The 141,436-nt window shown below is 40.0% G+C and overlaps 11 protein-coding genes across 14 annotated transcripts in view; 8 read left to right on the top strand and 3 right to left on the bottom strand.

Moving 5' to 3' along the window:
- LOC111225061 (neural Wiskott-Aldrich syndrome protein-like) overlaps positions 1–7,125 on the top strand; it is a 25,040-nt gene extending 17,915 nt beyond the window's left edge. For both annotated transcript variants that reach the window (XM_022749821.1, XM_022749820.1), the window contains 4 exons: positions 895–1,048; positions 2,282–2,829; positions 2,936–3,044; positions 4,311–7,125. In XM_022749821.1, coding sequence (XP_022605542.1) covers positions 895–1,048; positions 2,282–2,829; positions 2,936–3,044; positions 4,311–4,372 — 873 coding nt within the window. In that variant the 3' untranslated portion in view covers positions 4,373–7,125. The remainder of the gene's footprint in view (positions 1–894; positions 1,049–2,281; positions 2,830–2,935; positions 3,045–4,310) is intronic.
- Positions 7,126–7,682: 557 nt separating this feature from the next.
- On the bottom strand, positions 7,683–15,370 carry LOC111225060 (leiomodin-2-like). Its single transcript, XM_022749819.1, has 6 exons — positions 14,645–15,370; positions 13,863–14,375; positions 12,856–13,116; positions 12,526–12,741; positions 11,937–12,395; positions 7,683–10,913 (listed from the first exon to the last, which is right to left on the bottom strand). The coding sequence occupies exons 1-6, from the start codon at positions 14,918–14,920 to the stop codon at positions 10,887–10,889; spliced, it is 1,752 nt and encodes a 583-aa protein (XP_022605540.1). The 5' UTR covers positions 14,921–15,370; the 3' UTR covers positions 7,683–10,886.
- Positions 15,371–16,929: 1,559 nt separating this feature from the next.
- LOC111224582 (ankyrin repeat and SOCS box protein 15-like) lies at positions 16,930–21,262 on the bottom strand. The gene is made up of 13 exons (XM_022749126.1): positions 21,156–21,262; positions 20,887–20,924; positions 20,596–20,727; positions 20,279–20,446; positions 19,711–19,817; positions 19,439–19,577; positions 19,148–19,319; positions 18,551–18,711; positions 17,960–18,104; positions 17,697–17,852; positions 17,473–17,575; positions 17,211–17,364; positions 16,930–17,100 (listed from the first exon to the last, which is right to left on the bottom strand). Exons 1-13 carry the CDS (start codon positions 21,260–21,262, stop codon positions 16,931–16,933), a joined length of 1,752 nt encoding a protein of 583 aa, XP_022604847.1. The 3' UTR covers position 16,930.
- Positions 21,263–30,016: 8,754 nt separating this feature from the next.
- On the top strand, positions 30,017–36,164 carry LOC111224798 (zinc finger protein 135-like). The gene is made up of 7 exons (XM_022749445.1): positions 30,017–30,196; positions 31,017–31,225; positions 31,797–31,889; positions 32,001–32,093; positions 32,414–32,524; positions 33,112–33,235; positions 33,446–36,164. Exons 1-7 carry the CDS (start codon positions 30,172–30,174, stop codon positions 35,152–35,154), a joined length of 2,364 nt encoding a protein of 787 aa, XP_022605166.1. The 5' UTR covers positions 30,017–30,171; the 3' UTR covers positions 35,155–36,164.
- An 11,302-nt stretch (positions 36,165–47,466) lies between these two features.
- Positions 47,467–54,836, bottom strand: ints13 (integrator complex subunit 13). 2 transcript variants are annotated; one of them, XM_022749431.1, is made up of 18 exons: positions 54,428–54,836; positions 53,656–53,906; positions 53,490–53,564; positions 53,114–53,316; positions 52,776–52,856; positions 52,496–52,586; positions 52,181–52,309; positions 51,807–51,830; positions 50,596–50,680; positions 50,185–50,277; positions 49,702–49,791; positions 49,329–49,507; positions 49,076–49,240; positions 48,713–48,867; positions 48,367–48,597; positions 48,089–48,219; positions 47,850–47,985; positions 47,467–47,591 (listed from the first exon to the last, which is right to left on the bottom strand). In XM_022749431.1, the coding sequence occupies exons 2-18, from the start codon at positions 53,878–53,880 to the stop codon at positions 47,555–47,557; spliced, it is 2,130 nt and encodes a 709-aa protein (XP_022605152.1). In that variant the 5' UTR covers positions 53,881–53,906; positions 54,428–54,836; the 3' UTR covers positions 47,467–47,554. The 2 variants fall into 2 exon arrangements, with proteins under 2 accessions (XP_022605152.1, XP_022605153.1); XM_022749432.1 differs by lacking the exon at positions 51,807–51,830.
- Positions 54,837–55,833: 997 nt separating this feature from the next.
- On the top strand, positions 55,834–72,617 carry ano6 (anoctamin 6). Of its 2 annotated transcripts, XM_022749295.1 has the most exons (20): positions 55,834–56,064; positions 60,495–60,565; positions 61,092–61,220; positions 63,694–63,759; positions 63,849–64,136; positions 64,414–64,527; positions 64,676–64,791; positions 64,920–65,054; positions 65,517–65,622; positions 66,108–66,168; positions 66,399–66,544; positions 66,798–66,875; positions 67,310–67,538; positions 67,624–67,793; positions 67,877–67,974; positions 68,143–68,273; positions 68,958–69,163; positions 69,540–69,736; positions 70,309–70,414; positions 70,514–72,617. In XM_022749295.1, exons 1-20 carry the CDS (start codon positions 55,971–55,973, stop codon positions 70,730–70,732), a joined length of 2,760 nt encoding a protein of 919 aa, XP_022605016.1. In that variant the 5' UTR covers positions 55,834–55,970; the 3' UTR covers positions 70,733–72,617. The 2 variants fall into 2 exon arrangements, with proteins under 2 accessions (XP_022605016.1, XP_022605018.1); XM_022749297.1 differs by lacking the exon at positions 55,834–56,064 and having other exon boundaries at positions 60,494–60,565; positions 61,096–61,220.
- Positions 72,618–73,476: 859 nt separating this feature from the next.
- Positions 73,477–79,902, top strand: pwp1 (PWP1 homolog, endonuclein). Its single transcript, XM_022749489.1, has 15 exons — positions 73,477–73,653; positions 74,522–74,580; positions 75,051–75,229; positions 75,382–75,467; positions 75,738–75,834; positions 75,966–76,076; positions 76,166–76,296; positions 76,764–76,834; positions 77,006–77,102; positions 77,202–77,263; positions 77,385–77,496; positions 78,321–78,411; positions 78,801–78,922; positions 79,075–79,180; positions 79,285–79,902. Exons 1-15 carry the CDS (start codon positions 73,588–73,590, stop codon positions 79,377–79,379), a joined length of 1,485 nt encoding a protein of 494 aa, XP_022605210.1. The 5' UTR covers positions 73,477–73,587; the 3' UTR covers positions 79,380–79,902.
- A 658-nt stretch (positions 79,903–80,560) lies between these two features.
- Positions 80,561–83,536, top strand: mrpl42 (mitochondrial ribosomal protein L42). The gene is made up of 5 exons (XM_022749661.1): positions 80,561–80,684; positions 81,168–81,231; positions 81,865–81,949; positions 82,702–82,865; positions 83,415–83,536. The coding sequence occupies exons 1-5, from the start codon at positions 80,606–80,608 to the stop codon at positions 83,458–83,460; spliced, it is 438 nt and encodes a 145-aa protein (XP_022605382.1). The 5' UTR covers positions 80,561–80,605; the 3' UTR covers positions 83,461–83,536.
- A 1,473-nt stretch (positions 83,537–85,009) lies between these two features.
- Positions 85,010–92,934, top strand: LOC111224648 (ubiquitin-conjugating enzyme E2 N-like). Its single transcript, XM_022749212.1, has 4 exons — positions 85,010–85,103; positions 87,172–87,418; positions 88,825–88,965; positions 90,272–92,934. The coding sequence occupies exons 1-4, from the start codon at positions 85,074–85,076 to the stop codon at positions 90,313–90,315; spliced, it is 462 nt and encodes a 153-aa protein (XP_022604933.1). The 5' UTR covers positions 85,010–85,073; the 3' UTR covers positions 90,316–92,934.
- Positions 92,935–109,291: 16,357 nt separating this feature from the next.
- LOC111224963 (diphosphoinositol polyphosphate phosphohydrolase 3-beta-like) lies at positions 109,292–121,569 on the top strand. Its single transcript, XM_022749678.1, has 5 exons — positions 109,292–109,721; positions 116,821–116,931; positions 118,557–118,601; positions 118,916–119,003; positions 119,749–121,569. Exons 1-5 carry the CDS (start codon positions 109,626–109,628, stop codon positions 119,970–119,972), a joined length of 564 nt encoding a protein of 187 aa, XP_022605399.1. The 5' UTR covers positions 109,292–109,625; the 3' UTR covers positions 119,973–121,569.
- A 3,626-nt stretch (positions 121,570–125,195) lies between these two features.
- Positions 125,196–136,874, top strand: pkp2 (plakophilin 2). Its single transcript, XM_022749498.1, has 13 exons — positions 125,196–125,459; positions 127,239–127,309; positions 128,442–129,067; positions 129,151–129,289; positions 129,444–129,651; positions 129,796–129,973; positions 131,423–131,540; positions 131,917–132,078; positions 133,620–133,796; positions 134,593–134,746; positions 134,894–135,086; positions 135,272–135,359; positions 136,239–136,874. The coding sequence occupies exons 1-13, from the start codon at positions 125,267–125,269 to the stop codon at positions 136,305–136,307; spliced, it is 2,376 nt and encodes a 791-aa protein (XP_022605219.1). The 5' UTR covers positions 125,196–125,266; the 3' UTR covers positions 136,308–136,874.
- Positions 136,875–141,436: the final 4,562 nt, after the last annotated feature.

Below are 141,436 nucleotides of genomic sequence, written 5' to 3'. Positions count from 1 at the left end.
TATCCTGGTCACATTTTCAGCTATTTTAAAGGGTAATGTGAATGTAAATGTCTCCACAAGGCAAAATGTAATATTGAAAATAAGAAATGATAATGAAACAGCTGATTATATTCCTAAGAGTCATTGTCAAACTGCTTTTTCAACCGTCCCTATAATTCAAACTGAACCAACCTCAACTCTTAACATGTCAGTCGTTTAATGTGTTACTGAGCTGCAAAGCTCATAAATACAGATTAAGACTCTTAAGATCACATCACAGATCTTAACATATAGTTCCATGTGATTATGTATTGTATGTGTAGGAATGTGCTCACACATGAGTGGCAGGAAAGCCACTGTTTACAGCCAGTGTGTTTTAGTAGTGGTGAGGAGGCTGATACTGTTTCAGTCCCAGGAACCCCATAACGATACAGTATCAGTTAATGAAGATGCTGCCACTTTCAACTACAGTTTAAATGTGACTGAGGAGAACTCTCAGTTATTTGTCCCTCATTTTTATTAAATGTGCTTGTATCTGTTCACTTGTGGTTGAATACAATGAGCCCAAGTCACTGACAAGAAAGTAGGCCTGTCAGTATCCACAGTAATGGAACGCATTCGGTGATTAATACAATTTAAGTCTGTGTCTCTCAATGATAGATAGAGAGATAGATAGAGAGATAGATAGATACTGTATTTATCCTCTAGGGGAAATTAATATAAAAAAATTAATGTGTCCCTGAGGATGAATTATTACAGTGTCTGTGCAACTATACGTGGCAGTTCCATTTCAAAGGTTAGGAATTTGACTATCACTGTGGTAACCTATACTGACAGTGTAACCATCTTCAGCAGTTTACATAAATCTATTTACCAAATGTCACCTCTTCCTCTGTGTTTATTTTTTTTCTCCAGTTGAATAATTTGGACCCTGAGCTAAAGAACCTGTTTGACATGTGTGGCATCTCTGAGGCTCAGCTGAAGGACAAGGAGACCTCTAAGGTCATCTACGACTTCATTGAGAAGAAAGGAGGCGTAGAAGCTGTCAAAAACGAGCTGCGGAGACAAGGTATGGCAGGCTTGGAATACAGACTGTCCTCTCCCATTTATAAAAAAAAAATTAAAAAATCTTGTTTACTGATACAATAGCGAAAGTCAGGGAAAATTTTATTCTGTTTTCACTTTGATTCATGAAGGAGAGATGGGGAAAGGGAATTTCCTTAGTGCAGCTTGACAGTAAATGTTACTATAGTAGTTTATTTATAGGATAGTTTTGGTTCCAGGATGTAGAAAATGTTCAGTCAGACTGTTTTGTTAAATCTATGCACATGTTTTTGCTGCACACTCACCTTGTGTTTTAATGGGTTGATTGTCAGTTTAAGACAATCTAACTAGTGTGGTGATTTTATCCCCAGGTCCGCCCAGGTGGAGTGGTAGGTTTCTATGCATGACCTGCTGTGACAGCTCATGACTGTGCATGCAGAGTTGGACTATATGACCTAAGAATTCAATTATAACATGTGAGGCTTTTGCAGTTCCTGAAGTCAGTTTAGTGTTTGCTGTTTTACACTTGTTTGTACTTGAGATGGATGTGCTTTTATTACCTGACTTTGGGGCTTTTTGACTCCAACTACTGACATGAAAGATGCAGCGTTTCTCTACCAAGCTGCTTCGTACTGTTGACAAATTCATGAAATTATTGTCATGCAGTGATTACTCTTCTGCTATGCAACTTCAGTCTTAGCCACACCTGTAAACTCCACTTGTACTGTAAACATTTTGCATGTGAACTGACACCTTTTTCACCAGCAGCCAAACTCGAGTGCTCTAGGTCCAGACTAGTTTTCAAGAATCAGTAAGGGAAATCAAAAGGCATGTGTCAAAACAAAACCGCTGGTTCTTACAAATTCGGAATGGGTTTTGATTTCAACTTATTTTAACGTCTCTTTTTTGTTATGAGAAAAAGGTTGTTGACACATATATTTCATTACACTTTTCCTTCACAAATTAACACCAGTTACATGGGAGAAGGCTGCCCCCTGTGGCTTAATGTTATAACTGCATGGCTTCATGCAAGCAAGAGTTGGGGAACTGACAAGCATTTTGGACAGATATGCTGTGAAATCCCTTGTGACCATCCACATCTTCCAGCTGTCTCTTTATGAAAGTTAAAATATTAGTAAATATAAACTGGATGTTCTTGCAGGCTGCAGTGTGAGCTCTGAATGAGGCACAGTGATTATTTATACTTTCTGTTCTAACTTTAAGTTTTTATTCTTTTTTTCTCTCTCTCTTTCCTCAGCTCCTCCACCCCCTCCATCCAGAGGTGGCCCTCCTCCCCCACCCCCACACCACAGCTCAGCCCCTCCTCCCCCTCCTCCTGCCCGGGGGCGAGGCGCCCCACCGCCTCCTCCCCCTTCCAGAGCTCCCGTCTCTGCCCCCCCGCCTCCCCCTCCATCTCGGCCAGGCATGTCCGCTCCACCGCCTCCCCCTCCAAGCCGGGGCTTTCTCCCGCCTCCCCCTCCACCGGCTCACGCCTCAATCCCCGTGGCGCCTCCCCCACCGCCTCCTCCCCCCTCATCCTCAACTCCATCCAGTACCGGAGGACCGCCTCCCCCACCTCCTCCTCCCCCGCCTCCTGGCCCTCCACCCCCTGCTCCTCCGCCGCCCACGGAGGCTAACGGAGGGGACAGCAGTCTGCCCTCACCCGGGGTCGGCAAGTCGGCACTGCTGAGTCAGATCAGAGAAGGCACCCAGCTGAAGAAGGTAGAGCAGAAAGAGAGGCCAGTCTCTAGCACCGGAAGAGACGCACTTCTGGACCAAATCCGGCAAGGAATCCAACTTAAACCGGTCAGTATTGATTCATCACACACAGCTCACCTCTCAGTCAACTATGTATTAATCTGAACCGAACCCTGTGCTTTAACTCTGGCTGATGGTGCTGTCTTTTTTACAGAGGGATGACAACACCGATTCATCTCCTTCCACTCCGGCCCCCTCGGCAGGCATCGTAGGGGCCCTGATGGAGGTGATGCAGAAAAGGAGCAAGGCTATTCACTCTTCAGGTACATACTTAAACGGACACATCCACCTTCTACTCAGCTAGCAAACTTTATAGTAGTGTATTTATTTTGAAGAAACACAATGTTTAATGTTTAAACCCCATCTATAGTGAACATCAGTCCTATATGTAATATATATATCCAATATGTTTTTCTGCTGTCATGTTCAGTAGCAAGCTCCAGGGTTGTTTACACACTGTTTAGGGCTGCAACTAACAAATATTTTCTATATTTCTATATATTACTTTGCCAATTATTCTTTGGAGTAACTTATGCAAAACATCAGAAAACAGTGAAAAATGCCACCCATCTTGATGTCCTAGAGGTCAAGGTGAAATTATTAAATGTCTTGTTTTGTCCAACCAGTGGCCTGAGACCCCAAAATATTCAATGTACTATAATGTTACCAATGTAATTAGTAAAACTAGAACCATGAAATTGATATTGTAGGAACACTTATCATGGAACTTTTCCAGTGTACAATAAATGTATTAAACCTCCACAAAAACAAGAGCTAGATGTCATTAATAACCTCTAAACAAAGAACTAAGAGCATTTTCCTACTTGGAGACTCATTCAACTCGACATGATATAAAGGATTAATCCATAGTGATTGGTTTCACCTTAAACATTAGAACATATTCACATATTATAAAAAAGGGAATATTCATACTAATAAGGCTCCTAATTAGTGAAGCAGAGAGATGCAGCTTTGAGAGGATTTTGTAATAGAGGTTTATTTCACAATACACGTGCCTTGGTCTTGAATTACACTATACAAAACCCTGCCTTTTATAAAAAAAAAAATAATAATAGAGCAGTTGCAGTCTAACTCGGTGTGTCAGCTCGACATTAAAACTAGACCTTGCGTCATTTACTGTGTGTGTCAGATGACACTTGGTTGCCAAAATATAAATTGGACTTTCACCACTTCCTCATCAGCCTTAAACAACCTTATGATTCTGTTTTTCCATTTCAAGCCTCCTCTCTCAAGAGCATTGTAGGAAACGTTTCTCCCCCTGCTTGAGAGTAGTTCTTAAAATGTGTTCAGAGAAGGGTCAAAGCAAGAGTTGACTCTCTAACCCTAACAGACAAAAGTTCAAAAGTGACATTTATGTCACTGCTACCAAACACACAGAAACACTTGCATTTGTTTGAATGATCCTTTTAGAAATCATTATGTGTATCTTATTATTTAATTGCCTTTTAAGAGCATCATTTCCAGATTTTTCAGTTGACTTCATGTGAACGTTGTCTTCTCTTCCACAGACGAGGATGATGACGATGAAGATGATGAGGACTTTGAAGATGATGATGAATGGGATGATTAGCGATTTATTTTTGTTTTGTTTTGTTTTTTTTTCTCCCCTTCCCACCACCTGGATGATTATGACACTAAAATTGTGCTTGTCTTTCTAAAAAGAAATTTTTAATTTCAAAATTATAAATGTAAATGTTCTATCAATTTGCTGTATATTTTTGTTGCCTTTATGCTTTTTTTTTTTTATTAATCTGTGCAATACCTCATTTAATCTGTAAATGTTTGTCATTCTTATATCTTAGGTTGTTTCTTTATCTTTGTCATGTCTCTATGTTCCTGTTGGCTCCATTTCTGTCTCTTGACAAGTAATATGTCTCATCTGTCATTTTAACTATGTTCTGCTTTTTTCATCTCTCTGTATCTTTTCCTCCTCCTCCCACGGCCCTAACTCTTCTATGTTTATCACCTCCATCTGTCACTCAGCCTCCCATCACACATGTCCCCGTCGCTCTCCCATGTTCCCTGTCCCCCAGATTAACATGTGCAATTTCACATCAAGTTGTCTGTTAAACCTTAGAGTTGAATGTTTTTTTTTTTTTTTTGGTCAGTGATTGAAGGGAGGGCTTATACAACAAGTTGCCACAAATCCTTCATCAATCATGTCATCATTGTTCATCAGGAGGAAAAAAAAAAAGAACTATTTTCATACCCTATTGCTCTGTAGTTTATTTTTACTTATTCAAATGATCCTAGTTTAGCACTCATATTTTCTTAAAACAAAGAAGAAAAAAAAGAAATGCTCTTTTTTGGAATATTTAGCTTCATTTGCTGTCGACTGTAAATTTGCTCCAGAGTTGAGTCTTGTTATATTTTTGCACAGATTGAAAGAGGAGACTCGCTGCATCAATACAGGACATTTTCAGGTCTGTATCATTATGGAACATGCATATGCTTTAAGTAATGAGGTAAAATACACTTAAACATTTTTAACCGTTAACACAACATACTACATACAGTAAATGCATGGAGGTAGCCCACAGTGTTATGGCTGGCTATCTGTTGTGAATTTTAGTTCTTTTTTTTTCTTTTTCACCGTCACACTACAGTTTAAGTTGAAATTTTGCTTTTTTTTTCTTGTTTTTTTTTTACAGTAGCAAGCAGAGTATTAATAAATGCCTGTTTGTTGGAATCAGGTCATTCATCATGTAAAACTTGAGGAATAAAGACATTTTAGTTTTACACACCTGATGCTTATAATGGGTCCATATGCTAAGTTACTGTACAGAAACAGCGAGACTAAAGTAGTGTTCTCCCTGTTATAGACACTAAGTGCTGACAGTATAGGGAAAAACATTAGATTCATGGCATTATTCAAACAAGTATCAATATTGTCTTGACTAACTAGTACATAATGAGGTGTAACATAGGAAATGCTTATATAAAAACTCAGACAGTGGTCAGTTTTTCCCTACAAAGACCAAATAATCAGATGTGGGCATTTAATCCACATACAGTTGGGTCTGATATGAGACCACTTCCCCATTCACTTGAATGAGAAAGTAGTGGCAATAGTACATCATATTTACCATATGCTTTGTTCAAACAGTGGTTACCCCACAAAGGAAAATACTGTTAATGTTAGATCATTTCATGAGACGAAGGAAAGGATTAAAAAACATGAATGACAACTGCCCTGTGGCTACAAATTGTCTGGCTCAAAACTGAGTACAAGTTAGAGAAACTAACGTATTTGTTGCTCTTATTTCAGCAGTTCCTTACATTATGGCCTGATGTACTCTAATGCACTATACTTTTGTGTTGCTTGCTAACCAACCAAAGTAGATGTGTACTTTTGCGAAACAGTAGCGGCCACAAGTGACAGTTATAGGGAAATGCTAAGAAATGTTTATCTAAAGTTTGCTAACATCATCCAGTATATGCTAACTGGTCATACCAGACCAACAGACTGTAGAAGAAAAACCTCTGTGTGAACTGAAATGAACAAGGGTGAGTTTTATTACGAATGAATTCAACTTTTCATTTGTAAGAGGAAGAATATGTTATTTCTTCTTTTAAAAGTTGTGTCGACTATTTAAATCTTTGCATTGAAGGTCAACACAGGCATGCTAGCCATGTTGGCTCTATAGAAAGCTGTAGCTATCTTTTGCTAATATTTGTTAGCTATGAATGAGTCATTCAACCAGACTAATGGTTGGTGTCCATTCTAGACCTGATAATCCAAGACTGTTTCCAAAAGCATTAGCATGAATTAGCACTATGGTAGGTTAAGATTTTTATGTGACATTAATTAAAAAGGGTTGTCCTTCAAATATCCTCAAACACATTTTGTAACAACACTACTATTATTGTCAAGAAAATTAGCTGCACACCACTCTGTTGCTAGACCTAAAAATTATACATGGAAAAAAACATGCTAACAAGCAGCATGCTCCTACTGCTAGCATATCTTTGGGTTATATTACAGCTAATATAGAAACTTATTTCCCACAGTGTGACTAAAATGAATTATACGCTATAATGTCTCCAAATTCCTTGGTGTTGTGTTTTGTTTTTTCTCTGGTTCCAGTTAGCAAATGCTTTCTCTTTAAATTCTGTCTTTGAGAGACAAATTGCCACTTGTCTGACCTCTTTTGTCGAATATCAAGATACTTTTTTGGGGGGGAAACCTAGCCATGTTTTCGCTGATGTTAGCTTCTGTAGGTAACTCGGTTAATAAGATGTTATGGACGCCAAGCCTTATCAATGAGGCTGGACAAATAATGAACTCTGACATTGTACACTCCAATAAAAGGTTGATATTTACATACTTTGTTATTTGGGCTTCTTTTATCTGGGGACAGCTGACATATATTTGTGTTTAGTGATCTAATGCTTTATACTCACAGACTCTGTTGCACTTGTGTGTAGCGGAGCACAATCATCTCTGTCAGGCATGTAATATGAGTATTTGCATCTGTTTGTCTGTGTCTGTGTGTGTGTGTGTGTGTTTAGAGTGATGAATACAGGCCTCATCACCTGCAATAAACAGCGAGACAGGGAGTTGGACAGATCTGGTAACAGCTGAGCAGAGGATTATCACACCATTTACCGCTACCATTTCACCCACTGAACCAGGTAGAAGTGAAAACTGGGTGAGTGAGGGAGAAAGCAGAAGTATAGCTAGTTATCTCTTTGCAATGACGTGTGTGTGTGCGTGCATGTGTGTGTGTGACTGTAAAACTCCTGTTTCAAAAAAAGAAGTTAAGGCATTCATGTGTCTTTCTTGAAATGAGTGCAGACACCCCTCGTGCATCTATTAATAGCAACATACAGCTATAAAAGTGAATCTTTTCAGTGTGAGAGACAGAAATAGCTGAACGTTGAGGACATCCCAGTTTATTTTGAGTCCATCTGTTAACCCGGCTTCTCTTGTGCATGTTGGACAGACTAATTCAGATAGAGAGCAAGTTAGTCAGATGTCTATCTCATCTATTTTCAGGTACAGTACATGTGCACAGCAGATTTAGATACAATGTCCTGCATCTGGGTTTCTTAACAATTAATTAATGTGCATGTGAGTTCAAAATACTCAAAATGTAAGAAAAGAAGGCTTGCAACAAGAACATAAAATGCCTATAGTGACTGTCTATTAGGTAAATGAAAAAAGTGAGGAACTAAGAAATGGCTTTTAAACAATACTTCTAGAAGCCACTGCAAGAATTGACCCTGTAATTAACTGTAACAAATCACAATAACAACCACAACTACTGAATGCCTTTACCCTTTATTTTTAGTTGATGTCCACATCAGCTGACACCGCGCTGACCCCGTATCAGTTCTCTGCTGCAGAGCTTATGAGAGGGATTAGAGCAGGTATGGCACTTTCCACTATTGTGGCAGCACTACATGGAGACAGTGCTTCCATAGAGACCCCGACCAACACATACACACATGCAGAAAGACAAAAAGCATTAATAGAAGCAACAGGCACATGTTGTTTTGCTTGTGCTATAAAAGTGCTATTAAATGTCTTGCTTATAGATAACAAACATACATATAATATAAAGATTTACAAGAGTTAAGTATGATCACATGATTTTGTTGCTATTACAATGCAACCAGGTGTCCAATTAACTAGGCGTTAAGTAGAATATCACAAGTAGAATATTATGTCAGTTATTGGTGAAATTTCTCTTTGACGCACTTGCAGCTAGATTGCAGATTGCAGATTTACATTTTAGGAATTTATCAGCTTAGACACAGTGTCATTTGTGAAACAGCAGCATCACATGCATACATTAGTAAGAAATGCAAAGGTCAAAGGGCCTGAGTGTTGTGACTGAGAAGCTTAAGGGATGTTCTGTAGCTGATGCAAACTTGCATACTTGACCATTTTGCTGTGGTTTGGAGACTGGTATTACATTTCCTCATATTTCCCTCATAAACCTCTGACCACTCTGAAAATAATGTCTTGAATTTTTAAGAGGATAATGCAGTGACCACCCTGAGTGCACAGACCCCTTATACAAGCAGGAAGTCTGTACAATTTATGGCTGAATTTTATGGAAGGATCCCTCTATTTACAGTTTGACAGACATGATGAAGTGCTGTATATGAGCACAGGAAATCTTATTCTTAGGACATTAAAGGAATGCATTGTGCATACTGAGCTGCTGTACTTGGGAAAGACATTGAGTAGATTGGTTTTTGGTGAGGGGAGTGTCCCATCCGTAGGAGCTGAACTTATTTCTGTCCAAACCTTTCATAAGTCTAGTTTAAGGTTGGCTTTTCTTTTAAATGCTCTTTTTCATGCAATATACCATCTTATACACATACGATATAGTACTGTTCAACATTTTCCTAAATATTTCATAGATTTTAGACTAATGAATATGTTTTATTGCAAAAAAAGATGATTTTTTTTCATACTAAACTGAGGTTAATGGAATGCCTGTAATCTAGAAAAAAAGTCTAAAAACGTCTGGTATACTTTGAGAAATGGTTTGCCTTCCTGTAATTTGTAGTTTTCTAGTTGTTGCCACCCCTGACTGCATCGTCTTTGAACAGCTGCACTGTGGATTGAGGAGTTGGGGAACTCCAAGACACATAATGAAAGTGCAGAAACAGGATTAGGGTGACCGATGCTGATAGCTCAAATCTTTCAGTCTCTATAGCTCTCTATAGCGCATTTGCTCTCACTTTCTCATTTGTCAGTTGTGGAAATGAGACGGTCTGGTTGACGGAGGATTACTTATTGATTCTCGGCCACTGCTTTAGTCGCAGATTCCGCCTTATGAAGCAATGAATCTTATATCTTAGGTTTTGGCTGCGAAGGATACGCCCGTTGGGTCCTTTGTTGGCTGGGAACCGAAGGACACATTTCTCAGGTGCATTTGAAGGAGCCTTCCAAAGGGGACAGCCTAGTTGGGCCTTCGAAGGATGCGCCCCCTGAATTGAGACACAGCTAGTGTAGATACTGGCCTATAGCAAACATTTTGCTAACCTTTTTTCTACTTGTGCTTCTGTTACTCAGTTTTAGCATTAGCATCATCCTGTAGACATTACTTGTAGCCACAGTGACACCTGTTCAGCAAGTTACACAGGCTGATTTTAGACAATATATAAAACAGGTCCGTTACTATACCTCATTTATTACGTAGAGCCAAAGTTTCCTAACATTAGCTAGCATTAGCAGTCATAAGCTACTGGTCATACCAGACCAAGAAGGGCTGTAGGAGCAAAATGTCTGGGTGCATTGGATTGAGCAATGAGTCTAACTTTACATTTTAAGAGGAAGAATGTTATTCTTTCAAAGGTTACAGTGACTTGTTTTAAAGGCATCGTTTACTGCAGCTTTTAAGCAGCCCACAGCTTTTTATTTGATCCTGAGATCTTAGTTTAAAGTCGATTTCTCTTCTGTGATGTCAGTGTGAGTGTCTATTCTTTCCCTTCACTTGTCATGCATTGTGAATTGTTCAAAGTGCGCAAAAGCCCTGTTCTAATATGTGCCAACTGGAGTGGGTGTGTTGTGAATGTGTCAGAGTGGGAAAATGCATCAGAGGTGCTTGACCGGTAAGCTGATAAAAAACAGTTTTTTTGTGCTGCCTCTACTTCTGTATAACAACTTGACCCCTTTCTTTCAAATGAAACTCATTCAGTAGCCAAAGAATAAGAAAAAAGTCTACATACTTTGACAAGTATTACTGTAAACACCAAATGGCTATATTTAGACATTAGCACATAATTCAACCAGCGACAGATCATATTTACAATTTTACAAGAAATCAGTGAATTAGACAGCTGGTCAGTAAACAGTTCAGTCAACTCATTTCAAAATTAAAATATAAATACCATTTTCTATATTGCATAAATACTTTAAAAAAAAAAACTTCAACATTATTAAAATGTAAAGCTATTATTGCAGTGCAAATTTCCAGTATGTTTTCTTTTTCATGAGTAAGAATTCAGTTTGTGCTTCCTCAGTCATACCAATATGTTTTCAACTTGTGCCTTCATCACTGTTGGTCATCCTCGTTATGCAAATTTCCACAGCGACAAATGGACCGCTCTTATTTCTGCTTGTATTATCGTAGATGATGCGGGACTTGCACCTGGAAAATGACAATGTAATGACAGTTTTAAATGCAGGCCATGAAGATAGTTTTAAGGCTTTCTTGCTGTTTAAGAAATTGAATGGTGACAGCAAATATGAGAGGAATGGACATGAGTCACTGGACATGACTGATTCTTATTGTTGGCTTTCGACTAATACAAACTTAGACATTGCATCAAGATGTCCTCAGTGGCTTAAAAGGATGATGTTTTATTGGGCTTTTTTCTCGAATGTGTGTTTTTTGTTGCTGTGCTGTGGTACCATATCGTAGATGTCTTTATCAAAGCTCCAGTGAACAGCTTCTATAAATACCAGCACTAAGTGGCAGGAATTTCACAGCTAGGAGACCCCGCCATCTGAGGGCAGAGCTGATTTTCCACTCTAACAATGTAACAAGCTGTGCTAAAGCTTCAGCCAAGGTAATACTTGTCTCTCCTCTTCCAGACGAAAAAATAGCAAGCACTCAAAATAACAATACAGATGAACTCAATTTTCTTTACAGCAATAGTTCCTTCTCATTTATTGTTTGTCTTATTGTTTTCCATCCCACTTTTCTTCTCTGTATCAACTTATCTTCCTCTTCAGGATCAGAATACTTGACTGGCTTAGCTGATATTGTTTGCTATATGCTGGTTTTTCTTTATCTCTCTCTTTGGCTGCAATAGTATTGTGATCATCTTGCAGCCTTTTGCCTGCCTACCCCAGTGTAGCGACAGAACATACCATGTCAGCTACAGAGATGACTCAGACACCACTGACTCTGTGTCATCCTCATCTAAATTAAACTTCCTACTTGTTCCCGTTGCCTATAGAGGGACTGCAGTTTTTCATTAAGGACATTGCTCGAGTGCTTGTCGAGGAGGAATGTTTTTTTGAAACTTTTCACTAGATACATCTCTAAATAATCCAGCTACAATATGATACAGTATTTAGGGGACAATACCACTGATAATAAGGGTGGAAATGGAGACAATAAGGATAATTTAAATGTCAATGTTGTTGCACGAATCCTTCCACTCACCCGTCTCAGGCTGCGGATGCTGCTGTTGCGGATGGACTCCATCAGCTGGTCGTGGGCTGACCTCATTGGAGTGGATGGCCGGCTGCCCTCCTCCCCTCTCTTTTCCACTGACACGGGCCTCAGCGTGTTCTTGAGCTCCTTCAGGATGCTGCCCGTCTCCTCTTTCCCCGACTCCTTCACCTTCCCCTTCTTGCCCTTCTTCCCTTTTGTCTTTGTCACCTTCTTGCTGCCCGCCTCATGCGCCTTGATGACCTCTGCGATCATCCTGGTGGGCTTCTTCTTCTCTTGCTGCAGAGGAGGTGGTGGTGGGGGAGGTGGGGGAGGAGGAGGTGGTGGAGGGGGAGGAGGAGGTGGAGCAGGAGGAGTCTGCTTTTTAGCCAAGTCACTCCTGGGGAGTTTGGGTGAGGACCAAGGAGAGGCTCTGGGTGAGCTGTGAGGTGATGAACTAGGTGTTCCTCTCTAGAGATAGAGTCAGGGAAGTAGATACAAATACATGGATCACTGAAAAATAATTCAATCATCTGCCAGTGGAACACGATCCAGTCTATAAATATTTCAATATTGTGCTTTTTGGAGCAAAGTTGCGTACCAGTGCAGTGGTTCGGGGGTTAACAACTCCCTCTGGCCCCCCTTGTTGGCCCTGCTGCTGCTGCCTCTGCTCCTGCAGCCGTTTCTGTCTCTGACGGTCCTGGTTCCTGGTGAGGATCCCCGTCATGCTCATCCTGGGACCAGGGAGATTGAACTGGTAACCCAGCTTGATCAAGGTGTAGTTTTCCCTCAGAATCTTCACCATCTCCATCTCTACCTGTGGGAAGACAAATGCAGGAGGAAGAAAAGCTATCTCAGGTGGCGTTTTCTTAGAGAAGATGGATTGTATTGGTGAAGGAGCTAAAAGGGAAGGTCAGGGAAGAGAACTTACCTGTCCTCCACACATATGTCTCTGGTTGTGAAACCGAAGCTCAGTCAGGGTGTTGTTTCCTGGGAGTGCTTGAACCAGTGCCATTACGCCTTTTCCTGTCACATAGTTGGACTCTATATTCACACTGGTGATGGACGAGTTCTCCTTCAGCATCTTAGCAATGGCCAGAGCCACGGGGTCGTCGGCTCGGGTGTTTGCGAGGCTAAAGACCCGCACATGTGTGTTGGACCTCAGTGCTTCAGCAAATCGGATCAGGGTTTCCTAAGAAATAAATTAGAGTGTTTACATAATCCGTAACATATGAGAACTTCTCAACATGAAAGCATATAGAATATCATTTGACTTGTATTAAAACAAAATATATACCCCAGTGAAACTCTTTGAAACATTGACACAAGAAGATTTATAGTTAATTTAATGATATGGTACTTTAAGGACCATTGGTTCTCCCCCGCCACCGCATAGAGGTCATAGCATCATTTCAGTAAGGCCAATGTTTACCAAGTCAACATTATTCCACATGATACTAAATTGAGCAAAATAACCTCACTAACTACTACTTGCCATTGAGTAAACCACAAGTAGATTTCAACCTGCAGACTGAAAACAAAATCCTTATCAAAGGACACCATGTTTTTGTCCACTTTCCAGTCATAGGAAGTGTTTGTATCAAATATGTAAGTGCCCTCCATTACATAACCATGGCGTGATGCCTTGTTCTAAAATTAAGCTGGCATACAATCAAAAGTTACTCAACAGTAAAGAGCAGGATCCTAGCAAGCTGGAAGCTAACACATGTTTACCTCTGACAAAACTCTACCACCTCTTGAAACTCATAGCTAATCTACTGTTTTGGTGGAAACTGTAAAACTTTACTAAACAGCTTTTTTACCTTCAGAAAGGAGGTCATATTTTCAGACCAGAAGCTCTATTTAATATTTTATGAGTAAGAAGAAAAAACCTCAATATTACCAAAAACCGAACAACTTTTTTTGTGTTATTCATACCTGTGAGATGTCGTCAATGTTGTTGAGATTAACCTCGGTGAGTTCAGGGTTGTTGCTAAGGACTCGTTGGAGTGCTTCATCAACAACAGTAGGGTTTCCGGTCGTGATGGGGTCAGCAGGTGGAGGGGGAGGAGTCAGTCTAATTGGCTCCACTCTCTGAGGTATTAATAGCTTTGGGGTGTCAGCCCGTGATGTCCCAGAATCATTTGAGGGTTCAGGTTTTGATTTATCATCTTGTTCCTCCTCCTCCTCTTCTTCCTCCTCTGTTACAGCTTCCTCCGCTTCCTCACTGTCCTCTTCTTCTTCTTCTTCTTCTTCTTCTTCTTCTTCTTCTTCTTCTTCTTCTTCTTCCTCTTCTTCTTCCACTTGTTCTTCTTCATCCTCATCCTCCTCATCCTGCTCTTCCTCTTCTTCCTTCTTTTCACACTTGTTCTGTTCTTTCTCATTTTTGTCATCTTTTTCATCCTCTGCTTCACTGTTTTCTTCTGTCACACACTCCTCTTGTTCTTCATCCTGTATTTTAATAAAGTGTTTGAAATGCAATAATGTAATTATGAGTATTTTCTTTAAAACTCACGTAACATCTTGTAAAACTAAAATAACATGGGTAGTTTTAAGGCAGCTGTCGTGGTATTTGCTTTGATTTTTCTTCCTGTTAACACTTCAAAGGACTTCTAACTTTTTTAATCTGTCCTGAGTTCATCTGATACAACTTCAAACAAGCTGACATTGCCTCTAACCCTACAAATGCCAAGCAAATCTAATTAAACACCATCACTTACCGGTTTGGGGCTTCCTCCACCTATCTCGTCCTCCAGCAGTCTACGCGTCTCGTTTTCCCAGTACTTCATGAGGGCCTCTCTGCTGAAGGTGCCCGTTGGGGTCTTGTCCGTCTGGTCTCTCTGTCTGAGTCCTATGGGCACGTTGGCGTCAGGATCAATGTCTGCCAGCTCTTTTTCCAACTCAGCCAGCTCCTCGGGGCTGAGGGAAGCCAAAAGCTCGTCCTCATCGACATCTTCATACTTACTCAGCTCTCGGCGGTACCCAAAACAACTCATGGCCAAAGCTTGAATAGCACGGACGAGTCAGAATCAGTTTAAACTAAAACAGAAAGACCAGTTCTTGAGTCGCATATGACCTAGTGTAGACCCCAAAATAAAGGAGAAGTGTGGGGATAGAGATTCCTACAAAAGTCCGCTGTGAGGTTACGGGAGATCCAAGGACATAAGGGGTCATTGGAAATACAAAGTCCAATCAAGGAGATCTTTTGCTGGTAAAGTTGTTTGGTTGTTCCCGGTCTAGCTAAAAGATGCTTCTGATGAGAGTCCACTCCAGTCTGAACCAGATCTGTCCTGGCTGGCTGTGTCGCTGTGAGGAAGAGTCTGTGTGTGTCAGTGTCCTCTCCTCTCTAATCTCCACAGCTGCTGTTTGGGCCTTAAGAGAGGGATCAGAGGGGAACGTAGCAAAGTGTGGGCCCCATGATGCAGCGTCTTTTTTGGGAGGCAGTGCTCTGAGACAGAGCCACAAAAAGCATGTGAGCTCAGACACTGTGTGGCCTGTCAACGTAGCAGTCCGTCACCACGGCCTGAGTGGCTTTGTTCATGGCCAAAAAAGACCAACTGGACCCAACAGATACGCACAACAAGAAAGATAAACCGAGATAATGTATCGCCCAGAAAAAAGCTCAATCTCTGTATGTCTATCAGTAAAGAGGTTTCGGCATCTGGATGATTATAAACTGCCTTTAAGAGATAAAGTACATATGGAGGTAGGGACAAAGAAGATAAGATAGCTGACAGGTTTATTGATGTGTGGTTTTGACTTTATATTTTGCAGTAGATAAAGGTTATGTAAGTATGATGTATTGTTTTTCTTTGTGGTTTTTATTGTTTATGTTCCCTGATTCGTTGGCTGATAAGTTTTAAAATTTTGTTTGAGTTTGACAAACCAAGACATATCAATAAGACACGCAAACCTATGCTCTAACCAATTAATATTCACAAGAATCAAGCTTATTGGGTTTTTAGCGAGTACAGCTCAACTGATGGACATTACATTACCACTTCGAAATATTTCAATAATTATTGGATGGATTCCCATGAAACTTGGTACACATACATTCATGCCCCCCTCAGGATGATTTGTAATGGTGATCAGCACACATAGGACAACATTACACATCAGCATGTTAGCATGCTGTCAAGGACTCATGTTTAAAAACTTTCACCTTATTGGACCTTTCAAATGGATTACAAAGGTGTAGGGTTAGAATTAAGTCATCAGAATAATGCCCAGTATTACTAAATCGAGTTTTAGCATTTAATAATTTTGGGTAACTAAAAATAGCTGTTGCATCAAAGGATTTCTATTGGAAAGTAGCTTGACCTCACCAATAGGTTGATAATTTCTTTCTTTTTTTTAAAAAAAAAAGAACAGATTGTAACTTGTTTGTCCTCATGGGCTGTTGAGTGACGAGTTACAGTCGTACTCCAACCCAGTACAGGATAGTTGTATTAACACGCATACAGAATGAAAACAGGTCACTGCTTTCGTGAATCCAGCTTTAGTCAGTAATCTCCAGGATACACATCACTGCATTAGGATCCAAAACATCCCAAGGTTGCAAAACTTGAACTTTTTTTTTTATTATTACAAAATACATTCAAATATATTCTAATAAATTCATGTTATATTTAAGTAACAATACTGTTTTTTTTTTATTTTCATACCCAATATTGATAATACACAAAGTGAACAAAAGAACACACAATTGTTAACTGTTTTCATCCAAGCTATAATATACTGCATCTGTTCAGGGGTAAACTAGGATGGATTTCATAGCTGACTTTCCCAAATTTAATGTAGACAAAGGAGAGGACTTGTTCATACTAAACAGGTAGATCCCTAAAGAAAAGAGAGATTCTAACTATTTGAACCTGTGAGGAAATGTTCCTGTTCTAAATACATTTATTTTACACCACATAATAAAAAGTATATTCCAGCTGGCAAATAATTAAGAGTGCTTTTTCATTATGAGTGTTTTAGCCATACAGGTATAATAATGGGTTTCACGTAGAGGAGAGGTCACTGTAGATGTCGTACTCTCTGTAGGTCAGGTAGTGCTTCAGTCTTGGAGGAAAAGTTACAGCCGCCATGGCTTCAGGGTTATTCAGTGTTCTGAGGCTCATGTGACCTCTGATTACCAGTCGACATAAGTGCTGCAGAGACCGTGGCTTGCCTGGGGGGGGACAAACAGACAGACGAGTTGTTTGTTAAGGCAAGGTTAACCCCGCCTTGACCTCATGTATTTTTTTATTTCTATCCAAAGCAATTAGTAGGAAGTTTTACTCAGTATGTCAGAAATCTCATCCCACTCTGGCCTCCTCTCCAGGATGCGGGTAAGGTTGGGACAGATGCCAACATGGCTGACATAGTCCAGGAGCATCCTCACCACATTGCCCACCAGATGTGCCAACCACGACACTGACACAAACTCACAGAACTGAGAGAGAGAAATAATCAGGGATGTGATTTATTTTATTGGCTCATTTATTAGTTGACTGGCTGAATGACATGATGAGGACATGTGTCTGTCTGTATCAGCTCTTACTGTGATGATGTCAGGTTGACAGTAAATTTGGTAGGCTTGGTTATGGAGGTCAGTCCAGGTACTATCCATTTCTTCACCATTACCATGGCAACACTGGAAACACCTAGCAGAAACAGTGTTGCAGACATGAAATTTGAAGAAAAAAGAAAGTCGGACCTGTGTTACTATGTTAATGAAATCATTAAATCTTCGTGCTCTTTTAATTTTACAGTAGATATATGTACTTGTAAGCTTGATATCCACTGTTGAGCAGCAGACGCATCATGACATGGTCCCTGAGGCAGTACTGTAGGGCTGTGGGGAACGCTGTGTTACTGATCACTCTGAAGTAACAGTTCACCTCTGCTCCATAGGAAAGCAGCAGCTGCACCAGCTCGTACCTGAGCACAGAGGTCAAAGGTTACTGCAGCACAACCTTACCACCACCACGTTTTTTTTTCTTTTATGAATGAAGAAACACACACTTAAATATGTGTACGCCATTCACCTCTCAGCTCGCACAGCGACCAGGATGCATCGTAGCGGGTCCAGGTCAGTTCTCGCTCCAGCTGCCAGCAAAATCTCAGCACAGGTCATGTCGCCGTTGGAAACAGCAAAGTACAGAGGAGTCTTCCTGAGGTCCCCATAGGTCTCTGTCACAAGATTTACAAAAGATCAGTGGACAAGTTGCTTAAAGCTACTGCAAAAATAGATTATGAATCAAATTTATTGTTGCAAGTACAGTATTGAACAGAAACATTTTTTTTGTGAGAAAGTCATTGATGTTGCATTTTTGTCATGTCGTTCACACTTGAAGGACAATGCCAGTGGTTTGAATGTAGCTTTAGCTTATTTGCTACAGTGGTTTGTTCAGGGACACTCCATGGTCTAAGACAAGTGAAGTCTTTATGTCTAGATTCAAAAAACATATGCTTGAGCAAGCATATGTGTGTGACTGTTAAGAGTGTGATTTATTGCCTCCACTCACAATAAAATGTACTGAACTCAGGCAATAAAATGTCTGAGTTGAGGGTTTGATCCAGGTGTTATGTCTATAGCCCCCTGTACAGATGTGTATGTGCATCCAGCTGAGTCCTACCAGAGATATGTGCATGCAGCAGAGCATTGACATCATATCCTTTCTGTATAAGCAGGTCCAGACATTCAACCTGCCCCCCGTCAGCTGCTGAGTGCACAGGACTGTGGCCTGAGAGACGGATAGCTCTCTTTGTGGTGATGGGGATGAGAGTCCTCAGGGCTCTGCAGTGAGGGAGGGGGGGCAAACAGGAAGAGAGTGAGGGACAGAAAAAGTGAAAAACAAATGCTAGAAGAAGAAAACAGGACATAGAGAAAAATGTTCATTAGATTGTGGTTTGAGCTACAGTGTTATTCAGTGATGGAACTGACAAACAGCGATAAACAGAAGGCTCTTTGTGGAAACGACTACAGTGAAAACACTGCAGAGCTGTGAGTTGGAGAGAGAGAGGCATGTTTTAGCCGACAGTTTGATCAGATCAGCCACAAAATAGGAGGAAAAGAATGTTAATTTGTCCTGAGCAATTTCTTTTTCTCAGGATTTCTTGACTTTGTTAAGCTTTTGACATGAGAATACTGCCATATCTAGTGTGTCAGAATGACAGCTGTTCTTTTGGTCAGTGCACAGTCACACAGCTTCAGAAAATAAAGGTTAACTCGCAGTATGTGTCCTTCATATGCAGCTCTGTGGATGGGCAGCTCGGAGGCATAGCTGGCCACATTTGGGTTGGCTTCATGCTGCAGGAGCAGCTTGATACAGTCCAAGTTTCCAGATCCGGATGCATCATACAGGACTGTGTCTCCATTGCTGGCCTGGGCGTTCACATCACCACCTAGTGGAGGAAAGGGACAATACAACACAATCTCATGAGCGGGAGAAATTGTAATGTGGTGTTATAGCATTGTACACTGTACACCTAGCGGGTTTTTTGCGGCTTTTTGAGCATTTTACCATGCTGTATGAGAATGTCCAAAGCTTCAGTGTTGCCATATTCAGCTGCAATCCCCAGAGGTGTCACCCCGTGTCTGTCTTGAGCAGTCACTTTGGCTCCATGTCGAAGCAGCAGCATGAGAATAGCTGGACAACCCACCTGGTGTGAGCAGGGAAATAAACCAGGGAGGAATGATGGAAGAGAAGAAGACAGGAGGAAATGTTAAATTTAGCCTGGACGTTGTGCTCTGATTCACTGATGCTTTAGCCACTAACAATGCCGCACTGTTCACCTTTGCAGCTTCATGGGTGGCCGTCCACTTAGTGAGACACACTTGCTCCACAAAGGCCCCACCCATGATGAGGGATAAAACCATATCATATGAGCTCTGTCTCACCGCTACAAAATGTAGAAAACACAAAGTGACATGTTAAAAAAAAAACATACAAATGAAGGATTTATGAAGAAAAACTTTATTAAGCTAATAATTTCAGCAGTTGTTGATGTTTCTACATCCATGCTAGGATCTCTGTGAGGCTGTACTTTGGTACAGAGGTGGTTTGAGCTAAATGCTAATGTCAACATGCTAACATGCTCACAATGCTGATGTTCAGCAGGTATAGCTAACGTTCACCATCTTAGTTTAGGGTGTTAGCTTGCTAACATTTGATAAAGTAAATATAGAACATTTTAATAATTTGTAAAGGGTTTACTAATGACTTACTGTATACATTTTTATTAGTAACAATACAAGTTTGTAGAGTGGTAATAATTCTGTTTAGGAATAGGCTGTTAATTAGGGTAAGTGAGTAAGTAACTGACTGTGAGTTGGTGACATGTTGAGTTTGTGTGTGTGCTACCAATGAGCAGAGGAGACTCGTTCCTGCTGTTGGTGTTGTGTGGTGAAGCTGTGTGCTGCAGCAGCATGCTGACATTTTCCACCAGGCCGGCCTCCACTGCCAGAGTCAGAGCCGTGTCGCCATCCTCCGTGTGCTCCTCCAGGGTCAGGTCTGTGGATGTTGACATCGCTACAAAACACACCATAAAGTGTCTGTTAAGGTTGGGCTCATACACACTCTACCTCTTCCATCTATCTGAGTGGTCTATCTCACATTGCAGATGCTAGCTGCTCTTTCCTTTTACACTTCACATCCAGCCTGTTGCACTGAGCTCTCACCCTGCAGTACCACATGCAGGATCTCCCGCTGTGGCTGTACAGCCGCTGCGTGCAGAGGCAGCCGGCCCCTGTTGTCGCTCTCTCTGAATGCAGACACACAAGCTGACAGCTCCCGGAGCGCATACACGTCACCTGTGGAGACCAAACCAAGACCCATACAGGAACACACACTGGAGCATATTTGTAATGTTCGTGGACAACAGCGATTCATGCACCGACACCCACAACAACACACAACATCAAACGTTTATGTTTATTTGCAGGTGCCTCTGAGTTAAACAGGAACCTTACCTTTGTGAATGGCTGACATTATCTTCATAAAGGCTTCACTGTTTGGTTCTTTCCTAATGAGCAACAGCAGATTAGTGGGTCAAATTAAAGATTTTACACTGGAAACACTTATACAGCTTTATAACAGTGTTTGGGTTGATTTCACCCGAATTGTTTCCTGTGAGATTTCCTGTGAATTTGGAATCTACACATTTTTTGAAAACTGTTTACAACCGCATCAATAAACTGTTAGGTAGACAATGACATATAGACTATATGGACTCTCATACCTGTTTCTCTGTAATGAAGATGGCGGCTTGTGGGCATCTTGAATGCTCTCTCGAATGGCAAACTCAATCAGTTCCTCATTTATGCCTTCCTGGTCAAAGTCATCCATTTCTACATGAAGGGTAAAATGGTGAGCATGGGTCTGCATGCTTTTCCATTTAAACAATAGTGTAGCTGATTTGTTGTCATAAAACAGAGTTGTGTTACACGTGCAGGTAACATCTGTCTGTAGTTTGTGCTTTGTCCAGTGCTGCAGGCATGCAACATATTTATCAGTGAAGAGCTGCAGGCACCCTTCATACTCGAAATGGCGTCACATGTGAGTAGATTAGTATAAATCTGTCACATCTGATAGGATACTGCAAATTTCATTTCATTTCATTTCATGTTAGTCATATTCTTTTATCTCACCTGTTGATCTGAGTGTGTGTCCTTGAGCGCTCGTAGCTCAGAGCCCGTTGTGTTTTTGTTTTGCGGGGTCCTGAGCTGTCTGGGTTATATTTAGATGTGACCTGCTTTAGACGACCTGACTCAGCTCACAGAGTGTGTCTGTCACGTTTTCACTTCCAACTCCCCTGAACAAAGTACTCCTTCCCTGAGCTGTGACTTCATTCAAATGGGGTCATTTCACCACATGTAAACAACACACAGGTTACATGTTTGTGCATACCAGTCACACTTCATTCGCAGAGCGTATCTCTACTAACATCTGCTCCTCTGTATTTCCTAAATGTTTCCCTTGTGACTGGTATTGATTTGATAATGGAAATCAATTACGGATAATAGCTTTTTCATGGATTCACTTCATCAGTGTAAGTCATGAGAAGATTATGCAACTAAACTTCTGCACATCTACACACACACTCAAGTAATCCAAAATTAGCAGTAGTTTATCTTTGAGCCAAAACATGGACCAAATAAAAAAAAAAAAATCCAAATAGATTACAATATCTAAAAATAATAGAATAATGGAACAAAGAGGTCGGTTGAATATCTGAGCTACCCTCAGTTTGGGGGCCAAAACCCTCCACATAACATAGACCTCTTAGCGTTTCATTTTCACTCTCCAAACAACAGCTTGGGGAATAACCTTGACATATTCTAAGCGAAATATTCCCTCAAGAGAACAAGCGCCCACTTTCTCCTGACGAACAAATTGATACGTGGGAGTTTATGGAAAAACTCTCAGACAGCGTCAATGTGTGACACAGTGACTCAGCCTGTAGGCGGCCTCTCCACCACGTCAAAAGACTTCACCAATCTGTCTGGAGTGAAAGCAGACTGCCAGCCCATCCTCGAGTTTCACTACACGCTTAGCCGTGACACACACACACACACACACACATACACACACACACACACACACACACACACACAGATGAGCTCTTGTCTTTGAACTGAAAACACTGAATTTCATGCGCTGGATTTGAGCAACCACAGATTCTTGCTCCATATGAGGAAAAAAGTAAGTAATACAATTTTATTTTTATGTTTGTTTACACATATAGTTGGTCTGATTGTGTGTTGTAAAAGTGTGTATTGAGGCAGCTATTCCCTATGCTAAATCCCCACTTGTGTTGTCCTCTGCTAAAAGCAGAATATTTGTATTTAGATTAATAATTTTCAAATTTTTTGGTATGTTATTTGTGCTTTATCAGCTGTACTATACACTTAATAAATATATACTATATACTGTTTATGCTACTATAATATATAATACCAACTGTCATTTTCCAAATGATGAAAAAATACACTAATTCTTACCTAACAGAATAATGCTACAATTAATGAATCCTGTAGTATTTAAAATTGAGTTCAGTATCAAAATAAAAGTAATCATTATGATGAATTCTTTATATTTTAATGCATTGAGAGGTATACAGTAACTGCTTCATATACTGCTGGTGCCGTACCATTTTAAAAAATGAGGGGTAAAGTGAAAGGACACATGGACACAATTTGCTTTCACTCAATATATTGAATGGAGAAGATTAGCACGTGCTCACCCTAGAAATCCAACCGCATGTTTCCTTCATTCTGCTGCTGGAAAATATTCTACGAGAGTGAAAATTCCTCTGAGGCAAACACATTCCTGCCTGTCACACTGGCAACTTTGAAGTCTCAGCATTCATCAGATACATTCATCAGGTCATTGTACATTTTTCATTCAAAATCTTGACTTTTTAAAAGTCGTTACAGCTGGTGGTTGTAACTATGTGTTCTTAGTTGCTTATCACTGCTGTGCATTTGGTCCTGTGGTGTAATGATTTGGTAGTTATTACGATAAAAGAGGTAAAATGCATCCATTGTCTAAATAGTTCATATTTTTTCATCTTTGATTGTCGACTGAGCATTTCCTAGTTTAGTTGTTTATGGGGGGTTTTTTTAATGTGGAAAAAAAATCAATTAACAATTTGTGATTGACCAGGGTGATGTCTTTAGTTTGCTTGTTTTGTCCATTTAATAATAGAAGATATTAAACATATTCAATTACCTGTCATATATTGACAAAAAACAAAATGTGAAAGAAGCAGGAACCAGAGAATATTTAACATTTTTGCTTAGAAAATGACCAGAAGCAATCTGTTTGATGTTATCGATTAATTAACCAATAATTGCAGCTCTGTTTTGGTGATATTACTGAGTGGCTAATGGAGGAAATTTGATATTCAGCATTTGGGAAATGTAACATCAAACCAATGTGAAGACTAATGGAAAACTAATATGAAGAAATTCAAGCACTCAAGCAGTCCTTGGTAACTGAGTAAAAGCACTATACTATAAACTGGATGCTCTGTTAAGAAGAAAAATATAACATGCATTACTGTATGAACTGTGCACTTGTAAATGCTTCTAATGTTTTGTAGTCACTTGTTTCTTAATGAACATTGGGCAAATATAATGTTTTAATTGGAACTGATGCACACATTGACTGACAGATTATTTTTGCAATTTTTCCCCAGCAGGACCCTCGTCTCTTCCTTTTGCAATACATTAAAGACACAAAGATTATCAAAGGATTAACTCAGTAACTTCAATAGAAAATATTTATTTGAGATATGAACACATTATCTGCTACACCATAATATTTTATGGAAAGATGTTTTTTAGCAGCCTGTGTGCTTAGGAAACGCATCAGGACCCTCACTCCTGCCAGGGTGGGGGAAGTGATTGTGCTGTCCTGTATACAAAAAATACAATCATGGAACCCTTTAGCAAGGCACTGTGGGTGTCAGTGTGGTTTCACTGGTCAACTTACAGGTGTGAACATAGAACTAGATTAACGTGAATTGGTGTTATGCTGAATTAATGCTCAGTACATAACGTCTTCCTGTGATAACAGGGCTATGAATACAGTCGACTTTACCTGATGTGTAAACACACTGTGTGATGTTTATGTGCCTTTACATTTTTCTGTCCTTCAGATTTTGAAAGCACCTTGTCTCCTCTTGAGTCTGTTCACAAGTTTGAATCTCTGCTCTGGAAAATTTGGGACACCAATAACTGATGATGTGAGCAAGCTGTCATTATTGGTGAGATTACTGAGTTGCTACAGACACAAATGCATACCACGCACAGTATATTTTGCTGTCATATGATCTCTGAGTTTGTGTATATGTGCTGTATGTTAAGAAAATGTCACTATGAGACTCTTCTGTTGCTGATATTACATTGTAAAAATATTTCTCTCTCTTTCATTCTCTCCATTGTAGAAGCAGAATATCCCCTCTGATTATGAAATTCCTGTTAGTTACATTCCCAAAGAAGTGGTAGGTATAAATCTGTGAAGACAGACATAATGTGAAACAGTCAAATAGAGATAGAGACACTTTAATATTGAACAAAAGATGCTGATCGTTTTTATACCTGCATCTCCAGGCTGGCACTTGCTGGGTGGTATTAAATATCTATCCATTAGAGCAAAGTCTTCGGAAGCTGGCTAATATGTTTGGTGCCATCTCCTCCAACAAAGAAAACATAATTGTCTTCATTGCAATGCTGAAGAGTTTACGCTTCACCTATGAACATGAGGAACTGGTAGGTAATCTGTAAGTAATCTTCTGCCTGCGTGCAAACAGTATTTGAATGCAAGCCAGCAAGTAGCAGGACAAATCTGAAACATGGATTGTGCAAATGCAGCTCAGTTCTAGGCATGAGTATGCAATATTTTGGACATTCAGTGACTGTTTTGCACATTTAATCACATAATTGAGTTATTTCAGGATTGCTTGTTGTCTGATCCCCCAGGAAACAGCGATGCAAGTCTTCCAGTGTCACTACCAGGAAAGAAGCTTAATGTCTGGTCTTTACTTTGACTACATCAAAGACGTCTTACATGCTGCCGCTCAAGAAACATCCGGCTTCTCATGCAAGCCGCCACCATGCCTTAATCCAACACCAGGTACATCATTCATTTACATTTAAATTTTTTGATTTTGAATGGATGCCTCACAAGCTAGAGCGGCTTAGTAGCATATTAGTGGGAAGATATTGATTTGGGGTCAAGGCCTCACAGCTGTGGACAGGAAACATATGTGACCTTGAACACACAGAAAATGACATGTTGTTAAAGGGACTATATGATCAAAAGCTGCATTAAAAGCAAGTTTCATGCAGCTAGTACTTGGGAAAGCCTTTTATGCCACTTGATATCTCAAAAAGGGAAGCAAACTGAAATTACTGTGCGTATGCCTGTGACTAAGCCTGAGTCCCACCAGAATCCTCTTTACTGACTCAATAAATAAACATCAAGGGAATTGGACTATCCACTATCAGATTTCTGTGTAACTGTAACTGTATTCAATAAAATTTCCAAAAAATTTCATCCCTCCAGGGAATCAGGAGGACGGTCGTAGACACAGCTGGTCAAAGAGAACGCCCTTGCTTCTGGTTCTCATCCCCTTCACAGCTTGTGTTGTTCTTATAGTGTGGCTGGTAAGTGCATGAATTTTCACCTTAACTCTTTAAGATCTTTAACAAACCAAAGGTAATGGTAATTTTTTTTGCAACATGAAAAAAAAAAAACAGTCATTGAACCTTTAGCAAATGCGATCACTCGGTTAAATTTTAGTTTGTCCAATATCTTTGCTTTATGACCGAATACCTGCAAAACTAATGACGCTCACATCAATCTCAGCTGTACTTGGTGTTTATTGCTAGTTAGAAAATGCTAAGAGAAGATAGCTGCTAAACATTAGCGTGTTGGCATTGTCATTGCGAGCGTGTTAGCATTTATCTCAAAGCACTACTGCCTCACAGTGTTGCTAGCATGGCTGTAGTGTTGTTAAAATACAGTTCAAGCATAAAAAATAAAATAAATAAAAGCTCTGTTTTACTGCAAGTTTTGTAACACAATTATCGCACTATTCAGGCCGATAATTGCACATATGCATAAAAGGTCAATAATGTCAAACTCAGAAAGCATGAATGGTTTCTATACCACAATGAGCACTTTTTATTGCTAGCAATTTTCAGCACGTTCTTCATGCTTCCGCCTCTTCAGGGATGAAATATTCTGCTGGGAGCCATTTCATAATTAATTATTTAGAGAGGATGCTATCCTGGGCATATATCATAAACTGTACATACCTCATATTATAGTGGTTTGCCTCCTTTTTAATATTATACATTCCGATAAGCCTCCACGAAAGAAAAAATATCGTTGGCGGTAAATTTTCCATCAACTACATTGACCCTTGTGCCTTTTGGTTTCTGTGGGTCAGTCTTATAAAGCCTGCATGATAATGTGCCCTCATTTTAGTGAGCACTTCCAGGAAGGCAATTCTTGTAAAGTTAAGAACTGCTCATCAAATATTCAGTGGTACTTTGAGGCCCCGTTATTACCTAATGTATTGATGTTTGCATTGGAGATTTATTATCTGTCATTTGAACATCATAGAAAACAGGATAGAAGAATACTGTTCATGCTGTCAGAGTGATTTTCTATCTTTCCTTTTTTCATTTTAGGTCAAGTCTGGCAGGCGTTTACCAGTGTGCTACACTGAAAATAACCAAATGGCACCTTCTGACATGATCCCAAGTGTGTCTGTCTCCATCCCACTTCAAACACTCACCCACGCTGCTGACACTCAGCCAGCGGGGGAGGTGATCCCTGAACATGAAAGTGGATGAAGCGCAATTAATAAAGAGGAGAAGGATATTTCAGACAGCAGTTTAACAACTCGCTCTCCAGGTTGTTCGGTTATTGGCAGGAGCCTGCTGGATAAGCGAGTGTGGTCTGACACTCTGCTTTCACTCATCCGAGTGCATGGGCTTGAGCTATGAGAGAAAACTCACCTGCTGTGAAGATGGGTGTATCACAAAATTCCCCAGGCATTTCTAACACTTAACCACCCAAAGAGATTTCTTTTCAGACCAGAGGAAGATCTCTCTACACAATGGCTGGTTATCTGCCAAAATGGCTGGTGAAGTACTTTAATTGTCTCGCCTTGGCCAGCGTTTAACAGCATGTGGCTGGCCTGTTCTGAGCACACCATGTTGATATATTTTTTTTTATCCCTGTTACTCTGTACTGGTGCCATCGCTGGAGCCACAGATCAAAATGATATCACACTGTTTGGAGGACGTCAGTTCATTCTGAGATGGGACTCCTGTCATCAGCTTGTTGGCTCTGTCCTGGTGGTCATAGAGACTGTCATTTCACTGCTGTCAAATTAACAGTTAAGACACTGAGTCCCATCCTGCTCCTGTATTCTGACTTCTGCTTAAATGCGTATGCAAAGAGGTACATTCCTACCAATACCATCTTTAAAAAAACAACTGAAATGCAACAGCAGCTTGTCTTGTACTTGTTGACATTATTATGATCTGTGATCTGTCACAAATTGCGAAGCTGCTAGTCACAAACAACACGCTGAGCAGTTCAACAAGCGCCCTACTTTGTGTATCAAAGATCTGACCAGATGGCAGATAGCCATTGCCAGAGGCACTTTCAATCCCATCATTGTATCTCAAAGCTGTTGCCCAGTGATCTATAGCTGCTGCTCAGCCACAGTGAGTGTGTTAGAGTTTTTAATGCCTTATTCACTGAGTCAATCATGTTCAGTCATGAGAACATGACTCCCCGAGTGTGAGTGCTCTAGTACTGTATGTGTCAGGGAGAGGGAGCGAGAGACAGGACAGGCAGGATGACAGAAAGTGAGGGAGATAGGGATAGATAGATGGATGGACGGATGAGCTCAGCGAGAAGCATAAGGAGGGCTTGTTCTCGTCACAAAAGAACTGGCCGTAGGCTGGAGGAAATGCCAGTTTCAAACACGACTGATGTCGGCAGATCCCTATGAATCAACAGGCAAAGAATCTTTCCAGACCACAGGCTATGTAGCCTCATCTACAGAGGATGGTTAGTATTCCAATAACAATTTTCTGTATTCAAATGATTTACTTCCAAAACATATCAATGAAATGTGGAACGATGTACCTTTATTAAAATGTTTTCCTGTTGGAGACAAACTCTACAAATTATACTGTTGTTTATTTTCATTTTAATGACCAATTTATATGATTTTCTTTCTTTTTTTTTGTGAAAGTGTGTATTTGTACTGTATGTGAAATATTTAAGTTATTTTGTTACAAGATAAACCACTTACCAAATTGAATTAACATTTTCCACAAGATTGTATTTTTTAAATGATTTTCATTCCAGTCAAGAATGTGAAGAAAGTAGACAAAATACTGTGAACACTCAGGGAAAATACAATATCACTGTGAAGTAACTCTGAAGTACATAAATCATCAGGGCAAATACTTCTACAACGGTGGGTTATATTAACTTGGATGCCAATAGATACATTCATCCAACCCCCTCAACCCCCCACCCTCTCTCTTTCCCTCCCTGATTTCTGTGGCTTTCTTTTAAATATTTCTGTTTGTTTCTTCTGCAACATGAGCAAAGAGTTTGCCGTCGTTATCTGTTTGCCTCCTGATATTATTTTGAAAACTCACATAAAAGTGACAAAGTGTTGTCAGGTGTTTTATAACTCGCTAATTGGTATTCATATGACCCACACAACAGTTGATAACAGTGATTTGGTCACTTTCCTCTTTTATGAAATGTTAACATTATTTTGTCTACTCTCTGCAAGTGGCCTATGAGCAAAATGATACTGACAGTGTTATATGTATATTTTGTAAGTATGTGTCAATAATATAAAATATAGAAAGGGTCATGTTAATATTGTTGGAAAAACAGTGGAACACAGCAAACAGTTAAACTTCTGAAAGACATGTGGACTTAATAAAATGCTTCTTTGAAGTGAAATATTTGGACTTTGTAACTTATAAGGATGTCAGAACTGAACAGAGATCATGAGTTCAACCAGAGCATTGTCAGTTCATCTGCTCAGGCCTCCCTGACCTTTGATGTAATTTCAAAGAGACACAAATTCACTGATAGAATTTTTTCATTACAATGGTTATTGATTGCACAAATAGTAGTGGCATTAATAAAAATGTTTTGGTGATTAAATTTGTAATAATAAAACTGTATTTGTGGTTGTCATGCATCACCAGAAGCAATGCTTTTTACCTGGATTTGGTATACTTAACTCCTTTGTTCTGATTGGACATTTGACTATGTTGAAAGGTGTTACAGTCTTGTGTGTTATTAAAACAAAATTTACACATGTAGAAATTAAAAGTATATATACAGCACAGCACCCAAAATGGCGAAAAAATATAATTATTAAAAATCGAACTAAACTTTAAGCATCATAACTCAAAAAGACGTTTTGCTTTTCTGTGTTTTTTTCCATCACTCGAACTTTTGAAAAGATTGTGCTTTTATTTTATATGGAAACATCCGCCGGATACACTCAGACTTTTGTTTTGGAAAGCCGCTACATAGCGGTCGCCATTATTCTTCCTGGCTTGACGTCAGGGAGAAAGACGGTTAAATACTTTTAAAAATTGTATTTGGCGGTAAGCTGCAGCACTCTCAGCCTATTCGGTGCAGTCGATTGATTGACTCATAAATTAGCGATACATCTTGAACACAGAATGGAGAAACGCTCCGATACTACAGGTAAGTTGCTAAGCTAGCGTTAGCAAGCTAACAGCAGCTGCCGCCGAGAACGGTGGTCAGAAAATAAGACGCAACATGTGCCATCTGTAGCAGCACACAGTCTGCTCGCTCTTAATAGGTGGTCAACATGCATGTATCTAGATCTGTTCGACTATTTTTGGGCTAAATGTTGTAGTTAGCGAGACAAGCAGCTTTAGTGAGCACTGTCCAGGCGGTTTGATTTCAAATTAAATCATCCATCTTCCGGATGCACTGGTCGACCGTTGCACCGTGTAATCTCAACTGCGATAACTCCCCTAAGTAATACTGTGTTGCCTGCTTCGTCTGCTTAAAGTTAAACTCTAACTCGGCTGCAGTTTCGCGCTCATTCTCTTCTCGACTGCACATGCACACGCAGACGTGCACACTTTCAAACCATCTGCAGCGATCAAACGATGTCGATAGCACTGCACCGCCCCCTACAGCAGCTTGTGTCTCCACCTGCTAAAGGGTTGTGCTTGGACTGAAAGACGCAGGATAAAACATAAATACACATCACACCCATTATGTTAATACAGTTAAAGTAAGCCAGCTTACCCTGCTTAGCTATCATAGGGCTCATGGTATTAAAGGTTAACTTACTATCTGTCATAGTGCACAAGTACTTAGAAGAAGAAAACCATTTCTACTATTAATGACAGGGTTTCCAGGTGTGGTGTGCTGATGTCTAAAATCAATACACAAACTTATTTTTTGTTACATATAATTTTAAAAAATTAACTTGTGCTAACTTATAAATATAATTATTTTAAAACTCACTTTGACTTCATGTTCTTTACAGGTGTTGGAGGTGCCCTTCCCCTTTCTTCCCTTCGCTTAATGGCTTCCCCTCTGCAGCTCACATATTCGTACATATGGCAGGTCATACGGCAGCGAAATGTGAAGCAGTATGTGAAAGTGGAAGAGTTTGTGACCATGGTAACGCAAACTGTTCCTGAGGTGATGAGTTTCAAGCAGACTGCTCAGCTCTTGTTGGGGTTGAGAGCAAGGGTGAGTTTCATTTCTTGTGTGTGAACATCCAACAATATAATTCACTTTATTTAAGCAACAGATATTTAAACAGTGCACTTAAATGGCTGGAAATGAAACCGATCAATGATCCATACTTGCAAATGTCAAGGTGTGTCGTGCACAAGAACAGAGCAATACTTTGGCTGCTGTCTAGTGGAGCCCTCCAGTAATCAAACAGTTTCTTTAAACACCACATGCCTCAATCACACTCAGCTTGTGATGCTCCATGCTCTCCAGGCTTCTAAAATGGCCTTCATTCCTCCAGATTTGTTACTTACGGTTACTGAACATCAAAGTGGATCCTCACACCACACTGTGTTGATGAACTCCATATGTTTCCTATTACAAATCACACACATCAAGAACAAAAGGAGCATGTAACATTATGGCTTTACTCTCTCTATCTTACAATGAAATTGAAGGCCTCATTTATTTCGCAGAATTAGATGATAGTGTGTTTCAGAGATATATCTCCCAGCAGTTACACTCTATTTGTTTTTTGCTAGTTTTTTTTTTTTCTGATGACTTAAATTTTTTTCTTGTGCTGTAGATCATTTTGGATTTGCTTCACAAAGAGGGCCCACCAGATTCCCGAGCTATTCAAACTCTCATAAATAAGTTGAAGGTCTCTGCATCTTCAGGGGTAAGAATGAAAACTTTTTAATGATGAGAAACATAAACAGCACCCTCTTCAAGTGCATATGAGAGATTAAAATCTAGAATTAAAGCTGACTTAGTATTTCCTGTGTTACAGAAGGACTCAGAAGTGGAGAAATCTCAAACAAACTTTATGGTGCTGGTCCAGAATCTGCTCAAAAACCCCGCAGAAAGGAAGCGCTTCTTCCAGGTATCCACATTGTAGTATTTAAATTCAGGCTTGCAGCTCATGTAGATGTGATAACAGATGCTTTGTGACTGTACTTGAATATGACAACCTAGTGTTGCTTCTAATGTTGTCAGCACAACACACACCTGGTCAGATTTGAGACTTGTTCCGTTGTCTGAGTAATTGTCAAACTATACAGATAATTCAGATGCTTTAAAACACAGTGCATGCAGAGCTATAACACATTAAATTCATGAATTCCTCCTTTGTACAAAGTGTTCTGCTCTCATAATTCTAATGTCACAGTGCTGTTAAACTCATACATATCCCTCTCTCTGCAGGAAGTGTTCCCTGTTCAGTACGGCACAAAGTTTGACACAGCACTTCAGGCTCTGACTGCAGGCCTGGTGTGCAAGCTGGAACAGCTTCTTCCTGTTCCCAATCTGTCGCAGGTATGCACATGTACTGTCACTGGATTTTTACTTTACTCAGTCACAGCAGGATGGGCTACTGGCTACAGACAGGAATTGCAGGAACTTCCTCCCAGCTCCATGGGTGTTTTGTAGTTGATCTTAATTGACAGACCAAAACAGAAACAGAATGTCACTTTGATTACTGTAATCATTTAACACACATTACAGTATCTGGACACATTTTCAAAGTGTCTGCAAAGAGTCATTGAATCAAATTCCAGACTTTTCTAGACATTTCCAATCTTTGTTGGAATGTAGCATCAAACCACCTTTACCATATAGATGTGGGCTAAATAAATGAAATAGGCTAAATGAATAAAACAGAGTTCAGTATAAAGCCTATTTGACTGGACTGACTCAAGACATAAGGCATTTAAGGCCTTGAAAACTGTATTTAAGACATATTTACATTTTCTGGTGGAGGTGAAACCATGTGAGTTCATTTTAAACAAAGATATTTCATGTCAGACGGTGGAAACAGAAATGTATGATCCAACCTAAGAGTCACAATCAAAACTGGACCTCAAAGGTATTCATTACTTCCATTTCTTGCCTCTCAACTTCAGCTTGGTGCCATGATCTCATCTGAGCCCGCTGTCCTGGAGGCGTGTGGAGGCTTTATCCCTGAACCAGGGGACCTGAAGACTCTCCTCCTACACCAGCAGGCCAAAGGACTCCTTAGTGTTAAAGGTATGCTTTAGGTGGTTTTGTATAAAGATCTGATAAAATAAAAAAACAAAAAAAGCGTTGCTCCCTACCTTATACAATGACATATTTATCAGTTTATACCAGAAGTCTTTTGTGTTTGCAAGGTAGACGAGACAGTGAATAGATGTTGAATACTTTAAATCATTAAATACAGTCAAAAAGAAAATTACAAAGCCTTTTCTTGTTGTGCAGCTACCATCTCATCATCAGTGGGCGACTGTGTACTCTCTTCACTTGCCTTCCGGCCCAAACCAGTAGAACCACCAACACCACCACCACCACCACCTCCACCTCCAGAATCACCAAAACGATTAGAGGTCACCCTCACTGAAACAAGCCCAGCCTCCCTCAGTGACACTGAAGACTTGGGAGTGATGTCAGATGACTCGGACAGCCAAGCAACCCCTGCCGCTAGACCTCAGCAAAGAGGGCGATACAGTGATAAAGCGGACGATGGCAGTCCTGCAAAGGAAACGAGTCTCACAACAACAGCTCAGCGGGAGAATCTGGCACTGGAGAAGAGTTCTACACAGGAGCAGTCTGCCACAACTCTACAAAGCAGAGGAGAAGATGGAGCAACGGCAACACTTGAGAAACCGGAATTGCAGCGTACGCCCTTGAAGTCAATCCCTTTCAGGGTAGTTCAAGTGCCGATCAAAACTACCTCCACCTTACAGAACGCAGGCAATGCAGGAGCTAAAGATGGCCAAAAACCCCAGACCCAGCGAGTCACATTGCATCAGTGGGTGTCACAGATTGCCACTAACTCGCTCTCACTCCCAGCCTTGCCACCACTTCCTCCACCCAGTCTGAGTGCAGGTGATGACATGAAGCCAAGCTTGAGAAGAAAAAAGCAAATTAGGCCTCCAGCTGACAGATTTACTTGCAGCGTATGCGATAAGAGCTTCCCTTATCAGTCCAAGCTAATGGACCACGAGCGCATTCATACAGGAGAGAAGCCTTTCGTGTGCACAGCATGCAACAAGAGTTTCCGAACACAGGCGTTCCTCAACAACCACCTGAAAACCCACAGCACAGCGCGTCCTTATGCTTGCGGCCAGTGCGGCAAGTGTTTCACCAAACTGCAGAGCTTGACGAAGCACATGCTCGCCCACAGCGGCCAAAAGCCCTTCTACTGCAACATCTGCAACAAGGGCTTCACGCAGTCCACCTACTTCAAAAGACACATGGAGTGCCACACGAGCCAGATGACGTTCCCCTGCAAGCACTGCAGCAAAAGCTTCCCAACGGCTTTCAAGCTGTCGAACCACGAGCGCTGGCACACCAGAGATCGCCCTCACATGTGCGAGCGATGCGGGAAGAGATTCCTCGTCCCCAGCTTGTTGAAGAGACACATGGGCTACCACATCGGCGACCGTCAGTATCTCTGCTCCCAGTGCGGCAAGACCTTTGTCTACTTGTCTGACCTGAAGAGGCACCAGCAAGACCACGTGCCCAAAGCTAAGATCCCGTGCCCGATCTGCCAAAAGAAGTTCTCCAGTAAGTACTGCCTGAGGGTTCACCTGAGGATCCACACCAGAGAGAGACCCTACCGATGCTCCATATGTGACAAGACCTTTACTCAGGTCGGGAATCTGAAGGTTCACATCAGGTTACACACCAACGAGCGACCTTTCAGCTGCGACGTGTGCGGGAAAACCTATAAGCTGGCATCCCATCTCAACGTCCACAAAAGGACTCATACTTGCAAGAAGCCCTGGACGTGTGACACATGTGGGAAGGGATTCTCCGTCCCCGGGCTTCTGAAGAAGCACGAGCAGTTACATACAAGGGACGCCAACCCTGACTTCTCTGGTAAACGGAGGCACAGGGGTAAGCACAAGAAGCACTCCCTCAAGAGGAAGTATGACGAGGAAGACGAGGGAAGTGATGATTATTAATCCAAAAATATATATTTTGTAATAAATAACTGATCAGGGGTGATACTGATCAGTGAAATAATTAGAATAGGCTTGTCCAGAAGTTTAATACGTAAGTGAACCTTTGAACCATGTCAAAGTTTGACTTGTGGTGATTAGATCATCATGATGGTTTGGGTTGTGAAAACAACATTTTGAATGACGTTATGATAATTTTTTCTGATCATTGGATTTTAAGACTACCAATATCAATTATAATTTGCATTATAATGGGTATTAGCCAGCACCAGTCATTGCCTGGCCAGCAGGAGCATCTCAATTAATAAAGTCCATTGTTTTACTGTTCCTCATATAATTAGGTGATGTGACAAAATTAGTTTAAGTAATGTTACCCAAAGCTGTCACATTTTGAGAACAATAAGGAAACATTTTGATAATTATCTGGTATGTTTGGGAATTTTTAATCGTCATTTTCATTCGAAGGAACTGGTGGCTTTTGAACGGTGACAAAAAATTAATTTTTCAAGAGACATTTAGAAGATGGATATCATGTGAAAAAATGAAAGTATTTCAATGCATGTGACTGTAGATAATTTGTCTGCTGTGTAATAAAAGGCTGTAGTGTTATAGGAAACATTTAACTTTGTTACAGTATTTTTGTGGACATTGTAGTGCTGCAAAAGTACTTTCACCACATGCTTTTATATGTAACTTTGAACTGTAAACATTACAATTACTCTGCTTTTGTTTTAGACTGAAAATAGGCTGATTTATGTTTTTTAGGATTTCAGTCAAACCATTTATTGCTCTAACGGTGCTGAGTTAACACAGGAAAACATTGAGAATTTTGATTTAGGTCGAACACAAGAATCATTTAACATTATGCAAATGTGTGATGAGATTGTGCTATGAATCTTATCTTTGCTTTACTTACCCTATTGTGAGTGGCCTTGTATAAGCCACAAAGTAATGTAGCTGTTCTCAATATTTTTTTGTTTTTGATGTTTTACAGAAAAATAAATACTCTTAGCAAAGAACAATTTTCTTAGTGGTGTCTTATCTTGTGAAATCCTTGTCCTGAGGTGGGACTTAAATATGGGTTTATGTTTAGTCAGCATTGGTGTGTAGGAACCATTCAGACCAAAGTCCTATATTGAAGTGTGTAAGTGTTAAAAATGAAAGTGCTTGAAATGGAGAAAAGTGTGCACTGTGAATCACACTAATATATTATATTATTGGATTAATGTAAGCTCCTTTTTGTAGTTAAATCCATAATATTTGATCATGTTTTAAAAGCTCATCGTATGGTCTGTAGAAATCTTAAATTGTCAAGTCAGCTGCTAAATGAAGTTGAGAAAAAAGCACAACGCCAGGTCCTGCTCAATTTTAGAGGACTACAAGTAAGCAGCAAATCAAAAAATGGTCAACACCGGGGATGGGAGATTGTTCTCTAATGTATACATTTTTCATTTATGCAATTTCAAACAATCTACTGCAGGTGCTGCTAGAGAACATGTGAGCTGCGCTCTTGAGAAAGAAGAAGAGTTGGTGATTACTTGAGGAGAAAATACAGTGCAGACACGGCTTCTTTCTTTGTACAAGAGAGTGTAACTTTTGCTGAGCCTCATCTGCCTCCTCATGTTATTCAAGGGCCTATAAGAAACACCAGAAAAAAACATTACATTGAATATTAATATCTGATTGAGTTCGAATATCCATTGTTGTAGACATGTTTTTATAGACCTCTGCTAGACCGGAGAAACCTTCAAGACCACAGTCTTTCTGTTCTTTCTATTCGATTCTACTGTGTTTGGACTTTTGTTATTTATGTTTGAACACTTTTTGGACCTTATGTTTGGACTCCTTAATTTGGACGTTATGGTTATTTCCTGTTTTATTTCGAAACAACTTACCTTGTGTTACTCATGGTTACTTTACTTCCTGTCTTTGCCCTGTGATTGTCTGCTCTGCCGTAATGTGTTTCACCTGCGTTCAATCACCCTCGCCTCCCTTGTTCTATTTAGTCTCTGTGCTCCCGTCTGTCTTTGTCACTTTGTCCTGTTTTACTCTGAATGTCTCTGCTCCTGATTCTTTGAGTATTTGGATTATCTGTTGTACTCCTGTTTTGTTCCAGCGTTCTCCTGTTGTATCCCGTTTTGCCCTCATTTTGATTTTGCGTTCTCAGCATTCTCACCGTTTTTGTAAGTTTGTGTTTATTCTTCATTTAATAAATCACCTTCTCACCTACTTTGGATGGTCTGTATCTGGGTCTTTAAAACTACATAACCTGACACTTTCGAGCCTTTCAGCTCTTCTGCACATGGAAGCCATGACAGAATGATTTAAAGCTGACTGACTTTACCTCCTACTGTAAATTCACATTGGTCCAAAGGAGAATGTAGCTTTTCTGATGAACGTGTATGTGCTGCTTAAATAAGTGCTGAAGGGCCAGGTCACTTGTGTTTTGAAGAGACTTGACCTGGTAAAACAAAGATTAAGCCATTAAATGAATGAATGAAGAGCAATTTAATGAACCACCGTTTGCACTAAATACAGTATATTTCAAAGCTTTTATTTTTATTTTTCATTTTGATGCACTTCCACAGATGAAACCCAGTGGTTGAAGTGCTGATGACCCTCTGGCCACAACCAAACATTCAGAAACAGCTTCTCACCACAGCAGCAAACGGTCAAGTCTTCACATACCTCAGCAACACAACCTAAAGGTGAGCGTGTGAATCGTACATTGTTCAAAATTGTATGACACAAGGTTTATCTACAACTTTGAGAGCTGTCACTGTGCTAACTAGGTGACGTTGCTTTCAACAGACATGTTGCAGGCTCTTTGGGCATCAGATGAAGTCAAAGTGATGCTCACCCAATGGGCAGAGGAGAGTATCCATGCTCAGCTGAGCTTTGAGCTTTGATAAGACCACCAGCCAATGGTTGAATATTGAACTGAAATCAACTAAAAGGGGCACTGAGCTGCTGATCGGTGTGTTTATTATCAGATCGGCCCACACTCTTATCATCCTTTACACGTGACATTTTGATTCAGTGTAAAATATTTAGAGCGTATAGAGTATAGCTTAAATTAAGTAACTAGGTCTGTGAAAGCAAAGCTGAAAGTTGAATGGATCTTATACTTTTTTTGTATTTCTTTGTTTACCTAATTGTCTTCTACCTTTAGCTGTGTGTGGTAGACACTGAGGCGATGCTCTGTTGTTGTCGCATGGTAGGACAAGCTCCTCTGTTGTTCTTCTAAGAGGCAGAAGGTCTGAGGTCAACAGCAGACTCTTGAAAGTCCAAATTAAGCAGCATTCCTCTTTTAACCCTCTTAGTCCTTTAGAGGTCACTGAGGACATCCTCCATGGATCTCCAGCTCACTATGCCCAAGGCAATGATCTTTTCCCCTTTAACACTCAGGATGGGCCCCATGTTGTTTCGTTTTTGTGACTGCACTTAGTAGTAGTAACAGTAGTTCTTTGATCTTCTTTCTCTTTTTTTTTTTTGTTTTTCCTTCCTCCTTTATTCCCTCAGGATTTCAGTCCAGGCAGATTCCTCCTTGATGTTTAATTGATGGGTCCTCGCATCTGCTCCTCAGTGAAGATGAAGGAAGTTGTCACGATATTTCTAGGAGCTTTATTTCATTTCCTGTGTTATTGAATGTTCAATTCAGGACTTCATATTTATTATTTTAGTTTAGCTGCACCCCAACTGCTCCATGCTTTATCAGTTACAACTGCCCTCCTGTTCTTACTGACACTGATATATATATATATATATATATATATATATATATATATATATATATATATATATATGTGTGTGTGTGTGTGTGTGTTATAGTAGCATTTCAAAATTGTTACAGATAAATTAACATTTATCTTTCCATCTTAAAAGTCATTGCAAGTGTCCCCAACCGCACAGCCGGTATCCTAGTAACCACTTCCGACTTGTAACCGGACCTCCAGCAGAGAACAAGATCTGTTAATGACTGCTTTGAGGATCAGGTTCTGCCCGGTTGTAAACACACGCTGTACATTGTACATTGTTTATGTGAAGACCAAGCATTGCTGCCTTTTTACATGCATTTTGTTGCAATGTTTGGTCTCTTTCGACTCCACAGGTGTTTGACTGGACAACAGAAACATTATGGGACTATTGGGTCTATCCCTCAGTGAGCAGCAGTACGGCGTAATGGTGAGAAAGGACACAGACATCACTGATGAAGAAGGCTGGACAGAAGGTAACGCAGTGGATACTTTCAGCCTGCAAACGTTGTTCATCACCACATGATCGATGTGGTTGGCCGTTGAATGTGCAATGGACCCCCCTGTCAAGCACCTTTGTCCATTTAACCAAAAAACCCTGGATTTCTACCTCAAACTGTTGCTGCTGCTGAAGAATGTGATGCACAATCAAAGTTTAATGCAGCATTGTCCTGTAAGGACAGCAGTTGGTGGGTTTCCCATCTTCACATCCCAGGCAGGATCCCCTTTCTTTTTTAAGCTCCCCCTTCCACTGGGACGCATGCAGCACTGTCAGGTGAGCTGAGCATTATACTTGACAATTATTAAACAAATTTGGCTGCAGATGCTGTACATCTAAATGCTAGAACCATGCTTCACTAACAAATACTTGGACAACAGGGAAGTAACAACAGTTTAAAAGCATCAATAGCAGTTATTTAGTCAGATCTGTCATTTATGTGATACATTACTATCACATTAAACAAGCCCATATTGTGTATTTTGCAATTTCCCCTCATCCGTAGAGTGTAGTGTAGTTGGGGTCGGCACCTGATGAGATGTGCCCTGGATTAATTAAATTCAAACTACTAACCTCAGCTCCCCCACCCCACCCTCCAGCTATTCCTGGATGATGGAGACAGCAATCTGCCCCACTGGATGATGTTTAGGCTGCAAAGTCTCACTCTAGCTGGCTCTGACTGAGGATCGTGGGGTATACCACCTTCAAGCGTCTGTTACTGGTGAGACATGTGCTGCCGACTTTTACCTGCACATCCTGAACAAACCAGTGACTGACAAGGACACAGCAGGGTAAGGAGGCAGGGGCAGGTGAAAGAGTGAGGCAATAAGCCCTCTGTGCACTCAAAGTTTGTGGCTCCCCTCGCATATAGAGTTTGAGATGGCAACTTTGAGCCCAAATGAAGGCTATGAGAGTCACACGCTGCCACTCAGAAGGCTAAAATCCAATCACCAATTACACCACTGAGCCCCCACGTGCATGGGCAACACCTGTTGCTTATCAATTAGCTTTTACAGCTTTAGCTACAAAAGGCCAGAGCTGAGATCTCTGTGTCCTGACCCAGTTGAACACAATCCCCGAGCAGTGGAGAAATCATGAGGTGATATTACAGGCTGGATTTGTGATGTCCTGTGGCCAGACAAATACAGTTTGTTTGTTTGTTTTTTAAAAAACTGCTTGTGGTGTGTTGTGGCTTATCTTCCAATGTGGCTTAATTTGCATTTGTGCTGTGGCTGCTGCATTGTGTTGACTCTTCCGGGCCACTGTTAAAAACAGAGCTAAAAGGAGAATTTATTAGGTGGACTCAAACCCCACCCATGTGCTGATGTTGCTCCATGTCTGATGGGTGATTAAGTGCGAAACTGTTTGCGGACACATTTAGCATATCAGCCTTATAAGGTGATGATACGTCAGTATTTTTTATTTCGCTTTTACAGCAACAGTTGATGCAGGATTAAATCTGATATATTGTTTCTTCTGGGGACTTTAGTTTTTAGGAAACGTCATTCAGACAGGAGTTAATGGTGCATTCATTGGGGACTATTTTCAGACAAATTTAGCGCTCACAGTATATGTGGGATTTGACTCAAAATAAACTACAATGACCATGCTTGTTATAATGAAGGAACATGTCACAGTGCAACAGTGTGTCTCTGTGACGTATTTTAAATAGTGCTTGGACAATGGAGCTCTATGGAACAAGAAATTAGGAGACTGCCCTCCTGTTAAAAAACAAATAACAACCTCAGGTAATCTGTGCAAGCAGCCAATATGACCCATAGTTGCTTTCACTTTTCATCTGGACAGGTCAAATTGTCTTTCTCAGACTTTGACTATACTTGTTAGTGAGATCAATGCATTGTTGGTTTTGATCTTCATAGGATATCCAAAGACTTATCCATTAAAATGAATCAAAATCTGTTTTCGCTTTGTCTTTGTGTCTGATAGAGATGCTCTGTCCTGCTCTGAGGGGGAAATGAACATCTGGGCTAACCTTCTCCTTCAGCTGAACCCTTTGACTCTTGACGCCGGCCAGCGTCTCCGTTTGGTCAGCACCATGGCTGACTACCTCCACCTGCCACTCCGCTCTGTTTCCCTGTTTTCAAGAGGAAAATCCTTCATACAACAGCAAAAGAAATTCAGGGTTTGTGGGCAAGGTGGGCTCTCTGAGAACCCAGATGTGTCGGGAGATGTTGCTGAGCTTCTGTGGCACGCCGGCTGTCAAGGAGAGGAGCAACAGTCTGATTTCGCCAAGGCACTGGAGCACAATGTGAAGGCAGGAGGGTTGGCAAGGTTGCTGGAAGCTCCTGTTTTGGATTGGAGGGTGCTCTGTGCGCATGGAGGGGTCCGACATAAAGTTAAGCGAGATTTGCGAAGGCCAAAACTTCCACCAACTTCCACCCTGATTGTTCCTCCTCCAACACGGGTCCATCGGACTGTGAAACTTGGCCATTTGCGTACGTATTCTCTTCCTTTACAACCAGAGCCAAGTTTGTCAGTGATTTTACTGCATAGCAACCACGAGGGAACAAAACTGAAGCCAACACACACACAGCATTCAACAGAAAGTGTTGTAAACTCTATAAGGAAAGAATTTTTCCTGCAGCCCTCTGGCACTTCCCCAGTCTCACCCCAGAAGTTTTTCAAGTTCACCTCTGAAGGACACGCTTTTAAGACGATGACGTACCACTCTGACGAAAATCCAGAGATGCCTACTGTTACTTTCAAATCAAATGACATGCAAGAAATACAGGTACCCTCAACTTCTCTTCTCGCTTTCAAGCAGACATCTTTTTACCCATACAGCAAGGATGTTAATACTGTCCTGGAGCGACAAGTATCTGCTCGCAAAATTAATTCGACAACTTTGCACACGTCGGTCCGTGTGGAAAAGCAAACTGAGCTCTCTGCCTCAAAAGTCACATCAGATGCATCATTAAGTATTTCTGGACATTTAACAACAGTCAGACGTTGTGCTGGGGAACCTTCATCTGACACCGCTCTCTCAACACTGCCACCATCATCCACAACGCACAGTATTTACCCCACACCGCCGCTGACCCCGGCCTCTCACGGTGTCACTTCCACGCTGACACATGAGGCCGTAGACAGGGAATCGCACGCCACTCGTCTGACCCGCCGACCTCACATGAAGGAAACCTCCCTCTGGACTGAATCTCCCAGAGCCGACCACACTGACTCAGAAAGTCAGCCCGCTGTGAGCTCACAGGGTAAGTCTGCTGCTGTTGACTATATGGGATTGTTCTGGGTGCTTAGTCATTCAGGTCATATGTTGGAATGACTTGACCTTGTTTGAAAGGGAGCCCACAGCTGAATGGAGCTCAATGGAGGCATGAATGGAGGAACATATGGCCTAATGTAGTGATGGAAATATGAGATGCACGGATGACATGGAAAACAAATGACTATTGTATGTCCTGTTGAAGTTCACAACGAAATATAGAAAATAGATTGAGTCCAATTAATGTAAATATACAAAAGTAATGATTTAACACTGCATTAACTGATTTTTTTGTTTGTTTAGGGCTTTTTTTTGCCTCGTGTGCAGTCATGTTATCACTTTTTAGATTGCTAGAGCAAAAGTGTCAGCTAATAGTTGCTTATTTATATATAGATATAGAGCAACATTAGCCTTCACTTTGAGTATCATTTCTGGACACCTGGTGAATCTGAGTCCAAAATTCACTCTTCTTTTATCGCCATTTCACGTTCCACAACTCCTGAGGGAAATATGTGGCTCTTTGGCTCCTAATTGCTCCACCAGTTTGTCTTTAACTTTGTGCACTGCCACATTCATGTCGTTGAAGTTATAAGTTATATCTCTATATATTTTGAAACTAATACAATCAGCTACCCAGTTTGTTTTTTTTTATCTGGGTTCAGTTGTTAATGAATCCCTCCAAATACACGAGAAAGCAAGTAAATCTGCAACTACAAGGCAGGTAACCATCTTGGAAATGTATGAGTACTCCTAAGTGGGAATAACTGCAGGTTTTTCTGTTCCTCCTATTTTGCATGAATGTATACCTTACCTCACAGTGCTGGGCTTTTTAGAGCTGTTTTGCTGGAAAAACAGCTGTGGCCCAAAATCATGCAATGAGAGCAGTGAGGTGAGAGTGAATCCAAAAAAATGAGCTGAAAGACAACAAAACACTGAGGGGAACCGAATAGTCAGGTGGTAATTCTCTGTGTTCCTCGTTGTGATGGTCAACTTTGATGTTGCAAACAAATTTGAGATTAGCATCTTTAAGCTGTTGGTTGAATACAAAGACTCATTGTTAGGAGATTGTTGTTGTCAGTGGAACCAGCCAGCTGCTTTATAACTGCTTCTCAGTCAAAAGATGGACAGATAGATGAATGAATGGACATCCCATAACAATCCTGGTCATGAATATTTGTAATTTTATTTTATTATTTATTGCATTTGTGGTACTCATTTAATATTTTTCCATTGTACTGAATTTTTTTTTAATTTTTTTTTTTATTAGGCCACATCATCTTTAATCAAGAGCCAACAAAAGACCACAACAGTGCCACACCAACACTCCACAACCTCCCAACTGTTTCTCACCCACCTCCAACGGATACTTATGATGATGTCCTGCTACTGAGCTCCAGATTAAATCCAATACACTCACCGCCATTATCAAACAAAATACTGAACACTCAGCTATTCCCAGATGTGTCACCAACCTCATCTTTAACGACCGAACAGTTATCAAAAACTCGGCGAACTGAGACAATTCAACATCTGTCCCCAGCTCCATCTGGGAAGAATCAGGATGTGATGTCTCAGACACATGTAACAACTCAGGGCGCGTCATCGGCCACACTGACGAGTCAGCTGACACAGTCTGGACAAACTGAATTGGAGTCTTCGCTGTCAACATCCTTGTTGGAGCCCTCGAGGACGATGTTCACGCCAGCTTTACCTTCTGACCTTGGCCTTTTTAGTGGACAACTTGAGACAACACAGACATTGATTTCAGGCCTTTTACTGATATCACTATTACCTGAGCAAATGAGCCTTTCTTCAACTAAAATCCCCCCCAAAAATTCAGTCCCATTTACTATGTTAAAAGGCCCGTCCTTGGAGGAACAACTGTCTGTCAAATCAGCTGATGAGAGTATGCCACTCATGCCGTCAATGAAACAAACTCTCCTACATTCACTGCAGCTTGAGGCGTCTCAGAAAACTGGAATGACAAGTTTCTATTTCTATCTGACATTCCTGACAACAAACAAACCAAGGAAAAGTGTGACTTATCCAGTTCTGCTTTCAATATCCAAGAGCACTGGGCCGGTGTCTGACGGCCATTCTGATCCAACTGCTCCCTCTGCTGCTCAGGAGCCATACACTACATCTCCCATTCATCTAATGCAGAGTCTACAGCCTTCGTTCCCATTATGTGGCCAATCCCTGGCAAAGCATCACGGGTATGTCGACGCGTGCACCCCAACAATTAAACGTACCCCCCCCCAGAACACAATGGAGCACGTTCTGGCCTTTTTGACGACATATTCACATGAGAACCACCAGGCGGCTTTTCCTTCACAGCTGTCAATGTTCATCTCCATGACAACACACACATCATTAAAGGCTGTAGGACTTTCCTCAGGAAGAGGACGAAGCTCAGTCCAGCCGTCAGGTTCTTCAGCTGCAGTCTCATGTAAGCACTAATTGTCGTTGCCATTGAGCAATTAAAAAGAATAAATAAAAATCACACACCCTTTTATAGTTAATAAATTGGTACCACAAAAAGTTGTTTTATGATCAAACCAGATTTCTTCAACCAAAACAAGCAACATTTTTTAATAATAGCCAGAAATTACTTAAGCAAAGAACTATTTTAGGAAACCATTAAAAGCAACCGACTTCTTTTGAATGAATGATTTTTGGAACAATTTGAAAACCTGTTGATATCCCGCTTCTCGCCTTACAGGAATCTGCACTTGGCTTGGCTTGCTTTTTTTTTTCTTTTGGTGCATTACCCCTTACAACTGTCAGTCAGTGGAGTAGTGTGAAACCTGCAACACTTGTCTTCCTGTCTGCACAAAATGAAGGCTGCAACCACTGATTATTATTCATTATCGCTTCATCTTTTTGTGTATAAAATGTCAGACAGTAGTGAAAAATACCAGTTAAACTGTCAGTCAGAAAACATGTTCAGTTTGCTGTCATATGAAAGAAAACCAGTAAAGGTTCATATCTGAGATGCTGGACACAGCAAATGTTGCATTTTTGTAATCACAAACTATTGATCAATTATCAGAATAGTTAGATTATTTTTTGAGTGTTTTTTTTGTCACATTGAATTTATTTAATTTCTACATCTACAAATCTATCTACTACGCATGTCAAATTTTATGTAAGAAAATGTTTTGTTTTGGTTGATTTTCAGTATTTCTGTGCAGTTAAGATTTAAACATGATTTTATATTATATTTCAGACTCCTTGAATCTCACACCCAAAGTGCTTCAGTCTATTCCAGTGTTGAAAGCCACCGTTGGCTTCTCCTTCCACTACTCACTCCCAACTAAAACCTTTCTGGATCCAGAGGATGGCGAGGCAGACGCTCTTTCCCTGGAGATCAGGTTTATTGACGGGCCTCCCCTCAGCATGGGTACCTGGTTGGCCCTGGACGGTCTGGCACTTCGTGGCGTTCCTTTGGAGGTGGACCTGCAGTTTGCTCCTCAGCACCTCCTCCTGGTCGCCCGGGACAGACGGGGACTGAGCGCCTCGCTGCCGCTGACTCTGGATCTTCATCGCAGCTCCGTTGAACCCTGTCACGTTTTCACCCTGACTGCTCAACGCAGCCTCCACTCCATCCTCCGTCAGTGCCACACAGTGGACCTCCTGCTGACAAAACTGTCTAGCTTCTTCAACAGCTCTAGCAGCCATCACCTGTCTGTTGTTTCCATGACACCTGGGTCCACTGTGGTGTCCTGGTACGACCGCAGCTTGTGTGAGACGGGCCAAAGTAGGGCAACACAATGCCACATTGATCAAATACAGAACATGTGGTTGGCAATGACGTCTGCAAATAGATCAGTCATCCCTGAATTCAGAGAAGCAATGCTTCCAGAGTTCCCTGTCACGGATGTTGGACCTGTGAGCTACAGACCAGACTGTTTTTCTACCACTCCCACATCTGGCAGTTATAACCCTGCTACCCACTCTACCATGAATCCAGATTCAGGCTTCCCTCAGCCCCACCGCTAACACTTGTGTCTCTGCATCTACAAATATCACTCCCGCCTCACAACAGATGAACTCACATCAGTGGATGGCCGGCATGTTCGCAGCTCCCCTCGTCGTCTGCCTCCTCGTCCTGATCGTCCTCATCGCTGCTGCAGTTCTCTATTTCCGGTCGCGGGAGGTCAAGAACAGTCGCCATTTGGCCTGAAAACCGCCTGCTCTCACTTCAAGGCAGAGAGCTGAGCGGCATAAGACCAAGGCGGCCTCCGCTGTTCCAACCCGAGTTGCCCCCACCACCGCTGAGACTGTGGATTAACCTCTCGCAAGATGACAAGAGGCCACTTCCATTAGACTACGAGCAAGGACGAAAAAACCCTTGACAATTCATTGCAGCCTCGATTGATTTTCTCATGTATATAGTAAAAAGAAAAATCATGAAAACAGCCCCTGAATGGTTTTTAACAACACTCTCACAATTCCAGTAACAGAGTTAACATGATTCAGAGTCATGACTACTAAATGATCGAACATTTGGGATTTTTCCAATTTTAAAAACTTATTTTGACTTTAATCATGTTTTTTTTTTGTTTTTGTTTTTTTTAAAAGGAGCATCAACAATACTATTTCACCACTTGCATCTATCCAAATAAATAACTAAATAACTTCCACAGTCAGTATAATTTGTCCAAAAGCCAACAGCAAAAGTTCTCTATTGACAGCGTTTATTGTGTTACACAATCTGTGAACAGTATATCTACAAAAACATGGGTAAAAAAAACTTAGAAATTGATTAAGAGTTCACTGTCTATTTTAATTTTATGTCCTTGTTTTGGGGGGGGGGGGTATAAGGTGGCAACCAAGTCTGAAAAATACTGTGGTCCACAATCTCATCCTTGGAAAGGGGTGAAGCGGGATGTATCCATGGAGACATCATCTGGAGGCCTTGCCATTTTCATGAACATCCATCCTGTAAACAAGGAAAAATGACAAGTTTGATACATAAATAATGAAGTTTCAGATGTAATCCTGTTTGAAATGTCAAAACAAAGACTGATACGTTCTTGATAAAAGGCAAAATTCTTTTACCAGCTTTTATGTAATTCTCACTGAATCTGTGTACATGTACAGGGTTAAGAAATACGAAGCAATTTGGCACCGATTCAGTGTAAGAAGAAACATCAACAACCATAAAGTGACGGATGATTGATATTTCACAGTAACACACCCATTCTCATCTTTCAGGTGCTGGTACAACTCAAACTTGTTGTTGACGGAGCTCGCTCTTCCAACAAACTCTTGGTGCTTCCTGGAATTGGCCGTGGTGATGCGATTGGTCCACATGCTGAGGAGCGAGACAGGACCTGCAGGGTCGAGGACACAGATAAAAGAAAACATACCAAACATACCTAAAGTATCCTGTAGATTAGATTAATCTACTCTACAGAGTGTGCTGAGCGTTGGTACCTTTTGCTCTCTCTGGAGGCTGAACCTCGTCTGTGGACAGGCGCGGTTTCTTGTTGAGTGGCTCTGGAGAGTCTGGGGAATCCTTGATCACTTCCGCCTCCTGATCTTCTTTATCCAACAAACCCTTTAGCCTTTAGGTTAAAAACAAGAAGACGGAGAGCTGAGTAACCCATCCCATCCAAAAGCCCCAGAAAATTTTCGTTTTGCCACAAAATGTCAGCAACTGCGATGATTATTTTCATCTACGAATAAACTTTAGACATCCAAGCACTACTAACCTCTCCGAGTCCTGCCAGCTTTTGTCGTCCGTGTCCTTGCTGCCATTTTTCTCCGTCCTGTCTTCTCTCTCCTCCCTCTTCCTTCCTCTTTTCTTTCTGTCCTCTTCCTCAGGAGGTTTGCTGCGGCAGGCGATGATGCAGTCCAGAACCCGCTGGTGTCTGTCGGTGGCTCCGGCGTGAGTTTTCACTAACGTTTCCAGCTCGTTCCACATTATACGATACTGTTCATCTCTGGGAATAACAACAACGCGAAAACATTTGTGACCCTGCTGACTTTTACTTTCATAAACTGTGACGCTGATGCTCATGTTCGCTGTCGAGGTTTTTTTTTTTTTTAAATAAATACCTCTTGGGGCCTTTTCCTCTGGAGCCCACAGTGGAGATCGGAAGTGGGTCGTTCTTCCTCTCCATGTCTACCAGGTTGTAAACAGTCTTCTGGCAGGTCAGAACATCCTCCTCAGTTAGAGTCTCCTTCACTATCAGGTTAGCTAGAGGAACCACCTAGTGGAGAAAAACGGCAATACACAAAGCGAAGGACTGAGCTGAAGGACGATGAACATGAACATGGAAATGGCTAATTCTCACAAAAAACCCAGCAGGCAGATTATCTTCTCTGCTTAGATGAGAAGACAGCAAGACGAATATTTATGAACATAGTGGAAACTGCTGTAAGACTGCGATCCAGAAGAACTATCTGCATGCTGCTTACTGCCTGCATGTTAAAGATGGTGGTCTGGGAGATGATCATTGGCCAGTATCGAGTGTGACGCTCCAGCTGTGCCTTAGCCCTCTCGGCTGGCAGCTTGCCCGCGGGATTGTGGGAAGACTCTGAAACTGGAGTCAGTCGGTTCTCCCTCATGAATTCACCAAAGTCCTGAAGAAGACCAAAAAAAAAAAAAATCAGTTTTTATCAGAAAGGTGCTGGTGCATATTTCAGCACAGTTGAAGCGAACTGAACTCACTGTGATTCGATAGTCTGTCACTCGGCCTCCGCAGCCCTCGCTGATGGAGGGCGGGTCCTCCAGGGTGGAGCGGTTGCTGTTGAGCACATGTAGGAAGATCTCGCCGCCGTGGCTGCTGAGCATGTGGCTGATGACCTTTGACCCTGATTTCCTGGGCTGCTCCAGCAGCACTGATCGACCTGTGGTCAGCAAATAAGAGAAGTAATCCCCCAGACAGAGGAAATGTTGATTTTTGACTTGAGGGTAAATTTGGTGAATGTCATTCAGTATCTCAGGAACATCAAATGAAACACTGCTCCAATAAACAACCAATGAACAGTCTAGATCAATTCAAATTAACAAACACAGATTAAGGTGGGTTCATCCATCTTACCGTTAAGGAGAAAATTAGTCAAACATGAAGACGGACGACTGTTTACGTCTGTCGGGGAGATGCGATAAGCTCCAGTGCAGTAATGCAGTTCTGAGGTGGAAAAAAAGAACAAGTACAATAAAACTGAATCAGGCATTTTTAATCGCAGTTGTGTCAATCCTGCAACTGATAACCTTTCCTGCACAATAACACTACTCATGTCTACTTCATAGCTGTGTGGGAATATTTTTTTTAAAAAATTACAAACCATCTAACATCAGTAATGTAGTGTATTGTTTATTCACAGAAATTTTAACTAATTCAAAATAAAAAACTGAATATTTGTCACAATATTTAAAATCCATACATGCATAAATATTGACATTTCAAAATAAAAATGTGTCACCTACCCTGGCATAAGGCTAATAAAAACCATTACTAAAATAATATACTGTACATATTAAACATTTTCAAAATTTAAATAATTGATAAATAAGAACCCACCTACGCTGTTGGTTCGTGGCGTGCACCATTTCAGTGTAACTGTCTCTTTAAGTCCGTTTTCTCGAGTGCTGGTGCCAGCCATATGCAAATCTCCTGCACAGTGGAAAGGTGACAAGTGAATTGTTAAATTCTGATCATAAACGATTGACTTTAAAACATATTGCACATAAATAAAATCACAAAGGATCAGATCATAAAGATGCTGCAGACTTGTTTCCCAATATGATTGTTAAATAATGTCAACACTGAAACAATAATAGTTTACTTTATTCATCGAGCAACGTTTTTGCCTCAGATACTTTTGAATTTAAATAACTTACAAAAGGGGTCTCTGCCTCTGGATCCCAATCAAAAATGTCAATAAACTAACCTGCTCAAACTTTTATTTCATGTTTCAACACAGGTACCCACCACTTTTAAAGAACTCCAGGTGAGCGTCTCTGTGATGCAGGAGCTCGACGTCATAATTGGCTGATGTGTTGGCGTGCTGCTCTTCCTGCCCATCCCCAGAGACAATAACAAACACAGGTCAGCGTGAATGTGCAAACTGATACTCACACGCACGCACACACACACACACACACACACACACACATATACACACACATACACATAAACACACATTAACACTGCTGATTTCATGTTCCAGAGGGTAAATGATAATGGGCAAAGTAAAAGGAAAATGTTCGCTTGCTGGATGACTCAAGTATGTTTTCTTCTATCGACATCAGAGACTTGTGTTTAATGTAAATGTAATTTAATTCACACAATACATAAAGTAGCTTGTATTGAGTAGAGTGTTACACTTGTTTGACAATTTTAAACAACATTTTTATATATTTTGCCAAGGAGCCTGGCAACCTCTAATCTAGGGACAAACTTTAATCACAAGCTTTGAATTTGAATTTTGCTACACTTGGAAAAATTGCAGTTTCAGGACAGCTAAAGGTGGAATCATGTTTAAACATTTAGAGGATGGTCAAGTATTTTTTTAAAAAAACAAAAAAAACAACTAGTTATCAAGACAGCACAATGGACCACACAAAGACACTAAAGGGGAAGTGAGTGGGAACTGATGAGGGAAACAAAGACCTGGGGAAAGTTTGGACAACTTTTAAGGTGAAAACACCTGACAGACACCGACAGTATTTAATAAGTCAGAAGAGGCAACGCTGGTCACAGATGTCTCGACTTAAAGGCGGCTGAATGCAACATTCACATTCTGCGTTTTTATTGTCCGTATTTGGGAGAAACACTACCTCAAAACAACCAAAAATGGTTGATTTTCACAGAACAATTTGAATTCTTTTAAAAGAAATTGTGAGTCAATTATGTTATTACATCATTTCATTTAAACTAAAAGTTGATTTCAGGTGTGCAGGATTTATGCTTTTCCAGCAAACACCAAATTCTGCATTCCCTGATTGTCCACATGAGACCAGAGTTGCCCGTCCTTCACTGGAGGCTCACCAGCAAATCTGTAGATCAACTGTCACATCAAAATAAACTAATGACACTGTAAGCCTGTTTGCAACAGTAGAGCTCAAAATGTATACTACATACTACATAGTGTAAACTCTGCCCCTTCCTCACTTGCATGTGTGTGTGATAAGAGTACTAACCTGTTCGCAAACATTTAATGTGGGCTAGCAAAACAGAAAATACAGCATGAAACCAGCAGCAGGTTCACAGTCATATCAACATGCAGATGAGATAAACAAAAAGATAAGACTGTAAAGTTTCATGGGTCATTAGAGGTGAGGAAGGGCTTACACATAAAGATTAAGCAAGCACAAAGAAAAATGTGAAGGCTGTGAGAGAAAAGGGAAAATAACAAAAACAAAGCCATCATCAAGTAAAAGAAGTGGTGCACTGCATTCTGGACATGACAACATTTTTATACTAGCAAAAGAAAAGAAATATTTGAAAGTTTATGTGAGTTTTAATTTTGACGAGGCATGTGCAAGGCCAGACTAAAGGGCAGGAAGCTCCTTACCTTCATGGGGATGTTTGTTATGGTGGTGGAGGCCAAGTCAAAGTGCTGCTGGACCAGAATATTGAGTTTGGTGGCAAGGTGCCTCCCAGCACGAACACTGTGAACCTCGCTGGTGAGCAGAGGAGAGATCTGAGGCAGCAAGAGAGGGATACAGTGAGGAATAACAGCTGGGACATGGTGCTATGGTTTGCTGTTAAAAACCAGTAATAAGTGTCATGTTTTTTTTTTTTTTTTTTTTTTTTTTTTTTATTGTTTACTTTCTGGCTGATTTTGATTCCTAGAAAACTGAACCCCGAACATCTCGTTAGCACCCACCTCTTTCTTAGGCCGGTCAGACACCAGCGTGTCTTCACCCTGTGGGTAGATGTGAATCAAAACCAGGTCACACTGCTGAATGGCCATCAGCCTGAAAGACACAACAATGGGTTAGCACAAATATATGTGCCATTTATCACATATGTATTTTATTTTAGTATGAGAGTATTATCAACACCATATTTCAGCCCATTTCTCCCTATTCCAAACACATGCAAAGCAAAATCATGTCAATCAACAAGCCAGTGAGACATTTCTTTGGACATTGTCTGACACTGACCTGTCTGAACCTGCTGCCAGCTTGTTTTGTTCTAAAATGGTCTCCTGGATGCAGTCTTCCAACATGCGCACATGAGTATCACTGTATGATAAAACACAAAAAAAGAGCAGAGTCTTCAATGATATAATGCATTATAAGAACTTCGTTTGTAAATATCAGGTAAATAATATCCTTTAGAAAAGGCCATATATGTACACAAATACAAAACAGTGGCAATACAATAGTCCTTTGACAGATACTATATTTGTGAACATTGTAGTTGTTGTTGACTATCTGAGAGATTAAGTGTTTCATTCTCTACACATATAAATGAAGTGAAGGAAATGTTAGATATTGACCTTTTAGCATTGGTGAGGCAGATAATACGACCCCTGTTGGCAACTCTCTCGGCTGTGTCCATCAGAATGGTGCGCCTCTCGTGCTGCAACTCTGTGATCTTACATAACGACTCAACTGCAGCAACCAGTCCGTGCAGGATACTGCAACACTCAGGGTCCTCCCTTGGGTTAGGTGGCCCAACAGCTGCCAGAGCTGACATGAGCTGTCGCAGGAAGCGAAACCATATAACCATGTTGCATGTCTAATTCTGAAGAACACTTCTACAAAAATGTGGTCACTGTCTGCTGGAAATGTTGCACTTCTCCAAAATGTGACAAGCTGGAGCTGCCAAAGACACTGCAAAAACAATTACAGTGCACTGGCTTATAGGATTACCTCATGAGTGCTCTGCTCATCCTGTTTCCAAGTATTCAATGTGTGAAACTCTGAATCACTCACAATGTAATTAACCTGTAGAATAAAGAGGTGGTAGAAAAGGTTAATGGAAATGGCGTTAATGACATTTAAGGCAAAGTTTTAAGAAAAATAATAATAATCTCACCAGTTTGTCCACTGGATAAACATCATAGAGAATCCGACAGTACTCCATGGAGCATTCAACAGCACAGGTCCACAGGGACTTGGACACAGGGGCCAAAGGAATCACCCCTTGAGCTCGACTCTTTGTCAGCACATCACACTCTACCTGCTGACGACTTGACTCGGCCATGTAGGGACAGTGGTCTACAACAAAGACCGTCTTGTGGGACACTGAGAACATCTTCATTTTACAAATCTGCAGTATGTGCTGATCTGAAAGGATAGCAAAAACAAACAACAAAAAAAACACAAATATAAAGCTTTGTGTACATTTGTCTTGCAGTACTTCTGAAGTTGTCATTTTTAACTTAATTTAAGGCTGCAATGTCTATGCCTTATGTAAACTGAAATCTGATGTTCCCCTTAATAATAATTAATAATTAGGGATAAATTTGTAAATTTAAGTCTGATAGTTTATACAACTCATACTTATTTAGACACATAACCAGCAACATATGTTGTAAGTATTCCCACCAACATTTTACACAGCAATACACTGTTTAAAGATATAGAGGCAGCCACTAGTTAAAACCCAGAAGAATTTACATAAATAAGTTAAATTTATACATAATTTAAATAAATTCATATACACAGCTAACATAACCAAGAGCTAGAACATGGTCAGTGTGAATTAAACACTAAGCATATGTAAAAACTGGTTGCCTTTGTCAGTGTGCACTGATATACGTAAACATTTCTACATACTCCCTGTTGGTCAGTCAATGTTAACTCACCTGGGAAAAACCTTGAACGCTTCGCGGTCAGGAAATGATCTGAACCGACTGGAAACTGTGTCTGCTCTCTTTAGATCAAGTTTTAACTAAGAAACTAAAACTCTGGCTTCCAAGCGAGGGACCTGAACAGTCTCAAGACATGTTATTCACCAGGAACTCCAGATGCTACAGTAGCATGTCAGTGCGGCGCTTTAGCCTGTTAGCTAACACAAGGCGGAATCATTTGTTTGCTGATTCACGTTTACTACCGTCGACACGGACGTTTACCCATCATGGCATTGGTGTAACACAAAGATTGGTCTTTTCCATTTAACCCACTTCCAAATAATAATTACCGAACTATGTTTACGCACTCGAAATAACTAACACAAACAATGCACTTGTGAGTCGTTGCAGGTTTGTTATTGGCGGAAATATGTCCAGTGGTGTTCCGTCACCGATTTCCTTCCCCTAGTTGCTGGGCCGTACTGTTAGACGGTTCCTAACCCGCATCAATATGTACGTTATACCCAGGTGAATTTAGTTTGAAGTTGGATGTTAGACGGACATTCACTCCGGATTCAGCAGGTTTTTTTCATTAAGTTTCCCATGGTGTTTGCAGTAGGAGGACAGCTAGCTGTCCTGCTTTTCCTGAGACTAATACCCTTTAACGCCCTCTTTGGACCATGTGCTTACATTTTAAAATAGATTGTAAAACCACAGGGTCACATGACCTGAAAGCTATTAAAAATCATAATACAGCATTTATGAATAATATTTTGTATGTTTTAAATAGAAAAAGTGCTACTATACAATAAAGGACTGTGTCCTCTTTGGGCCATGTGACTACAGTTTATAATGTGAACCAATGACTCACATGACGTTGGAGCTATTATAAAACAGGACACCTTATTCATAGAGTAGACTAGTACTATTTATTCATATTTTTTTCAATATAGCTTTCATGTCATGTGACTGAGGGGTTCACTATTTTAAAATGTGTTATCATATGGCCCAATCACTCTTTATTCTACATTAGTACCTTGTCTATTTATTCATATTTCTTTCATAAATATGATTTTTCCCCATAGCTTTCACGTCATATGTTCACAATCTATTCTAAAATGTGGGGCCATATGGACCAACAAGGCCTCAGCGGGTTTGTATCTGTCTTGTCCACAGCGATATACTGTCTGATGCTACATGCTGTTGCATTGTATATTTTACAATCGTACTATTGTACAATACATAGGGTATAAGTCCCCGAAGCCAGCCCATCTGCAGATTCTCCACAGAGCTAACGTTTAAAGAATGTAATGTGGGCGTAACGTGATGTGTCAAATGTGGCTGTACAACATCACCCTCCTCCTTCTCCACCTCCAACCCCACCCGTTTGATTTCCCCGTCCTCTCAAGTCACAACCTGAACAAAACTTCATGTGCATGAATCGATGTTGAGAAATAAGGCAAGAATGCGCGTAGGAACGGGGCTGCGCGATAAAACCACTGTGATTTAGGCCTTACTCCATGTTGTGGGTGAAACTTTTAAAGCTGCGACTGGAACTATGAGCGAAAACGACATTTTCGAGATGGACTCCGTCTCTGACACAGGAGAGTTGGAGGGTGATACTGAACTTGGCATGATAGACGAGGAAGTCGGTGAGAGAACTACTCCTTTCTTAAGACATTTGTGGTTCATGTCTCATGTCTGGGAATGTGACCACCGACTCATTCATCTCCACTCTACAGTTTGTTCTCAGTTTACACAGTGATGCTTTAATGGGTGTAACTTTTAACTACTGGGCCATAATCAAGTATATTTATTCTTATGATATTTAAGTAGTAGATACTTAAGTACTTTAGGGAAACTTGTACTTTACTTGAGTATTTCTTTCTTTCTACTACACCACATTTCAGAGGGAAATATTGTATTTTTCCATTGCATTTATTTTAAATAGACAGTTTCTAATAGTTTGACAATCTAGACTGTGCAAACAATACATATGGTAATCTTAAAAAAGTATGTTGCAGTTAAATTAAACTAACCAACAGTTAAAATAAGCTCCTACCTGAGCAGCTATGGCATTAAAATGCAGGCTAAAGGTTGATAGACCAGTTATAATAAGTAGTGTAACACTGACATGCACCATGTAGCTGCCTAATGAATGCTTTTGCTTTTGGAACAGTCTGTGCTGCTGAGAGTTGCTTGATGTCCTAACACGAATACAATACTGTTTTCACATTTCTGCCATCACGAAACACAAGTCCCTTTGTGTTATCATTTTGTAAAGGGTAGATGCAGTCGAAGTAAATGATGAGAAAATGAAGCTGTGAGTAGTGGGAGTCTGTCTGACGCTCAAAACATATGTGACACAACAACTGTGCTCAACAGCAGTGGGGGTGTGGTGTGCACATTTTTGACAAGGCACAAGTCCACACCACCGTATCTGCAACATAAAAGAACATAGATAACAGATATTACTCTATCACCAGTTGAACAAATACATCTAAAATTCCTGTTTATTTCATAGACGTGGTGTGTACAGTGAAGTGATGGCATCCCTCCACACTCTTTTGTTTCTTGCATGTTTTACATTCCTCACGATACCAGCTGAAGCCACCACTTAACCCTCGAACAAAATAAACTCCGGCCCGTCTCTTGAAGCACACGTTAAAAACAGATGTCAGTACCAACTCTTGTATTTTATGGTGTACGATTTCTCCATCTGTTAGCGCCTTCGTGTCTGTCTTGTCCACAGTGACATACTCACCTAAAGACAAATGTTCTTGAGGGTTACCATTAACAGTTGCCAGTCATTTGTAAAAGGCCTTGACCATATGGAAATTACCACCATTATCGCTTTTCACACTGAATTATTAATGTTGACTCTTTATTGCAGCCTGTGTAAACAGCAATGGACTGGCTCAAATAATACATGTACGGTTTGTTTTACCACTATGGTAATTCAGGAAATCACCTTTACTGTTCTACTCTACTACTCTTATTTACTGTTTGTTGTTGCAGCCTGTTGCTACAGCCTGTCCTGACACAGATCTGAGAGGTTACTGTAGGTCAGCGGAGGTTAGCTAAGTTTTTTTATGAAGATGTCCATCCATTATCTATACCGCTTATCCTTGTAGGGTCGTGGGGGGGCTGGAGCCAAGAGCAGGGTACAACCACTTCAGAGTCGCCAGTTAACCTAATGTACCCAGCGGGAACCACACAGGCTGTGAGGCGACGGTGCTAACCACTGTACTGCCGTGCCGTTCCCCTATGAAGATGTATTCACCCATATTACTGAACTACTCTTATGACATCCCCTGCTGGAAGGATAATTCAGAGAAAAGCAGTCACCAGAGATCCTGTTTCACATGCAAAACACACAGTTACAGCCACTATCTACTATTACCAATGCAAGATCTTAGAGGGGAAAAACATTACACAGGACTTCTAACAGATGTCACAATATGCCCCCATGTTTGATTCAGAGAAGAATTTCCTGTCAGATGGTGAGAAGGACACCACTGGGCTATGGCTTGCATTCAACTTGACGAGTTGATGCGTTCAAATGTTAGCCCTGAGTTTAAATACAAAGGTGCATCGTGCACCTTAATGCTGCAGAAAACAATTGAAGGAATCCAGTTTGGCACGGTTGCTTCTGTTTTTATTACTTTGTACTTTGTTTATTGCGGTGGAGGATGTACTCTTGACAGGAAGTGAGAGCTGGCTGGGAGGGTGGGTTGTGGCAAGAAAGCAGATTTCTATCGCTGGTGGCACATGGGCACAGATTCAGCTGCATGCTTTTCAGATGAATCAGACTGAGGCAGTATAGGTCACAGGGGTTTCGCGATATTGTGTCTGTTGGGTTTAATGACTCAGTTGGTACACATTTTATTCATTCTGTAGAGCAAAGCAGTAAGAGTAGAAAATAAAAATGGCATCCTGACAGCAGCAACTTAAACATATAAACACTGTGCAAGGGGGAATTTATTGTTTTTTTTCCTTTAAATCTTCTTATACATTAGATCCTTACCTTACATGTGATATTACAGTGACGATACAGTTTACCCGGACGATTCAGGCCAATTATTCTGTATGTCAATTTACAAAAGTGAATAAAGACTCCAGACAGTTTCTAATCTAGGGGTATCAAAATAAGAATACCCTAAAGTCAGTAAGGATTAGCAGTTCTTTTAGTTACTGGTTCATTGACCTTCTAGTACAACCAGAGGGAGAAGTGTTTTGCTGTTTGTGGGACTGTAAAGGGAAAAGTCTTGTTTGATGAGCAGTGATTCCACAGTTAAGGTTTCCCAGGGTGTTTCTATGGCTATAGTGTTTTGAAAACAACATCTGTCTTCAGTTAGTTTCCTCCCAGTGTTCCACTTTAAATGGAAATAAATAATCCAGGACTTTCCGCATTGGATGATGTGTCATCTGCTTCATGAAGAAAGTTACTTATAATGCAACTACGAGGTTCCTAACAGTGTTGATACTCAATGCTTAATGAATTTCTGCAGAAACATTGCAGTGGTCAGAGTGAATGCACTGCAGTAGGCGGTGACCTATTTCTTTTCTTTTGTTTTTCTTTTTTTTCCAGAGAGTAATATAACATTGTGGTGAGTGGGCAATTGTCTGCAACCAGTAAAAAAGCAGCCGGAACAGCAAAAACGTTTAGGGATATAAGCTTGTAACAAGAGAGTCACTGGGGAGAGTCAAACCTTCAGACTTGTTTTGGAAAGGAGTAACAGTCTGTATTGCTTCACTGAGCAGTGAGAATGTGAATGTTGTCCTGGTCAGTTTCCTGGTGAGAACGTAGCTGTGGGACAAACATGAGGGTGACATTCATTGGCAAATATAGATCAAACGTGACAGAGTCTACGGCCACGTCAACCTTCACTAATCAGCGCTAAACCTTTTTCATGAGAATGAAAAAAAGCTGATATTACACCTGACTCACAGTGTAAGGGTTTAAAAAGCCATATGCATAAAGAATAAAGTTTAGGTAAATATTAGAGCCCGAGGGAGACAGTTGAAAGTAATAAAATATAACAATATGTCAGCTGCTTTTTAATTTGTGTAAACATAACAGAGTTGTACCTGCTGTGTCATATTAGCTCCTCGTTAGCTGAGCTGGGACAGGTTCAAATAAAGCAGCACATTTGGGTGGGGGGGGGGTTGAAACAGCTGTGTGCTCATTGGAACAAGGTTTCTATGTCATAACAAACACAGCTTCAGCTCAACTGCAGATAAATGGCAGCTCTACTGGATGTGTGACGATGTGACCTTATAAGGTCCGTTCCACACAGGTGATCCAGGGGAGGCACCACACATAATAATGTACTTCTCACAAAAGGGCGCTTCAGAACATGTGCTTCAGCAGTCAGCTCTCTGGTTTTCCACTTCAGCTGCTGGTATCATTAACTTCCAAGAAATGAATTGAGAAATACAACTGGAGCCATTTACAGCATGTGTTTTATCAATTATAGTCTAGTTGCCCTCGATTATAATAAAAATAACTTTTTATCAGTCTGTGTTTTTAATACAAATGTACAGCATAATGTAGAATCTCAATAGAATATTACCAATCTGTGAAATATTTTTATAATATATTTGCAGAGGCAGTCATTCTTACAATACGTCAGTAAAAAGTTAACAAATGGCTCAACTGCCCACACTGCTGTCAGATAATCAGTAATCCTCTCTCTGGCTGATGTGTTGCCGTTTTAAGATCATACATGGTGAAAAATGTCAACTAGAATTTAATAAAAGATCAGACCTGTAGAAATCAGCAAATGACCTATTCACCCAGATTTCTTACAGCTGAACAATAGATTTCAATATCACAGGATTTTATATACATATTTAATATACATAAACAAATACGCATAAAAATTCTTGAATGCAAAACAAATTTTATACATGCATTTTATACAAGCTGATAATGATTCATCTGTGATGACAACATGATGATATCAACCCGATCTTCTGTCAGTCAGGCTTTAGTTTGGGATTTCTTGATCATTATCATATGTGTTTTCCCATTCATGTGTCTCATCTGTTTTTTGTTTGTTTGTTTTTTTCTCCACAGTTTATCCCGAGGAGTTTTTACCAACATATCACTCAATTAAAGAAGGAACAAGAATAACCAAAACACAACTGGTGAGTCAGCGCAGTCATTCAGATTATTAATGATCATGACATACAACCCAAGAGATATCAAGAAATGTTTAGCAGGTGTTGCATCATGAGACACGGTTGCCAAATCACTCCACAAAACACACTGATATCAAATCATGCAAGTAGTTACATATGCCTGCAAGGACTTCCTGAGTGGTGTCACAAGTCTGATTGTGTGGAGAGAGAGAGAGAGAGAGAGAGAGAGAGAGAGAGAGAGAGAGAGAGAGAGAGAGAGAGAGAGAGAGAGAGAGAGAGAGAGAGAGAGAGAGAGAGAGACGAAGGGCGGGTGTCCCAATGTTTGGTGACTCTTCCCATTTCTCCTGCATGGCCCACATCACAGGTTAAATAGGCCGGTCAAGGTCAGTATTTAACAGTATATCTCTGCGCAGGCTTTCCGCTCACTGGCAGTCCTCGCATCTCTCTGTTCAACATGTATGACATTATGGAGGAAGAGGAGTACGAGTTTCAGCCCACAGAATTGCCCGATAAGCCTTATTTTTGCCCTCAGGCAGAGTTCAACAACAAACCCGACTCCTTGTTCTTCAACGATGGCGTGAGGCGGATCGATTTCATCCTGGTCTACGAGGATGAGGATAAAAAGGATTATGAGAAGAGGCACACCTTCCAGCGTCGAAAGGTAGCATTTTTTAAATGTCTTTAAGCTGGATTGTTTGGATACAGTATATCATATCACAGCCGCAGATATTTCAAATGGTGCTCACATAAAACTATACTGTACTACTGTATGTGACAATACTAATTGCCATTTTTTTGATGTAGAGTAGAGAGATAAGAGGAAAATGTGGGGAGAGAGTGGCGGGGCAATAAAGGTCCACAGCCGGACTGGAACTAGGGAAGGTGAGATTACACAGTCAAAGCTCCAAGTCTCTTAGGCGACTAGAAAACTGAAATACAAATAAGTGACAATATGACAGAGATGACAATTAAGCTCTGAATCTTAAATTTAGAGTTTTTAAAGAAAGTTTGATAGCACATTATTTGTCTTAATGAATAACACAATGGAAATGACATTTTGTAATTATGTTTGCAGTTTAAAGTCATGAAGCCATACATGAATCATATGCAAAACACATTTGACTGTGAAATCTTCATTACTACTCCTAAGAAAATATATGGTCAAGTGAAGTCCAACATGCCTTGTATGTATTATTACACATACAAAGTGTATTGACTCTTGCCTATTTGTAAAGGGAGTTTTTATTTGCTCCAGGACGGCGGACCGTGACGTTACATTAATTAATCGTGACGGTCAATATTCAAGCACAGTGTGTAAAGACTTAAATATCACTTTAGCTTTTTCTTATCCAGGAGAACAGCTGAGCATGCCTTGTTTTTGTAGGTCCTTTCTACTGTACTTGACATTCTTCCAACACAGATATTTTAGCTGTGATGCATTCAGTACAGCTGCTGCTTAGAGGGAAGACACGGAAATGAAGAGCGGTACTCTTTCAATCAAACCAGATCAGTCTGGTCATAAGTCTCCCCGTCTAAGCTTGAACTCTGTCTGACTTATTATTATCTTAGCCAAATTTATCTCAGCACAGAAATCTGAAACTTTCACGGAATGGAGAGTAATTTCATGCTTCTGCTGTGTCATTAAAAACATAAATATTTAATGTGCCACCTACTTTTTGTTGACACATCACAAATCTAAATGTCAGTGATCTGTGCAGGGATTGAAATGTACAAACAAAGGACACTGAGACATGAGCTGACATACCCAGGTTGTTTTTTTTGCTACCCACACCTTTCACAATAGGTTTACAGTGAGGGATGTGCAATATGCAACACAATGCTTTGGAAATACTGTTGATCCACAGACCTTAGAGGCTGTTAACTGCGGTGTCGCAACTGTAAACCTGAGAAGGCTAAAATCCGAAATCAGTAAATGGGAAAAGGAATGAATGGAGGTAAAGGGTGAAGACATTCCTTACAAATCTTACAACCGTCTCGGGAAGATGATGAGTCAAGTGCTGAAGACCGTCGTTGCAAGTCAGAGCTCGTGAGCTTCTTCGCCGCAGATTCTCTGAGACTGAGGCAATTCCTCGTTCATAATCACGGCAAGCCAAACTCAAGTCAAGAGAGAGATGAGGTGTGCAGCGGTCTCCACCGGCCACACCCATGACTTCATCTCTTTTTCTGCCCAGAATCTTGACTGCTGGAAGGGGGTGGATCAGTTCAGATAGTGTTGGATAAATTGTTAGTTTAAAATGATGCTGAATTTGCTGTTGTATAATATTCCGTTATGCTTGTCTAAAATTTCCATGCACTTGTGGTATTTACTGTGCGTCATGAAAACAGGTTTGACTAAAGCAGAATTTTGACTAAAATTTTTCAACAGAACAGGGTTGACATAGATATGTAAACATACAGGTGACACATTGAAGTTTGTGTTCACTCAGAAGCACTGACTTCTCTTGGATGATAACTGGATCAATTTATCAAAATGTCTAAAAGCACTTGGAACAAGATTTAATAATTTGATGAGCTACTTTTTCTATTACTTGAATGTTTTTCATATATATATATATATACAGTATATATGTATATATATATATATGTACATATTTCTTTTAACAGATACAGTGCTCTGCAGCATGCTTTTTGGCTCTTGCATTTAGTTATGATATACCTGCACAAACCTGCACAGACTTGCTGGCAGTATTTCCATTCACGGGGCTTATGTACAGTGTAAATAATGGCAGTGCTGTGGAAATGGAAATGGAAAAATTTGTTCAAGTAAATGAGCTGTTAACTCTTTAATGAGCTTAAAGGTAATCTCACAACAACAATATTGATGATACTGGATCACATAAAGGTGATCAAGGTGATAATGTGCGAATAGACACATTCTCTACATTAAATACCACAATAGAAATAAGAAATAAGACTCTGTTGTGTCTTCCTGAAACACTTCTGTGTACATTCAAATTTACTCTGCTGGCTTTGACCATACACTGAGTCATGCATATAACCACAATAGGCTGACATCTGGTACAGAAAATGAATAATGTCCAGGGAGGAGAGAGGAGGGGTGCGCATTAAAACAAGAAGCTCACTGAGACCCTTTCCTGTGTTCTTCTCTGCAGAGACGGCGAGAGTACTTTGAGGCCAGCTTGATGAAGATGGGAGTGGAGCTGGAGGCCACTCAATCTGTACGTGGACTGCACTCAACACTGAACTGTTGTTTCTCTTCCCGCCTCGCTCTCTTTTCCTTCAACTAAACTCTCCTGGTGTTCTGCAGGTAATAGATGAGAAACTGATGTTCGTCAAGGTGCACATGCCATGGGAGGTGCTGTGCACCTACGCCGAGGTCCTGCACATCAAGCTCCCGATCCAGCCCAACGACCTGTCCTCCCGCCCCTCCCCGTGGCGCTATTTCTCCTGCATCACCAAGCACTTCTACCCCAACGAGGAGCTGATCAGCAAGGAGACGGAGTACTTCACCGCCCCCTTTGAGAAAGACCGTCTGGACTACTTCTACATTAAGGACAAGGATGTCTTCTTCACTCCGTCCATGAGGAGCAGGATGGCAAGTTCTCACATGTTGTTGCAGTCAGTTCAGGCCTCCCACGTGTTCTTTTTACTATCTTTTTTTTGGGAATGACGTCGGTTAAGGATCCCTGTTGGGCTGTAAACATCCTGTGCGCAACAGCTGATGTTATAAATATAATAAGAGCAGCTCAGGAAGAGCCCTGTTGAAGTTACAGAAATCATGTTATCTGTGTTGTCCCAACTGATTCTATAATAGCATTAAGTATGTAAACAGATTGGTAGCATAAACATAACTTGACAATTTCTTTTCCCAGGCATATTACATCCTGAGTCGGGCCCCCTACGAAATAAGAGGAAATATAAAGAAGTTTGGCATCACCAAACTACTGGATGGTGGAGTGTACAAAGCTGCCTATCCCCTCCATGACGTGAGTGGCACTTTTTAGTTTATGTCTGTTTTGTGTAGCTAATTGCATACGGTAGTGTTTTGGTGATTTTAGTTTCACAGTATATGATGTCCTATAATATGCATATAGTATGTGTATGCACAGTTATTTCCTCTGTTGGTTGTTACAGTGCAGGTTCAACGTCAGGTCCACAGAAGAGGGCTGTCCCAACGAGAGATTTCTGCTCTATGAAGAATGGGCTCATCCCAAAAGCTTCTACAAGATGCAACCACTCGACCTCATAAGGTGAACATTTTATGTTCACAAAAATGAACATAACAAACATTTTTTTTTTGAGAAAAATGATCTGAAGGATACTGGAACTCTTTCATGACAGTAGTTATCATTGAGAAACAACCTTTTCTTTTCCACAGGAAGTATTATGGGGAGAAGATTGGCATTTACTTTGCCTGGTTGGGTTTCTACACAATAATGCTCACTATGGCTGCTGCTGTGGGACTGGGTTGCTTCATTTATGGATACAAGACTCAAGAAACCAGCACCTGGAGGTACATTTCCCTGTAGACACTTCCTGGAACATTTTGAGATCTTGTCGACGAACTCATTATATGTTCAACCATCATTATTTTATTTTGTATCAAAGTTAGTTTAAAAACGTACTACCTTTTTCCTTCATCAGTGGATGGATTTTGCTCAGCTGTCATTGAGATGCCTCATTTGTCACCAGGTGACTCTCTCGCTCTATACTTAGGTCAAGTGAGCTGTCTCCGTGACAACCGAGCAAACTGCAACCGCTGATGAAGACCATGAAGTGTGGTTGAAAACTGAAAAGTTGTCAAAATAATCATTGGAGATCAACCAGCAGCAATTACTTTGCAGTATTGTTTATTTAAAAAGGACACTTTATTTTTCTGTTTATGTGCAACATTCATTCATATTTCACCTGTTTATCTCTGTGCTGCAAAACTATTTCTTTACAAATGCTTCATTTCACTTTCTCTGTTCTGCAGCAAAGAGGTGTGCGACCCAGAGATTGGAGGAAATATAGTGATGTGTCCACAGTGTGACAGGTTCTGCAATTACTGGAGGTTAAACACCACTTGTGAATCTTCCAAAGTAAGTGTTTTTTTTTTTTTTTTATTTCAACATGAGCCAAATATGCAGAATATGTTTATAAAACTTACTGATGTCACTCAATATGCCCTAAATGGAAAAAAAAACTTTGCTTACATCCTGTAAAAATGTAAGATTTTGTGAGCAAAAGGCTTTTAAACATGGTATTTATTATGTTATAGTATAAAGGGATTTTCCCTTCTTGTCCGAAAACATTACATCTCTAACAGATCAGTGTGATCTCCCTCTTGTGAACTTCATGTTTCGTTTCATATTTGAATAGTTTCTCCTGGCCTTGTTGTGAAGACAGTTCTTTACTGCAACAGTGGAAGATCCACTTCAATGATTTACATATTTAAATGAGTGTGACTGCTGTTGTTCTTCAGTGGCACAGCAGCAGTTACATTTTGAACTGATTTGCATGTCAGCCGGATAAAAATGTGACAGTGTTTCTTTATTTCCTCCTTTTTTTCTTTTTTTTTTCCTAGAAACTTTGTATATTTGATAACTATGGAACCCTGGTGTTTGCGGTTTTCATGTCAATCTGGGGTAAGTTTTATATAAATTCAATAATATATCTACTTTCATCATTTCAAAACATTCCCACAGAGCATATGCAGGCATGCTAATATCCCCAGCTGTAATTATGACTGATAATCTTACATTTTATTTTGTCCTCATCTTTGGAAGTACTAAAGGGAAAGCGATGTTTGAATTTACAGTGCAGTTATTTCCGTCTTTCTCATTATTGCCCCGCTTATTTTTTCCTGTTCCCGCAGTAACGTTGTTCCTGGAGTTTTGGAAGCGTTACCAGGCGGAGCTGGAGTACGAGTGGGACACGGTGGAGTTTCTGGAGCAGGAAGAGCCACCTCGCCCAGAGTATGAGGCCAAGTGTATCTATGAGAGGAAAAATCCTGTCACAGGGGTAAGTCACATACAAAGGCTCTTTTTTTTTTTGGTTTTATTTTTATTCATTTTGCAGCTGATAATAGATCCCATTGTCAGAATATTGTTGTGTAACTAAAAATATGACAGTGGTTTGAAAATATGGATTCAAACAAGTTTTCTGTTTTGTTCAAAAAGGATAAACTTCTTGGGGAAACTAAATACACATAATCAGTCAAAGTCATGCCATGTTGTTAAAGCCCAGTGTTTCATAGTGTTTGTTTGTGATATAGGTGAAAGAAAAAGTGCCCTATACAGCCTGTGGACGATGTGTTCGGGTGTCGATAGGAATGGGGACAGTCCTATTCTGGGTAATGTAAATAAATGCCATTTTTATTTCAGTTTACTTTTTGGTAACACTTTTATAATACCAGTCTGTAATTCTGTAACAATTTCCCATGAGGTTTCTGTAAATCCATTACTAATTTATTATAGGACTTGTATGCTTGCATGTTGACAAATAACATATCGTGTACTATCCGCACGTTGAATTGACATGTGTGGAGTGACTAAAACACTCTTTTATTTTTATTTTAATTATCTAATTTATTAATTTAAAGTGCTGTAGTTGAACATCGTCTCTGTTTTGCCTATAATTAGCACCAAATTTGTAGTTCTTTCCAGGAAACGACTTGGAAATGATTACAAAATTATTCAAAGATTGAGCCACAGAATAAAGCATTATTTTTCCAATGTCGAAAAACACAATGTGCATTAATCTGTATAACTGTTCTTTTTCCTTTAGATCCTGTTGATTCTGGCATCCATTGTGGCCATCATTGTCTACCGCCTGGCTGTCTTCTTCGCTTTCTCAAAGAAACTCAGAAATCAGGATCTGAAGCAGCTGGAGCCGTTAAAGGAGTACGTGACACCTCAGATGGCCACTGCTGTCACAGCTTCCCTCATCAGCTTTGTCGTAATTATGATCCTAAACATTCTCTATGAGCGCGTCGCCATCTGGATCACTGACTTTGGTAAGTTTGAGTTGTACTTCTGCCCTTTTCCTTCCTTGAACGACGTTTAATCCCAAACCCTTTGTTATCTGACACACGATAACAGAACTTCCACGGACCAAGACAGACTACGAGAACAGCTTAACCCTGAAGATGTTCCTCTTTCAGTTTGTCAACTATTACTCTTCCTGTTTCTACATCGCCTTCGCCAAAGGGAAAGCAGTTAGCTATCCCGGACAGCCTGTTTATCTTTTGGGAAAATACCGTAACGAGGAGGTAGGATTTGTCTATCTACCTGTTGTGTGTTTAATTTACTCACTTGTTATTTTTCAGTCTTAATCTGTGTCTTGTTTCCACAGTGTGATCCTGGCGGTTGTCTTTTTGAGCTGACGACTCAGCTCGCCATCATCATGGGTGGAAAAGCCATCTGGAACAACATCCAAGAGGTCTTGCTACCGTAAGTAGTCAGAATCTAAGACCTCCTTTTTGTCAAATATAAAACAGGCAAAAAATACAGTAATACAATTAAGTAAGACAATGAGCTAGTGAGCTAACAGGGCTAATCATACATCACCTCCACTGTCACACTGAGTCACTGTTGACTGTCTCGTCCACCTCTCTGCAGGTGGGTGAAGAATTTGATTTTCCGCTACTGCACTCGTGTGGCGTCCGAGAAGGTGATTCCTCGCTGGGAGCAGGACTACCAGCTCCAGCCCGTTTCAAAACTAGGACTGTTCTATGAATATCTTGAAATGGGTAAGAGGGAAAAAAAAGTTCTCTTCAGTCCTTTTGTCTGTTACATTTATGGTTAGACATATTCAAAGTTTGTGTGATTATAATGCAGTTGTTTACTAAGTGGGGTGTGTACATAAATCAGAAAACAGGTTGTACCACACAAAGTATTTCTTACATACAGTAGTGGTTAGATGCTACTAAATGTTTACACCAGGGGCAACTGTTGCATTGCTAACTGAGCTAACTGACAAAACTAGCTTGCTAATATATGACCCAGTGGTAATATGGATAATGGTTGAGATATTTGAACTGAAATTTGAGTTAAATATTAAAATACTGCTTAATGATGTTGGTTAAGGAATATTTTTGATATTTTGGGGAAATACAATGGCTTAATACAGCTTAGTTTATTTTAGTTTAGCCTAGCATAATTACTGGTAGCATTGGGAAACAGCTCACTGGCTAGTTGTCCAAAGTTCATAAATACACCTACCATACAGTCTATGTACGCCTACCTCTAACACCTCTAAAGTTCTCTAATTAGCATGTTGCACAATTCAAATAAAAATACCAAAACAACAATTTGTGGTTTTAGAGGAGAACCTCAATATTTCTTCACACAAGAAGTAATCACTATACAAATAGCAGCAACTGAATCCTGGGTAGTCTTGATAGTCCTTTTTACATGTGTCTTGTCTCTCACAGTCATCCAGTTTGGCTTTGTGACCTTGTTTGTGGCCTCCTTCCCTCTGGCGCCGGTCCTGGCTCTGGTCAACAATCTGTTTGAGATTCGGGTTGATGCTTGGAAAATCACCACTCAGTTCCGCCGCGTCATGCCAGAAAAGGCCCAGCACATAGGAGCCTGGCAACCCATTCTTCAGGGCATCGCCATCTTGGCTGTTGCAACAAATGTAAGTAACTGTTTACACTGAATTAGTTCATTAGGTACAGTTCTAAACAAAACACTTCAGTAAATCCTACTTTTGCAAAGAAGATTTGTCAGTTTCTTTGTCAGTGTAATGTAGTCCAGTGAAATACAGCAATCAACTACAGTCTCAACAATAACCATGTATTTGAATCTAAACCTTATTGTAAAAAAAAAAACAACTGAAAAACATAAGCTTTACGAAAGCGCTTTCTCACATCAGTTTCATATGATTGGTGCAGAAATAAATGCCAGAAGCTATGAAAAAATTACATTTTTTACATTACTATTACTGACTATGATTGTGACATAAACATTTTCTGTTTTCACTACATTAACTCAGTGTCTTGGTGTTTCAACAGGCCATGATCATTGCTTTTACATCAGACATGATTCCACGGTTGGTCTACTATTGGTCTTTCTCTGTGTACCCATATGGAGATCACTCCAATAACACTATGGAGGGCTATATCGACAGCTCGCTGTCTATATTCAACACCAGCGATTTCTCCAAGTCCAGCGTCCCCGCTACAGAGAGTGGCCTCATCACCACCTGCAGGTACAAAGATTGGCCCATCATTGTGTGCAGTATTTAGTTTGTAAAATAACACCACGTCTGAGTTTTCACTTTAACTATCATCCATTTGAAAAATGTCTCTTGCACAGTTAAAACAAATGTAATTATTTTTACTCTGAGTTTTAGTTAGAAAAGTATAAGCTTTCCTAATTCTGTTTTTTATATACATGAATGGACACATACATGATCCCACTTAATTCTAAAGATATTATTTACAATATTAATGTGATTTACTACTCCCTAAATACATATACAACATATTGGGAGAGACAAAACTCTTGAGTTTCACAGTAATATTTTTGCATTCGAGCAGAGCCAGCTGTCCAGCTCCTACACAATTGAAGTTTATGTACGTAAATTGCAAAAAAAGATCAGAGATAATGGTTTGATGAACAATTTTTGGACAGAAGACAGCATCATCATATGCAGACACTTGAAAGACATACTGTATGTAAAATAAAACGGTGAGTTCAAAGGATGACTGGTGTCAGGAATAGTTGCATCGCAAGTAATGTTTGTGTTCTTAAAGAAACCTAAAACTTTTCTTTTTTTAGGTATCGAGATTTTCGGTATCCTCCGGGGCACCCCAGACAGTATGAGCACAATGTCTACTACTGGCATGTGGTTGCAGCAAAAATGGCTTTTATAATTGTTGTAGAGGTGAGTATAAACATAACAGGAAACCTCCCTGATACTAAAAACATATTATTAAATGCAATATATTCATGGAGATTTCTTCCTCTATTTTTTTCCTCACAGCACATTGTTTACCTTACCAAGTTCATCCTGTCCTACATGATCCCAGACGTCCCGTACGCTGTCAAAGAACAGATCAAACGAGAGAAATACTTGACCCAGGTTATCCTCCATGAGACCAACCTCAAGCTGGTGACCAAACGTTTAAAACCATTCGGCGAAGAGTCTGTCAACGACACAGAGGTGAAACTGGCAATGGAAGAGCTGGAGCTTGATTTCTGACATGACTACACAGCACCTACCCACATCTGTTTAAAGCCCCTTATGAACCAGTGACAAAATTAAGACCCAAAATAAGGTATGGACTTTTGTTATGGAAAATGTATAGCAACCAATAAGACAGAAGTTTCTTAAGGGGCTGTTGGACAAAGAAAGGAGAAACCACTAATGTCTGCTCTTCATCCCTAACCAAGCTCCTCACACTCTGGACTCCCTCAATATGTTTGGCTCATGTCAAGCCAATGACAGCTGACAGACCAAGTGCAGAAACTAGGAGAGGGACAAACAATTGTTATGACAGCACAACCTTACACTAGGTGTCCCTGTTTAGGGGTTACAGTTGGAATTTGATAATAATTGATCAAGTTTGAATTCAGGACTGAATCTTAATCTATTTAACTTTGTATTAGGCACTAAAACTCAAACATTGACATTCAAATAAATGAAACGTTTAGCAGATAGATTACATATTTAGCTAAATGACTGGCTGAATGTTCTGTGCATCAATTTTTCCAACCTGGTTTGGATGTTAGAGCACAGGGAGGCAGGGATGTCAAGACAGTGCCTTCCACTGTGAATCTTCACACTAAATGAACCACTTGGTGATTTTAGCATGAAAAACCGCAAGACAATGTCAACTTAATAGTTTTTTCCAGTGCTTTTGGTTATATCACATGGTCTTTATCAGCAGATGGATTTCTTGTCATTCAAGCCCTGTAGCTTTTAAGATTTCTTCCATAGCACTTATATGACCCCTCAACTGTGTTAGCTTAAAAGCTTTCAACAATATGGTTGAAAGCTCTGGAAAAAGCTAGTAAGTAGACCTTGAGCTGGGACTTTTTTTTCTCAAAACATTTGATGTTTATTTTTACCCAAAGGGTTGTCCAATTTTATGACTATATAAAATGATAGCTGGGCTATATCAGCCTGTAGCTCTGGCACTGTTAGTGTCTCACTCCGTCCATTGAGCTGCATGTCGGGCACTCAGAGCTTTCACACACAGGCAATCTACTGCTGGATAAGTGCCACTGCTGGGTGACTGTTTTACTTAAATGCTGACCTAATATATCAGTATTATTATATACGGAAGATGTTAAACCTATGAATCCAAAGTTGATGAAGTGTCTTTTTTTTACATTTTCCTCTCTATTACTAGAACTGAAAAGCTGTGGTGATCTTTCAGACAGCTCATAATGTTACTAAAGTCATTAGACACATGCAGTTAGAATAGACATGGACTAACCTTCAACTACATCTGTTGATTCAATGTTCCTCAGGTTACACTCTGTACTTGAGAGACAATTCACTTTTAGTTCAGTCAATTCAGGAAGCTAAACCTCTTTGTCAATTCAAAAAACTAAAGACAGATACCATGTCAAAGGTTTGATGAACACAAGTTTACCAATACACAAGAATAGTTTCATCATTACTCCTGATGCAGTTCTATTTAGCCTATATTTTCACTGAAATGAAATGATCATAGCCAAGTGAAATGGTTTAGCTGATGATGTGAGTAAAGTTAAACTCTTTTTTTATCCATGTTGCACTTTTTAAAGTTCCTGTCCTGTGGCATGACAACTGCACAGAGTTTTGGCTGCATGTCATACCCTGTCATATCTTGTAATATAGGCAATACAGTAATCTTCTCCTGTGTTTGCTGATACCAATGAGACCAATACCTCTACTGTATTATTGCCTCACCTTGTGATTTAACAAAGTTAAATCACAAGGTGAGGCAATAATACAGTACTATAACCACCATGTATGTAAACAGTATCATACCAGCAATATCTCATGATGTATCTCTCTGTTGTTGTTGTTTTTTTTGTTTTATACAGTGCCATTAAAATGTTTTATAAAAAAAGTTTCATGTTTCTAAATTCTTACTTTAAAGTTTTTAAAACTCTCTCTATGTTTTGTTTAATTTCAACTCTCTACCTTTCACCTCTGATGTAGTCAGATGTTGCTCCTTGTCACCTTAAATACAGCTCAACGATGACATCACACTGTACTGATGATGCCTGCAGCACACTTCTACATCACTGCAGTGAAGTGAGAATAAAAACTGATCAATAACAAGATCTCCCGGATGTGACTTCATCTGTTGTATTAGTTAAGACCACAACACGTGTACTGTATTTCTCTCGACACAACAATATTTGGTTGGTCAAGGTAACAGGATGCTTATATTGTCATTTCAAGAAAATAAACTTCTCTTATCTCAAGATGAGATAAAAAGAAAAGAAGTTATTGCAACCATATCTGTACATAAATAGCTGTACCACTACACAATTATCAAATCCTTCTACAAAATACACTACTACTACTGTAGATATATATAATCATGTAAACAGGAAAGCCTACTAATCACTGTCTCTGATTATGTGGAGAGAGGAAAAAGGTTGGACACGTTTGTTGACTCTTACCACCTCCCCAGAGTGGCCTAGATCACATGAGAAATATGCTGCTTAAGGTCAGTATCTTTCCACAGACTAACAGCTGGCCCATTATATTATATTAAATTATATTATATCATATTAGTTTCTGAACTGCAAAACCAGGAAAAAACACTGGACCTGTAACACAAATCACAATTCTTTAATAATTTTTGATTACTAAATCACGACGCCCATCTCACTGTATGGGTTCAATGGGGTTTTACTTTTATGGCTATAGTACATTTTTGATCAGGCAGATTTTTCAACGTCCTCAGGACGTCATCTAGATGCGACCGGGTGCGACACAGGACTGATTCTAACTCACATGTACACTCACTGTGTGCATACCTGATGTGAAGCAGTTTCAGCCAGTTGCAGGTTTTATCGTAACAATCTGATTAATCGCACTGTTTCTCCAGTATGAGCTCCCAGATTACTTGCGTCGGGTGGGTGAGGCGAGGCGCTGCCAAGGAAACCCCGGACAAAGTAAGTAACGTGTCGGGCAAGCTAACGTTAGCCTGCGGCTAATGTGTCAACATGGCAGGTACACTGAGTTGTTTTATTGATGTAAATGTTCTGACGCTTTTGACTTTAATTTACATTTCTAGGTACAGGTAATGTTTCGCTTCAGTCTGACAACACAAAACTGTCGTGTAATATAATGTGACGCATTTTGTGCAGTAGCAGTTACAGCTGATTGAGCTAGACGGGAGACTTTTTGAACATTAGGATAAGTGTAAATTGTAAGATAAAATTTGTAAACCCTGAATTGCTACAGTGCTACAACTGGGAAATCGGCAAAAGTGACAAGACAAATGTTGCACTTGTACTGAAGAAATAGAAGAAGTATTAACATGTTGCAGATAACACATAATCGGTTATATTTTCCCTCACAACTGTTGCTAATATTGCAACTATAGTATGTTTAATAGGTGTTTGCCGTGAGTCTTTTTTTTGACAGTGGTCATCCTTAATTCTTTGGTGCACTTATAATTTGTTTTGTATTTTTTGACTATTGATTTATTGACTTTGTATTTAATTTACATCCTTCTGGAGATCTTAACGCTTTAATAAAATTAGGTGCACAGGAAAGATCAGCAAGTTAATTGTAAAAAAGGAAATGATACCAGCAACAGACTCCTTCTAAGATTGAGACCTTGAAAAGTCAGTCCTTTCTCTGCTACCTTGTCTAGTACTTAAAGTTATATATTTTCATAATTGGATTTAACTGTTAATGCTAAGGAAAAAAATTGGTCATACAGTACTCCATCTCCCTTTATTTTTCATGCGTCAGATCAGAGCTTGAGGCACATGAAAACTTGTTTGAGACACTTTTTTTTTAATTCCACTTCAGGTGGAGTTAAGCCAAGAGGAGCTTCAGCGCATCATTACTGAAGCAAAAGAGGAGTTGGGGTATGTTGGGGGAAAAACACATTCATTATTTCAGTTTGTGCTTCTGCTCCATCTCTTGTTATTGTTAATATTTTCAAATGTCAGAAGCTTAAACGCTCCTAAAGAAAATTAGAGCTGCAACAATGAGCAGTTGATGAATCAATGACTTGATTGACTGAAAATTAACATCTTTTTTTTTTTGTCAACTAAAATTATCTGGTCCAGCTTGACAAATATGAAATTTTGATGCTGTTCTTTGTAATATATGGGTTTTGGACTGGTCAGACAAAACAAGCCATCTAAAGATGTAACTATGGGAAACTGCAACACATTTTGAAGTATGTTCAAACCAAATTGAGAGAATAATTTGCAAATTTATTGATGATGAAAATAATTCTAAGTTGCAGCCCTACATGGAGCGCTACCATTCTCTCTACATAGCCAAACAGCTGAAGCTGATGCAATGTTTTTAATCCACTTATTGAAATCAGGGAACTAGCAGCCGAGGAGGAGGAAGAAGAGGATGATGAGGGTATCGCTTCAGAAGAGAATCCCAGTAACGTTACAGCAGATGTTGCTGAAGTTCCAAAGGATGGGAATGAAGAAGGAAAGGAGGAAGATGATGATCTGGCAGAGTACGACCTGGATAAATATGATGAAGAAGATACAGGTGAGTGGAGTCTTTGTGTACTGTGTTCTTTGGCATTTACTCCCCAAACTAAACGATTTCTTCTCATTGTGTTCTCCCAGTTCGTTTGTGTTTATTTAAACTTCACTGAGAATCTTGACCCAGTATCCACTGTTTATTTCTCTTCAATTTAGTAACCGCTAGTCTTGGCGACAGTCTTGCTGGGCTCACAGTGTTCGGCTCCAATGAGGAGGATCCTTACATCACCCTCAAAGATACAGTGAGTGCCCTCAGTGCTTATGTGAAACCATCAGCATAAAGCTGTGAAAATCCTGCTTAATTCCAGTCAAAATGTGCATGCCAGTTCGGGAATGTCATTAAACCTGTGTAAAAGTCACGACATCGTAGCGCTTGTGCTAAATTTACTATTTTATTAAACTTAGGAAGAAACATCTTAAAGAAAAGCAATTGTTCTCATTAGTGTGAATAAGATTTATCTTGCTTAGTGTTGTGTGTTTTTTTTTTTTTTTTTTTTTTTTCTTCCCTCTAGGACCAGTATGAGAGAGAAGACTTCCAAATCAAACCCAGTGACAATCTCATCCTGGCAGGCAGAGCAGAGAAGGACTGCTGCAACTTGGAGATCTACGGTAAATATTCTTCTGAACAGAAAAGTGTTTAAGAAATTAGAATTTATCACTATATCCTTTCCCAAACATATTGCAAACTTTTTATATTATAGAATTCTTCAGTATTTAACAATTGATTGCTTACTTTACAGTTTACAACTCAGAGGAGGACTCTATGTATGTTCATCATGACATTCTGCTGCCAGCTTACCCACTGTGTGTGGAGTGGTTAAACTTTGACCCGAGCCCTGGAGAAGGACCAGGTAAGAAAAGCCTTGACTCTGTATCTTAATCTTTTGGATAGATTTCTCTCGTTACAATTAATAAAATATCTGCTCTGTGTGTGCTGCAGCCAACTACGCCGCTGTGGGCAACATGACTCCTCAGATAGACGTGTGGGACCTGGATGTGGTGGACTGTTTAGAGCCAGCCTTCTCCCTGGGGAGCAAAAAGGCCTCAAAAAAGAAGAAGAAGAGCAAGAAGGTACAAGCCTGTTCAGTGTCTCGTAATAGTGTACAAGCTTCTGTATGGTGAGAGTGCGGTCTGGTAAAAGTCTTGTTAAAAAAAATAGAGAAAAGGATTTTCATAAAACGATTTGCTGACTTGATTGGAAGTAATTTTTGTCTTTTTTAGTACTTGGGAAATAATTTTTTACATTTATGACACAATTCTTAAAGCCAGGTTAATGCGTGAAAAGAACTAGTTTTTATTACGTGTCGTCACACCACATCAGAAGGCAAAAGTTTTTCTAGCTGTTCAACACAGTTACACTTGAAGGCAGAGTGAAAAACCCGCCATCATAGAGAGAGGCGAGACGCCATACTGTTTAAATAGCACAATAACTGTGGACACTTTCGGAAAGTTAGAGATTGTCAGACCTGCTCCCTTGCATTGTTTCCTGCTCTGTTAGATGTCATTAACACATCGCTGTCTGTATGTGGTGATACCAGGGGGCAGCAGCAGAGCCTGTCGAGGGGCACACGGACGCAGTGCTGGATTTATCCTGGAACAGATTGGCCAGGTCAGTGCTCTGAGGCCCGGGAGCATTCACTGATTTATTTTGATGTAGTATTTGATATTCAAATGTACAGTGTAAATTAATCTTTATTTGAGATTTTATATAGTATGTTTATGTACCATAACTGTGCAGGTGTACGTGTGTTATGTAACTCATACACCTTCTCTTACTTAGGAATGTGTTGGCCAGTGGATCAGCAGATGACACTGTTATCTTGTGGGATCTGTCTCAAGGCAAACCAGCCACAACTCTGCGCAGACACACTGATAAGGTATTTAATAAAAAAAAAAATTAAAAAAACACAGATGATGCTACATGTAATGCACCATGGTTATTGGATTTTTACAACCCCAGAGCTTTTATCTTTCAGGTTCAGACGATATCATTCCACCCGTTTGAGGCACAGACTCTGATATCAGGATCGTATGACAAGTAAGTGTCATCTAATATTGTCTCTAGTTTATAGAACGAGGTGAAATGAAATAAACAGTTGATATTGTAAACAAAGATTCACATTCACAGGGTATTCAAAATGAATATTTTCCCTTTTCAGGACCGCTGTCCTGTACGACTGCCGTAGTCCAGACAACAGCTACCGCACCTGGAGGTTTAGCGGTCAAGTTGAGCGTCTGGTCTGGAACCACTTTTCACCCTGCAACTTCCTGGTAGGTTTTCAAAGCCTCCTGCTGGATTTTGAGGAAGACGAGCTGTGAGCAGCCTTTTTAGACTACGGGGATTCACAATTTTCCTCTCAGACAAGATATGAATAAAGTTTTTCACCTCGTATTCCTTTTATAAATATTAGAGGCATGTCTGACACATGCTAATTGTGAATATTTTAAAATGTGATCACTGTTTTCATGACCGTGAGATCCACTGGAACACTTTGTTTCAAGTTACAGACATTCAGACAGAACAGTGGTGATGCCTTCAGCAATGAGTCAGACATCACATCTTTGAATGTTGGCAAATAGGACATAATTTATGTTGGCAGCATAATGTGCTTTCAAGAATGAGGGTGTGTTTGAAAGAGATTGTTGCTGTTACCACTTTATCTTGACCTTAGTGTTACCACTTGATTAGCAAACCGGCCGCATTACAAATCCGTGTTATGTCTGTTTTGCCACGTCCCACCACTTCTGTTTGAAAAACTCTGAGAATGTCTGTGATCAAGTGATTTCTAAGTCACTTGATCTTAAAAACTTGAAAGGGGTAATTATAAATAGAATGGTGGTTTATGAAAGTAAACAAGTATAACTGTTTCAGAGTAACACTTCCAGTTTGTCTGTAGAAAAGAATCTCTTCTTCAGGCCACATATTACAGATATTCTCTGCAGGGTGTGTTTTCAGTGCAGGAGGAATGATAATCATACAAAAGCACAACCACACTGAATGGTGCTTCTAATGGTTGTAAATAGCAATTATGCCAAAAATAGCAATTATGAATTTAGCTGTGTCACTGGTCATTCATAACTTGAATGTGTTTCAGGCCAGCACAGAGGATGGTTTCGTCTACTGTCTGGACGCACGCTCAGATAAACCTGTTTTCACACTGAGGGCACATGATGAAGAGGTGTCAGGTAGGTACAAGTGTGCGTGTGCGTGTGCGTGTGTGTGTGTGAGACAATCAAAACAAGGTTCAGATTCGCTTTGTTTCTTCATTTCTAGTTCTTGCATCAGTGCAGTATATCATAAATTAAGCATCACAAATGCATTGTCACTTGTTTCTCTGTAGTGAAGAAGTGCTGAGGCCTTCCTAAGGAAGGATGAGAGCATGGATTGATATTGCTTGTTCATAGAGAAATGTGGATAAACCTGTGGGTAGGCTCTGCCATCATGCAGCCATGAGCTTGAATAGGTGTGCATAGAAAAAGAATGGATAGAAGGATGGAGGATTTATTCAATCCTGAATAATCCTGAAAATTGACAAAATTAAAAAGCAGAGATTAATATCTCAACTCCTCCGCAGGTTTGGACCTGAGCAGCCAGATCAAAGGATGCCTGGTCACCTCATCAGCCGACAAACACGTTAAAATTTGGGACATTTTGGGTAACAAACCCAATCTGGTGCACTCACGGGATATGAAAATGGTAAGAATTTATACAGCACATAGATTGCAGATTCTTTCACCTCTGTTGCTGAGGGGTTGCAGTCTGTCGTAGAGGTATTTTGCCCTATCAAATTCATGGCGTTTGTGGTTGTTGGAGGTGTTATAACAATGTGCTTCCTCACCTGTGAACAGGGAGTGCTGTTCTGCACCTCATGTTGCCCTGATCTGCCCTTCGTCTATGCCTTTGGAGGACAGAGGGATGGTTTGAGGGTTTGGAATATAAGTGACATTGCAGCAGGTAAAAGTTTTTTTTCTTCTTTGACACTTAAGTTGTGCTGTACGTTGAAGTCAGGTAAAAAGTTAATTAATTTGATGCTTAATTCTGATTGTTTTTTTTTTTAGTGGCTGAGGTGTTCGGTAGTCGAGAGCGCTTGGTGGTGAACACAGGATCACAGGCATCCAGCAGTGCAGCCACAGCAGAGATGGAAGTCTCCTAGTGAGCCTGTGAACATGAATAAACTGAGCTTCCCTGGAAAGACATCAGCTGATCCGCTTATTGCTGCTTTCCTCGTAGTGCAGCACTCTTGTTTCACAGGAAAAAGGATTGGATTAATGAAGCCGCACTCATGAAAGACTTTGTCAGACTGGAAGCTGTGACTAAAACTTTTAAAAGACTTTGGAGTTAGTTCAGTTTCTCACAACAATTAACAACAGTTGTTATGCACGCTCAATGATGTGTTAACAAAAGACAAAATGTTTCTTATATTCATATGAGTGAATATTTCCAGCAATTCATTTTTGATTTTTAGGTGGAAGCAGCAATTCATATATTTGAATTACTGTGTTTGAATTGTTTATTCAATATCCCCTTCAGTTTGCCCTTCTTTGTACAAATGTACAAATGTAATATGCTAAGACTGTTTTCATATCAAGGAACTGATTTACCTTCCTATATTCCAAACATGGTTTCCCTAGTAATAATAAATATTAAAAGAAATCTGTGTACAAACATTGACTTTACAAAATGCTGTGTAGTCAATAAATAAATAAATAAATACAGTTTTTAAAATGTATGAACCTTTATGTTGTGATTCTCCAACTCCTATACAGTGTGTACTGCCTTCTCCTTCCATTACAGTATCCACTTCTCCATTTCTGAGAGTTGATTTGAGGTCAGATTGATTAACTTGATGGGTTCTTGCAGCTAATGCACATTTGTGTCAGTAGCTCATCAGTTTGTGGGGGAGTTTTGGTGTCTGATCCACATAGATTGACGTTATACATAACCAGCAACTCAAAATTAGCAGAATATTGTTTATCTTAAAAGTGATCTCTCATTCTAAAAGCCTCAATCCAGTTTGAAATTTGAATCCCACCATGAATGTGTTGTATGTTTTCAGAAAAGTATAGAAATTCGAGGTTAGAGTGAGAAATGCAATTTCACAGCATCAATAGAGACATAACCTTTTTGAAATTCAGGACACCCTTTCAGTAACTTTACCTTTAGAATACATGTACTGTGCAAGGATCCCATTCTACAATGTACGTATGCTGTTCCAAAATGATGTAAAACAGGATATTATTTTAAGAGTGCTGGTTTTGTTAGTGGTCTGCCCAATATCTCTTTCCTGTAATGGTCGATGGTAAAATGGAACTAAAGTGAGCGAGTCACAGCGCTAAGACGGAATTATTAAAGCGGCGCACATGTGAAAATCGTTTGAGCATGGCGTCGACTCACTTGTGCAAATTGCACAGTCTACTAACGCGGTTTTCTACCGGCAACACACTACGACATGTTCAAAGTAAGCTCTGTTGAAGTGCATTTAACAAGCTGTTTGATGGAGGTCATTAGTTTGACTGAGTTTACCGTTCATAACCGTGAACGCAACGGCAGGAAAAGCTAACAGGAGCTAACCTTGAGAATATGTTTAGTAGGTTAACACTTGTATCTGGCTAGCATTATCACTGTTCTCATTGTCGATACTGTTATTTTCTATATACAAATCAAATTTTACAATGTAGAGGCGTATACCTTATTGAATGATAAGAAAAGTTACACAGGTTGGTCTCGTATCCTCGTCTTTTAACGGTCAAACACCTCGTTGACTTGTTTGCAGGTGTCATAACATTGTTATTATGTTCAATAAAATAGAAATAACATGCATTATGGTCTGTAGAGGAGAGAGTTTTGCTTTCAAAACTGATGTTTAATCTCTAGCAAATAAGTTTAAATGTGTGTATATTAATTCTTTTAAATATATGATGTATGTGTGTTTCTGTTGCAGCATGTTTGGTGCCAGTACGACAGAAGTCCAGTGTCCGTGGTCCTTCACTTGAGGGGCCAAACTGGTAGGTTAACTGTTTATATTCAAAATAAAAAAAAAATCTGCATCTGTATTTGTTCTATCTATGATACTAAGCCACATTTAAACCCTGATATGACAATTTTGATGAACAAATAGTAAAAATTCCAGAAAACTTTTTAATTATTAACCTTATTACACAGGATAAAGGGTAAACAAAAATAGAGTAGCCATAGAAGCATTTTAAGCCTAGACACAGCTGAGTTGCAACATACATTTGGTTGTGCTATGTAAATGTAATTGTATGAACACTGGCAGTTTTCTGAATTATAGATGTGAAAGGTGTACTTGCTTGCTGGTGTAAAACCTGCCAATAATTATAAATGCAGAAAAGTCATGAAAGAGTTTTGTAGTATTTATGTAAAAATATTACCCAGAATATTTAATAAGTAAATGTTAAATGTGTATGATCAGGCCTCTGTCAAAGCTCTTTATTATTATGAACATTTCTTAATTTCATTACATACATAGTTTAGTCTGCTGTGGAGCAGCTGGTTCACTGCAGATTTATAATACAATCTGAAGGGTATCAGATATTTTCTTCAAAGGTTTGAAGGAAAGTGTTTTTATAAAGTATAAGTGTGATGAAGACAATAATCTTCCAACCTCTTGGTTTTAGTAACGTGGAAATCGGCGTGACGTCAGATGGGAAAACCGTGGTGTGCTACCATCCCACTGTCGACATTCCTTATGAGTTTACACAAGTAAGAGAGTGCTTTCTATTTAGTCTCATAAATATCAGTGCGCTACTTGTGTGATGACAATATTTGTATTTGTGACTTTTTCCACCAAAGAGTGAAAACCCTGCAGATTCTCTGCCCTCCACTGCTCGCTTGTTCACCTTTGTGCTTGAAGATACACAATTTAAAAGCCAGAGAATGGCTGACAGTGGTTTCTCTTACACACTTTGGTTCTGGAAGATCACACCCCACCACTGAAGTGACAGGTCAAATTTCAAGTTGTCCCGAAACGAAATCAAATGGCTTGACAGGGTGCACAGGCAAGCACCTTAGTCTGACGTTCAAGCTTACATTTGTGCAGGAGGTTGTGTGTGGTTTCTGAAAAGGGTTGAATAAACGGAGGGTTAAAAACACTAACTTTTAAGGGTTAAATGACAAGCAGGTTGGCTGCATTGATTTACCTCTATTCATAGCACTGCCACAAGGTGGAACTGTGAGACCACAATGATGTCAGCTACCCGCTCTCACTCATTTCTCAAACGAGACAGCAGCTGGCAATAAAAATCCACCACAATAGAACAGCAACATAGAACTGCAAACAGGTTTGAGGTACTGTCAACATGTGTGCATACTGCTGCCACAGATGAACATCAATTAGAAATATATCAGTAATCAGTACAAAAAGGCTAACAGAAAGCGTTGCAGGATTGTTGGAAATTACCATATAATTTTAACATGTAAATGGACACCTTGCTCATGACTGTAAATCTTTGCAGCCTATAGAACGACCTGACCCCATCACCAACCCGGTTGAGACCCACGACCAGGTTTTAAAGGCCCACCTCAGCAAGGAGGTGCTGCAGGACAAAGAGGGACCCACTATAGAAGAGCTGAGCAAGATGTTTTTCACAACTAAACATCGGTGGTATCCAAGAGGACAGTGAGTACACAAATAACACACAGTATTGACAATGGCTTTTGACACAACTGTTGGTAGAAAAGCTGGATTTACAATACAGGGATTCATCAAGACATTTTTCCGTATGTTTTCTATGTATTTGCACAAAACAGTAATCTTGAGTTGCCCTTGAGCACAAAGTGACAAAAAAGACTACTGAGAAAAGAACCTATGTGGCTGTGTTAGTTGTTAGAACATCTGACCTACTTACTCAAAAGTTGCTGGCCAGAAATGAGAAGTCGGCAAGCATTTTTCCTGAAATCAAAACTTGGCAAGGAGAAGGAGTGGGCTACTCATTCTCATTTCTAATCACTGATTTGTGTAGCTTGGTTATCAGCTTGGTAATTTACCTGTACAGGCCTGTCAGGACTAGTTTGGCAGTTCTGATAAGGACACTTGGCAGCTTCTCATCGTCCTTTGGTTGTTATATAATTGTGAGGCAGTGTGAGAGCCGAAAGAAAATATATAAATATATATAACTTCTGTAGATATTGGTCAAAGTTAATTTCCCCCGTGTTTCACTGTTTGCAGGTACCACATGAGACGCATTAAGAAGGATCCTCCAAAGGACAGATAGTTGAAGGACAGAATTGCCAAGCTGCAAATGTTTGTGTTATTGTCACAATGATGTATAATAAACTGTTAAATATTGACTCTGTTGTCACAAGTGTGTGAGTCATTGCTGCTGAGCAACTGTATGGCTTTGAAATCATACTTTTATTATATTTATATTCTAGTGTAATACTGTATATATTTACTGCAATAGATATAAGGGCCTTTCATAATTTCATAAATTAATTAATGTAATGAATTGGCACCAGTACACCATAATTCAGTTTTATATGCTTTCCACTCTGGCTCCATTACTGTATCAACAATCTGGTCTTAAATCTTATAAGTTTATACTGGAGTTTACTGAGCTTTAAGATGTGTTCAAGTACAATCCAATTCTGTTTTATGACACATTTTACTTTCAAACTGTCAATAATTTATGAAAAGTTAAATTGATAAAAATGATTTCCACTATATGTTGTTCTTAATCTTTAATATTCTTGCAGCAGAAAAGATGCATGCAGAGCAGTGAAACATAAAAATCAGCTCTGGATATAAAATGAATGCAAGTAAATGCATCCTACATGTTGACTTCAATGTGAGAGGGAGATTGTGAAGAAAAAGTGGCCATTGTTTTTGGATTGAAGGAAACCACCAATGCAGCTGTGGTTCTGCACCACAAGATATGAACAGCAACCAAGATGTTTCACAGTGCCTGCAGGAAAAACAGAACACAAGGGCACTCATTGTGTAGAGTGTTCAAGGTCATGCACATCACAACAAGATTCAGACACAGGTTTTATTCTCCACATACTCAGTCTCACCCATATTGTCCCACCTCTCATTTATTAGGTCCACCCATAGGAATCATCTACCTTAGATATGAAAAAAAACAAATTTTTGACACAAGTGAACAAATTTCAACAACTGAGTAATTCATCATTTTCATATAGACTATTTAGTATTTATCAAAATATGCTTTCATTTTCTATTTATCATCACAATAGTGTTTATATAAATGAAAGAGAACATTTAAAAAAATACAGTAAAATAGAAAAATTAATTAATGCAATCAAATAAAGGCACATTAAATACTAATTGTGTCAGTGCCATCTTAGGCTTTTAGAGAATTGGCATCTTGTGTTTAAAAACTTTTTCCATGTCATAACATTTGCAATAAAATTAAGTTTGGGGGATTTCATAATATACAGTAGTATGATGTATTCAAAAGGAAGCTTTAAATTGTGTTTATAGTGTCGAAAATCTGCCCAAAATGCTTAGGTAACAAGTAGTACTTACATTTTAACTGGTACATTTAGTGTTTAAATATTTACATTTAGTGTTTGTTTTCATTACATTTAATGTTTATATTATATTACATTTAGTATTTTTTATTTCTATCAGTTTCTTTTAATAAACTTAGTATTTGTATTTAATGTTAATTACAATTAATGTATTTACTGTTTATATTTTTTATTACATCTAGTTTTTATATTTTTATTACAATTAACAGCGCATTTCCTAACGTCATCTGAAGCCACCGGAAGAGTGAGTTATCTGTCCCCGCCCCGGCAGCTCAGTCAGTCCAACCTGAAGAGAAGGCGAGTCCACGGCTAAAAATATAATAGCTAACACAAGATGGCCGGTTTGCCTCGTAGGATTATAAAGGTACATTTTTCACCGGACAGTGTATATATATCTTAATGAGTCCGTGTGTTTGTCTTGTTAAGATTATTTAATGCGAATATGGCCGTAGAGTTACTGCCATCCAGCGTGTAGCCTGACGTTAGCGCAGCTAGCACAATTAGCTCTTATCTAGCTAGTTATCGAGCTAGCTCGCTGGTCCGTGTCTGCAAGTGTTTTGTTTGCCACTTCCGTTTACTCCCTTCTGCTCTGTCTGTGGTTGAATTTTTATACGAGTAGATTTGTTGTCGTGCTTATATTGCAGCTGTAACACCACCAGGTTGCTAATTTGCAGTGTGAATCAACAAATTATGACAAATTGTCCTAGTCGCCATATGAATGGATTCGCTATGTAAGCTAAGCTAGCAACTGTAGCTTTGGTCATTGGTACACATGTCTGGCGCTGATGTGAAACGCCGCCCTTGTGGTCTCTAAACATTTAAATGCTCGTAGGAAAGCGAACATGTTCATATTGCTTATTTTGTGTAAAATGAATCGAAAAATGAACCAGAATTGTGGGGCCTGTTGCGCTGCGGTCTCCTCCCTCATCGCGACTTTACTTCGTAGGGCCAGGCCCGGCAGTGGGCGCGATCAGCCTTTTCCGCCACATCTAGCAGCTATTTCTCAGGTTTAGCTGGTTTTCACAGCCAGGAACATAACGCTGACAAAGTGAAAATACGACCTAGCTTCCATTATGGAAACCTGTAGTTTGTTTTCCAACCACAACAAAGTAATACTTGTATATAAAACGAGATTAAACCACTTTCTTTCCTGTCGACTGCAGATGTTTCGTTGCACCTGCTTGGTGAAATGCAGAAATACGAAATAATGTTCCACTTCCTTCTTTTCATTTCTTGTGTCTCTTAGTGTCGCACAATACGTAGTTGATTTGTAATAGAAATTTACTTAACCGTAATAATCTGTTAACTCATTTCTCATAATAAAATGGATCATAAACCAAAAGTGGCGCTGAAACCTCATAGGTTACTCAGATACTCAATTGTCATAAAATTAATTGGCAACCATTATGATAATTCATTGATCGTTTTGCTGATGTTTAGGTAAAAAAAAATGCCAGAAAACCACTGGTTTCAGCCTCTAAATGAGAATATTTGGAAATGTTGTTAATGATAATGTGAATAAACCGAACCTTTATATGATAGTAAAAACAATATTGTTGGATTTTAGACATCGGGTCAGACAAAAAAAAAAGTTTTTTCAGTTTTAGTTTTTAAAAATGATCATGATACATTGTTCACTCTTTTCTGACATTTTATAGCTTGTCTGGTTTAAAAATTGTTGTCAGTTTAATATAAAATTAAAATAATTGTTAGTTGCAGGTCTGAATCATATATTTTATTTAAGAAATAAGCAGTTTAGAGTAGTGGGAAGTTCTGTGAGTGTTTCAATCAAAGTACTTGTATGCTATGTGGGAAAGTGCTCCAGCCCTCAGCTGCCTTTTTAGTTTCTGTTAAACAATAATTTGTGGAATGTTGTCTTGTCTGTATGTGGGTGAGTTTGTGTGCATGTGACTAAGCAAGGTGTAATTGAACATTGTCATCTATTATGTACCTGAAAGTCTGTTGTCTGTTGACGCCTCCACAGTTCTTTCTTCAGCACAGTTTTTTTTTTATTTGCAGCAACATCCATCTTTGAAGCATTGTCTACTGTCATGGCTAAAAATTTGTGCTCTATGAGAATCAGTTTTATTGGTTAATTGTGTGAGCACATGCACACACATTTTTTTGTTTCACTCAGTGAACTTACACAGTAATACAGTAGACATGCAGCAAATTTAGAATAACAAAGCTTAATCAAACAAATCAATTTTATTTATATATCCTTGTATATCACAAATCATAAAAAAAATACACTGAATACCTTTTATTATATTCTTTCTAAATCTTCATTACATATATGAGTCAGGACAGACATCGATATAAACTGCAACTTGACTTGTTGGTGGAGACATACAACAGTGAGGCAGTAATTTTAGTTTCATTCAGAATTCTCAACAATGGTTTTGTGTGTTTCTCATTCTGACCACACTCAGGAGACACAGCGGTTGATGGCGGAGCCTGTTCCAGGGATCACGGCTACGCCTGATGAAGGGAATGCACGTTACTTCCATGTGGTCATTGCGGGGCCTCAAGACTCTCCTTTTGAAGGAGGCACATTTAAACTTGAACTATTTCTTCCAGAAGAGTATCCCATGGCAGCTCCCAAAGTGCGATTCATGACCAAAATCTACCACCCCAATGTTGACAAACTGGGAAGAATATGTTTAGACATTTTGAAAGGTAAGAAAACACAGCAGAAAGACACAAACAAGTAAGAAATGTTCTGTATACATGATGGGTTTTTTTTCTGGTTGACACCGGTGTGGAATCACACTGACTGTGCTTGCACAGTTTTGTTTCCAATCTTGACATTAGTAAAAAGAAATTGGATTATTTTAAACTGTTGAATCTGCAATACAAAATTTCTGACTTGTAGGAGGAGGGAAAACTCACTGCAATGGCCTTTATGTCTATACGGGCTGTTGAGTTAATATTACTAATGTGTTGGCGAACAACTGCCAATTTACATAATGTATTCAGGTGACACAGAGCATCATGGGTATCCTATTAGAGAGTTGTTTATGTCCATCTAACAAAAGAAGTCCCAATACTTGTTTGTTCCCCAACAACTCTCAACACTCCTTTACATTGGTTGTCTGCAGTTGCAGGTAGCAAAACCAGACGTGTCAAAGATTGTTCAAAACAATGATCTGAGTAGTGAAGCAGGGGGTTAATTCTCAGTGGGTTTGATAGTACTCTCAACCCTTTCATGCCACACAAAGCCGTTTGAAAGTTGAACATTTATGTAAAAACATGACATTTTTGATTCTGGGTGGAGGGGATATCCAAACAAGGGGAAAAAAAGAAATTCAGGCTAGCAGTAATTAACAACATTAATAATAATAGTATTAGGCATAATGGGAATAGTAATTCGCAGCTATCAAATCAAAGAAGTGAAGCAATACACTTATGGCACATCTGACTGACACGTTCACATGACTCTGACACCCATAAAGTGCCCAATGACAACATTATTACACACAGTGTGTGGCAGAGTGAGGCATCGAATCATGGGATGGAGTTTTTATTGTCACAGCCAGACTTTGTGGTATCAGATCAGCAAGTTTTATAATATCAGATAGCTTAAATGTAGCCAGTTATATTTGTAAAAAAGTACTCTTGTGTGACGAAGCCTCAGGAAGCAGATATGATTACAACCATCAAATCAAGTTTTGAGGTTAAACAAATGCATTGTAATGTGTATTTGGCAAGAGCGGAACAGACGAAAGCAGAGGGTTTGGCAGACTTTCTTTAGGGTAGTAAAGAAAATATTGCAACAGGCTCGTTACTATCTCATATTTTATTGTTTTGATTCATTAGATTTACAAGAGCCAGAGTTGTTTTCCATTATCAAATAGCTTTAGGAAAAAGTGGATCTCAGAGAAATTACTGCACAGCTTTAACTGTTAGCCATGAATGATGCTGCTCAGTGTCTCTGTCACCAGCATCTTGTGGCTGCATAGGTGTCGTCATCCACTAATACCAATGCTGTATTACTCTGAAATTTCCCTTGTTTCCTCAGTTTGACCTGTGAACTGTCACTTTTGTCTCTCCTTGCATCCTTCTCCAAACTTTCCTTCTTCCAGATAAGTGGTCTCCAGCCCTGCAGATCCGTACAGTGTTGCTATCTATCCAGGCGTTATTAAGTGCTCCCAATCCAGATGATCCCCTGGCAAACGACGTTGCAGAGCAGTGGAAGAAAAACGAAAGCCATGCCATTGAGACAGGTGAGTAGCAGATTCATATTTTTGCTGAACACTCATTTACAACACTCAGCATCAGCTGTTCTCAACTTGCAATCACCACAGGTGGTCATAGATTTCCAGTATGAGAAATGCTTTGACAGATGGCGGAAACCATTAGCTCAACTCAAGACCTTTGAATTGCCACCCACATTTCAAATGCTATCACATTATTCAAAGCTCAGGTGTTGCCTTCTTCAATGGCAGTTTTCCTGGTTGGCTTTGTTGGTAGCTTGAGTTGGTGACTGTAAACAGACAAATATGCCATTGAGCATGGATGCTTTTCTTAAATTTGTCAAACTTATCATGAAATCACAGCTCATGAATCAGAACAACACAGTTATTTTAAAGGGATTTCCTCAAATCAAAGATGTTGTTGCTGTACTCGCAGCATTTTAACAAAAAGTACTTAACAAAATAAGAGAAAATGGGTTGGAATGATTCAGTTGTAAAAGAAGCTGTGAGACTTGGATTCTACGAGGACAGTGAAAGTTAGTTATATAGACATTTTATAACATTTAAAACAAACCTGTGGTTTCATTTCTTTCTGTTTTTCTGTTCATGACGCTTTAGGCTTTGAAAGCTCTCTTCATCTTTTCAGTGATACTTTTATTTCTGCTGTCAAATTCTCCTTCACTACATCTCTTTGTTGAAGACATTTGAGAATTCTGTTGAACAAGTGACCCAAAATACCTCAAAAGGAGCACGGTTGTAGTTTGTTCTGGTTCAAAGCTCCAAATAAGCAGCAATACATTTGATAATTAATGCATCATTTCTAGACTTTGTTTTTCTCTTTTTCTTTTTTTTGGGGGAAATTTCTTGTCTTTTGTGATAGGAGACTGGATATCTTTGGGTCTGAACTACTGGTGGAACAAAGCAAGTAACTGGAATATGTCAACTGAGTCTTTCTGAGAATTTAAAGACCGAGAGATTAGACGATTAGTCAAGAAAAAAAATTGGCAGATTAACGGATAATGAAAATAATCCTTACTTGCTACTCTAGATGGAACCAACAAAAGTTTAGCATTTTTTCCTGATGAACTTTTTAAACCGTTAATTGTTCATCAAAATTGTTGGTGATTGATTTTCTGTGGACTGACTAATTGATTTACTTATTGTGTTGGTTTCGTATGTGGACATTTCAGTTACTTTAGGATGCCTGTGGTCCTGGACGTTTGTTTGATGAAACACATCTGCGAACACTCTCTAACACTTTGTTATCCACAGTCCTGCACTCTCCACAGCCCCCTCACACCCTCCACAACCATTTTATCTTTCTCTCTCCCCTCAGCCCGAACATGGACCAGGCTCTACGCGGGCAACACTGAAGTATAGAAGAAGAGAGACGAGGCGTCTGAATGTGATCCACAAAATGTACTCCTATTCTGTCAACATTTGAATTTAACGGACACAAAAAAAAAAAAAAAAAAAGAAAAAAAAAAAAAGATTATAAGTCCAAATCTATTTGAAAGAAATGACAAGATTTACTGCTGCAGACCTCTGGGTGACTTATTTTCCTCTCTAAGACGCGTTAAATGTGTGTTAGTCTTTTTTTTTTTTTTTTTTTTTTTTTTTCTTCCTGTGTTGCTATTTAAATGCATGGACAGAGAATGACACCCTCCCCACTACAGTCTTAAAATAACATGCAATATGTTGTCCTGAACGAGGCACATACTGGTACGTTTGCAAAATATACATTAAAGCTGCCCTTCTTTTAACACATGCATCATTTGTCAACACATCTGTATGTCTTCTTGTGAGAGAGATGACAGGTTTTGTTATTTCAACACACAGAGAATGTAGAGGTGTCTCCTCCCCACCACTAGTAGTAAACAGACAAAAAAAAATACAAACATGAATGATGACGTTTCCCTTTACTCTTTCTAGGGAATACAATGAGTTTTTGGGCAGTAAGCCTGTATATTCAACAAAAAGGTTAGTTGAATTTCCACACCTGTGTATCTGTGCATACCAGCACTTCACGTCACTGAATATTAATTGGTGGTGCAGCTACTGTAGTTCAGCATCATCTTGTGGGGCACTTAATACTGAACACAGGCGAAACTTACTACAATATTTTCACCACACAACAAAGGTTATCTTACTTGTAGGATTGGACATAAAAACAACAGAAAATACATCATGAAACTGTTGTTCAGTCCTATGTAAACTGTAACTTAAACTGTAACAGTTGAAATACTAGTCACATTTTTAAGAAGCTGCAATTAGAGAGACCTGCTCAACTGAAAAATAACAAACGGTAGAGGTGTTTTCTTCCACGGATGGGTCATAAATTTGAAGACGCCCCAAAGGTTGCTGTATACCTGCCAAATTTACTGGCACAGAATAGACAGTACTTTACAGCCAACATTTAAAAGCATTTAGTCCATGGTTAGAGTGAATTTGTGACCCCAACAGATGTAATTTTAGCTATTTTCATTATTTACATTTTAACATTGGTCTGAGGTTGATAGAAAAGACAGATTATTGCCGGAGCCCAATAAACTGAGGATTGTGCGTAAAATGATCCAAAATCTGCCCGTTTATAAATGTAAGATTTTGTTCCTCCAAAGTCATGTCCAGCAGTCTGTTTGGCAGTATTATGAAATGTTGCCACATGTTAAAAAGTCCCCAGAAACTGTGGATGTAATTTTTATTTCATAGTTTTTTTTTTGTTTGTTTTTTTTTTTGTTTTTTTTTTTTCCCCCAGTGATCAGTTTTCTCATATCTGTACAAGTTCAGTCTTTACAACACCTGGTGGACAGTTTGGGGAGGGTGAGCCAATCACTTCCACACACTTAAAAAGAAGCCATTCCCAACACATCCAGAGAGGTAGCAGGTGAAGATGTGTTGAAAACGTCGTCTTTTTTTTTAAGAGTGTAGGAACCTGAGCTGTTTTTATTTTTCTTTTTTTTAATGTCTGTCCATGCTATCTATGTTGCCTGTTCTCTATTTTATTTTCAGTGTTAATTAAAAAAAAAAAAGGCATGTACCGTCACCAAACTGATATCAGGACAGTTAAAACTAGTTTTCTTCAGGGGTGTTTGTGAGAGTTGAGGTGCTTTCTTTAAAGGGATAGTTGAGGCTTTTTTGAAGGTCTTGTCGTCAATCACAAAGTTGTTTTTCACCGTGACTTTCCTGAGTTGGTCTTAACCTGCTTTTGCTCTTTCCATGATACTGATCTGTGATGATTATGCAAGTGAATTGAATTGAATCCGGAGGGAAGATTGGGTCTTTGTGGGAGAAGAAAAAGTGATATTACAAATAAAAAAGTATTCAAGATTAAAGGTCTTCATCTTGCTGTTACAAATTTTCTATTGGCTAGTCCCTCAAAAGTGCATACATGAAATCTTACGACAAAATTCTCTGTTGAGATTTGTTCTTGACCCGTAGAAAGGCTTTCTAAAAAATCCTTAAACTTTCCTTTTAAAAGATAATGTATTAATGGGTTAGAGCGATCAGTGTGACCTGTCGTCCAGTAACTTAGACCCTCCATGATCATATTGCTTCTGTATGGCTCATCTGAGGGAGGACTGTAACGTTATGTTGTAGTAAAACTATTTTTGTTAAGCGTTCTCTTTTTGGTTGATCTCTTTTCTTGCCCTTTATTGGAATATCGCCGGCTTGGTGTTGCTTAGATTTATCTGTGTCCTGTCCTCACGCAGAAATATTAACTGTTTCTAACCGCTGCATTTACTCAAGTCTGGAAGACTGAGCACGGCTTAAAACCGGGTTAATTTATTGTTTCCCTGAGGAACTTGACAGCAATCTAAAACAAGAAACAGTCACTCACTGGATTTTTGAAGCATCTAGATCAAAATATAAAGAGATCAAACTCTGATTAATCAGCTCCCCATGTGTAAAGGAAAAGAGTTCTGTCGGTAATTTCAGTACATTTGCATACATGGCTCTTCAAATACTCTGTAAATAAACTGAGTTGAGTAAGTAAGTAAAGGGCTCGTCTGGTTTATCTTGTGTGTAATTTGTCTTCCACTAAAGGTGAAAATTTACAGCGCTAAGAATCTCTCTTAGGGTGCCATCTCGTTTTGCGCACAGCCATTTAGTACATTTAAATTGGCAGCGCACATAATATCTGTGGTGTTCAGTAAATCCTTAATCAGAACGAGGACACGAAAATTTACCACGGGTGGAAAGAAGTTGGCAAACAGACACTGGGACACACTTGGCCCACACCCTAAAAAAAAAAAAAAAAAACCATGTTGCATCCTAGAAGGAAGGAGGTAGGACCATTCATCTCCAGTGGAGGGAGGCATTGATACAGAAGTGAGTCACACAATGCAGAGCGTGCTGCCATTTATGTAACTTCTGATTTTATAGGGAAACTATGTAACAGACCAATGACCCAACCTTCATTCCGTCTGTCCACAGATGGACCTTTTGAAATCCCCAAGTTTATTAAAATGTATACAAAAGGTGACAACAAAGGCATGCAAAATATAACAAATACATTAAATATAGCACAAACTTCAACAAGAAATTCATGCAGAACGGCACCAAATAGTTCAAAACAAGAAATTCATAGAAAACACACAAAAATAATGCAATAACGTTACCATAAAACTCGAACAATCACAAGAACATTCAGAACTACATGACTGTTCCCTCAGTAAAAAACATTTCATCTCGGATTTAAAATGATCCTGTCACTTGATTGATTACCTGTTGTTGATTTAAAAAAAAAAAATTATATGATGATGATATTATTTCAAATGCTTAATTGTTGTAGAAGCTGCAATTTGCCACTCTCCCTTGTGTTGCTAGATTCACACTTTTAACTAGAAAGAAAGAAAGATAATTTGTGAAATCGACTGCTGTAGTGTAGAAAACCTGCAGACACCCGACGTTTGATGGCGCCTAGTTTGAATTTTTGTGGAGATCAATAATTAGACTTTTAAATAGCCCATGCCTATATTGAATTAATATTTTCAGAAGTTGCCTGTTTAGGTTTGGTGGGATTTAGACAACAAAATTCCTTATGAAAAAATCTGACTTTGAACGACTGTAGATAAGAAGTTGAGACTCATTGGAATCAACCACAGTCCTCTGTCCAATCAGGTTTCAGTGAGGTGTCGCGTCCAAGAAAGTAAAGTTCAGATGAGTGACTGAAAACCTCAGACAGTCGCATTTTCAGTCAAGTTCTTGAAATGGCAAAATGTGCTCCCTACTGGACATTTTAAAAAACACAGATGACTTGGTCTCAGGGTAAAATATGTTCATTCAAATATCAACATTTATCCAACCAATCAAATACATTTCTTATTGATGTTATTCATTCCACCCGTGCTTTTCTTGCTCTGACATGTCAAAATGTCTGCTGTGAAAAACATCTGTTGAAGCCCTTTTCTCCTGCTGTTCCATAAAACCTCACAAGATGGTGCTACAATCAAATGTAGCTGAACCAGACCATAGGAGCAGACAACTTCATATCCGTGGGTTGCTGTAACTGAGGTACCTCATAGAAATATAAAATGTTTTTCTGACACCTTTTTGCTATCATTTATTTAACCTTTTTCAGTATGTGGTCTGCCTCAGCACTCAGATTAATTTCTGTTGGATCTCTGTAAACTGCATCTTCTCAGCAGTATCCCATTAAGGAACAAGTAAATTTAGCAGTTAAGATGTATAGAAACTTAAGCAAATACAGTCTCTAACCTCATTCTTTTTGCTTATACTCAATACCTAGAATACTACTGAGTCTTCCTCACTACAGTGTCTTCCTTCCTGCGGGAAGTACCTGTCTGGGTAGCCCCTGTTTTTCATGTTTTTCTCAGTAGACACAAAGGTTTCACAATGTTTTATGATCATGGCTTGGTTTATATGGCAACAGTGAGTCATCCAGGCTGGTATGCAGCCATTCTTTGAGTGGAATTGCAGGAAATGATTCCCCTCACTATCTGAAATATCTGACAAAACATTAACTAGTCTCGGAGGCAGTTGTCTCCATAGAGGGTTTGTTATTGCACCATCCATCCTCAGAAAATTGCCGGTTGAAGTGATATTTTTAGCTTAATTCAGTGACTATAACTTGGAAACAGTTCCTTGTGAGTTATTTATATATAAATATGAGCCCATATATGAGGAGCTATTTTCTGGTGGAGGTTCACTTAAGGTCGATTATTATAATGACGTGTAATGGTTTTGCCGTCTTGTTATCTCTTGTGGTTCTATTAACTCACATGGCCAGCACTGCACATTCTGTGTTTGTTATTGTTATTTATTGAAGCGTCACCACAAGGCCAGGAATAAAATTATGGTGGTTTATAAACTGTTTTCAAATATAAATATCTGTAAAATACCACCATGTGTTGATTTTTTTTAAATTACAGGTTGCTAAGATGGGCAAATTTAATACTGAGGACATGAACTTGGTGTTTTCACTGGTAGCTACAGCTCTGTGCACATGTGGGAAGATAGTAGCTGGATAGCGGCCTTAATCATCTTTGACTTGTGTGAATTTTACATTTTTTATGTTTCTTTTTTAGGTTGTTATCTAGATCGATACCACTTTGATGTCCGTGTGTTCAATATGAAACATGTTAGCTTAGCTTAGCATAAAAACTGGAAACTGTTAACTTGGCTTTGTCCTAAGGAAACAAAATCTTGACTACCAGCACCTCTAAAGCTCACTGATTGACAAGTTATATTCAGTTTGTCTAATCTGTACACTAAAAATTAAGTGTAGCGTAGCAACATGTTTCTTGGCAACATTAAACTCAAACAAGACACAACGTGTTAAGAAGTGAGCTCAAGAGGGGCTGGTTGGTGTATTTTGTTATTTTTAGACAGAGCCATGCTAGCTATTACCCCCTGTTTTCATTCTTTATGCTAAGCTAAGCTAAGCTAAGACGCTGCTAGCTATACCAGGAGACTGGTATTTATCCCGCCGTCTAACTCTGCTCAAAAGTGAATAAGCATATTTCCCAAAATGTGAAACTATTACTACACTTAAGTGTTACCGTTAACCTTTTAGTCTAGCATCAGCTGATGAAAACAATCAACTGTAATCATAGTTACAGATCAATTTTAAACAATAAGTGTCAGTTTGCTATCGCTGCAGCACATGTACTCTGAGACTGAAAATAACCACAAAGGGAAATTACCTGTCCAACCTGATTCGTTTCAGTCTTCTGGCCTTCACAATAGTGTCATTTATACATGACAAGCACATGACAATACAGAGCTACAACCACGGTGATGACTGCAACAGATGACACATGGCAAGCATCCTAAACATAGCTCTGCTCCTCTGACAGGGCAGATCATCTCTCACTGTGATTGCTGACTGCAGGTGAAAACATCCTCGTCACATGCTGGTGATGTTGAACCGACAGGTGACGACAAACATCCTGTTTTGGGTGTCGCGTGTCATCGATGTCAGCACTTATTTGAAACCCGACACCTGTGTCGGCCCGGGAGTTGTGGTGTACGGTGGGGTTTTCTGGATGGAGAGCTTGTTGTTGAGCTGGTCTCGGAGCTGATGGTTGTGTGTGCTGCATCGTGGTTTTGGCTGTTTGTTGCTTCTTCCTCTGTTTTTCTCTCTTTTTTCTTTCCCCATCTTTTATTCCCCTGCCTCTTTCCCTCTCTTTGATTGTGTCCCTTATCCCTCCATTTTTGCTTCACCTCCTTTTCCTGTGTCTCTACATTCCCCCTGATCTCCTTTCCCTCTTTCCTTGAACCTGCTCCTCCTCTACCCTTTCCTTTCTCGTTTTATCACCTTTCTCTCATTTCCTCACCTCTCTTCTCCTCAACCCCCTTCTAACCTCATCTTTGTCAGTTTTTCTCCTCATTCCCCCATTATCTCATCTCCCTTTCTTTCACCTCCTCCTTTCTACCTACTACTCTCCCCATTCTCCCCTATTGTCCTCTTACCCTATTCTCCTCTCCTATCACCTTTCCTTAATTCCTTTCCTCCATCTGTCTTTTCTTTCCTCACTCCTTTCCCTCCGCTCATCTCTCTGTTTTCCACCTCCTACTCTCTTCCCACTCTCCTCTCCTCAACTCCTTTCTGTTCTCTTCTTTGCCTGTTTCTCTACTTATTCCCTCTTTCTCTCATCTCCTCTTCTTTCACCTCCACCTTCTCCTACTCTCACCTCTCTCTTTTTTTTCTTTTCTTTACTTTTCTTTTCTTGGCTCTCCTCTCCTCTTTCCTAGTTCTCCTTTTGTTTCCTCCCACTTTTTTCCCTCCTCTTATCTCTCTCTGTTTTCCTCCTCCTACTCTCTTGCCGATTTACCTCCTCTCCTCTCTTCTCCTCTCCTCTCTTCTCCTCTCTTCTCCTCTCCTCTCCTCTGTCCCACTGCAGATGAAGTTAAAAGGGGGACTGCAGTCAGAACCCTCTCACCTGTACCCTGCTGATGTTATGTAACTACCCTTATTAATCTCTCATGCGTGAAAACAAAAGTCAAGGGAATCCCTCGTCTTTGACCACAGCAAGTATCTGGATCGACGTCAGCCTCAGCCTCAGCCTCGGTAAAAGACGCTCTCTATCACAGACGTTATACAAGACAGCTGCAGTGGAATACTAATGCAGTTTGCTGTGAATGCAAATTACCGCCAAGCCTTTTATATATATATATATATATATATTTATTTATATATAAATCCTATTCCTCTGTGGTGGGAGCTCAGAGTTTTCAGTCTCTTATGTGTTTTACCTCTTGAACCTGAGGCTGCTGTTGTTCATCTTTCACTCCATGATTTCCAGGCTCATGACACAGTCACTGCATGAGTCAGCTGTGCACGATATACGGTATGTTTTTTATTCTCAGGGCAGGTTAAGGCTTATCAGAGATGTAATAATTTGGCATGTAAATGTTGCTATACATCATCTATAAGACCTCATGCAAAACAAAGAACTGAAAATCACATCCCCAGTATGTCTCAACAAGATATACGGACATTTAACTTGATCTTTTGACCTCTACACACAGGAGATGCGATGCTGTTTTTCCTTTCAAATTTATATGTATTTATCTTTTAACAATGTGTGTGTGTGTGTGTGTGTGTGTGTGTGTGTGTGTGTGTGTGTGTGTGTGTGTGTGTGTGTGTGTGTGTGTGTGTGTCTGTGCGCGCGTGCATGTGCATAAAGTAATGTCAGGATTCCTCTTCTGCTCCAGTGAGTTTTTCATCCATTGCAAGAACAAGCTGTCCTGGGCCATCCTTCCTTTCCCCTCATCTCTCTCTCTATATATAACAGCCACTGCAGAGAAGGACAGAAGGGTGTGTTTTTGTGTGTGTGTGTGTGTGTGTGTGTGTGTGTGTGTGTGTGTGTGTGTGTGAGTGTGTGTGCATTATGTTTGCAGAGGCCCCCTGAATGTAAGGGAAGGGCACTGTGGATTTAAGCAGCCACCCAGTCACGTATTATAAACAGCTTGGAGACCCCTGCAGTGTTATCACTCTGTCCTCATGTGGTAGTGTTAGTTTTTAACTTGTATCACTTTACGGTTGAATGACAGCAGGTTCTGTAAAAGTTATTGTACTTTACCTTATTTTTAAAAACACTCTTCCCTCATTCCTCGCACTTTTTCGCTCCGTCATGCCAAAACAAACACTCAGAAATCAGCCTGGACTCGTTTATGTGCCTCTTCCCCTCATGTCTTCTCCTCTCGCCTCCCTCCGTTCATCTCCTGATGGTTGCTAGGATGGTGCACGCTTGATAGGCACTTAACAAAATCAGTGTGTGGTTTTGGCTAAGGAATCTACCAGCGGGGCTTGTGTGTGTGTTTTGGAAGTTTTTTATGAAGTGAACATCCCTCTGTTCCCTCAAAGATCTCAACGGGAGATATGTGTTTCATTAATGATTCAAACAAACAGCCGCCTGTGGACGGTGTTGAGGTTAATGAGACAAATAAATCAAATCTGACATCCCACCTCTTTGTTTTGTTTGGATCGGTGATCAGATACTGGGAATAATTATGTCAGGGCGTTGATCTCGTTAGAGAAGACACCCCCACACACTAGTCACTCAGATCACAACAACACACACACACACACACACACACACACACACACACACACACACCCACACACACACACACACACACACACACACACACACCCCCACACACACACACACACACCCCCACACACACACACACACACACACCCCCACACTCACACACACACACACACACACGCACACACACACACACTATAGGCCTACATACAGTCACCAGGGGCTCGGTGTTGCCCTACAGTGTTAAAGGTAAATAATTAACTCCTCGTCTCCATTCATTGAATTTTTGTATGGGGCCAGAGCAGGTATAAGCCACCACCTAGACTTCAAAATAAACCCACTACTTTCCGCTGACAAACGACACGTTACTGTATCAGGGGGAGCGTAAGTCATGCTGCTGCTGACAATGCCGATCAATAACCTGTCAAACAGTGTGCTGATAGGGAGCTTTTAGCTCCCAGGGTTCAATATGTCTTGTCTGTTTGACCACGTTGTGCTTGAGTGGGTTTCCATGGAGAGATGAGAACAACACAGACAAGAGACTGGCAGGTTATTAGCACGCCAGGTACCAGTATCCAACGTTTATAACACATTTCAACTGACACTAAATTAGATAATTGTTTGGATGTTTCAAAGTTTCAAAAAAATGTGTGGAGACAGCAACTTAGAGGATTGCATGTTATCAAGTATTCGTCATGCTGATGTGTGGCTGAGGGACCTTCGACTTCCTTGTAGCAATTTGAAAAGAGAATTTCCCTCTAGGAAATAATAAATGGTAAATTTGTGAAATGCAAAATTAGAATTTCATATTTGGCATTTTGTCTGGTAGCAATATTAATTAGAGCGGCAACTAACTCTTAGTCTTGTTGCTTAAAAAGTGGCTTAAATAATTAATTGTTGATCAAAATAGTTGCTTATTTTTCTGTCTAATTGTTTCAGCTTAACCAGTATCACTGGTGTGACAAAAAAGGCAGGAGCGCTTCAGATTTCATGCTGTGAACACAGCACTGAGAGGAAACCCAACCCAGAATTCACATAGACATCTGACACCGATAAGGTGGGATGGGTCAAAGGTAACAAAGCAGGCATAAAGAGGAGTAAACGTAGTGTAGGAGGTTCTGTAACCTCTTTGTGCTTACATAACATGATTCAGCTCATTGTTGAACATCAGTTAAAATTACAGAGAGTCCAATATGTAAAGGTTAAACCGCTACCTTTTAAAACAGAGAATGCTTTCATTTAATTTCATCTAGTTTGGGAAAAAAAACCAAAAAAAACATTCTTCACCAACACCACACTTTCCCTCTCACAGTCAAATCAGCCGCCGTAAAGAGAAACAAAAATTGCTGCTGGCAGAGATGTAAGCTTAAGTGGATTTGGCCTGTGTTGCCCTGTGAGGTGGTGAGTAATAGATTTTCACATGCAAACCTAAACCCTCTTTCCTTGGCACAGTGTCACACCGTCTGGCGGAGATGCTGCGATAACCGCAGAACCAGCGCTGGTTATCATCAGGTCATGATGATGATGATGATGATTACACCTTGAACATCTCGATGAACACAAGTAAATCTCCAGCTTTAGTGTGATTACACTGGCAAATACAACACGTAGTTAAAACAGTACCTGACCTAATTCACAGCAGTTGTCATTTAGCAGCAAACAACCACAAGAGGAATGGACCATTTGATTTGGGACTTTTTGTTTTTTTTTCACAGTGATGTCATTTGAACTCCTGCCATACAGTAATTTTAATTCCCCACCCTCCCACCCCCCTCCCTCTCTCCCTCCCTCCCTCCTTCCCTGCCTCCCTCTCTCACCCCTCTGTCTGTCTGTATTCAGGTCACTTTTGCTTGCATAACAGCTCATTCATAAAACAGCACCACACCTCAGGGAAGGGATGAGGGAAAAGGCTGTAGACAGCTGCTGAGACATATAGAACGCGTCTACACAGGGAGGATTTTTGCTGCAGTGTGAATAGTTGTGTGAGGTCACTTCAAGTCATGGTGCAATGTACTTACTGTAACTGTCAGATGAAAAACCCCCTTGCATCTCTAGTCAAGTTAGAAGAAATTTTGCAAGTGTTTTTTTTTTTTTTTTTGCAGAATCTGTTCTTCCATTGGAGCTGCATAAATACAGTATTTATGGAAGTTCTGCATGTCCAGGAACATATTATTTTCACACATATTTTGACTCAATAATGATCTTAATTTAGGTTGCATGTGTTCTGTTGCTGCTTTTCTACAAGGACATCAGTTAAAGATAAGTCAAGGTGATTTAAAATAAATAGTATTGCCAATTAATATGATAATAATGATTCCAAAATCTATCTTGCTGTACTGTGGGTAAATAAAAATGTAATGGCTAGTATTGTATTTACAGAGTTCAGGTGCAGGGTTTCCCACTGTGTTTTATAGCAGAGGTTACCTGAAATGAAAGACACCTCTGGGTCCTCTGTTTGCAGTATTGTGTGTTCTGCCAGGTGTGGTTGTTTTGCCCACATTCAGTAAAGGTAGGAAATAAAGTAGACGTTTGAAGTACACAGATTCAAAGAGTAATTTCCATGTAGTTCATCCAATATCACTGACTTCATTTCCCTGTCCTCTCACACTTCAGTATGAGGGCAAAACAACACAAGCCCTGTCAGTTCACATATTGTTGAACATCATAATGGCTGATTGTTTCCTGGCCCGTGGTGACTCGTCATAGGTTTTTCCTGGCTTTGCTTCTGTGCCAACAGAACTGATGATGGGCTCTTAAGCAGAACATTTTCTGTTTATGCAATTTTTCTGTTTTTTAACGCCTTCTTGTCACGTTCATGTACATGAAACAATGTTTTTGTACAGTTGGCCCCTTTCTGAAGTTCTTCAGTATGCAAGTTTTTTTCTTGTTCTGAGTTTTTAAACCTCATGCACCTGAGCTATATTTTTGGACATCAAAAAAAGCAAACAGTCGACATCCTCACCTACACGGATGAAAGTTAAAAATCAGATTATGAAATTAAAAAGTTGTGTACCTGGGTTTTTTTTTTGCATTCTGATAATCCTTAAAGCTGTAAAGCTTCACAAAAGCTCGTCAGTCAATAAACTTCATGGTGTTTGCTCCCTCTGTAAAAAAAAACCCCAAGGTCAGCCTATTCAGTATCTCAGAGCACTGCAGTCTAAATAAGTGTGTAATGAGCAGCTTTGCATTTTGATTGTCCTTGAAGACTTTTAAAAAAGTGCATTTAGTCCACTTTGCTCAAGCAGTAGCCGACTTAAACTTGAGCAAGGCACATACTCGTCAAATGTAAGGATATGCGTTTGATTTAATCCTCCTTCCTAGGCCTTCACCTACCTGTTTGGCTGAATGACATCTTTTTCAGCCTGTGTGTGTCATCATCACTGTGGGGTTTTTGTTTCAGACTACTTTCCCACATTCTGGCGAATCATACTGTCACTGTCTGGCTTTGTTTATGCCCCTTAAAGCCTAATCTTCACATGATTACAGAGTGTCTGTGTTTTCGTTCTACGTAAAGGAGACAGAGGCATCATTGTGAGAGAAAACTTTTGCCCGCAGGTAGCCTCAACAGTCTCAACAGCAGTAGTTAATGGTGGCATTACATAGCTAAGTCTTTATTATTCATGAGGCTGTACAGTTTCAATCTGAATTTTTACAGCATCGAAAAATAAGTCACATTTATATTCTTATTATATATTTTTATATATATTTTCTTTATTATATTTCTTCTTATCATACAAATCACCTAAGCTATGACCCCACCCTGCCTCTCCCTGCCTTGCTCATTGCGCCGGGTAATGCAACCCTAAGTGATGTTTACCCGTGTTGAGTCTATTTTATGATCAACCATCGTAATGACAGGCTTTAATATGCACCAACAAGCACCCATTGTGTCCTTCAGCCCTCACAACCAAGTTATTGTCATTCTTGCATCTGCAGCCTTAACCTGTATTTATTCTGTTGTATAAACTGTCAAGAGAGATGTTGATGTGAGTTGTTTTCCACTGTGATCTCATGGGGCACAGACTGGAAAAAGGCTTGTGCCTTTTAGACCTTTGTGCAATTGCAACTGCACTGAGTGCTGACTTTATACTGTAGCTGCTTTGTTACATTAAAGTGCATTAACTGCACTAATCAATCAGTCTGACTTTGTGTAACATGAAAGGTGTTGCTTGTCGTGACAAACCCATGGAGCATTATATCTAACTCATATACAGACAAATCCCAGACAGCAAAATGAAACTTCTGACCCATCATATGCCTGGGTCCTCAGCCCGAGTCTGGCCCATATACTGTTCCAGCTGTTATTCTCTGGTATTGGCCGACAGCCGGAAGATTTTCTGTGTGTGCACCAGATGTGGAAATAGCGTCTGACAATCATGCTGTATATGGGCCAGTTTTGGGCCATGGAACCAGGTGTATACTGGGCCAGTAGAAAAAAAACATGTGGCCTATTTAGTTAGTGATGAGCTGGTGAACATAGTGGAACATTTAGCAGCTTTTGGTGGAGACCAGAAAGAATGCATGTTTGACTAAAAACACAACTCCAAACTGCTAATGTTGCACTGTGTCTGCTGGATGTATAAATCTATTTGCTATGTTTGCCATAGAAACTTTATTAGGTGGTGATTATAATTATATAAATATAAGGTTAAAGACTTGAAAGTATGATTTCAAAAGATGTTATACCACCATTCTTCAATGTAAGCATGCTGTCTTTGCTGCACTTTTCTGTGATTACCAACAGGACTGACACAAAACTGAAACTAAGGATAATTTCCATGAACAGTTAATTTGATAAATAAACATGGTTAATACATAGGAAGGTTACAGAAATATGGCTTAATGTTAATACTTAACAGAAAGTCTGAGGAAACCTGAGGTTATAAGTTTATCCACCACATAATTAGCTAATGTTAAGCTAACATTGATTTACCATTAGTTAGTTATCATGTACTGTGGTTTTGATCCTGGATCAGGGCCATCAGTTAGCTAGTAAGTTAACTATAATTGATAGTGCCCAGACTTTTCAGCTAATAACATAAAGTTTAAAATATTTAACTAAAAAATCGAGGTTTTAATTAAGCTAGCACTATTAGGTCAAAGCAGTAAGGCTGAGGTCTCTTAAGTTCTCTGTTGCTGCCTTGATGGAGAAACACTTTATAGAGGGCATAGATCAATTTGCGGAGACGTCACTGGCCCTATGTTCAACAGTGACAGCAGCTCACATCCATCTTAGCAGCCTTGGCCGGCTGTCAGGGACTCACTTCATCACTGGATGAGCTCCATCCCATGAAGGCATCCACCCCACCTGCAAATAATTGTCCTATGTTGGTTTATAATAGTGAATATGTAAGGGAAGGCTGAGTGTGCTGAAGCTTAATTTTACACTTTAGTGTCTAATAATGGAGACCTTACTAGATACAGTAACAGATGGTCCAATCTAAAATTAGCCTGATAGCTCCTGCATGATTACCCATGAACCAAATTTAGAAGGGGATAACTGACGCCTCATTGTCGTTATCTTGATCAGATCATTTACATCTTTAGTGTCAGAAGGCATTTCAGTTTTTTGTGGTTCTAATTTTCCCAGTCTGGCAAGTAGCCATTCCCTCACATGCCTGACGTCTGAAAGCTCGGCACTGAGGTCAAAGAGGAGACTTATGGACGAGCTAATCAGCTCAGGATTTTATACGCGTAATCGGAGTTTGCACTGTGATCCACTCACAGGCAAATGAAGAGACAGATTAGGCTCCATGTGTAAGTGTGAGAGTATGGATGTCTGTATGTGTGTGTGTGTGTGTGTGTGTGTGTGTGTGTGTGTGTGTGTGTGTAAATACACAACTACACTAGATCTCTGTATATATAGCCTGCTGTGTTGAATAAGCGTGGCATATGTATTTTGTGAGTGTTTCCGTGTGTTACGCGTAGTTTGAGCTCACTGTGATGTCAGAAAGCAGATGTCCTCTGACCCTCCTGATGAAGTGAGGACAGCAATGGGCAGACTTTGAGTTCTGGCTTCTTCGTCCCTCCATCTGTCTCGATGTGATCCAGGAGAAACTGGATCCCTCTATTCCCCTCACACCCTGGCTAAAAGGGGACCTCTAAATTGCCTTCCTTCCCTATGCAGGAAGATGATGATAAACCACTTGAAGTAGCTCAATGACAGTAAGATTTATTTTCCTCTGAGGTGACTGATCCCATTAAGATGATAACATGGCTGAGCATCTGTTGTTATATTTAGGAGCAAGACTGAGTTCAGCAGGTTATTTTCTACTTTTAGTCAATTATAGCTTGCTTATTATATATGAGATGCAAACAACACCACAATTCTATAAATACATGAATTTTATAAACATGTCTACCTAACCCTGATAGCACTGACACAAACTGCAGTCCTTTAAAATTGTACTAATCCTGTATTATCTTCTGAAATGTTCAGACTCACTTATATAATCTGATTTTTTCAATCACTTTTGGACTTAGCTCACCTCTTAATCCATCAACGATACAGTTACCTGAGCTATATATAGCAATCCATGTGTTCATTTAAACTTTTGCTATTATCTAGATTATCCATTTTCTTTGTGTGTATCTTCATTACAAACTCAATGAGTAATTTTTTTTTATGTATTTTTATGTTTTTACATGTGCTGCAATTATCTTTCCAGTAATCAGATCAGTGTAATGCCAATGTAAGCCTGCTAAAACAAGATGATGATGCTTTATGACTTCTAGTAACATGGTGACCTGAATGCGGGCCTATCAGATTTCTGTCAGATGACCGCTGTGATAAAAAAGATAACATGACTTGTGCATGTAGTGTTTTTTGTTTTTTTTTGTTCATCAACAGTGAGGAATCAGAATTATCTGCAAAGCCATTATCAGGATATGTGTGCAAACATGGTGCAATATGGGTGAAAGAGGGTTATTTGACACTACAAGTGAGGTCATCCGTTACTTCTGCAATCTGCGTGAATGAAAGATTTCACTGCAACAAGAGTGGTCAGCCACAATGCTAGCAGCTATTTGAAGCTGTACAACAGTGCTTTGAGCTAAATGGAACTGGCATGCTAACATACTGATTATACCAGTATGATACCAGTTGTTTACCATGTTAACCATCTTAGTTTAACATGTTATCATGCTCACATTTGCTAATGAAATAACCTGATGATAGCACTGGATTAAAAGTTTAGGTATCACCAAAGTTATGACAGTTCATATGTAGACTAAGTTTAATGGTAGCCCACCCAATAGTTGTTGTGACATTTCAACCAAAACCGCAAATGTCAACCTGCTGTTGGCACTAGAGAAAAGGTCAGGGGATCATTAAAGTCAGAGGATTTGTTTGCTGAATAGATAAAACAGGTGGCACAGTGGTGCAGTGGTTAGCACTGTCGCCTCACAGGCCCCTGGCCTGGGGCCTTTCTGTGTGGGGTTTGCATGTTCTCCCTGTGCCTGCGTGGGTTCTGTCCAGGTACTCCGGCTTCCTCCCACAGTCTGAAGAATTTTAAAGTGCCCATAAGTGTGAATGTGTGTGTAAGTGTGAATGTGTGCGCAAGTGGTTGTGTGTCTCCACATGTCAGCCCTGTGTCCCTGGGCGACATGTCTAGGGTGTACCCCGCCCTCGCCCAATGTCAGCTGGGATTGGCTTCAGCCCTCCCCCAACCCTAAAAGGATAAACGGTATAGATAATGGATGGATGGATAAATAAAACGAAAAATTTCATGGCAATCCATTGAAACGTTGTTGAAATATTTCAGTCTGGACCAAAGTGGTGGAAAGACAACAATAACAGACTAACATTGCCATCCATGCCGCTGATTTAATAAAAATAATTTATTTATTTATTAAATTAAAAATACACAGCATTTTATTTTATACATCCATTATATACCTTTTAAACGCATGCACAGAGAGCCATCTTACAACAACTGTGAGTCAAAGGGAGCCATGACATACACATTTTGCCAGTATATTGTCCACTACAGGCTGAAAGAAAGCAGTCAGATAAGATAAAAGAATCACCTGCAACAACACTTGATTGTCTTCGCAAACAAGTGGATTGTGTCACTCTTTGACCCACTTTGATCAATCCTATTCTTTGATTCATCCCTTTCTCATGGAGGTCACTTTTGATGTTATCAGGGAAATTACAACATGTGGATCCTCCTCAGCCTGCAGGTTAAAGGTTTACTGAGGCTGAAGGAGGATGTTAAAGCACTTGGTTATAGAGTTCCTCCAAGACAAAATGAGTGTGTCATTACATGCACTCTACTATCTCATCATTAAACTGTAATTTGTCATTATCTGTCATTGTCATTATCAACCGTCATTATCTACCCTATCCCACGCCTTGTAGGAATTACATAATTGAAACAGTGACAACATTCAATCATTTAATCAGTTGATAAATTACAGCTGCTTACAATCCAATTGGACTTTCTGAAACCCCACCTGTTAAGTAGTTGCAAAGGTAAGGGAAGACATCATTCATTCACCTTACATTTTATGAGTTTAACATGAATACAGCCACAACTTGGGAGCGCCATCAGATATGGTTTGAGACAGATTTTACACTAATGTGTTTAGTCAAGAGGAGCAGTCAGGAGTGGTGCTTATTCACAGAGACTGCCCCCCCTCTAACAGGCTCACAGAGACTTTTGACCTGGAGTTAAAACACACACAATTTCATAAACCTCAAACATTTTAGTCAAAATACATTTGAAAATGTGATTTAAATGACTCTGTAAATACAGCTGCCCTATTTTTTTGTTTTGTTTTACACTGGTTGGGTGTGACACACTCAGAAAATTACCTCAGATATGATGTAAATTCAGTGAAAGATGGGAGTCTCTGATTGATTTCCCAACACACTGGATTTGATGTAACTCTCCCATTAACTACTGGACATGTACGTGATCTTCTGCTTTTTCAAACCACTTGACTCTTTGAACTCACAGAAAAACAAAATGTGACAGGTACATCTTCAGCAAATACAATAACACAGATGTGTGGGTTAGGTGTGTTTATATTACAGGTGGAACTTGAAACATGGAACTCCCATGAGAAAACTCCCATAAAAGAGCAATAAAATAATATCACGGGCTGACTATTGTTTCATGACAAATACACAAGATTATAACAGGGTTGGTTTCATTTGTTGGCTTTGATTGGCATTAATACTGAGCTGAGCCTAAGGCTTAATAATTCAAGGAAAGGTGGGGCTCCAGGCCTGGGGGGTTATGATTAACGATTAATGATTGTTCTTAACATATTTTGTGGAGTTTGGGGCTTTGATTTCAGAATTGGTGCTTTTCCTACCCCACTGAGACAGAGCGAAGCAGCGAGGACTGACCCTACAATCCTCCATTTCTGGGCCTTTTTCACACCTGACATTTTGAGTTGTCATAGTAAGAAAAGCACAGGTGCTGCTGATAACATTAACAATAGCTCTGGTATATTCATGTTCCTCTTTAAACCAGGACCCTGAAACGAAAGCAATAACCAATAACCACCACTGATTTTTTAATATATACACCAGTTCCTACTGTGACATGTCAAAATTTCTGCTGGGGAAAATCCCCAAACACAGGGATGATATGTGCTGAATCTGAATGTTAACATCTACATTCACCCTCAAATGCACATGACTGATTTGTGATTTTTACAGGGTCTATCATTCAAAAATTCAGTTTGATTTTCACACAACTTTTTATTTATTTTTTAAAATGTAATGTTCTCCTTTGTTCATGTGTCCTGATTTTTGTTGCCATTAAGTCACAGTGAGGATATTTAGGCTATAAAATAGAATGAGTGATAGTTTTTTATCTAACTACATTTCTTCTTCAGATGTAAAGCTGTCTCCATTGCACAAATATTGTCAGATGCCCCTCTAACATCATGGCTGTAGCCACTGAAGACATTGAGTTTCTTGACATCTGCATTTTTTTTGTGTTTGGTAGATGTATAAAATGTACTGAAAATGTAATTGGGCATTTAACTGAGTAAGTAAAAGCTCTTCCCCCTTAGCACACCATAGTCCTAAATGATAGATCACTGATTAGCTCTCTTCCCCGTCAGACATCAGACACTCTTCACAAATACAAGTCTACTTGGCAAATGGTTCCATGTCCTGCTGCTGCTGCACCAGTTTGGTGGAAATCAGCACAAATTACGCATTTGTTTATCCTTTACCACTGTTTTGACCAGAATTGTGGCCCCACCCACTGAGACCAGTCCAACCAATGAGCTCTTCTCTGCTTAGGAGGAGTGATCTGGATATCTAAAACTCCGGTCTGCCTGTTCATTGTACTGAGTCAGCGGCCATGCGCAAATGGATCCAGAGGAGGGCTGTGCTGTGTAGGCTGTAGTCTACATAAGATCTCCGCCTGCGGGACTTCTGCACTCACACCTTCCAGACGCACTGATCTTAATGAGGAAAACATAAATCCAGGGGAGTCTTGACGGGTACCTTGGGATCATTTCTCTAGCAAAGCCCCCTCCCCCTCTTCCCTTCTCTCATGACTGACCATCTCGGACCACGGATGCAGAGAGCAGCAACAATGCGGCGGCTCCGCTCTTAACTCGTTGGACCCCCCGCCACCCACTCCCCCCTTTCTCGCTCTTGTTTTTGCCGGTTCTAGCTGAAGGAGGCTGAATTAATTCAGGATGAAGCTCAAACCGAACCAGACCAGGACATACGATGGCGAGGGCTTCAAGAAACGAGCAGCGTGTCTGTGCTTCAAGAATGAACGTGAAGAAGAGGTAAGAGACCCCGCAGTGTAACACTGTATAAATGGACCTTTTGAACAACATACAGCGGTTGTATATGACTTTGTGGCCTAGTCATCCCCCTATCTGCACCTAGTCATTCAGACAGCACAGGGGAGGCGGGAGGGGGGCTGAATAAAATTGTCAATAATTTTCAATAATAGATATGGGTTTTGATTTATTACGTCTCTTTCTATGTATAACTACATTTACACAGTTTTTATGTTTCTCTCAAGGCCAGTGTTTTGGTTTGTGTTTCTGTGCTACTGGTGCTGCTGCTGATGCGCCTTGGGCTATCCAGTTTAGGCTAGTTCGAGGAGCACGTAGAGAAAAGAGAAAAATGAGTGTTGTCAAGTTAACTTCACTTAGCAACATAACGAGTAACGCTAATGGTTTTCAAAATAAACCCCTCTGACTAAGAATCCCATAGAAACAGTGCTTTGACTTAACACGAACCTCTTATTTTGAAGATATATTCGCAGTACTTCCTTTTAACATCTACCTAGCTTGAAGTAGCAAACAGAGGGGGCGAGGCGCTCTGTTGCACGTTTCCTTTAATAGCGGGTCCAACATCGGCTTGTGTTGAGCGAGGAGACGAGAATATAGGCTACAAGTCTGTTATTAAATATATCTGTCAAATGTCGAGTCACTTCATCACATTTAATAAGCACGGCAGCGTAAGCATCCATGACCAGGCAGTTGCCATTCATGATAATGCTGCATCCCGCCGGCCTTGAGCGGGCAGCTGCGTAGCAATTATGTGGATGAGGATTTAAAGGGGCCTTCACCACGTAAATAATGAATATGGGGTGACAGACTTTTAATGCAATTATGTCTTTTCCCGGTGATATACAACACAGTAGACCCACTTTAAAGGGGATTTACGTAGTCTTCAGCAGTAGTTTCCACCCCAGACGTTATTAAAAATACATTAGCTGTGATATTCCCAAGATATTAACCCATTAAAAGAGTTAACACATATTTAGCACTTTTAGATATTGTTGGCTGTTTTTTGTGTTTTTTTTTTCTACAAAATGTGTTATGGGGTTTTTTTTTGTTTGTTTGTTTTTTTACATTTCCGTGTAATATTTAATATGCAACATCCAAAAACAAAAAGCCAACAAAAAACCCAGTGGACCATATCTAATACAGATGACATAAAATGGTACACAACTGTATAAACTGAACAAAAAAATATATGAATTTTAAAAAAGGGTAGTCTAAGGGATGCCGGAAACATTAACAACCTCAAGTTGTAGCCTTCGGGGCCACAGTCTAGACAGAGCCCATGTTTTACTAAGTACTTTGAGTTATGTTTTTGGTTACTCACAACTTATTCTTGCATACATATACAGTATGTTTGCTTGGTAAGTTACTAGTTCCCTTGTGGGACCATATATGTGGGGTCATATCGAACTTATTCTGACATATTTTTGCATGTCTAAATTTAGCCTCCTCTTTCAGCGTGGCATAAACAAACTGTTACACAATATAGAGTAAAAACAGTCCAGTCTGGTGTCACTAGACACAAGCATATCCGCTCACTTACATGTGTGCAGATGTTATGTCATCATCATGCCTGAGTTTTAGGTGTAGGATCACAACAGAGATTTTTATAAAACTAGTGATATAAGATGAGAGATTTTTGTCTTCATTTTATATTTGTTGTTCTAAAAACGTGTTGTTTTTGCACTCTTTCCTAATTATTATCAGAACTTGTTTGTACACTTGTATGCTTTTCTTAAAACTTGTAATTACAGGAAAGAACAGTCAGAGAATATTGTGACAACAGAAGTGTGTAGGTGTGACCATCACCCTCAGGATTGTCAGGCTCTGACAAACATGTCTGCTCATGTAATCACAGAGATGACACTGCTTGAAGTAAGAGAACCAGTCTGGTGCTCTGATTGCGATCTTGGGCGATAACAATATCCATTTTCTGCTTAAAGAAGCTTGAGGTATTGGGATTTGTGGCATCAATACTTTCCTTACACACACGCCTACACACACACAATCGGTTCCTAGACACAGGAGAACCAACTGTGGTGAAATAAGAGCCACACATGCTGCTAGAGTGTTTTGTTTTGTAGAGGAAGGAAGAAAGCTGAGCCCTCAGGGCGAGGTACTCTGACAGCAATTAAAGTCCTAACAAGGGAAAGCGGGAACCTGACAGTGCAGAGGGATAGCAGTGATAGCTGAGTTGGGCCACCTGAGTTTAACACCACGTGAGCTGCTTGGGGCCAAGAGAGTTGGCACTTTAATTATTTTACATCAGAATAGTGCAATGATAGGTTGCATAAACCCATAATTAAATAAGTAGACGTAATGTGTTTTTTTTTTTTTGTTTTTTTTTTTTTTTTGAGCGATTAATTGAATGAAGACTACTCATTCATACATTTAATGCATATTGAAACAAACAAACTATTGTACATGTATTACAACTTTATGTTTAAACATCTTAATATTATTGGATATTGTGAAGCGCACAGTGAAAGCCACAAATTTGTGGTTGCGCAGCCGATGAACAGCTTTTGGGAAACGATTTCATTAACTTTCATTCATTTTTCAGAAGTAATAAAATTACAGTCAAAAGTACAGTTCCAGTACGACTTTAAAGCTGCTATAATCAATATTTTCACATTAGCAATAGTACTAAATATAATTGTGTAAAGTGAAAAGAATCAATCACCCACAGAGAATTATCATTCAGGTCTGCAGTTCCTGTCTATACAGATTTTTTTGTTTTACTTCCTGTCACCTCTTTGTTTTGGTTTGTCTGTCTTCCACCATAAGGCAGACAAAGTTAGCAATTAGCTGCTGAACATATTCTAGCATCTAGCACCTAAAAAGCCAGATATTTCCCTCAGGTGTGGGTGTAGAACAAAAACAGAGGACTTACATTTGACAGGGGGCCAAGAAGATGACTCCAAATGAATGATGATGTTGCTTTGAATCTGTTGGACGGATAAATAAGCATCTGTTTGCCAACAAGTTTACTATATAAAATTCATAAAACCAACAAATCATTTATTGCTCTTTTAATTTAACTGTCGAAATCCTAATTTCTGAATCCAAACTTTAAATTTAAAATCCTTTTTGTTTGTTCCGTGATTGAGAAGCAACCTGATGTGTGACATACTCTGTTGGTTGGGCTTTTATCAAACTTTATTGCAACGCGTTTCGTGCATTAGTTAGAATGAGAGAGATGATTTGCTATCTCTGATCGAGACAACAGTTGTAGCAATAACCTCCATGTGCATCAGATTATGACCAAGAGGCTTGATCACTGCAGCAGATTGTAAATAGTGTCATACTGGAAATGGTACAGTGGTTATCGGTGAGTGGATGCTTCACCATAAAAGGCGCTCAGTCTCTCTCTCCCTTTGCCTCCTGCTGTTCGTCTCTCACTTTCCCTCTTTATGACTCCACTTATTTGTTGATACCTGTATAATGCAGCGACTGTGTTACTGTCGTAGCGCTATTGATTCTGCCCCAGCACTTGTGTACTTGAGTGTCTTAAGACTTGCCATCACTCTCTGCTCCCAGGACCCGGCTTGGCCTGGCATTTGGAGCCTTCTTTATTTGACAGCTACAGGCGTTCCTCCTTGGGGAGGAGGAGGTGTTTATGTCCTCCAGAATATTCCTGCCTGCTGTCCCCGTATGAAGGCATGCCACAGGACTTACCGTCAGAGCCAGTGTTTTACTACCAGTGGCAGTTCTGATATGTCAAACTGAGTTAAAAATGAGTGATCTTTCTTTTCTAAATCCCTTGCAAGAAGCTTGTTTGTATTGTTCGATGGATTTCTGGGTAACAGGGGTCAGCTGACGCCAGATGTGTCTGACATTTGAACATAGCCTTTTTCATTACACAGAGGAGATTTACTGTATGTTGCACTAGAATTTGCCCACCTCTCTTTCCACAGTGGGGGCCCCTGTGAAGTGGTGTGAGTTGACAGTAAAATGTAACCGGGAAACACTACAGTATTTCCTCTGGGGTTTTCTCCTTCACCCTGCCCCTCTGTCCAAATATAAGTGGGGTTTCTGTGCTCAGGGCTCAGCTGTCTTCTGACCGCTGACCTCTCATGACGGTGTGAGTTATTTTGTTTTGGTTTTTTCATCACGCTTTCAAACGTAGCCTGTGGGGTTAAGAGCGGGGTATAGATCATGATGCGTCAGAGATTACCAACCAAGGTAGTTCTACAGTTGTAGGGTTGTAGAGTAGATCCACAAATTTAACAAAATAAAGATTACGATTTGTTTTTAGAACTTTAAATACTTTATTTTTATATAATTATTCAGTGAATGGGCTGGGTTTCTAAAACTTGTCCAAGTGACTTTGTGCTGAGAGAGATGAATTGAAGCAGACGGGCTTGATTTTGTTGTGTCCATTAGCGAGGCTCAAAGGCAGCACCAAACCCCTGCTGCTCCCTCTTATAAAACTAATAAGCTGCATTCATCTCAGCAGCACATGTGAAGATACAAATCCTTAATTATATGCCGTTTGTAATATGTCGATTCAGTGCTCTACATTCCTTAATTCATTAAAACGCAACTAAATGTAGCCTGCACTGTCTTCCGAGGATGGACATCAACCAGAAGATAAAAATGGAACAGGCAGAGCAGAGATCTACTTTGTCCTCGCTGCCCTGGAAGCTCTGCGGCTTTTGTTTTGTATACAACCCACAGTGTTGGCTTTTGGACACGTTGACACCAGCAATCTCCCTGTAAGCCTTGTTGGCTGCAGCTCAGCACGCAGACACACACACACACACACACGGTCAGACAGTGAGGGCTAGGTGTAAGAGCGCTCTGAAATCTCTAACACATCCAAAACACAAAGAATGAATGAATCTTTCATTACATCATACCACTTAAATGGCCCATCCTTCATGGAAGTACTTAGACAATAAAAGCATATATGAAAACAGATGTTCAAATAAGCCCTTGCTTCACACGCATTCCTAGACAACAAAATCATAAAGGGCTTCTTAAGATAATTGTTTTTATTAAATACCCCTTACTCAGTTTGTGACAAAAGGACTAAAGTTCACAATCAACTTGTTTTTAGCGCTAGGCCATCCTGTTCCTCTAAGACTTGGCTGAAGCATGTTAGGAGGTTCAACTTTGCACATTTCCTCCAGTTTGCACTCTGCTGAGAAGACGTCATGTTCTGCACCAGCTCTGCTCGTACAGTTACTGTAAGCGCGCCCTCTTTTAACGCACACCACTTACTGTAAACTGTATAAGACCCACACCTGTTGTATGGGATGAACACCTCCCCGTGTGTTTTTTTTTCTTCAACCTTTTCATCTGCAGAATATGTTTACTGAGCATGCACACACTTAATCCACAGCTTCATACTTGACATTCGTGCCGTGAAGTTACACGCACGCAGCCCCGTCCACGTCCTTCCCCCTCATCCTAACCTACATCGTCTGGGAATAAGCAGGTGGCTGAGTTGGGTGAGCGCGGCACGTGAGAAAGGCAGCAGCCGACGAGCGCTCACTCTCAAGGCCCCAGGCATGTGCCGTCCAATCGGTTTGGCCCTTGGCCCTCGGGCCTTAGAGAAACCTCAGAAGGCCTCTGCAGCCACAATCCCATTAGAGAACACAAGGGAAGATATACAAAAGCTGAGTTAGGATTAAGTGACAGGCTGACTCCTCTGGCAGATTACTGGATATGGTGATAGGATGGGTGGCAGAGGTGGATGTCACCATATGTTGCGCAAGCTGCTAAACATATGTTTCTCTCTTTAATGCATATATATTTACATTTAATGCTTGTGTAGAATGATTTCTGAATTGGCAAGGATGCATGAGAGGTGGTAATATGATCATAAGCAAAAAGATGACAAGTTTGAGTGTCCTTGAATGAGACTCTGCTGCCTCTAGGGTGCCTTTAACTTGCCCCCATCTCATGTAACAGATTCATTTGTATGCTTGCATCAGATTGAAATCCAAAAAAACCACCTAGTATGGCAAATGAAATGCAGTAAGATATAGTAAATGCAGTCGAATCACAAGTAAATGAACCACCAGAGCCTGTAATTGAATCCAGTTTTTTCTTGTATTGGCTGCTGATATCACTACGACCTGTGTTCCTTCACAGGCTGTGTTTAAATGATGACTTAATTGCTCCATGCAAATGCAATAATGTTTACAGCAGGTGTGCTCGTGTCTGTTGTGGTTGCTATATGGATACTGGCTGAAACCGCAGACACAGGCACATCTGATCCGTGCGTATCGGTGTCCACTGCAACTGTAGTGTAATTCAAACCAGGGCGCTCAGGGGAGCGCTGATAGAATTCGAGTGGCTCATGCTGGGTTTACATGCATTGTTCGCCGGGGTCATGTTGTGTCGGAAACGCTTCGATACTGACCTTGATTGAGCTTTATCACGGAGGCTAGTGAAATAAACATAATATATATATACTTAATAAAAACATATAATAAATATTGTGCACAAGAATATGGGAATAAGATTAAGTTTTGTTCCAGTTAGTTAACATCAGCTCAAATGCCAAACTGCTTATAAAAGGTTTGTGTGTGATATTTGAATATATAATAAGAATCAACAGTTTAAGTTGACATGGAATAACCCCGATAGCACATTCTCATACTTCCATGTACTTATGTCACTCAGAGGACTGTTTCAGAGGACTGTTTATTTGTGAGATTGAAATGTTTAATGGACGCTGTGGTAGATTTAGGATCCTGTAAGCAACAACTGAGAATAAATAGCTGAGGCACCACTAGTCATCACTCATCTGTCCTTGAGACCTGAGTCAAAGGGTAATGGCTTATGTCAAAGTGCTCGGTTTCAGTGTGACACTCTAAGTCAAGGCCACCGAAAAGAGGGGTGAAGTCACTGAGGCAAATCTCAATCAACAATTGGGTGCCAGAAAAATGTTCCCTCCGCAACTAAACCAAGTAAGGAGAAAATGGTTCTCCTGTTCCTTCAGGTTGTGACTTCATTGCCCCTCCACCCCCCGATATGACGAGTGTCTGTGTCTCCAAGAGGCAAACAAAGTCACAGTGAAAGAAAAAAGTCTGAGACGCTCTGTATTCCCTAAAGTTTGGGTTTTCTCCGACAGGTTCTGCTGGTCAGCAGCAGTCGGCACCCGGACCAGTGGATCGTCCCCGGAGGAGGGATGGAGCCCGAGGAGGAGCCGTGTGGTGCGGCGGTGCGAGAGGTGTTTGAGGAGGTGAATAAAGCTGTGGAATTTTTTGTTGTTTTGTTTTAACTTCATATTAACCAAGTCTCGACCCCCAAGTTGAGGTCATTTTGTGCGATCACAAGGCAAAGCACATACCTACATCCAAAGACCACCTGTCCATTATAGAACAAGGATCTAAAACCGCATGTAAAAAAACTGATCTTTGGAAGTTGGTTACAGGTTGTTGTAAAAGTCCTCTGTCCTGCAAATGTCTGTGTTCGAACTGCAAGAATTACCACATCATTCTTGCGACAAGGGCCAAAACTATCCTGAGAGAAACCATAAAAGGATTGTCTCTATATCTGCGTCAATAAAGGAAAAAGTAAAGAAGGAATATAATACGGCTGTAATGTTATATTAAAAAAAAAAAAGTCAAAACATAATATACACGCAACATTTTTACAGAGTGACTTGGCAGTTTTGGGGTGAAAGTCTGTTCAGAGGTCATTTGAGACAACACATGGCTGCTGGGAACATTACACCTGCCATGTTTTGGATAGGGACAGCTCTTTGTAGTCATTATTGTCATTAGAAATCTTGCAAAACAGCTCAAGTACACATCTGTGCATCCTCGGAGTTACCCGTGACTCTCCCACGTCCTTGCCAGCGTTCATTTCCAGTAAAAGAAACGCTCTGAAATGACCAGAATTGGAGTTGCTGTAGTTGGCAGCAGCATGCATGCTAAGGGTGAGATTGTTGAAGGGCCACGGTGTCAGTAGCTGGGTGACTGAGGAGCCCGCTGGTATTCCAGAGGTCCCGCCGGTTGAGAACGCTGTGTTCTCAGTCACGTCAGTGGTCTAAACTTGGCTTCTCGCTGGATTCCTGTGCATTCACAGACCCGGCAGCCCAGCCCACTGGACACATCAGTGGGACAGAGTGACACTTGTGAAGTATGCTGAGAAGGAGAAGGGACAGATGTCATATGTCTTGACAGTAATTTGAATCCTGTGAAGTGCAGCTGAATTAATAAAACAACTGTTAGGTGTTATGAAAGGGACATAATTACATTTCCGTAATAAAACTCTTTCCGGATTCATGCCAGGTTTTTTCCAGGCGACGGGGCAGTACAAATGATTCATAATGATGACTATTATTATATAATGTCTTCCTGAAGACTTATCTATCGTCAAACCAGTCCAAAACACAACACGGTTACATATAGACATCATTATATCTTTTAAGACGAATAATGATTGTAGCTTCTACAAAACCTGAAGAAGCTGTGTTACCACAGAAGACAAAAATAACCCCCCCCCCCCCCCCCAAAAAAAAACATCTCAGTCTTGGCTCATGGGTGTATTGTGCAGTTTAGTCCTGAATGTTTTCATGCTAGGGTAATTGTCAAGCATTTCTATATCAAAACAAAGCATGGGAGGTTGCAGTTGAGTTCAGTACATAGAGGTGGACCCGAAGTTCTTTAAAACACTGAGATCTAATACACAACACCCATTGTTGTGACACAGAATATGGTCTGTGGTTTAACCACTGCCTTTCTCTTGTTTTCAGCCTCTATTCATGTGTCTGATTTGTGTTGTACAAAAATGTCCTCTACTGTCTGTCTGTTATGTAGAGTTGAACCAGTAAGTAATGATTTCGCTTCTTTTCCTCCTCAGGCTGGTGTGAAGGGCAAGCTAGGACGCCTGCTCGGTGTATTTGAGGTAAGCCTTTCACATACGTATATTGAAGTGTACAGATTACCATATAAAATGTCCACCTTCAAATTGAAATTCCCAGTATGTGTCAGGATGCCTGGCTAATAAACTTCACTGTGGTTCTAGTATGAATTTTGCATTTAATAGTCTGCTGCGTTGACAGTAAAGTTGTAGCTCGGTGCTTATCGACACTCGTGGAAATCTAATAATAAATAATTTGTGTAATCATTTATACAAGGACATAAATTAAGTAAAACTGAAAAAAAAAAATTGCTATTATCGTCAAATAATCAGTTTCCTTTTCCTTCTGATCCCTAAAGCAAAACCAAGATCGAAAGCACCGGACGTACGTGTATGTGTTGACTGTGACAGAAACTCTGGAGGCCTGGGAAGACTCGGTCAACATAGGTACAGTTTCCCTTCAGCTTCTAATCTCTGTTTGCAGATGCAGTGTGTATGTATGTGTGTGTGTGTGAGAGTGTGTGTGTGTGCTGAGGGCTGTCATACCTTTTTACAAAATACTATGTCTTTTTATTAATGTGAATGCCACTGTACTGCGTGGAGACTCTATGGGCAGTGGGATATGCAGTGACAGCAGGTGCCTGTAAATCTAGGGCACTGATCTTGGCTGCAGTGGTTCTGTGGCTGCAGTACATTATTGCTGTCAGTAGTGTAAATCAGTGTAAACCAGAGCCTGCTGCATCTGCTGCTCTCTTGTTTTGAAAGAGTTCATAGCACATGTGCTGAATATTTTTGTGTATGCATGGCTTCACATTTGTAGGTACGTCATATTTTCATATGCATAAGCATCCGATAATGTGTGTGGTTCTCAAGATGCAATATCGACCTTCACTTTTCAAAATATTCCAGTCCTGCTTCACATCATACTTCCAAATTTCAGTTAATCCAATGAACTGTTTCTTCCTTATAGCTGAGAGAGAGTAACATTAAAGCTGTGACTGTGAAGCTTATGATTTCCTTGATGTTTGCTGCATAGATACCAGAAGAAATAGCTTTGATACAGTTTAAAAACAACCAGTGGAAAAGGAAAAAAAAAGCATCTAGTGTGTTTGATGCAGGCTGTATTACATAAGTATAATGTAATATGAAAGCTTGCTTTGACTCATGCATCGATCTCTGTCTCCCTCTGCAGGCCGTAAGCGGGAGTGGTTCACGGTGGACGAGGCCATCAAAGTGCTGCAGAGCCACAAACCCGTCCACGCCGAGTACCTGCGGAGGCTCCAGCTCAGCTGCTCCCCGACCAACGGTAACTCCATCCTCCCGAGCCCGCCACCAAACGACAACTACCCCCATTACAGCGCCACCGCCACCACCACGCCCTCGACGGGGAGCGTGTTGGGCTCCTCCTGCAGATAGGACTGCACCTAAACCCTCTGTCCTGTCCAGCTTGGACAGTTCACTGAAAGTCTGTACAGTCTTGCATGAATCTAATGACTTCTTTTTTTTTTTTTTTTTTTTTTTTTTTAGGGTTACGGCTCTCTTGTATGTATAATTTCTAGTCTTAGCTGCAGGACAGACCAAAGCCATTGCCAGGACTGTGTTAAAGACTCACGTGACTGAGCAGGACAAGCTGGTAAAGCTCATATCTCTGAGAGAAAAAGACAAACTGTGGATATGGCTAACTCAAGAACACCTTTCATTTGCTGGCAAACACCGGACTGATGAGCTGAAGTTTGGGAAGAGGAAGCTGCAGACTCTGCTGGTGAAGGAATGCCTTACAGAAACTTTGTATGAATGTTGTATTTGGGTTGTTTTACTTCACTAACGGTCATTTTTTTTTTATTTTCTTTTTAGCAGAATGGATATGCTTTCTAGTTAATAAAAGGGTAATTGACCCCAAAGCACGTCCATGTGGGGAATGTTTCTAGACTGAATAATGTCTTCATCATCAACCTATGATGATAACAACCAAATATTATATATATTACATGGATCTAACTTTTTTTTAAAAAAAAAAGACACCTGAGCATTGATGTTTCAAGAGTCTCCTCTTTTGCATTTCAATGTGAAGTGGGATTTTTTCTTTACATTAATCATTAGTTAACTAAAATGATAAATCCTTCCCCACATTGCTTTTTCAAAACTACAGATGTTGGTGTTGAAAATAAAAGTAACTAACGTGAAAGTTTGTATTAACAAATACAAAAAACAAGAGAACAAAATGAAGTGAAAGTTGCCCTGATAAAAGCCGTCAGTGAGTTGCTACCTCAGTAAGCCGAAAACTGGATCCGAGTCATGACGCTGGTCGATATCCTTTGACACAACACTGCTGTGTTTATAGTTAAACTTCAGCCAATGCCTCCGAATTACAAGTCAGCTGACCTTGACTGATCCAACAGACTGGCCTGTTTTAAAGCCACATACCTTTCACCACGGCTTGGTGTTTCCCATGTTGTCAAAGTGAAAGTATTTAATGATGCAAAGGTATTATGTGCTGCCTTGAATCATGGTTGGGGGGTCGAACGACTTTATTTCAACATAATATAAAAAAAACACTTTACCTTGAATGAAAATAATGGTGATTCACTGTTGTCACAGTTTATAGTGTATCATGGTGCTGCAAGGCAATTTAGTTAAAGCGACCACCAAATTGATTTCCATGTACAGTACGATTGTGTTTGTTTACCTTCTACAAGTAACTAAGATTACTTATTTCTAGGGCTGCAACTAATGATTATATTCATGATTGATTAATCTGCCAATAATTGTTTTGATTAATCTAATTTATTGATGACCGGAATAAGTGACCTGTAGTGAAAAATACCCATCTCAGTTTCTGTCAGTCGACTGATTGTTTTCAGCTCCGCTTGGATCTCGTAAAGGTCTGAAGAGTTTGCTTCTCATATCATAAACTCTGCCAGGAAAACAGGTTTTAGTGGTGCAAAAAATAAAAAGAAATGCAGCTTTAATTCTCGTCATAATTTACCCCCCCCACCTTGTTTCCTGTCTGCCTCTTATTGTTTTATATTGTCAATTAAAGGCAAAAAATCCCCTCCTCAAAAATATTCTAATTTAAAAAAAAAACACACAACTGAATTATCAACATAAAGTCAATAAATCCAAAGAAAAAAGACTCTTTATCACTATTTTTTGCTTATTCATCCACCCACTCACTCCTGTGTCGACAGCTGAATGACGACTATAGTAACCATACAGAGATTTGTAAATAGCTTTGAAGAGAAACATTGAAAACGTGTTTTTAACCTGAATGAACCTGTAAAAAAAACTCTCTTAATATTTTATATATTTTTTAACAATGTACAAATGGCAGAAAAAGACGTGTAGAAAAACCTCACTGAGTATGTACAGTACAGGATGTTTGTATCAACTACAATGTGCCACAGGTTTAGGATATGAAGGTTGGTTGGTTTGTGTTTGAGTGGAATTAATTCATTTTAAAACGTGATTTGGTGAATTCCACATGGTTGTCCGTAATGAATCGAGAGTTCAGTTTCAGAATGAGATGTTCAAAGACAGCACAAAATTTGGTTGACAAAAAAAATTACATACTGGATCCTCAAAATATTGAGGTGTTGCATAAAGAACTTTAATGCATTTCTTTTTTAAAACAAAATATATATATGATCATGCCAATTAACTTGTGTTTGTTATAGACAAGCAAGCACACAAGTCTGAGTATTAATGAGTACAGATAAAATTAAGAAATCTGTGTTTTTTTAAATAAAGATACTTAACATTTTTTGGGGAAAAATCTGCCGTTTTAGAAAATAAAGGCAGGATGGTAATGATCAGAGCAATGTTTTGGAGGTTTGGTAAGATAATGAAAAATACACTTTCACAGACAAATGTTTATTCAAACTGTTTCATTGGAGTAGAAACGTACCTCCTCTTTTAGATTTTTCCCATTCAGCACAGACTTGTGTCATGTTTCAAAACCACGATGGGTCACTGCTCCATCATGACGTCTTGTAGCTGCACAGTATCATAAACTCTGATATATCAGTTCAGCTATCATCAGCTTTCAACCGTGTCTGACGGATAAAATAAGAACTCCAACCACCTTAAACCTCTGTGTGTGTGTGTCTGTGTGTGTGTCTGTGTGTGTGTGTGTGTGTGTGTGTCTGTGTTTGTGTGTGTGTGTGTATTGTGGATTGATGAACATGAAGCATGATGTGCCAAATTAAAAAATTGTCGGTCTTCAGATGGGGAAAAAAGAATTTGATGTCAACATTATACAGACCTGTAGGTCGGCACGTTTATGAAATAAACATTGCTTGATAAAGTTCATTGATGTTATCTCAGAATGTAATCATTAATCATGTGAAAAGGTGTGTCTTTATAGAGATTGACTGCATCTTCCATTACTGAAATTTTAACTAGGCACTTATTCTTTACCCCATACTGTTTTAACACCCACTTGTCATGTAACTGAGCATATAAGACCATTTCGGACTATTATCTAAATCAACAAAAATGTAACTTAAACCCATTCATCTTGATGTTTTTCACCTTAACGCCACTTGGTGCTCCATGAAACACTTTTTTTTTTCTCCACTTGTTGAAATGCTGTTTCATATTTAGGTCTATGTTGATCTGTGACTGTGTACTGGGTAAAATATGACACTAAGGAAAAGAATCCCACAATAAAAAAAAAAAATAAAAAAAAGTGTGCTTAAATACAGAAATGTAAGACAGCCAGGGCACGAGTGTCCACTAAATGACTGTTGTTTTGTGGATTTGGACACCTTGAATGTTTGCTGAACACATTGTAATGTCATACGGATGTGTGTGTGGCACAAAGCAAACTGTCACCATTTGTTCATGAATATTATGCACAGAAAAGTTTAATGTGAAAGTGATTTAAAGAGCTGGACTGGAAAGATTGTTTTTTGAGAAAAGATTGCATTAAAGGGGAAAAATCTTATTGCAACAGTTGGTTAATGTTCATTCATTTCATCATGATTCATAATGTATGAGCCATATAGCTCTTAATTAATAATGATTCAGTGGCTTTATTTTGGGAAGCAGCAATAGGCTACGACAGGAAAGGATAATGAGAGGTCCAGCGGATGATGACCCATTAGAAAACCTTTGAAGGTTTAGTGTATTAATAGATTTGGAGTTATGACCAGATTAACCTGCTATTATACGGCCCCACTGTAAAAATGTGGGCCATTTCCCACCCCCACCCTCCATTCTCAGCAGGGATTAACCTCTGTAATGTTATACATTTATTAGCTGACGTTTTTGGGTTAGACACTTTGCACAGTATCAAATGACGGGGGCCATAAAACTACATTTTGACTCTGGGACCAGATTCAAGACCAGTCTAACCCTGAAGCCCCTTATATTTTCACAAATCCAGGTTTGTTTGGAAGTACCTGAATATATTGTAATATCTTAACAATAGAAGATAACGACAAAGAAGTTGGTCTTTGTTCTCATCTGGGAATCAAACAGGCTGGGCAGCCGCCTGTAGCGCAGTGTCAACAGCAACAAAGAGCCATTGTGGAGGCTTATTGCCAAATAAAAACAGACTCCATCATAAATGTCTGATAGTGATTAGAGGTAAAATTCATGGCTATAAAAGTTGCTCAAATTACACTTCACAACTTGTATAAAGTTCCTCTCCCTGGAAATTCACTGGCGTTGCAATTGGCAGCAGTTTCTCCTCACAACTCAAGCCAAGAGAGCGGTGCTGTGGTCCAGTGTGGGAAACTGATCAAACAGAGAACGATCAACTCTCAAAGATCTCTTTTGCATACTCATCACTATGTGGGGTCACCGAAGTAATTGATACATAAGTCATTATCAGTAGATAATATTTGGTATGTTTATGAAAAAAATAATAATAAGGGGTTGGAAAAGTGTTCAGACAGATCTTATACTTAAGTAAATGTAGTAATACAACAGTTTAATAATACTCCAATACAGGTCAATATTGTGCTTCCACAATTTTAGTTAAGTAAAAGTACAAAAGTTAACAACAAATTGTACTGTAAATGTAGACCTAGTAAATGTGTAAACATGTTGTTCTACCTGATCAATGTGGAGCTAATTTTAAAGCAATAATTTAATATTTTGACTCTTACATCTGTCCATTTAATATAGTAAGGCTGGAGCTAGCAGCTGCTTAGCATAGGTTAGCAGAAAGGTCTGGAAGAAAGGGGGGAAACAGATAGCTTGGTCCTGTCAAACGGTAACAAGAGGCACTTCCAAAGTTTAGTAATTAACAGGTAAAATCTTGTTTGTTTAATTGTTTCATCCACTGAAAAAAACAAGGTGTGTAAAAACTGCTATTTTATAGTTAAAGCTATAGTTACACTACAGTTGTTAGTGGAGTTTGTACACTAGTCCCCCCTTAAAATGCAGTGTCGTAAAGTGCAACAGTCGTAGAAAGTGAAAACAGTTAAATAAAGTGGACTATTCAGTAGTACTTCAGTAAATATACTTAGTTACATTCCACACAGGTTGTACCAGCGACACCTGACACCTCAGGTGCGTCGCCTCTAGCCCCGCCCTCCGCAGTGGCAGACGTCGGTCAACCCACCTGAGAGATCTGAGGGACAACAAAGCAGGACTACACATTCACACAGGAACAGCACCTGTCCAGTTTAATGAAGCGACCGGCCTGAACTCGCAAGGGATTTTTTTTTTTTCTTTTTCTTTTTCTTTTGGATCTGTCCACAATGGAAGAGGTGTTTTTTAAATCAGCGTTACCTGCTCTGGACTCTTTCGTGCTGGATGACACCAGTCTGGCTCTGCCGGCCGAGCCGACTGCAAGATCCTCGGCGAAACATGATTCAAACGACCGGAGTCTGCGTGTTCATCAGCAAGTTCAGCTCACTCTGGCACGGAAGGCGAGGAGGACTGTGTCAAATGGTAATATGTTTTTAAGTTTTCTTCTATGACTGTGATCAACGTGTGGCTCGACACAGATTACACAACACCTCACGAGAGACTCTCAGATATTTTACACAGGTATCCTCAACAAGATGAACATTCATAATGGTTTATACTGTGGGTGGTACACTCTGGAGACCAAGGGCATTCAGTTGTCCCCCTCCCACTATTCATATTGACAACAAAGGATAATTACAGTATCTCTCTTAGATTACATCAGTTTTTGTAAAGTTATCTTTCGAACCACTGTGTTAGACAATTGAACCTCACTATTAAACAATAATTCCCAGCATTTTATGGCTTTATATGAAGCATCGTCTGCTTTCAACCCTTCTTCACCATTCAACCCATCCTTGAATATGTTGTGAGCAGCTTAATCAAAGAGGGAATTTCTATAATAAAACCTCTCATATTTTTTCATTTCAGCTGTTTATAGGCCTGAAGACAGGAAAAAATGTAGTGTTTTACATACATAAGCAAAGATTATAGAAAAATCAGGGGGAAATTTATCTAAATTTGAGTAGCAGAACAATGTTTGTCTTCTCTTCTGTCGCTTTAATTATCTTGTGACCACCCTTAGGGGTCTTGATCCTCAGGTTGGGAGCACTGCCCTAGACCTCCGGTTAGACTGCCAGTTAGAGGCCTTTGCTATCAAGAGGATATGCTTTGTGTTTTAAGTGTAGCCTGCTGGAAGTCTACTATTATTTAGGGTTAATACAGGCATTTTTCTGTGACAGCAATGGATGCTACGTAGTAGTTTACTTGCCCGACAGGTTCCTGCAGTTTCATACATTTGCCTTAAGGCTGCTGGACGTGACGGCTGACAGAGCTCCAATTTATTATTTCACCCACTTCCCAGCTTTTCAGGAGGTTAGGCCCTTATTCCTGGGAATCGGTGGATGCGGATGAGTCATCTATATGAACTCCAGTCAGTCATCAACCAAAAACTAATTATATTTTCACGTCTGCATTGACTCGGTGAAAGATCTTGTCACTGCTATTTAATCAGCCTGTGATATGAATTTGCATAAAATGATTTAGCACGTTGGCCTAAGAGTCTGACTGACGAGTTTATTTTCAAAGAGGATTCCTTGAGTGACAGATAAATTCCTGAGCTAAGAAAGTGTGTGAGATACTTTAGACCACATGCTTTGATCCACCTAAGACTGACTAACCAGTGACAAGAACAGTAATATAATGAATACTGCATTTTTTTTAAATTAGAAAAAGTAATAATCACATATTTAATATGGCTGCGAACTAATGTTTATCTTTATTATCAGTTAATCTGCCACGTGTTTGCTTCATAAATTGATTAATGGTTTGGTTATAAAAGGTCAGAAAATAGAAAATAGTTCCAGCGCTACATAACAATATACACGTGTTACACTTATTCTAAATTACTTAGTATGGTCCCATTGTTATGTGATATCCTGTAATGCTAAACTGAGGGAAAGTAATGTCCAGAAATGGTTAAAGGAATGAATAATCATTTCTGTTGGCCCTTTGGGGAGATATACTTTATATTGTACATGTCAATTAAATCAATTAATGATAAACATAAACAGTATAGACAAAACTTAAAGTATGTGTTTGATCTTTTTTAAACCTCACTTCTGTTTTCCTCCTCTCGTCCTCGTCCACTCCTGCAGCACCCTGAGTGTAAATGTTTGTGCTTAGTGTTAGTGTTGACATGCATTTAGGTGATTACAGTGTGAAACTGTACACTCTAACAAAAACCTCTTCCACTTGTTTCAGGAGGTGTCCATTTACAGAAACACACAACAAATAGCTTTGATGCTATAGATGGACTTTTACCAAACATGAAGGTAAGGGACCTCTTTCATCACTCATGCATCCACAAACACACAAGGCGATGCAGTGACATTTATCATCTTCTTCTTCCTGTGTAACTTAAAGGTTCATCTCTCATTTTTCCTGCTAAAACTGATCTGATCTGTTCTTTTGAAGCGCTCTAGTTCCTGCAGCCAGTTCAACATATGGGTTTTGTACCTGCACTGACTCTTAGAGGCTTATCACGAGTTACCACAATTTGAATGTAGTCAAATGGTCTGCAGCTGCTTTACGTTCATAGTCTCCTGATATCAAACAAATCTTTCCGTTCTTACTTTTGCTTGACATCATGATTTATGACCTTTCACCGGTAGCTGCTGTTACATACACACGTTTTTTTCATTTCAACATTTCGGAACAACTGTTCACCCGGGATGTGATTCAGTACGTTCTGGTATTTACATGCGGCGACGCATTTAATCGGGTCAGCTGTGTGACATGCACATAAGTGATGAATATGTCACGCATTCGTCCTCCTCAACGGTTCTCTTTATGGCACGTTAGCACAGTGGGTCAACTGGTAGCTGATGAAAGAATAACAGAAGAAGCTTTTTGCTCTTGATGACTGAAGGTTAAAGGAAAAGTATAAACCTTTGTGTTTTATTTTGAAACTCCATTTTAATTATCTAACTAACAACAATTATTTATTGCTGTATCCAGTTATATTTTTGACTTGGCTCATAACATTTTACTACATTTGGTAGGTTGGTCGGTGCCGGGACCCAATATAGATGTAACTAAAAGCACTTACTGTATATCTTTAAAAAAGAAAGGTTGTCCACGGCAATTTACATAAAAAACTACATCATAATCTTATTATATAATATACATTTTCTGATACCACACAGTGTAAGAGATTGTTTTGTATACAGGCTCTGAATTATAAATACATAAATACATTGGGAATGAATGGGCCTCCACAGACTTTCATTTATTAGATAACTCAAAATAACTCCATTCAGCATCATAAAGACCTTTTACACAGTTACATTTGGACTCTTAAGCTCTGTAAATTTAAAGTCCTTCCAGAGAAATTGAAAGTGAGAATCGCAGAATAAATAGGTCACAATGTATTAAAGTGCAGATTGGGTTTTGTTTTTTTCACAGATGAATGGCTGGGCCGTCAACAACCAGTCTCTTTCAAGCAGCCGTGTGCAGAGACCATCCAGGAGGGTGGAAGTGTCCCCACCTCCGAGCCCAGAATTACCTCGCAGCCGCTTCAATTATAGCACCTACCGCTTTGGGACGTGCACCCTCCCGGGACCCAGTCACTCACACAGGGCGGGCCCTCTGTTGGACCACTCATCCGGGTTGGATTCATTTCGGCGCTACGCCTTCTCAGAAGCGCCACGTGTCACGCGGCCGCTTTCATCCACACCTACACACGAGAGCTTCCGCCACAGGTCACTGAGACAGACGGCGGGGCAGCAGTCTCTGTTTGCGCATGCAGCATTTCAGGAAAGTGGTCAGTATGGCTCTCCCTGGATCCATAACCAAACTGTGGTCAAACAGGAGGTACCCACCGTGCAGGGAAAAAGCGGTGATATGGTGCTTGGTGCTATCCAGCCTGACGAAGGGCTGTCCTGGTTCTCTCAGATCAGGAGGGAAGGCCAGCGGCCCCGCAGACTGAATTCATACCCGGCCTCCGTCAGCAGCATGGTGGTGGACATGGGGAGGCAGATGGAGGTGGAACTCCCCATCCAGCAGATACCGGCACAGACCGCCATGACACCGTAAGATCATGAGTATGATCCCAACCATGAACAGTATTCTTGACTGTACGTTCTCTCATTAACTTCTTATCTTCTTCACGCAGGAAGTCGGAGAACAAGCCTCCGGAGATGACGCTGGAGAGGGCCGTGAACCTGTTGACCCAGGATAACGAGGAGACGCTGATCTGTGCAGCCAGCCACATACAGAGTCAATGTTTCAACAGCGCAGATGCTAAAAAGATGGTATGTTTAATCACATGCAGTGTATGGGATCATTTTAGTCATTCAAAATAGAATGTGTCAGCAGTTCAATAACACAAATTTTCTGAATGTCATGGCTTACATACACTATGTCACGTCTGCGTCTGTCACTCAATAGTGCGCTCTTGTTTTCCAGGTGTACTATCTCCATGGAATTGGAAAGCTCCTGCAGCTCCTCCAAAGCGACAACGAGGAGGTGCAACGTGTCGCCGCTGGGGCGCTGCGTAATGTCGTTTACCAGAGCAGCGAGAACAAGATGGAGGTGAAGGAAAGCGGTGGCTTGATCACCATTTTGGGTGCACTGAAGAGCAGCCGCGATACTGAGACCAGACGACAACTTACTGGTCAGTTTTGGTTTTTTTTTTTTTTTTTTTTTTACTTCGCTACATAAATCGGAGCTCAGGTGTTTAAAACCAAAACCATACCGTGTCTACTTTTGAAAAAATGTCTTTGCAAAATAATAAAGTAGATTTCCATCTAACTCGTAGGTCTGTTGTGGAACCTCTCCTCTCATGACATTTTGAAGGAGCGTCTCACCAGAGAAGCCTTACCCGTCCTCACCCAGTCAGTCATCGTGCCCAGTTCAGGCATTTCTGAAGGCGAGAACCCAAAAGACGAGCTCCTCGCTGATGCTGATGTTTTCCACTATGCTACAGGCTGCCTGCGGTAGGCTTCTTCGCCCGCTTTGAAACTAGACACTCAGACTGGAGTGAACAGACACCACTACTGGTGTCAGCTGATCAGCTCACACCAAACTAAATACAGAATTTGAGAATTCGAGAAAAACACCTTTTCATCCGCATGGCTTGAAAGCAAATGAACAACTTTGACTGTATGTTTGCACATATGGAGAAACCGATGGAGGAAGCGAAAAGTTTACAGTCTATCGGGAGTGAAGAAGAAGCAGCACGGTAGAGGCCATGCTTGGTCACGGTGCAGCATAAGGCAATACTTTTATGATATTGCAAAGGGCGAGATTTAACAGATGGCAGAGCTACAGTCATACACATACGCGTCAGCCTCTGCCAAGCTGAGTTATGAGTAAACAGTCGCTGAACATGGTATAAACCGATATCACCCGTCTGGATTGTATTTTGATGAGAAGCAGGAAGCACCGTCTTTACTTTATTGGAAGGAACCTTTGCTCTTTTAGGCTTGTGATGAAAAAACTTTATTGAGTTTGTGCCAACAAGGAAAAACAAGTGAAATAAAAAAACAAAAAGCGAGACGGAAACATAATGATGGATTAAAGAAAATATCCAGTTTCTCATGTTCTGGTTTAGTCATCACAGACAGTCAGAAGTAGCTGTTTGTTGCTTGTGATAGGGGTCAGTTGAGTGACTACTGGCTACACCATCAAATTGCTGCTTTCTCATTAAGCCTCATCAGCAAATTTGATTGTGTTAAACGGCAATTTATCTGTTGTGGGTCCAGAGATTATGTATCGTCTTGTCGGTTTCTACTTGGAGGCGTTCTTATGCGGTCACGTATCGTCTCTCTGTTTACAAAGCAGGAGATATCAGACGTGCCGCTCCCCTGGCAACTATAGCCGGATGAAAAGAGTCAAAGGCTGAATTATTCATGGATTTCTCTCTTCTCTCCGCTCGGCTGAACTGAAATCACTCAGTCCTCGCCGGCCCAGCGTTATCAAGTTCTCCTTATCATGTTCTCAAACCCCTTTTGAGCTCCCCTGTGGATGGGAAAAATTATGAGTTCCTCTCATTATATTTCATCAAAGAAGCTGTTGTGTGGAGTTAGAATGATAATTGTTGTATTTATTTATTTATTTTCCAAGGGAAGTTGGATTACATAAAAAAAAAAAGGTTGTGGTAATCCGTGAAATAATTTGTCATTACTGCAGATGGTTTTCGAACAGCCCGAGATCCAGAATAGTGTAACCATTAACTTGTGTAATTATGTTGTTGACAGAAAGGGGACAACATCTTTTTTTTTTTTTTTTATTTTGTTTTTTTTGGCTTATTACAATGTGGGAATTTGTTGTCATGAGCTCTGCTGACTGTACTAATATGGTTCAGTGACACTGAGAACTGCTTATCTGATTAAAACACACAAATGTCACATTACCTTGAATGTTTTGACTGTTCCTGTTCCCAGAAATCTGAGCTCTGCTGGTCCAGATGGCAGGAAAGCAATGAGGGATTGTGAGAATCTCATCGACGCCCTGGTCTACTACATCCGGAGAACCACAGCTGACCATAAAACAGATGACAAGGTGAAATGAAAACGATGAGCATCCCAGAGATAACATTCGTCTTCACGGTCGCTTCAGACTGCTCTAAAGTGCTACTTGTTACAGTATAAGATATTTTGTGATGCGATGCACACTGTATCTGAACCATACTTTTCCTGTTCTGTAGTTCATGTCCAGTCATTCCAATAAATCCTGTTGCTTCTCACAGGATTTAAAAAAAAAAAAAAAAAAAAGGCACAATCCAATTCCAAACATAAATAGTTCTTGGACACTTGGGTCTAAATTGTAAAGCAAAACTCACTGGACTAAACTCAGTGTGTTGTATCTATGCACACGATTAAACAACATGCCATACTGTATATGATTTATTTATCACATATGTATATTTGCTCTGAAGTCCACAGAGAACTGCGTCTGCATCCTGCACAACCTGTCTTATCAGATAGAGGCAGAGCTGCCGAAGAAGTACATGCAAGATCTAAGAGAATCCCGGCAAAACCTGTCTCCCAAGCCAAAGACCGTCAGCTGCTTTCCTGACCGCAGTGCCAAGATCACAGAGGTAATCCCTTCACACAATAATCCACACTGACAATACAAAAGATGTGGTATAATATTTAACAGGAAATTCTTTGAAAACTGCGGAATTGCCGCAGGTTTAATCACCTGTAAAACTGCTTCTTTTGAAGGTAATAGTATTTATCTTTCATTATTTGCATGAAGGGAAACATCCAAGCAAATACATACATGACATGTTGCATTCCAGCTTCGTCAGGTACGTCTGTGCCACCTGCTCTTCATATTTTTATCAGAACAATGACTCCAATCCAATGACTACATGTGATACGAAAGGTGTCGCCTGCAGTCACAAGACAGCGGAGAATTAGTAGTAACCCTTTAGCTTTAAAAGTCATTGTTGTATCAGTGCACAGGCAAAAATGAGCAACTAGCTAAAGAGCACAGTGGAGCATTTTGCAGCTGAAGAGCCAGTTATTTCCCTCAGGAGTCTGTTGAGACTAAATCAGAGCTTAAAGGATGGTGAATGAATAATGGACTTCTGTCAGGTGGTCAGACAGAATCACAACTCCAGATGAATGCTAATGTAGCTCCATGTGTAAATGAATTACAGTTTGCTAACACGTTCACTACAGCTATCTACTTTATTTTAATGTAGTTTTAACACTCAAACATTACACCACATGTTATAGCTGGACATCTCTCTCCAAAGCCATGGGCATTATCATCTGATATAACAGCTTCCACTGTTGGAATCTGACAGCGGGGATTAGGGAGGCCGGCCTCTGATGTTAGCTGATAAGATTTATGACTCCCTTTGTACATTCAATCTCAACTCAAAGGTGCTAGATGTTTGAGTTCAGGTCGTGAAGGCCAGTCAAGGCCTTCCACACCAAACTGTTGCTAAAAGGTTGTATGTTGAAGCATTAAGATTTCCCTTACTCCAAGCAAGGTTTTTGCTAACTGAGATCCAGACACACACCTACAACTATTATATTACTCTGCTAGCTACTATGACTCACTCACAAGCTAACAGTCAAGTGTGGTTTTACACAACGGGCAGGGTGAGCTAGCCACCCCAGGTCATATTTATATATACACGCCTGAGTTCAACAAGAGTCATCAAAAATATTTGAATGTTTTGCAGCAGGACAAAGGAGAGGGATTTTGATGTACTGATACTCATTTTTACATATGTATATTTAGCATGTAACAAGATAGATAAAAAAATAGATGTAGGGATACAGGATTACAGTTAGGAGAAAGTATTTTAGTTAAATAGTCCTCATATGTCATTGCATGCCCATTACTGTAAACAATCATCTGCATTGCAGCTACTCAGCTGCTGCAGTGTGAATTCTTTATAATTATGTGTTTCCAGGATGATGATGCTGCAAAATGGCATTGAAGCTCTGGTTAAGTAAACTTAAAATTCCTACAGACACGCACACACACATACACACACACACACAATGAGAGCGAGACATCATTCATTGTTAACCTGCTGAGTTATAGCAGCCTCCTGTTGTCAGTATGAACCCAGTGAACCCATGTGGAAGCTGCAGCTCGTCACTTGTTTCTTCCCAGCATCTGGAGCGACGGAGCCCTCTGCTGGAGGAGAAGGCTAACCCCCGTGGGATAGAGTGGCTGTGGAGCGCCATCACTGTCCGCATGTACATGTCACTGATCGCCCGCAGTGCGCGCCACTACACCCAGGAGGCCGCCATCGGAGCTCTGCAGAACATCACAGCCGGGAACGGAGCGGTAAGACGGCACAGATGTTTCATAGAGAGATGGAGCTGTTAGAGTGCTGTATATTAGTTCAAGGCATATTTGGATTTAATGCTTTAGTTGTGGGTCAGAGACATGATTTAGATGACAAATAGTGTAGAATACTAGATGATACTGTAAGTTTGCATTAGTTAGACTGAAGCTGTTCTCTCAGGATTGTGGCAGGGATAATGAATTATTAGTTATTCCATCAGTTATTATGATAAATAATAATATTTTCAAAAATTCTCATTACAAGTTGCCGGAATTCAAAGTGATGTCTTAAAATTGTTTGCTCTGTTCGAGCACCAAAATAATGGCTTTGTGTCTGTTTGATCTATTTGTGTCTGTTTGATCTGTAGGGAATAGTTAAATACCAAAACTTATTTTTGCATGGTTTGAGAGTTTCTCCATATTCTGCTCCTGGTGGTGAGCAGAATTTCTTTCAGGGGGAAAGAAAAGTTTCAACTTTTATTTCACAATGCTGCACAATGCAGAAAAGGAGGCACTTCATTTGCATTTGAGAGTGCAGCCAGCTAATATTTGAGATTTTTAATTGATAAATGACCTAAATGATTAATTAATTGATTGAATTTTCTGTGACTAATGAATTAATCAAGTAATTATTTCACTTGTGCATGTGGATGCAGATTGATTGTTTGAAAGGCATAGTGAGGATCCAAACAAAGCTTTAACAGCATGAGGAAACATAGTTGTTATCCTGTTAATTGAATTGAAATAGCAATATATATGACACATGTTTTGAGTATTTTCTCTTGTGGTCTTGCAGGTGTCTGAAGCCATCGCTTTCACCATTGTTCAGCGGGAAAATGGTCTTCAGCAAGTCAAGAAGATGTTACAGGAGGGAGAGGGTGACGTGAAGAGGACGGCCATTTCTCTAATAAGAAACCTCTCTCGCTACCAGGAAGTGCACTCCGACATCGGTAGCTTTCCATTCGAACCACAAGATACTTTGTCATTTTGTTATTTTTCTCAAAGAATTTGAACCGCTAACTTGACCTTTTTTAATTTTCATTTTTAACACTTTAAATATATATGTATATCAATTTCTGTGTTTCTTCCTCCTGAAGTGAAGCAGGTGTTACCGGAGTTGGTGGAGATGCTGCCCAACGATGACACTGGCACCGACCTGCCCACGGAGGTGACGGTTTGCCTCTGTCATATCCTGATTAACCTGAGTCAGAGCGACTCGCAGCACGTCAGAGCCATCGTCAACCAGGGAGCCCTCCCAAAGGTCATCAACATCAGCAGCAAAGACAATGGGTTAGTCATCTTACCACTGTGGTATCTATGTTCCTCAGTTTACAGCAGGTACACTTCTCAGTTCAGAGAGATTTTGTCTAAAAGCAAAACACCTCTAGGCTCTAATATGCAGTTATATGTACCTATATTATATGTTCATACAATATGTATATAGGACAGAATAATTTCACCTCTCTGTGTCCTAGTTATGGACCAACCAGAGCGGGTCAGGCTGCGTGTGTCGTGCTGCACACCATGTGGAAACACAGAGATCTCCATGGTGCCTACAAGAAGGTGGGTTCTTATCCATGTAGTACATTACAGTAACACACATGCTTTCCAAATGGATAATAGACAGTCATGTGGGTTTCTTCTGTCTAATTCATTGTCCTTGTTGTCTGCACATAATCAGCATAGCTGGAGACGTCTTACAGATGCTGCTCGAAGCATGTTTCCATTCAGTCTGCATAGAATCTTGCAGCCTCTTTGATGATGTTAGAGTTTTTGCACACGAGCATCAGAAACTTTAATAAACATTTTTGTTTTTGCATGGAGAGTACTGGTAAACGATTTGTTTTAGGTCTAGGAGATTTAGTTGGTTATCTTAGCCGACACAGTTTGCTGCCTGTCTTAGCATAGCATAGCTTAGCATAGCATAACATCACATCACATCACATCACATCACATCACATCACATTGAGATATGTTGTGACTAGATTGGTGCCAGGTTGCGTTATAAGGTTGGATTTGACGAGTAGTATCTAAAGCATGGCTCTACTTGTTGATGTGTGTGTTAAAACACTGGATAGCATTGTTTGTTATACTAATGATGTACTGCTGTACAGGATATTTAGAAGGTAGAAATTCAGCAGATGTTTACTGTGACACATCTAACTCTTAAATGTCTGTGGTTGTATTCGGACCATAGTGGGAAATTGCAAATCCATGAGCAGGAGTGCATCATAGCAACATTGAATTTGTAAAACTGATTTCTCAGGTATTTAATTCACTAGTTTATCCACCTGGTAGCTGTGTGCATCACTGTCTGTCACAATATCTAAACTACCACTGGGGGGTGTAAAACATTCAAATCTTACACATAGTAGCTCTGAGAATCTCTGCAGTACAACAAATATAATATCCAGACTTAACACTTCTGTTCTTTCTCGACAGTGTGGGTACAGGAAAGCTGATTTCATTAATGCAAGAACAACAAAGGCTGTGAACAGTGGACGAAACTGAGCCGAAGATCCTCCGTACCAAAGTCCAAGCTGCACTTATTAACAGTATCAGCACCTCACTGTCACGAGTCACTCAATCCACCGTTTTCCTGTCACAGAGATTCCGTGTCACAGTTTGTTTGTTTTTTTTCAATGCCACATACAAAACATTGTAAACTATGTCGTATTTCCCTTTAAAATCTCATGAAATAGCTTTAAAATTACAATTTCCTTCTGTGTTTGACCGTGTTGCTCTGACCCTGAAACATGGGCTTTGGTATTTTGGTAATTGTAGAAACAGCAAACGAGTGAGGTGTTGTGGTAAAATAGAGATAGGTAGAAACTCAGCAACATAAGGAAAACATTAGTGAAGAGCCCTTTTTCATTTCACAGGACCTTTTTAAGGCACTTTTTAGTTTGTTCACATTCCTCATCAGATGCATCACATACTTCAGGCCGCTGCCTTTGTGCCTCTTGTTCAGAAAAACTGACAAATGAATGTAGAAACTTCTCCTGAAAATGTATCATCTCTCTAGCAATGGTAATGAATGACACGAAAAGTATTCCTTTATGTTTGTCTGCTTTTTTTTTTTTTATAGCGTTTTGTTTTGTTTTGAAGCATTTGAGTTAATTAAACAAAGAACCACAATGAAAAAAAATATGATGAAGATCAGTCAAATTTTATTGGAAAATTGTTCATGTATGTATATAAATGTATTTTAAGACAGAATGACTTACTGTAACACATCAAGCTGATTCTGCCTTATTGTGTTGTTTCCCCAAATTAATAAACTGTTATTTTCCCTTTACACTACAGGTGGCTGTAGATTCATCTTTCTATTACTGCGAAAAAGTTGAGTCATTGATTTAAAAAGAAAAAGCTTAGAACTGCAAAAGATCAATGAATATCATGAAGTTCAGAGACCTTTTATGTTTGAAAACCTGACTTCAGCAGTGTTTGCTCAACATTGAACCATAATCAAACAGTTCTCTCAATCATTCGCAAGTAATGTGTGGAAGTCTATGCCAGTGGATGAGACTGAAACCTCAAGTGTTTGGCTTCATTCCTCAGGCCCCCTCGGTGACTTTGAGGCGAGCTGCACTGCGGCACGGCTGAAGTGTTAGCCGGGGTGGGGGTGGGGGTGGCTTCAGCAGTGTTTGCTCAACATTGAACCATAATCAAACAGTTCTCTCAATCATTCGCAAGTAATGTGTGGAAGTCTATGCCAGTGGATGAGACTGAAACCTCAAGTGTTTGGCTTCATTCCTCAGGCCCCCTCGGTGACTTTGAGGCGAGCTGCACTGCGGCACGGCTGAAGTGTTAGCCGGGGTGGGGGTGGGGGTGGACCCCACCCCCACCCCGGCTTAACACTTCAGCCGTGCCGCAGTGCAGCTCGCCTCAAAGTCACCGAGGGGGCCTGAGGAATGAAGCCAAACACTTGAGGTTTCAGTCTCATCCACTGGCATAGACTTCCACACATTACTTGCGAATGATTGAGAGAACTGTTTGATTATGGTTCAATGTTGAGCAAACACTGCTGAAGTCAGGTTTTCAAACATAAAAGGTCTCTGAACTTCATGATATTCATTGATCTTTTGCAGTTCTAAGCTTTTTCTTTTTAAATCAATGACTCAACTTTTTCGCAGTAATAGAAAGATGAATCTACAGCCACCTGTAGTGTAAAGAAAATAACAGTTTTATTAATTTGGGGAAACAACACAATAAGGCAGAATCAGCTTGATGTGTTACAGTAAGTCATTCTGTCTTAAAATACATTTATATACATACATGAACAATTTTCCAATAAAATTTGACTGATCTTCATCATATTTTTTTTTCATTGTGGTTCTTTGTTTAATTAACTCAAATGCTTCAAAACAAAACAAAACGCTATAAAAAAAAAAAAAGCAGACAAACATAAAGAATACTTTTCGTGTCATTCATTACCATTGCTAGAGAGATGATACATTTTCAGGAGAAGTTTCACATTCATTTGTCAGTTTTTCTGAAACAAGAGGCACAAAGGCAGCGGCCTGAAGTATGTGATGCATCTGATGAGAATGTGAACAAACTAAAAAGTGCCTTAAAAAGGTCCTGTGAAATGAAAAAGGGCTCTTCACTAATGTTTTCCTTATGTTGCTGAGTTTCTACCTATCTCTATTTTACCACAACACCTCACTCGTGTTGCTGTTTTCTACAATTACCAAAATACCAAAGCCCATGTTTCAGGGTCAGAGCAACACGGTCAAACACAGAAGGAAATTGTAATTTTAAAGCTATTTCATGAGATTTTAAAGGGAAATACGACATAGTTTACAATGTTTTGTATGTGGCATTGAAAAAAAACAAACAAACTGTGACACGAATCTCTGTGACAGGAAAACGGTGGATTGAGTGACTCGTGACAGTGAGGTGCTGATACTGTTAATAAGTGCAGCTTGGACTTTGGTACGGAGGATCTTCGGCTCAGTTTCGTCCACTGTTCACAGCCTTTGTTGTTCTTGCATTAATGAAATCAGCTTTCCTGTACCACACTGTCGAGAAAGAACAGAAGTGTTAAGTCTGGATATTATATTTGTTGTACTGCAGAGATTCTCAGAGCTACTATGTGTAAGATTTGAATGTTTTACACCCCCCAGTGGTAGTTTAGATATTGTGACAGACAGTGATGCACACAGCTACCAGGTGGATAAACTAGTGAATTAAATACTTGAGAAATCAGTTTTACAAATCAATGTTGCTATGATGCACTCCTGCTCATGGATTTGCAATTTCCCACTATGGTCCGAATACAACCACAGACATTTAAGAGTTAGAATGTGTCACAGTAAACATCTGCTGAATTCTACCCTTCAAATACTCTGTACAGCAGTACATCATATAGTATAACAAAACATGCTATCCAGTGTTTTAACACACACATCAACAAGTAGAGCCCATGCTTTAGATACTACTCGTCAAATCCAACCATTATAACGCAACCTGGCACCAATCTAGTCACAACATATCTCAATGTGATGTGATGTGATGTGATGTGATGATGTGTGAGTGATGTTATGCTATGCTAAGCTATGCTATGCTAAGACAGGCAGCAAACTGTGTCGGCTAAGATAACCAACTAAATCTCCTAGACCTAAAAACAAATCGTTTACCAGTACTCTCCATGCAAAAACAAAAATGTTTATTAAAGTTTCTGATGCTCGTGTGCAAAAACTCTAACATCATCAAAGAGGCTGCAAGATTCTATGCAGACTGAATGGAAACATGCTTCGAGCAGCATCTCTTAAGACGTCTCCAGCTATGCTGATTATGTGCAGACAACAAGGACAATGAATTAGACAGAAGAACCCACATGACTGTCTATTATCCATTTGGAAAGCATGTGTGTTACTGTAATGTACTACATGGATAAGAACCCACCTTCTTGTAGGCCGACCATGGAGATCTCTGTGTTTCCACATGGTGTGCAGCACGACACACGCAGCCTGACCCGCTCTGGTTGGTCCATAACTAGGACACAGAGAGGTGAAATTATTCTGTCCTATATACATATTGTATGAACATATAATATAGGTACATATAAACTGCATTATTAGAGCCTAGAGGTGTTTTGCTTTTAGACAAAATCTCTCTGAACTGAGAAGTGTACCTGCTGTAAACTGAGGAACATAGATACCACAGTGGTAAGATGACTAACCCATTGTCTTTGCTGCTGATGTTGATGACCTTTGGGAGGGCTCCCTGTGTGACGATGGCTTCTGACGTGCTGCGAGTCGCTCTGACTCAGGTTAATCAGGATTAGACAGAGGCAAACCGTCACCTCCGTGGGCAGGTCGGTGCCAGTGTCATCGTTGGCGAGCATCTCCACCAACTCCGGTAACACCTGCTTCACTTCAGGAGGAAGAAACACAGAAATTGATATACATATATATTTAAAGTGTTAAAAAATGAAAATTAAAAAAGGTCAAGTTAGCGGTTCAAATTCTTTGAGAAAAATAACAAAATGACAAAGTATCTTGTGGGTTCGAATGGAAAGCTACCGATGTCGGAAGTGCACTTCCTGGTAGCGAGAGAGGTTTCTTATTAGAGAAATGCCGTCCTCTTCACGTCACCCTCTCCCTCCTGTAAACATCTTCTTGACTTGCTGAAGACCATTTTCCGCCCTGAACAATGGTGAAAGCGAATGGCTTCAGACACCTGCAAGACCAACAAGAGAAAATACTCAAAACATGTGTCATTATATATTGCTATTTCAATTCAATTAACAGGATAACAACTATGTTTCCTCATGCTGTTAAAGCTTTGTTTGGATCCTCACTATGCCTTTCAAACAATCAATCTGCATCTCACATGCACAAGTGAAATAATTACTTGATTAATTCATTATGCCACGAAAATTCAATCAATAATAATCATTTAGGTCATTATCAATTAAAAATCTCAAAATATTAGCTGGCTGCACTCTCAATGCAAATGAAGTGCCTCCTTTTCTGCATTGTGCAGCATTGTGAAATAAAAGTTGAAACTTTTCTTTCCCCCTGAAAGAAATTCTGCTCACCACCAGGAGCAGAATATGGAGAAAACTCTCAAACCAATGCAAAAATAAGTTTTGGTATTTAACTATTCCCTACAGATCAAACAGACACAAAATAGATCAAACAGACACAAAGCCATATATTTGGTGCTCGAATCAGAGCAAACAATTTTAAGACATCACTTTGAATTCCGGCAACTTGTAATGAGAATTTTGAAAATATATTATTATTTATCATAATAACTGATGGAAAATAACTAATATCATCATTATCCCTGCCACAAATCCTGAGAGAACAGCTTCAGTCTAACTAATGCAAACTTACAGTATCATCTAGTATTCTACACTATTTGTCATCTAAATCATGTCCTGACCCACAACTAAAGCATTAATCCAAAATGCCTTGAACTAATATACAGCACTCTAACAGCTCCATCTCCTATGAAACATCTGTGGCGTCTTACCGCTCCGTTCCGCGTGATGTTCTGCAGAGCTCCGATGGCGGCCTCCTGGGTGTAGTGGCGCGCACTGCGGGCGATCAGTGACATGTACATGCGGACAGTGATGGCGCTCCACAGCCACTCTACTACGGGGTTAGCCTTCTCCTCCAGCAGAG

The sequence above is a fragment of the Seriola dumerili genome, unplaced genomic scaffold (assembly GCF_002260705.1).
Source record: "Seriola dumerili isolate Sdu_G_001 unplaced genomic scaffold, Sdu_1.0 BDQW01000138.1, whole genome shotgun sequence".
Taxonomy (NCBI): Eukaryota; Metazoa; Chordata; class Actinopteri; order Carangiformes; family Carangidae; genus Seriola; species Seriola dumerili.
This window is presented reverse-complemented; position numbering and strand designations above follow the sequence as displayed.

Excerpts from the sequence above, each read along its gene's own strand:
- mrpl42 (XM_022749661.1), top strand. The coding sequence starts at position 80,606 with ATGGCGTCGACTCACTTGTGCAAATTGCACAGTCTACTAACGCGGTTT. Across the intron at positions 80,685-81,167 it reads CACACTACGACATGTTCAAA|CATGTTTGGTGCCAGTACGA; the intron begins GTAAGCTCTGTT and ends TTTCTGTTGCAG. Across the intron at positions 82,866-83,414 it reads CGGTGGTATCCAAGAGGACA|GTACCACATGAGACGCATTA; the intron begins GTGAGTACACAA and ends CACTGTTTGCAG.
- LOC111224798 (XM_022749445.1), top strand. The coding sequence starts at position 30,172 with ATGGAGAAACGCTCCGATACTACAG. Across the intron at positions 32,525-33,111 it reads CTGTTCCCAATCTGTCGCAG|CTTGGTGCCATGATCTCATC; the intron begins GTATGCACATGT and ends TCTCAACTTCAG. Across the intron at positions 33,236-33,445 it reads AGGACTCCTTAGTGTTAAAG|CTACCATCTCATCATCAGTG; the intron begins GTATGCTTTAGG and ends CTTGTTGTGCAG.
- pkp2 (XM_022749498.1), top strand. The coding sequence starts at position 125,267 with ATGGAAGAGGTGTTTTTTAAATCAGCGTTACCTGCTCTGGACTCTTTC. Across the intron at positions 129,290-129,443 it reads GCGCAGATGCTAAAAAGATG|GTGTACTATCTCCATGGAAT; the intron begins GTATGTTTAATC and ends CTTGTTTTCCAG. Across the intron at positions 133,797-134,592 it reads TCACAGCCGGGAACGGAGCG|GTGTCTGAAGCCATCGCTTT; the intron begins GTAAGACGGCAC and ends GTGGTCTTGCAG.
- LOC111225060 (XM_022749819.1), bottom strand. The coding sequence starts at position 14,920 with ATGAGTTGTTTTGGGTACCGCCGAGAGCTGAGTAAGTATGAAGATGTC. Across the intron at positions 12,742-12,855 it reads GACATATGTGTGGAGGACAG|GTAGAGATGGAGATGGTGAA; the intron begins GTAAGTTCTCTT and ends GTCTTCCCACAG. Across the intron at positions 12,396-12,525 it reads ACCCCCGAACCACTGCACTG|AGAGGAACACCTAGTTCATC; the intron begins GTACGCAACTTT and ends CTCTATCTCTAG.
- LOC111224648 (XM_022749212.1), top strand. The coding sequence starts at position 85,074 with ATGGCCGGTTTGCCTCGTAGGATTATAAAG. Across the intron at positions 85,104-87,171 it reads TGCCTCGTAGGATTATAAAG|GAGACACAGCGGTTGATGGC; the intron begins GTACATTTTTCA and ends GACCACACTCAG. Across the intron at positions 87,419-88,824 it reads ATGTTTAGACATTTTGAAAG|ATAAGTGGTCTCCAGCCCTG; the intron begins GTAAGAAAACAC and ends TCCTTCTTCCAG.
- LOC111224963 (XM_022749678.1), top strand. The coding sequence starts at position 109,626 with ATGAAGCTCAAACCGAACCAGACCAGGACATACGATGGCGAGGGCTTC. Across the intron at positions 109,722-116,820 it reads AGAATGAACGTGAAGAAGAG|GTTCTGCTGGTCAGCAGCAG; the intron begins GTAAGAGACCCC and ends TTTCTCCGACAG. Across the intron at positions 118,602-118,915 it reads GCCTGCTCGGTGTATTTGAG|CAAAACCAAGATCGAAAGCA; the intron begins GTAAGCCTTTCA and ends TGATCCCTAAAG.
- ints13 (XM_022749431.1), bottom strand. The coding sequence starts at position 53,880 with ATGAAGATGTTCTCAGTGTCCCACAAGACGGTCTTTGTTGTAGACCAC. Across the intron at positions 53,565-53,655 it reads TTTATCCAGTGGACAAACTG|GTTAATTACATTGTGAGTGA; the intron begins GTGAGATTATTA and ends TTTATTCTACAG. Across the intron at positions 52,587-52,775 it reads CTGGCAGCAGGTTCAGACAG|GCTGATGGCCATTCAGCAGT; the intron begins GTCAGTGTCAGA and ends TGTGTCTTTCAG.
- ano6 (XM_022749295.1), top strand. The coding sequence starts at position 55,971 with ATGAGCGAAAACGACATTTTCGAGATGGACTCCGTCTCTGACACAGGA. Across the intron at positions 56,065-60,494 it reads CATGATAGACGAGGAAGTCG|TTTATCCCGAGGAGTTTTTA; the intron begins GTGAGAGAACTA and ends TTTTCTCCACAG. Across the intron at positions 69,164-69,539 it reads TCTTGGCTGTTGCAACAAAT|GCCATGATCATTGCTTTTAC; the intron begins GTAAGTAACTGT and ends GTGTTTCAACAG.
- pwp1 (XM_022749489.1), top strand. The coding sequence starts at position 73,588 with ATGAGCTCCCAGATTACTTGCGTCGGGTGGGTGAGGCGAGGCGCTGCC. Across the intron at positions 77,264-77,384 it reads ATATCAGGATCGTATGACAA|GACCGCTGTCCTGTACGACT; the intron begins GTAAGTGTCATC and ends TTCCCTTTTCAG. Across the intron at positions 78,923-79,074 it reads ACTCACGGGATATGAAAATG|GGAGTGCTGTTCTGCACCTC; the intron begins GTAAGAATTTAT and ends ACCTGTGAACAG.
- LOC111224582 (XM_022749126.1), bottom strand. The coding sequence starts at position 21,262 with ATGGATGACTTTGACCAGGAAGGCATAAATGAGGAACTGATTGAGTTT. Across the intron at positions 19,578-19,710 it reads CCACCCATGAAGCTGCAAAG|GTGGGTTGTCCAGCTATTCT; the intron begins GTGAACAGTGCG and ends TGCTCACACCAG. Across the intron at positions 17,365-17,472 it reads GTCAACCTGACATCATCACA|TTCTGTGAGTTTGTGTCAGT; the intron begins GTAAGAGCTGAT and ends TCTCTCTCTCAG.